The following is a 140,483-nucleotide window of genomic DNA, read 5'->3' on the forward strand; positions in this document are numbered from 1 at the left end:
TTTTTCTTTTTTTTCCAGTGTCTGATGAGGGCTACTCTCTGCATTAAAGGTGGCACCTTCCTGTTGCATCCTCGCATGGCAGAAGGGGAAAGCAGTCTCCCCACAGCCTCTTTTATAAAGGCACTAATCCCATTTGTGAGGGCTCCACCCCTCTGCCCCAATCACCTCCCAAAGACCCTACCTCCTAGTACCATCACCTTGAGGGTTTTCTTTTTTTTTTTTTTTTTTTCCTCTTCAGTTTGTATTTTAAGTTCAGGAGTACATGTGCAGGATGTCCATGTTTGTTACATAGGTAAATGTGTGCCATGGTGGTTTGCTGCACAGATCATCCCATCACCTAGGTATTAATCCCAGCATCCATTATTCTTCCTGATGCTCTTCCTCCCCCAATCCCCCACAACAAGCCTTAGTGTATGTTGTTCCCCACCACGTGTCCATGTGTTCTCATCATTCAGCTCCCACTTATATATAAGTGAGGACATGCAGTGTTTGGTTTCCTGTTCTTATGTTACTTTCCTGAGGATAATGGCTTCCAGCTCCATCCATGTCCCTGCAAAGGACATAATCTCATTCCTTTTTAGGACTGCACAGTATTCCATGGTATATATGTACCACATTTTCTTTATCCAGTCTATCATTGATGGGCATTTGGGTTGATTCCATATCTTTGCTATTGTGAATATTGCTGCAATGAACATACACATGCATATATATTTATAATAGAATAATTCACATATTTGGGGGTACACACCTAGTAATGGGATTGCTCAGTCAAATGGTATTTCTGCCTCTAGATCTTTGAGAGGTTGCCACACCATCTTCCACAATGGTTGAACTAATTTACACTCCCATCAACAGTGTAAAAGTGTTCCTTTATCTCTGCAACCTTGCCAGCATCTGTTGTTTCTTGACTTTTTAATAATACTCATTTTAGCTGGCATTAGATGGTATCTCATTGTGGTTTTGATTTGCATTTCTCTAATGATCAGTGATATTGAGCTCTTTTTCATATGTCTGTTCATGTCCTTTGACCAATTTTTAATGGGGTTGTTTTTTGTTTGTTTTTTGAGACAGAGTCTCACTCTATTGCCCAGGCTGGAGTGCAGTGGCGAGATCTTGGCTCACTGTAACCTCCGCCTCCCAGGTTCAAGTGATTCTCCTGCCTCAGCCTACCAAGTAGCTGGGATTACAGGCGTGTGCCACCACGCCCAGCTAATTTTTGTTTTTTTTTTTTTTTTTTTTGAGACGGAGTCTCGCTCTGTCCCCCAGGCTGGAGTGCAGTGGTGCGATCTCGGCTCACTGCAAGCTCCACCTCCCAGGTTCCCTCCATTCTCCTGCCTCAGCCTCCCGAGTAGCTGGGACTACAGGCGCCCGCCACCTCGCCCAGCTAATTTTTTGTATTTTTAGTAGAGACAGGGTTTCACCGTGGTCTCGATCTCCTGACCTTGTGATCCTCCCGCCTCAGCCTCCCAAAGTGCTGGGATTACAGGCGTGAGCCACCGCGCCCGGCTTAATTTTTGTATTTTTAATAGTGAAGGGGTTTCACTATGTTGGCCAGGCTGGTCTCGAACTCCTGACCTCAAGTAATCCTCCCGCCCTGGCCTCCCAAAGTGCTGGAATTACAAGTGTGAGCCACCATGCCTGGCCTTGTTTTTAATCTTGTAAATTTAAGTTTCTTGTAGACTGGATGTTAGACCTTTGTCAAATGGATAAATTGCAAAAATGTTCTCTCATTCTGTAGATTGTTCACTCTGATAGTTTCTTTTGCTGTGCAAAAGCTCTTTAGTTTAATTAGACCCCACTTGTCAATTTTTGTTTTTGTTGCAAATGCTTTCAGCATTTTTGTCATGAAATTTTTGTCTGTGCCTATGTCTCGCTCTGTCACTCAGGCTGGAGAGAAGTGGCGCGATCTCGGCTCACTGCAACCGCCACCTCCCGGGTTAACGCCATTCTCCTGCCTCAGCCTCCCGAGTAGCTGGGACTACAGGCGCCTGCCACCATGCCCGGTTAATTTTTTTTTGTATTTTTAGTAGAGACGGGGTTTCACCATGTTAGCCAGGATGGTCTCAATCTCCTGACCTTGTGATCCGCCCGCCTCGGCCTCCCAAAGTGCTGGGATTACAGGCGTGAACCACCGTGCACGGCCTCTTCTAGAGTTTTTATAGTTTTGGGTTTAACATTTAAGGCTTTAATCCATCTTGAGTTAATTTTTCTATATGGTGTAAAGAAGGTGTCCAGTTTCACTTTTCTAAACATGGCTAGCCAGCACTCCCAGCACCATTTATTAAATAGGAAGTCCTTTCACCATCGCTTGTTTTTGTCAAGTTTGTTGAAGATCAAATGGTGTAGGTGTGCAGTCTTGTTTCTGAGTTCTCTATTCTATTCCATTGGTCTATGTGCCTATTCTTGTACCAGCATCATACTGTTCTGGTTACTATAGCTCCGTAGTACAGTTTGAAGTCAGGGAGCATTATGCCTGCAGCTTTGTTCTTTTTGTTTAGGATTATCTTGGCTATTCGGGCTCTTTGTGGTTCCATATGAATTTTAAAATAGTTTAATTCTGTGAAGAATGTCAGTGGTAGTTTAATGGGAATAGCACTTAATCTATAAACTACATTGGGGCAGTATGGTCATTTTCATGATATTGATTCTTCCTGTCCAATGAATGTGGAATGGTTCTCCATTTGTGTCCTCTCTGATTTCTTTGAGCAGTGATTTGTAGTTCTCTTTGAAGAGGTCCTTCACTTCCCTTGTTAACTGTATTTTTATGTATTTTATTCTTTTTGTAGCAATTGTGAATGGGACTTCATAATTTTTAAGGGCTCTGGGATTTAGGAAATGGTAAATGAGCACAGGCTTCAACTTAAAGTCACCAGCTGCATCAGCCTTTAACAAGTGAGTCAGCCTGTTCTTCGAAGCTTTGAAGCCAGGCATTAACTTCTCCTCTCTAACTGTGCAAGTCCTCATGGCATCTTCTTCCAATAGAAGGGTGTTTTGTCTACATGGAAAATCTGTTGTTTATATAGCCACCTACATTAATTATCTTAGCTAGATCTTCTGGATACCCTGCTGCAGCTTCTCTATCAACACTTGCTGCGTCATCTTGAACTTCATATGTTAAGGAGATGGCTTCCTTCCTTAAACCTCATGAACCAACTTTGGCTGGCTTACAACCTTTCTCCTGCAGCTTCCTCACCTCTCTCAGCCTTCTCAGATTTGAAGAGAATTAGGGCCTTGATCTGGATAAGGCTTTGGCTTAAAGGAATGCTGTAGTTGGTTTGATCTTCTATCCAGGCTACTCACACTTTCTCCATATCAACAATAAGGTTGTTTCACTTCCTTATCATTCATGTGTTCACCATAGGAGTACTTTAGTTTTCTTCAGAACTTTCTTTCAATGCACAATGAACTGTTTGGCACAAGAGGTTGGTCTATCTTGGCTTTAAGCATGCTTTCCTCAACTACGCTCAATCATTTTCAGTTTTTGATTTAAAGTAAGAGATGTATGACTCTTCCTTTCATATGAACAGTTAGAGGTCATTGTAGGGTTATTAATTGGCCTAATTTCAATATTACTGTGTCTCAGGGAATAGGGAAGCCCAAAGAGAGAGAGAGATAGGGGAACAGTCAGTCAGTGGAGCAGTCAGAACACACCATTTGACTTATCTTATATCTAACTTATTTATCAATTAAGTTCTCTATCTTACATGGGCATGATTTATGGTGTCCCACAACAACTACAGTGTACCATCAAAGATCACTTATCACACATCACCAAAGCAAATATAATAATAATTTAAAAGTTTGAAATATTGCAAGAATTACCAAAATATGACACAGAGACACAAAGGGAATCCATGCTGTTGAAACACCTGCTCAATATGGAGTTGCCACAACCTTCAATTTGTAAAAAAACAAAATAAAAATGCAGTATCTGTGAAGCACAATAAAGCAAAGCTACAATAAAACGAGGTATGCCTGTAACTGACAAAGTATTAGTATCCAGGACATGAAGAAACTCCTCCAAATAACAAGGAAAACCAGGAGTAAAACTAGTGAAAAAGACTTGAACAAACACTTCTCAAAAGAGAAAATCCCAACAACCAATGCCATATTTTTAAATCTTCAGTGTCATTATTTGTCAGGGAAATGTATTTTTTTTTTGTTCTTTTGTTTGTTTGTTTTTTGTCTTTTTAGGGAAATGTATTTTAAAGCCACAATGAAATACCACTACTCATCTATCAGATGAGCAAAAATATAAAAAAATATAAAAATATAAAAGTCTAATAATACAGACTACATTATACAGATGGAATTAACTGTATTAACTGTAATAACTGTGTTACCAAAATATGGAGCATCAGGAACTTACATAATGTGAATGATGTAAATTGCTACAAATCATTTGAAAATGTGTTGTATTATCTAAAGAAGTTGAAGATATGCTTACCTCATGACCTTGAAATTCTACCCCCAAATCTTTATCTTAGAGATTGTATGTTTAAATTTACCAGGGTATATGTACAAGAATATCCACAGAAGCATTGTTTATCGTCACCCAAAACTGGAAACAATTCAAATGTCCATTAGCAAAAGAATGGATAAATAAAGCATGATCTTTTTTTTTTAGCAACAGTGTCTCACTATGTTGCCTCTCTCTGGCCTCAAATTCCTGAGCTCAAGTGATCCTCTTGTCTCAGTTTCCTGAGGAGCTGTGATTACAGGAAGCTCCTCTCCACCCAGCAAGTGCACACCACTCCACCCAGCAAGTGTGGCCTTAATCAGCAATGAGAATGAACAATTCATAACTATAAATAATAATCAGAATAATTTTTCATTCTTTTGAGATGGAGTTTTGCTCTTGTTGCCCAGGCTGAAGTACAGTGGCACGATCTCAGCTCACTGAAACCTCCAGCTCCTGGGTTCAAGTGATTCTCCTGCCCAGCTTCCCAAGTAGCTGGGATTACAGATGCCTGCCACCATGCCCAGCTAATTTTTGTCTTTTTAGTAGAGACAGGGTTTCACCATGTTGGCCAGGCTGGTCTCGAACTCCTGACTTCAGGTAATCTGCCCACCTCAGCCTCCCAAAGTTCCGGGATTACAGGCGTGAGCCACTGTGTCTGACCAGGAATAATTCTTAAAACAAAGCCAATAGAAGAAAAGAAAAGCCACACAGTAAGAATACATATAATAATGATTCCATCTACATAAACATCAAAAACAGGGAAACACAAACTATATTACTCAGGGGTATATACCCAAGTAGTAAGATGATAATGAAAAACAAGAAAAGTACCTCTATAAAAGTCAGGAGAGTGATTTTCCCTGGTGAAAGAAAAGGAACTTGGGATTGAGAGAAGGACAATTGGGAAGACAGACATAGGAAGCTTCCTATGTGTCAATAATGTTATATTTCCTCACCTGGGTGGTAGTTTTCATGGATATTCACTTTCCAGATATTTGTTAAGCTATACATACGAGTTGTATGCACTTTTTGTATCCTATATTTCACAATATTTAAGTTGTTTAAAACATTTTTAAGCCCAAATTGTCTGGAAGAGAATAAATAAGTCAATCTTTTAGTCAAGAGAGAAGCCTGTGATTTTGAAAAGAGACCCCTCTAAGTGCCATAAGTGGATACATCATTGAAGATTTTCTGAGCAGGGAATAATAATAATATCAGACTTGGGCTTCAGGAAGTTAGAAACGGGACGGTAAATAGTCTGAAGGCAAGAAAATTGTAGAGAGATGGGGGCTCAGAATTGGATTGCATCTGTTAGAATTGGGTAGGTACGAGAGCTTGCAGGAAGGTAAACTGTATACAACTTAGCAACTGGTCAGCAGAGCAAAGAATAAGGCAGAGAAAAATTAAATATGGCTGGAGATCCCAATCCTGGGTGATTTTCATGGATGGTTCTATCATTAACTCAAAAGGGAGTCATGCAAGGTAGGGCAGATTTAAGCATATAGATGACAAGTTACATTTTATACATAATGATGCAGAGGTACTAGATAATATCCCACTGCTGATATTTTGCTGACCATTAAAGTCATAGACCTGTTAGATACTGGATAAATATGGAAGAAAAATAGGGAGAGAGATTCATTTATTAGAGAAGGCTGGGCTGTATATAGAGATTCAGGAGCCAACCACAGACAGTTAACAATGGATCCCCACAGACCAGGTTAAGTCTGAAATTGGATTAAAACGGGGAATAAGAAGAAAACAATGCCAAGATCAGCTCCTTAAGAAACAACTAAAGTTATAGAAGAAGGATGAAACAGAAAAGGAGCTAGCAGAGAAATGGGAAAACCAGGAAAATATAAAGAAGCCAAAAGAGAAAATGAGTGATATGGTTTGGCTCTGCATCCCCACCCAAATCTCACCTTGAATTATACTAATCCCCACATGTCAAGAGTGGGACCAGGTGAAGATAATTTAATCATGGGGGGAGTTCCCCCATACTGTTCTCATGATAGTGAGTGAGTTCTCATGAGATATGATGGTTGGATAAGGGGAGTCTCCCTTTGCTCAGCACTCATTCTCTCTCCTGCCACCCTGTGAAGAGGTGCCTTCTGCCATGAGTGTAAGTTTCCTGAGGCCTCCCCATCCATATGGGACTGTGAGTCTATTAAACCTCTTTTCTTTTTAAATTATCCATTCTCGGCTATTTCTTCATAGCAGCATGAGAATGGACAAATACAATGAGTTTCCAGATTTAGATAACAGCAGAGAAGAGAAGTAAAAGTGCATTGTACTTAGTCACTGACCAATTCTTAGTCAACACTGTAAGAGTGGTTTCAGTAGATGTTTGGGGGCAAAAGCCAGGCTACAAATGGTTATGGAATGTTGGAATTCCTCTGGATTGAAATAGAGGATTATTTCAAGACTTTTGTTAATGAAAAGGTGGACTAAAGGAAGGTAACATGAGAGATGAATAAAATCAAAAGAAAGACATTTGTGGTTTTAGGCAGATAGGAAAGCTACCACAAAGAAATATTAAAGAAGCAAGATGGGGTCAGAGTAGATAAGTGAAGAAACAATATTCTGGGAGCTGGAAGAATACAAGTACAGGAACTAATCTTTGAACGAAGGAAGAACACACCCTTGTCTGAAGCAGAAGACCTTGGATATTAAAGTGTGCAGTATTAAAGGAAAAGTCAGAGACAAAAGTACTAGAACTAGGCAAGTATTTTTACTTCTAATGTCTTGAAATGAAGTCTAGTCTAGTCTAAAAGAGTTTGTTCTATAAACAAAGCAAACAGCAGATATTTAAGGGGTGAGATGCAAAGTTACCAAGATAACAGTATGCCTATTTATGGCAAAAGCAACCATTTTCTCACCTGGTTAGCATATCAGCAAGGATTGCCAACTATCTGTAGATGGCAGAAGATGGGGTACAATTGCTTCCAAACAGGAACTTTACAGAAAGGACTCAAATAAGGCTTCACTATTTCAGGGCTTATGTTCTTGCTTTTTGTTTTGTTTTGGTTTGTCTTTTTTGTGGTTCAAGATGTACTGTTTATGTTGCTCTCAGAGTTGAAGTTGTCTGCAGTAAGTATCACATTGAAAAAGTGTTGAGGAAAACACAAAATGCTTGAGAAGGCCAGTGTGAGAAATATGAGAGAGTAATTATAGATTTCAAAGATAATAAAGTATCAGAGATGGCCTGTAATTACGCTTGTAATTCTAGCACTTTGGGAGGCTGAAGCAGGTGGATCACTTGAGCCCAGGAGTTCAAAACCAGCCTAGCCAACATGGTGAAACCTCGTCTCTCCTAAAAATACAAAAAAAAATTAGCCAGGTATGGTGGCAGGTACCTGTAATCCCAGTTACCTGGGAGGCTAAGGCAGGAGAATTGCTTGAACCCAGGAGGCAGAGGTTGTAGTGAGCCAAGATCACATCACTGCACTCCAGCCTGGGCGACAGACTGAGACTCCATCTCAAAAAAATAAAATAAAATAAAATAAAATATCAGAGATGGTGAAAACAGGAAAGTCATTCAATCCATCCTTATCAATATATGTTTGGGAAAAATGAGGCCTAGAGAAATGACTTACTGAAAAGCAAAGTTTGAACTATACGGCTATCAACACATAGGACAGTATTCTTCTTTAAGCCTTACCATTTTGTCATGTAAAATCAAAGTCCTTTGGAGCCCAATTCCTTCTTTGTGAGTTATGTAATACATGCATAGGAATAGAATCCTAGCATGAGCAGTAAAACAAGCATTTCCCATGCTTTCAAATGCAAGTTAGGTACCTTGGATTATACTTCTTTTGATCTTGGCCAGACTTTTTGGTGTGGGGGATTGGGGAGAGGAACACAGTATTTCTTTTTAAATTATTTAAAAAGTTAGAAGTATTGTAGGGATAAATTTAGAAGAAAAAATTATCTAATAGTATAGCATTTTATATTAAACTGGTATTTTAAAAAATATTTCTAGCTTCCTAATTTCTAAATCTAATCAAGAGCTCACTTTGCATTAAATTAATCCTAAGAACAGCTAAAATAAACGTACTTATTTAATCACAGAAGTTATTAAGATACTATTAAGATATGGGAAAATTTCAAATCTCTTGCTAATATCAAATCACGTTATTAAGTTGTTCTGATAATGAAAAGTTTAAGTGCAGCTTGAAGACAAGACTAAAAGGGTAAAGAAACACTTCACTAGTCTTCTACCACATTTTAATCATACCAGAGAATAGTAAAATCTGCTAATATGTGTAAAATAGCCAAATGAGGAAGCCACAGAAAATATCCACCTATAAAACTGCGGTACTGGTTTTAAAATAATCAGTTTCTGTTTTTAATTATCTTCTAATTTACAGAAGAGCAATCTGAATGTATATTTTAGGAAAAATTGTAATTAGATAAGGCCCATTTTCTTAAAGTTACCCATTTTAGATTCAAATATGAAAAATTGTCAAAAATAATATGAAGGCAGCTGTTTCCAATTATACTTATTTTGACAACTGAAAATGAGTAAACAAACCAAAAATAGTTTAATATTTTAATCAATGTAGCTTCTTAATACTAAACAAAATAATTATGCTTTATATTAAAGTACAATTTAAGAAACACATGTTAATGTTTAAATAGAAAGGAATTATTTTCCCAAGTTCTCAGAAATTCATTTTTATACAAATTCAGGTAAACAAATTCAGGCAGATAAAGTATATCTTCATAAACACAAACATTCCAAAGACGTCATGCCCAGTCTCTAAGTCAGATATTCAAATTCACTCAACGCAAGTTCATAAAAGGTTTCCACAATATTTGTTATTTGAAAGATAAGTCAAAATAGAATGTCAATACAATAATAGTATAAATGTGACTCAATTCTCCTAAACATTTTCCATTCTGCCAAAGGTAGATTTCTACCCTAATTCTTAAAAAACAACAAAACTATTTTCTAGTAGGGAAACTTCAACTTTCTGACTTTCTATTTAGAAGGAATGTTTTTTCATGCATCAAAACAAACATATAAATAATAAGGACAAGGCAAAAAGAAGGGAAACATGAGCAAGAGAATTAGTTGTCAATCATATAAAAGAGCTAGAAAATACTGCAGAAACAATACAGGAATCTGGGTTTTTCTCATCTAGACTGCTATGAAATATTTGGAACACCATTTAAACACTTTGTATTTTTTGGTTAAAACATCTTTCCAATAAGGACCCATCCTTCTTTCATTACAAATCTGCATTTTTCTTTGAAGCTTTCATTAAGACCTTTTAATAGAAGGAATAAGGATTTTTCTCAAGAGAAAAGAAGTGAAGATTCAAAGGCAGCTCTAACCTTATATATAATATACTATGAGACACTGGAAAACTTGCCTGCTCCCAGACAGACAGGTTCAATTTGCCTGACATCACCTAAAATTTCCACAAATTGGTTATACTTACAGAATTTTTTGGGGGATCAGAAATTAATTCTAAAAGATTCCTGTTATTAAAGTGCAAAATGGTATATTCCTGCTATTTATCTTTCCAGTAAGCTAGCTGGCTATGCCTGGTTGGGAGCAAATACATAAGGGAAGGGGACACTCAACTATTTCAGGTCAGTGGCTGGGCACTGTGGCTCACACCTGTAATCCTAGCACACTTTGGGAGGCCGAGGCGAGAGGATCACCTGAGGTCAGGAGTTCAAGACCAGCCTGGCCAACATGGTGAAACCCCGTCTCTACTGAAAAAACAAAAATTAGCCAGGCATGGTGACAGGTGCCTGTAATCCCAGCTACTTGGGAGGCTGAGGCAGGAGAATCACTTGAACCCGGGGGGCAGAGGTTGCAATGAACTGAGATTGCACCACTGCACTCCAGCCTGGGCGACAGAGCGAGACTGTGCCTCAACAATAAATAAATAAATAAATAATAAATAGACCGTTTCAGGTCAGCAGCTGTCCATCCTTACCAAGGACAGTAGGGTAATGAAGAGATCCAGAGCATGGGGTATGGTCTAAAGGCAAATCTGTGAGGGTTTTGAGGGGGGTGGCCTTAAACAAAGCCATGTGGGAATAGTCATGTTATACCAGAAACGGGGACAGTAAGAGAACTAAAAAACACCATTTTCCTACTTTACCATTTGATTTCCTAAATACTTTTCATTGCCAGAGGTAGCTTCACTCACAGTATAACAGTATCGATTGAATGTACCAGAAAAAAGCAACATGCTACCGTACTGTAAGTTTTGTATTTCTCCATGTTTGGAAAAGGAGCTGTTTCTTCATATAAATCTGTGCCTTGTTTTCTGCCTTTGAGTAGTAATTCTGCTTTTCCCTAATTCCTTATCTGCCTAGTCCTGCAGCAGGTTAGGCATAAAACACAGGCCCAGTGAGGATCATTCCACCTTAATATTAAACCATCAGGCCAAGGGCAGGAAGGAGCCAGGAGTAGCCATCTTTGCATATTTCTAAAACGAAAAGCCATGACTTTGCTTATTTAAAGTGTCAAGCCATCTCATGGACTAACATTAGGATCAAAACCAGATGGTTAGCCTGTTTTAAAGATTACCCTGTTTTTCCTAAGAAAAAATAACCCTAGTTAGCCTAAAAACTATAATCTAATTTTTATCTTAAAAAAATAAAAAACTCTTGAAAGTAAATTATTTCACACACACAGACCCAAAAACACCATAGTTTACTTGGGTGGAAGGGAGGGGAGGGAAAGAAAAAGAAAAGAGACATAAATTGAAGTTTGTGTGGAGCATAAGTAATTTGAACCCTGGGCACGGGCATAGATCTTTACCATTAGTAATTCTTCTGCTATTCCGGGGGAGAGGAGAGATAAAGCTAGGGTTGAAAACAATTCAGGATTGACCAGAGATTAAAGCACTAATTCCAATGCGGGTGGGGGATCAGATTCAGAAATACTGGAAAGCTTTGTTTTCCTCACCCTGTGTCTTGGAACTGCCGGATCAGAAGTTGGCAACTCTAGATTAAACATCATAACAGCTGGGATGAGGAAACTCTTCACAGAAGGGCCACCCCAAAAGTCAGGAATGAAAAAATGCTAGAGGAATAAACACAAGGAAATCCCTCAGGAAAACATATCTGGCCACTGGGTGGGTATCAGCTTTGTGTCATATTTGGTATGCACTGGAATTTTTTTTTTCCTTTAAAATAAAGATTATTTTTCCTTTCAGAAAGTTTTCTCATTTTTAGGTATTCACTCATCTTTCCTAGAAACTTCAATTCTAAGTATATATTGCTTATTATAAGGCTTTATTTTGAGGGGACCTCTGAGGCCCCTCAAGTGATGTGAAAACAGAGTACTTAGAAAGTATAACAAGGTGGGAACCAAACCCATGAACAGGTAGTTTGAGACCCTGGAAAACAATCCTTAGTCAAAACAAGGATCAAAATCAAGGGCAGAGAGAGGTCTAGAAAGACAATAAAATATCCTGTCGGGCACAGTGGCTCATGCCTGTAATCCCAGCACTTTGGGAGGCCGAGGTGGGCGGATTACAAGGTCAGGAGATTGAGACCATCCTGGCTAACATGATGAAACCCTGTCTCTACTAAAAATACAAAAAATTAGCCAGGTGTGGTGGTGGGCGCCTGTAGTCCCAGCTACTCGGGAGGCTGAGGCAGGAGAATGGTGTGAACCTGGGAGGCAGAGCTTGCCGTGAGCCAAGATCTCGCCACTGCACTCCAGCCTGGGCGACAGAGCAAGACTCTGTCTCAAAAAAAAAAAAAAAAAAAAAAAAAAAAAGACAATAAAATATCCTTAATTTAGCTTTTTAACCTTAAAGAGAAATCCAGAAAAACAAAGCTTTCTATATAGAATGTGCTTTTCCCCCACTGAACAATGAATTCTCTAGGTAAATGTCAGAGAAACTACCAGAATACCTTCACTTTAAGTTGCCACATAGACAGATACATTTCTTCTGTATACTAAGGAAGAAATAGAGCTCTAGGCCGGGTGCGGTGGCTCGCGACTGTAATCCCAGCACTTTGGGAGGCCGAGGCGGGTGAATCACCTGAGCTCAGGAGTTCCAGACCAGCATGACCAACATGGAGAAATCCCATCTCTACTAAAAATAAAAAATTAGCCGGGTGTGGTGGTGCATGCCTGTAATCCAGCTACTCAGGAGGCTGAGGCAGGAGAACTACTTGAACCCGGGAGGCAGAGATTGTGGTGAGCCGAGATCGCACCATTGCACTCCAGCCTGGGCAATAAGAGTGAAGCTCCATCTCAAAAAAAAAAAAAAGAAAAGAAACAGAGTTCTAATACAAGAGATGACGTTTGTACTAGACTTTTTTTTTTTTAACTGACTTTAGGGGAACAAGTCACTGGAATATGGCACCAAAACATCTTCTCTGGAAACCTAAAGAATCTAAACTAATTATTGGACAGGGCTACCTGGAAAATCTAGATGAGAGCTCCTTTAAGCCAGGGAAAGACTATACAATGTTTTTGAACACTAGCTTGGCAGTCAAGCATGTTCTGGATGTGAATTATGCTTCTACTAGTCGCCATATCTGTGATCTCAGGCAAGTTGGTTAGCCTCTAGAAGCAAAGGTTTCTCAGCTATGAAAATGGAGCTAATACTAAGCTCCTCTGCAGGGTTGTTATGAGAATTAAATGAAATGGTGTGTGTAAGTTCTGGTACAAGACAGACAAATAATAATAAAGCTAAACTGTATCTAGTGATAGCTAAGTGTCAGGCACTGTTCACCCGTATTCTTAATTTAAACTTCACAGCAATCCTATATGACATGTTATTAGTAGCCACATTTCACAGATGAGGAAACTGAGGTTTAAGTAATTTGTCTGTGGTCCATCAGGAAGTAGTAAAGGTAGGACCCAAACCCAACTACCCTTACCCACTATGTAACTACTACCATTCAATACTAGTCAGTATACCCCCAGTACCAAGCACAAGCCTAGCATATTAGGCATTCAATAAATAATGTATTGTGTTGAATTAATCTCTCCGCATTACTTAGCGCTGAGACTGGCAAGCAAGTCAACTGTCCAGGCCAGGCGCAGTGGTTCACGCCTGTAATCCCAACACTTTGGGAGGTCAAAGCAGTAGGATCGTTTGAGCTCAGGAGTTCAAGACCAGCCTGGGCAACACAGTGAGACTTCATCTCTACAAAAAATCAAAAACTGAGGCAGGAGGATCGCTTGAGCCCGAAAGGTCGAGGCTGCAATGAACCGTGATCGCATCACTACACTCCCACCTGGGTGACAGAGCAAGACCCTGTCAAAAAGAAGAAAAGGAAAAGGAAAGGAAAGGATGGGAACTGTCCAAACAACCAAATAAATTGTATTCATATTTACAATACCAAAAGGCATGATTGTCATTTTCTTCATTGCTTTTGTTTTTCTTAATTTAAGTGAACTGAATTAAGAGTTTGGGTAATAGAGTACACTCTAATGTTCATGAATGTTACAAGAAAACTATAGACCTGGCGAGGCACAGTGGCTCACGCCTGTAATCCTAGCACTTTGGGAGGCCAAGGCAGGCAGATCATTTGAGGTCAGGAGTTTGAAACCAGCCTGGCCAACACGGTGAAACCCCATCTCTACTAAAAATACAAAAATTACCCAGGCGTGGTAACAGGTGCCTGTAATCCCAGCTGCTGAGGAGGCTGAGGCAGGAGAATTACTTGAACCCAGGAGGTGGAGGTTGCAGTGAGCCAGGATCACGCCACTGCACTCTAGCCTGGGGGACAGAGTGAGACTTCATTTCAAAAAAAAAAAAAGGAAAAGAAAACTACAGACCAATATTGCTTAGGAAAATAGAAATAAAAATCATCAACAAAATACTAGCAAACCAAATCCAGCAACATGTATTATATATTGTGATTATATATTGTGAATATTATATATTGTGAAAGAATTATATATCATGATCAAGTGAGATTTATCCCAGAAATGCACAGCTGAAAATCGGTGTGATAATCATGAATAGCCTCAAAGATATGACATGCAGCATTTTGTCATTTTACTAAGAAGCAGATTTGAATCACACACAACACGAGATTGATGCGTACAGGTTAGGTGTAGGAAGGTGTTTGGTGTGTGCACTGAGAAAGGGCCCACTTGGAAGGCAGATTTGCCCTTTTCTATAGGTCATTATCTTGGTAATAATTCCTATGAAGTTGTGGCGGGAGAGGCTTCTTTATGGAAAAGTGGGCCTGAAATGTCAGCCAAAGATAGAGCTATAACAGTATTCATGATTGGGAATTCAAAAGAAGATGGGGAAAATCCTAGTAGATATCATACGGAATTTGATAACCATGAAAACTAAAATCAGATCAAGTCAGAGCCACCCAGATGGAAGACCAAATAAATTATCTAACAATTACCCAAAAATTCTGATGCAAACTTTCAAAATCCAGTTCCTCTTTCTTATAATTTTTCCATGGTTGTTACATAAATATGATATATTCATGATTTCCTATTTAATTATCTTCAGAAACTTTTTTAAAAACTGTTACATTTTTGCATTTTCCAAATAACACAAGGAATCAGATATCAAAGCAACCATAATAAAGGATTTAAAACAGACACAAAGAAAATATGAAATTGCTTTGCATTGTAACATGAACTTAACCACATTCCAGAGTAAATATTGTGTTCCCATCCAGAATATCATAAGAGTAAACTAATGGCTCAGAAACAACATGTGTGATCTGACTAAATTAGTGTTACTATGGAAACGTGATATTTTCAATTTCCTGACCCTTACCCTTAAGGTTGATTTCAACACAGCAATATACTGTGTTTTCCATTTTGCTGCTATAGTTTAGTAAATGCACACTGCAAATCAAAGTTATTAAACACTCTAAACTACAACCAGGAAATAAAAGTAGGAACAACTATATTCTCTTAAAAAGTTCACTCATATGTCATCTATGGTTCATTCCATAACCCAAGTCCTCATCTGGCTTGTCTTTATTTTTCCCAACAGTTTGCTGGCAGATTAACAAACTCAAAATAAATAGAATTTTTCCACTATCTAATTCTGAATTTGGCAGAGGAACTCAATGATGAATCTATTCCTACCTCAAAAAGATGTTTTCTTTCATACATTTCACTCACCCATACATGAGTCTGTAGACTAGAGGAATAACATAACTTTATTATGGGGGTGTTTCTATCATGTTTTTCAGGAATAAGTCAAATGCAACTTAAATCATAATATCTGAAATTTCAAATAGGAATACTCAGTTTTTCTGCCATTTTCCATTTTGGATTTCTTCCAGGCCATCTGAGAAGAAATCTCATAGGCTTTATTCCTCACATCCCAAACTAAGAAAAGCCCCTCACAATAGCGGATAGTGCAGTGGCTCACAGCTTTGCCTAGCCCACAACTCGATCCTGTTTAAAGTACAAATGTTTCACAGCCCATACGACCTTGTAGCTAGCTAACTTATGCAGGACTTACAACAATAATTTAAACAATTTTTTAATTTTTTCCTTCACTATGTGTAAGGAGTATAGCCATCCAAAAATGCTTTCTCTAGTAATTTTTTTCTCACTTTTTCTATTTAAACTTAGTCCCAGTCACTGTCCACCTACCAAGTCTACTTCTGTTACAAATCTTTTCAAAAGAGCCTTAAAGATTTTTCATTCTAGTTTGGAATTAATACCAAGGAAGTGACACAATGTGAACCACCCTGTTTGTTCCACGTAGGTTCCTGGAAACAACTTATAATTTCTATTTGGAAAGAGACAAACCTAGACTATATATGGTCTTTTACTGTGGAATCAGTTAACATTTCTGTGTCCCCAGGGCATTATTTCAAGGGGATTTATTAATTTATACTGCATAGTGCCTCCAAAATTGTTTACCAAAATCATGTCACTACCTTGTGCAAAAACCTTCAATGATCCTCTTTCTTCCTCCATTGCCTACAAGCTAACATTCCAAAAGGCCCTCCACAATCTGGGCAATTAATGATGGGAACCCTACTTTCTACTCTTGCTACCCAGACTCTCTTACAACCAGGGTAGGGAGAACTTAAAATTCCTTTCCAGCAGGATGTAATATGTGCTGTGGACCAGGGAAACTGTGTATTGTGGTCCATCCACTCTTCCTAATGAACATTTTATTGAAGTTATCCTATTCTTTATTCACAATTCCATATTAGTTATGTTAGAAGTGGACTCCTGAGGCCGGGTACAGTGGCTCATGCTTGTAATCCCAACACTTTGGGAGGCCAAGGTGGGTGGATCACGAGGTCAGGAGTTTGAGACCAGCGTGACCAATATGGTGAAACCCTCTCTCTACTAAAAATACAAAAATGAGCCGGGTGTGGTGGTGTGCATCTGTAGTCCCAGCTACTCAGAAGGCTCAGGCAGAAGAATCTCTTGAACCCGGGAGGTGGAGGTTGCAGTGAGCCGAGAGCGCACCACTGCACTCCAGCCTGGGTGACAGAGTGAGACTCCATCTCAAAAAAAAAAAAGTGGACTCCTGAAATCTTTAGACTGTGAAAAGTTGTATCCAGACCTGATGGAGAAGAAAGAACAACACCCAGAGAGCCTGGACTTGGAACTTGAATTAGACTTTGGATTGCCTCATTAGAGAAGGGTCGTAACACACGTGACCATGTGATAGTCTTCGGGTGAGCATCCTCATGCCGAAAAGCTCACATAGATGGATGCTGAGGACTTTGCAGTTGCCTCCCCACATATTATCCACTCCCTTCTAGGAAGCAACCATGCTGTTTGAACCATGCAGCAACCCGTAACTCTAGCTCTAGGTGTATCCTAATTTGTCTAAGCCAGTCATCATCATCCTATTCCCCTTGAAACAGACATTGGCTCAGTAACCTAGACCTAAGCCACATAGTAGCTGTTATTCTCTCAGCCCCTGTGTTTAAAGATGGCACAATCAGAGAAAATCTGAGAACTTTTGTTCAATGGCTAAAAGAAGCAACTTTATTCTGGATATAAATAAGGAATCCTATAGGCCAGATGTAGTAGCCAGCTTCTAAGATGGCCCCAATGATTCCAGCCTCCTGACATTTGCACCTTTGAATAATTCCCCCTCACAATATATCAGGGTTGGCAAGGTTGGTCTGCATAATCAATAGAGTGGGAAGAAGTGAGGGAATATCACTTCTGAGATTGTGTTATAACACACACCCCTCTCCCTCATCATTTGCTCTGAGAGAAGCCAGTTACCATGTCATGAGAAACTGTATAGAGAGGCCCATATAACAAGGAACTGAAGTCTCCATTACAGCAGGATGAGTTAGCTTGGAAGCTGATCCTCCAGCCCTCATAAAGTTTCAGACGGTCAGCCTGACTGATATCTTGATTGCAGCCTCACAAGAGACCCTGAGACAGAGCCACCTACTAAGCTGCACTGAGATTCCTGACATTTATTCCAGAGAATAAATGTTTTGTTTGGTGGTGGTTGTTGTTTTAGACAGGGGCTCACTCTGTCACTCAGGCTGGAGTGCAGTGGCACTAAACCTCAACCTCCTGGGCTCAGGTAATCCTCCCACCTTTGCTCACTAAAACCTCAACCTCCTGGGCTCAGGTAATCCTCCCACCTTTGCCTCCCAAGTAACTGGGACCTCAGGCACATGGCACCACACCTGGCTAATTTTTGCATGTTTTTGTAGAGATAAGGTTTTGCCATGTTGCCCAGGCTGGTCTTGAACTCCTGACCTCAAGTGATCCACCCACCTCAGCCTCCCAAAGTGCTGGGATTATAGGAGTGAGCCACTGTGCCAGGCCTGATGATGTTTATTGTGGCCAGGCGTGGTGGCTCACACCCTCAATCCCAGCACTTTGGAAGGCCAAGGCAGGATGATCACTTGAGCCCAGGAGGTAGAGGCTGCAGTGAACCTGTTCATGCCACTGCACTCCAGCCTGGGTGACAGAGTGAGATACTGTAACAACAACAACAAAAACAGTTTACTGGCCGGGTGCGGTAGCTCACGCCTGTAATCCCAGCACCTTGGGAAGACAAGGCAGGAGGATCATTTGAAGTCAGGAGTTCGAGACCAGCCTGACCAACATGGTGAAACCCTGTCTCTACTAAAATACAAAAATTAGGTGGGTATGGTGGTGGGCACCTGTAATCTTAGCTACTCAGGAGGCTGAAGCAGGAGAATTACTTGAACCCAGGAGACAGAGGTTGTAGTGAGCCAAGATTGTGCCACTGCACTCCAACCTGGGCGACACAGTGAGACTCTGTCTCAAAAATAAATAAATAAAAATTTAAAAGTTTACTGCTTGGCCCGACACAGTGGCTCACACCTGTAATTCTAGCACTCTGCGAGCCAGAGGTGAGTGGATTACCTGAAGTCAGGAGTTTAAGACCAGCCTGGCCAACATGGTGAAACCTCGTCTCTACTAAAAATACAAAAATTAGCTGGGCTTGGTGGTGCGTGCCTGTAATCCCCGCTACTCAAGAGGCTGAGGCATGAGAATCACTTGAACCTAGGAAGTGGAGGTTGCACTGAGCTAAGATCGTGCCATTGCTCTCCAGCCTGGTCGACAGAGTAAAACTCTGTCTCAAAAAAAAAAAAAGTTTACTGCTTAATCTGCTAAATTTGAGGGGGTTTTGTTATGCAGCAATAGATAACCAATACACCCAGGGAACCATCTAACAACCAAGAACACCAGGCTGAAGGTAGAGGGCAGTGAGGCTCACAGAGAAACAGAGCTACAACCCAAATTAACCCACTCCTGCACACTCTACCTCTAGTTCTCTTTACTTATATCAACTAATAAATATCAACTAATAAATCTGTCCCCAAATGTGACTTCCCAGCTACCCTGATCTCTGCTCATTTGCTCATGTAGCAGCCCTTTAATCTCTGCCCTCTTATTCTCACCCATCCTTCTTGGCACCATTCGAGCCTCACCTTTTCCGATCAGGCAACCAGTGCAAGAGGGTCTCTAGGTAATCTAAAGTTATACATTACCTTTGCTGTCATTTTGATTCACTTTGCTGTCACTTTGATTCACTTGGCACTTGTCATACGCTGCCCTATCTTTAATGTGTATACGTTTATCTACAGTAGGGAACTTTTTTTTTTTTTTTTTTTTGGTGAGATAGGATCATAATCTATCACCCAGGCTGGAGTGCAGTGGCATGATCATGACTCACCGCAGCCTCGACCTCGACCTCGACCTCGACCTCGACCAGCTCAAGTGATCCTCCCACCTCAGCCCCCTGAGTAGCCAAGACTACAGGTATGTACTACCAAGCACAGCTAATTTTTTGTATATCTTTTAGAGACAGGGTTTTACCATGTTTTCCAGGCTGGTCTCGAATTCCTGGACTTAAGTGATCCACCTGCCTTAGCCTCCCCAAAGTGCTAGGATTATAGGTGTGAGCCACTGTACCTGGCCAGGACCATTTTTTGTATACTCTTTCATTCCTATGGTATTTGCCATGGAAGGTACTAATTGAATACTGACTGAGTCTATTAGTCTATCAGGCAGGATTTCTTAACCTCCTGGCAGGTCAGATGCCAACACATCTGCTGGGGCAAAAGGAAAACTCAGAAGAAAATAGGAGGTTACCTTTTTTTGCTGGCCCATGTTTTCTTAATTTCATCACTTGGATATGCAATAATTTTTAAAATGCTGCTTGGTTCCTGACAATATCATCCCATAAGACTTTCTGCATATTTGAAAACAATGCAAAGCTATCAATAAACATTATTATATTTATATATATACAGAGAAGCATATGTAAGGTCTATTCTACCCAACCTGAATTCAGTAGAGTAAAAGTATAAAGTATCCTTTTTTCCCCCAATTACTACCTTAACCGTGCTGTACTGAACCTCCCTTTCTCACCACTTAACAACATTCTGGGCAGCTCTCACAGCTTTGAAATGAAGAAGTCCAATCCTCCCTTCCTGTAGAGAGCTCAGGCATTTGTGGCCAGGGCCTGAAATGGAAAAGGGGTGCAGTCTCCACCTTCCATCCCTCTTGAGTTGTTGGCTTTGGGGATGGTGGTTTGTAGTAGATGCAGAGACAGAAAGGAACTGTCTCATTCAGTGCTGCAGCTGTGGTCTTCTCTTGGCTGGTGCTGTCGATTAGTCTCTTTGTGGTGCGTGTCCCAACACAGGCTCTTCCATGGGCTACGTTAGGGACTTGCAGGAGTCTCCCCAGGACAGAGTTTCCTGCTGTGGGAGCACCCTCCACCTGGCTCTTCTACCACCCCCTCAGTTGCTTCCCCTGGCATTCCCCCAACTCCTTTTGAGTAGAGTATTGGCAGGTTAAGTCAAGTCCGGCTACTTTCATGGTGGCTTTCTGACCCCTGGAAGACCCATACAGAACTGCCATACCACCAGGTGGGTGCAGCCTGCTCCACTGCCTCACTTCCCTCTGCCTCATTATCTCAATTCTCCATTCCCTTACTCTCAGAGGCACTGGGGTCAGATCAGCTGGTGTGAGCTAAGAAATAAGATGTCATTCTTCTCATTTAGTCCCACTCTCTGTAGGTGGTCCTCAGGGCACCCAGTCTTTGGCTTCAAAGCAGGAGTCACTGTACTTTTCACCAAAGACTTGAGACTCTCATCATATGCCTGTCTTCCCTGTCTAGTCGAAAGTGTAAACAGATTGGGCATGAGGAGTGGTTGAGTCTCAGATGATGATTAGGGGAATGCCTAGTCAGTTTGCCTGACTCTTACTAAATCCTGGAGGAGGTACTTGGCCTCCAGTACTCGGAATATGAGGTTCTTGGTGCCTCTTTGTCCTTAGCTTTGGATCCAAGTCACCAATTGCCCACTCCACATTCTGAGACACATGTCAGAGAAAAAGAAGCTAGTGTGGTGAAAAGAACTGGCTTCTTACCTCTGCTCATCATTGTCAGCTAGCACAGTACTACTATGAGAGTCTTTAATTCTCCATGTCCATATTTTCTCATCTGTAAAATGAGAATACTATTTACTTAACCAATCAACCTCATACATCGCAATGCGATACTATCCTAAATACATATTATCATGTTGATTTTATGTAATATTTAGGTTGTGTCTATAGAAGAGAATACAGGAAAAAAGTCAGTTATGCCAGTTTCTTAGCACTGATTTATAATGCTACCTTGTCACATATTATGTAAGAGGTAATAGGTCTATTGTGAGGATTAAATGTGATCATGCATGAGGAAGGCTTGGCATAGAGTAAGTGCTCAATTAATATTATCCATCATTATGTTTATCTCTGTGACCTTAGATAAGTCATTTAAGTCCTCAGAGTCTCCATTTCCTCATTTTAAATTGAGGGTAATAATAGAGTTCTGAGGATTCTATGAAATCATGTTATCTGGAAGCAATTGTAAATTTCTTTGTAAATGTTAGACATTATCTATGAAACAAGGACATTGAACTTTTAAAGTATTTTCCTCTTCTAAAATGCTATGTGTTTATTAATTGGTGTTACAAAGAAAGAAAAGAAAAATGTTTCTTTTTCAACAGAGTGTGTTGGAGTTATCAAAAAATAAAATCAGGAAACACTGCCTCATTTTATCTACGAACTCACAAATTTTCACAGATAGTAAGAGACTTGTCTTTCTTTCTATCATAGTTTCAATTCTTATCTGTTCTCCAAAATGTTTTATGTCCTCAATGTATATACATTTCAAGTACCATCACATAACCTAAAACAGAAAGGGAATTATTTAAGATACAATGGAAAACTACCAAAGAATCAACCAATAAAATTTAGTTAGGGGGTTATTTATTCTAATTCTTGGCATCTAAGACCTTGGTGGAAAACTTTCTTTCATCCCACCTTTAAATATGAATATTAATCATATCACAAAGATATCAGCTCCATTTCGAAAATTCCAAATTGTATCATATTCCTTTCCTATTGAATAAGGTACAGAGTATATGCAAAAACTAGGGTTTGGGTGGGTTAAGTGGCCCAGGCTTGTAATCCCAACATTTTGGGAGGCCAAGACTGGAGGATCACTTGATCCCAGGAGTTCAAGACAAGCCTGGGTAACATAGCAAGATCTAGTCTCTATTAATAAATAAATAAATAAGAAAAATTTAAAAGTTGACCATTTATAATTCTATATATGTAATGTGATACCAAGCGTTATTATGGTCTTTAAATACAATGTGAAATAACTGAATCAACCTAGTTAACATACACATCACCCCACATATTTAACAATTCTTGTGGTGAGATCATTTGAAATGTACACTGTTAGCAATTTTGAAACGTACAATGTTCTATTATTAACTATATTCACCATGATGTCCAATAGATCTCAAAAATAAACATATTCCTGCAGTGCAAAAAAAAAAAAAAGAATAACACACTATTGTTACAGGCAACAAAATGGATGAATAACTTTGCGTAAAAGAAGCCAAGCATAAAAGGTGACAACATAGTGGATGGCTTCATTTGTAAAGGTTTAAAACAAGAAAAACGAGTCTCTGATGATAGAAGTCAGAATAAAGGTTTTCTTCTTGGGGTGGTATCTGGAAAGGCATAGGGGAGGGGCTTCTAGATGCTGGACATGCTCTATTTTCTTATCTCACTGTCGATTACATTAGGCCTATTGCATTTGTGAACATCCTCAAAATACTGATGATTTAAGCACTCTTTTGTATGTATACTATACATCAGTAAAAAGCCTACTTTATTAAAAAAATAAAAAATTTAAAACTAAGGTGTGTTTTTAAAATAATCTATGTAATTTACATTCATTGTCTAGTCTGCCAAAAAATATCTTGACTGCCTCAGCACAATGAAATTTGAAAGAAACATAAATCTAAGTTTCTACTGTCACAACATATCATAATTATGTATTGCTATCTTTAAGTACAAAATTGAAACTAACTCTACAATGTCTGCCCTCAAGAAATAAAGTAATAGTTAATGTATTTTGGCTACTAAAGACATTCAGACTCACAATTATTTCCAATTACTAAGTTTTGAAATAGGAGACTGTCTTGGAAACAATCAATTTCAAGTTTTAAAGTTAGCGCCTCAGCACAAATTAGCAAGTGGCTCCATTTATTTATAAAGCAAAGTATCTTTTGAACAACCTTCGCTATATATTTTTATGGACCTTTGCAATTGAGAAGGGCTTTTTCATGCATTTTTGTATTTAATGTGTGAGATTATCTGGGAGAGAAGCAGAGTATAAATAAGGAAAATGAGGCTCAGTGACTTGCTCAAGAGCAGAGGAACTGGTAGAGCAAAAAGCAGAACGTGGGTTTCTTTAGTTCCAGCGCAGGAATCCTGCCATAACAGGCTGCTTCAGACATCCATGGACTTATCTGAAATCCTGAGAGAACACCTCATCTATCCCCGAACATCCACCAGTTAAAATCACGTCCAAAATAAATAAATAATAAAATAAAATCATGTCCAGTGTGGGAAAAATGCTTACAAAATTCTTCATTTACTTATTTACTCATTCAAAAATGATTTGTTGAGGGCACACTATGTGTCCAGCATTGTGCTAGCACTTGGCATCCAGTTGTGAGTAAACCAGACACAGCTCCTACTCTCCCAGAGCTTGCAGTTCAGCCACGGACAGAGAAAACTCACATCATCACACAGGTAAATGTATAATTACAGACCATGAGCAACACTGTACAGAGTGAGCACAGCACGCTTTGAAAGCGTCTAGCAGGGAGTCCTCATCTTATCTGAAGCATCAGGGTGGGCTGGGATGGGAGGAAAGGGTAGGGAAAGAAGGAGCAACCCAAGCCAGAGAAAGCCGTGCCCAGCCAAGAGAATCATCTAAAGAAGCCCTGACGCAGGAAGGAAAATTGAACATGCATTATGATAGCAATTTTATGTAAGCCAAGGGAGAAAAGTCTAGCAGGAAATACTCCAAAACATGAATGATGTTTTCTTCTGGAGAAGGACTGGCGATGTTCATTTCCTCGTTTATGCTTTATTGAATATTGCACATTTTCTACAATAAAAATATAAGCTTTGTGATCTGGAGGGGAAAAGAATAGAAAATCTGGCCCAAAAGACCTCTGTGTGAGAAAAGGAGGGAAAATAGGACCCTCTCCCAGCCACTCTAGAAATCCAGGAGCTGGAGTGTGAAGCTGGAAATAAACAGTACAAGAACGCCGGGCGCGGTGGCTCAAGCCTGTAATCCCAGCACTTTGGGAGGCTGAGACGGGCGGATCACGAGGTCAGGAGATCGAGACCATCCTGGCTAACACGGTGAAACCCCGTCTCTACTAAAAAATACAAAAAACTAGCCGGGCGAGGTGGCAGGCGCCTGTAGTCCCAGCTACTCGGAGGCTGAGAGGCAGGAGAATGGCATAAACCGGGGAGGCAGAGCTTGCAGTGAGCTGAGAACCGGCCACTGCACTCCAGCCCGGGCGACAGAGCGAGACTCCGTCTCAAAAAAACAAAACAAAAAACAAAAACAGTACAAGAACATAATTCACTCTGATGATTTTTTATTTTTTATTATTTTTATTTTATTTTATTTTATTTTTATTATTTATTTATTTATTTATTGCCTAGGCTGGAGCACCATGGCAACAATCACAGCTCACTGCAGCCTTGAAAACCGGGGCCCAAGTGATGCTCCCACCTTGACCTCCCAAAGTCCTGGGATTACAGGCATAAACCACCAGCCCCAGCCCACTTTGACAATTTAAAAGGGCCCTGAATACTCAAAATGTACAAAGCTTTGAAAGAAAAGCAACTAATGTGTATCTAGCCCTATCATGTGGCTAGAACTACCCTATTAACTCTACAGCATTTCCTGGAACAGTAATATACAGATAATGGTGCCTTATTTCCACAATTTACCTTCTGATTGTATTCCTTTCTCTCACACTAACTCTGTTAGATGATTATTATCATCCCTATTTTACAAATGAGAAGGAAAGTAAAATTTAAAGAGAGGTTTAGTAACTTGCTCACAGTCAGTCCTATTAGGTGGGAGAGCTGGGATTAAAAGAAAATTCCAGGCTGGGGTGCAATGGTGCAATCTCGACTCACTGCAACCTCCGTCCCCCACCTCCCCAGGTTCAAGCGATTCTCCTGCCTCAGCCTCCCAAGTAGCTAGGATTACAGGCACCTGCCATCATGCCTGGCTAATTTTTTGTATTTTTAGTAGAGATGCGGTTTCACCATGTTGACCAGGTTGGTCTCAAATTCCAGACCTCAGGTGATCCACCCGCCTCGGCCTCCCAAAATGCAAGGATTACAGGCGTGAGCCACCACACCTGCCCATAAAATCTTAACTGTCATGGTGCCCTCTATATGTGAATGGTCTATGGACTGGTGCCCCTGATGAGACTGGTGAAAGACAAGTTCTCTTTAGAAACTTGAAGCAGGTAGAAAACCACCTTGACCCTGACTGCCATTTGCCTAAGGGTCTGAGACCTAGCCTGGAGGCAGTCTGTTCCTGATTCTTAGAGGGGGCACTAACTGATAAAACCTGAGCTCTGATTGCCCAAAAGCAGTGTGCCCTGTAAAAACCAAGTATCTAAGCTAGTGGGTCTCAAACTGTAGCATTCATCAGAATCACTCAGAAAAATTGTTCAAATGCAGACCAATGGGTCCACTCTCAGAAGTTCTAATTCGGCCGGGCGCAGTGGCTCAAGCCTGTAATCCCAGCACTTTGGGAGGCTGAGACGGACGGATTACAAGGTCAGGAGATCGAGACCATCCTGGCTAACACGGTGAAACCCCGTCTCTACTAAAAAATACAAAAAACTAGCCGGGCGAGGTGGCGGGCGCCTGTAGTCCCAGCTACCCGGGAGGCTGAGGCAGGAGAATGGCGTGAACCCGGGAGACGGAGCTTGCAGTGAGCCAGGATCCGGCCACTGCACTCCAGCCCGGGCGACAGAGCGAGACTTCGTCTCAAAAAAAAAAAAAAAAAAAAAAAAGTTCTAATTCAATAGGTCTGGGGTGGGGCCCAAGAATTTCCATTCTAACAAGTTCCCAGGTGATGCTGATGTTGCTTGGTGGGTTGAGAACCATTAGCATAGTCTAATGTAAGGCAAGACTCACAAAAGTATCAGTGCCTTGCACCAAATTCTGACACGGAGAGTTTATCTCACCCTGGCCATCCCACCCCACCTCCACCTTCTATAAAGTGGTTCTAGAGTAGGTAAATAATGGAGAAGACACTGTGGCTCTCAAACTTGCGATGAACCAGGACTAGAAATGTTTGCTGGAAAACAAAAACAATTTATTTGGGGGATGGTGGAAGTTTATTTTTTTCTTTTAGGAGGGAGTTTTGATTGCTGTCATTTGGGTAATTATTTTTAATACAAAAGGAAAAACAAGACACCCCCAAGCTTTAAAATGTTGTTACTACATTAATCCTAAAATCTTAGTTAAGTTCACGCACAAATATAAAAATTAAAATTCCATTTTACAGTTTGAGTCACAAAGGAGGTCCCAAAACCTGAAGAGGTGAATTAAGCAACACCTGAGCGCCCTCTAGTGGGAAATAAATTCTCCTAGTGTCCAAAGGTAAACAATGAGACTGCCATTATTTTATTTTAACCCTTTGAAGCTGGTGAATGGTTTGTGCCTTAAAAATAAATATAAAGAAAAATAGGCCGGGCGCGGTGGCTCCCGCCTGTAATCCCAGCACTTTGGGAGGCCGAGGCGGGTGGATCACGAGGTCAGGAGATCGAGACCACTCTGGCTAACACGGTGAAACTCCGTCTCTACTAAAAATACAAAAAATTAGCCAGGTGCAGTGGCGGACGCCTGTAGTCCCGGCTACTAGGGAGGCTGAGGCAGGAGAATGGTGTGAACCCAGAAGGTGGAGTTTGCAGTAAGCTGAGATCGCACCACTGCACTCCAGCCTGGGCGAGAGAGCGAGACTCCCTCTCAAAAAAAAAAAAAAGAAAAAGAAGAATAGAAGAAAGCTAAATTTTAGATCATGTAAATATCTGTTACTCTTCAAAAGTTCACCCACTAGTTTAAGCATCCATTGATGATTCCTGCTTGCCTCAATTATTTACGATGGCAGAAAGTATCTTTACTTATAGAATCCAAAGCACTTTAACAATATATTAATCTATTAATATAGAATTCTAGTAAACTCTTGAGATTACCTCAAGTTGTAAATATTATGCTGGTCTCATTTGAAAACACATACGACTTTTGTAGAAATCACTGGTCTTGTGGCCGGGTATGGTGGCTCACACCTGTAATCCCAGCACTTTGGGAGGCCAAAGAGGGTGGGTCACCTGAGGTCAGGAGATTGAGACCAGCCTGGCCAACATAGCAAAACCCCATCTCTACTAAAAATACAAAAAGGTAGCCAGGTGTGGTGGTGGGCACCTGTAATCCCAGTTACTCAGGAGACTGAGGCAGGAGAATCACTTGAACCTGGGAGACGGAGGTTGCAGTGAACCAAGATCGTGCCATTGCACTCTAGCCTAGGCAACAAGAGCGAACTCCATCTCAAAAAAAAAAAAAAAAAGAAAGAAAGAAAGAAATCAAAAGAAATAACTGGCTTATTTCCATTTACTTGACATTTTGTAAAGCTAACTTTTACACTTTGTAAGGTGTCTTGACCCACTACATGGATCTCTCTGGATTCAATTAGTATAGCACATACCTAAATGTTCAGAGCCAGATCTAGGGGTTCAGTATAAACCTGTTTTTCTATTAGACGCCTTTATTTCTATAGAGGCAGACCATCTTCTCAATCCCCTGTAATCCAACCATCTGTAACCTTTGACCTGAGCCGCACTCTCAAATGCAGTAATTTCCCGCTCTTCATCACTGGTCCCTCCATTCCTGTTTCTGGTATCCTGGTGTAGTGTCCTGACTCCTCTCTGCCTTTAATTTTTCTACCTCTAATGTATCTTATATAATACCTGAGATTATTTTTCCTTAAGTGTAGTCCCATTCAAAGTATTGCCTAATGCGAAGCCCAATGCGAAGCCCAACGCTCATTAGAGACAGAACCCCAGAGCCTTTCAGGACTTGGTTCCGACTTACCTTGGCAGCCACATCCTCCTCATCTGGCTTTAGCTTACTCTATCATCACACAAACAAGAAATCTCAGTTGTTCCCAAACAATATCCTGAGGGTGACTGTGCCTCCACTTGGACAATTCCCTCCCATCATATCCCCATATCCAAATCTTACCAATCCTTCAAGGCCTAGACCAGTCCTCTGTGATTCTGAAAGGTGACAACGTGCTAGCAGCCCTCGCTCTCGGCGTCTCCTCGGCCTCGGCGTCCACTCCGGCGTCGCTTGAGGAGCCCTTCAGCCCGCCACGGCACTGTAGGAGCCCCTCTCTGGGCTGGCCGAGGCCGGAGCCGCCTCTCTCTGCTTGCGGGGAGGTGTGGAGGCAGAGGAGCGGGCGGGAACCGGGGCTGCGCGCGGCGCTCGCAGGCCAGCGCGAGTTCTGGCAGGCGCGGGCGCGGGTTCCGCTGGCCCCGCACTCGGAGCGGCCGGCCGACGCCGCCAGCCCAGGGCAGTGAGAGGCTTAGCACTCGGGCCAGCAGCTGCGGAGGATGCGCCCCGTCCCTCAGCACTGCCGGCCCGCATGCACCGCTCTCGAATACTCGCCGGGCCTGAGCCTCCTCCCGGCGGGGCAGGGCTCGGGACCTGCAGCCCGCCATGCCCGAAACCCCCACCACGGTGGGCTCCCGCACCGCACGAGCCTCCCCTACGAGCGCTGCCCCCTGCTCCGCGGCGCTGGGTCCCGTGGACCGCCTAAGGGCTGAGGAGTGCAGGCGCACCCTGCAAGACTGGTGGGCAGCTCCGACCGCGGCCCAGGTGCCCAACCCACTGGGTGAAGCCGGCTGGGCTCCTGAGTCTGGTGGGGACTTGGAGAGCTTTTATGTCTGGCTGAGGGATTGTAGATACACCAATCAGCACTGTGTCTAGCCCAGGGTTTGTAAATACACTAATCAGTACTCTGTATCTAGCTAACCTAGTGGGGACTTGGAGAAATTTCTGTCTAGCATTCTGCGGCTTCCTCACGGATTGTAAATGCACCAATCAGCTCTCTGTAAAATGGACCAATCAGCAGGATGTGGGTGGGGCCAGATAAGGGAATAAAAGCAGGCTGCCCCCACCAGCCAAAGGCAACCGGCTCAGATCCCTTTTGGAAGCATTATTCTTTTGCTGTGTGTAATACATGTTGTTGCTGTTCACTCCAGATCCACGCTACCTTTAAGAGCTGTAACACTCACCGCTAAGGTCTGCAGCTTCACTCCTGACAGTGAGACCACGAACCCACTAGAAAGAAGAAGCTCCAGACACGTCTATCTGAACGTCCGAAGGAGCAGACTCCGGACACTCCGTCTTTAAGAACTGTTAACACTCACCGTGAGGGTCCGTGGCTTCATTCTTTAAGTCAGTGAGACCAAGAACCCACAAATTCCAGTCACAATTCTATCTTTTGTAATTCTGCAAACTAGAAATTATTTATTCTCTTCTGAGTCCTATTTTTATTTTATTCCTCTGAGTTCTATTTCTGTTTTCTCCATCATTTATTACTTTCAACCTTGTGTTACAAGGCAAGGTGGTTAACAAGTACCTCAGACTTGACATGACCAAAAACTGACATCATGGTTGGGTGCGGTGGCTCATGCCTGTAATCCCAGCACTTTGGGAGGCCAAGGCAGGTGGATCACCTGAGATCAGAAGTTTGAGACCAGTCTGGCCAACATGATGAAATCCTGTCTCTACTAAAAATACAAAAATTAGCCAGGCATGGTGGTGGGTGCCTGTAATCCCAGCTACTTGGGAGGCTGAGGGAGGAGAATCACTTGAACCCGGGAGGTGAAGCTGGCAGTGAGTGGAGATCGCGCCACTGCACTCCAGCCTGGGCAACAAGAGCAAAACTGTCTTTAAAAAAAAAAAAAAAAGGCCGGGCGCGGTGGCTCAAGCCTGTAATCCCAGCACTTTGGGAGGCCGAGACGGGCGGATCACAAGGTCAGGAGAGCGAGACCATCCTGGCTAACACGGTGAAACCCCGTCTCTACTAAAAAGTACAAAAAAACTAGCCGGGCAAGGTGGCGGGCGGCTGTAGTCCCAGCTACTCCGGAGGCTGAAGCAGGAGAATGGCGTGAACCCAGGAGGCGGAGCTTGCAGTGAGCTGAGATCCGGCCACTGCACTCCAGCTTGGGCGACAGAGCGAGACTCCGTCTCAAAAAAAAAAAAAAAAAAAAAAAAAAAAAAAAAAAAAAAAAAAAAAAAACATCATTTTCTCTCACACTCTAAATTTCTCAGAAACCTGGGAGTCATCCTGGAGTACCCCCTTCCCTTCAGCCTTTACTGTAATCATAAACCAAATTCTGGATGCCCTGAACATCTCTAACATTCACACCTATTTTGCCCTCTTGCAATGCCCTAGTTCTTGTCATCCTCATCACTCACGGAACTACAGCAACTAGTCTCTTTCTGTCTTCTGATCTTACCCCCTCAGGTTCACCCTCCACACTAGCACAGGAGACATCTTTTGGAAATTCAGACCTTTACATCTCTCTCCTACTTAAACCCACTTATAGTTCTCCACTGCCTACAGAGTGCAGTCCCGGATCCACAGCACAGAATCATCCATCCTCTAGTTTTGCATTTTACCACTTTCCACCTTAATTTTACGGTATAGTAATAGCAAACTGATTCCCATCCTCTAGTTTTGCATTTTACCACTTTCCACCTTAATTTTACGGTATAGTAATAGCAAACTGATTCCAGTTCCCTAGACACACTCTGCTATTTTACAACTCTCCACCTCTGTTCTGCCTGGGCTGATCTTCCCTTCAAGACCCCTCTTCCAGAACTGCCCCATTGCATTACCCCAGGAGCGCTAGTCACACAGTCGGGCCAGCAGTGGCCTCTGGCACCCTCAGCTCCACTTCTGTACCTGGTGATGTCATTCTGGTTCAGTTCAAAATTCATCTTTCTCAGGAAGCTTCCCTGGAATTCTTCAGCAAGCAGAAGTCTGTGCACATGGCTTCTATCATAGCACCTTACCATGTTTTTTTGTTTCTTTGTTTTGAGACAGTCTAGCTCTGTCACCCAGGCTGGAGTGCAATGGCATGATCTTGGCTCACTACAACCTCTGCCTCCTGGGCTCAAGCGAGTCTCCTGCCTCAGCCTCCAAGTAGCTGGGATTACAGGCACCTGCCACCATGCCCAGCTAATTTTTGTATTTTTAATAGAGATGGGGTTCCACCATGTTGGCCAGACTTGTCTCAAACTCCTGACCTCAAGTAATTTGCCCACCTCTGCCTCCCAAAGTACTGGGATTACAGGTGTGAGCCACCATGCCGGGCCACCATGCTTTCTTTTGAAGCCACCTGGCTGTGTGTTTGTTTCTTTCATTACCAGAGTTAAGGACAAAGTCCATGACTTACTAATCTTTATAGCTCCAACTCCTAGCCCAGTGTCTCATACATTCAATAAATGTTGGTTAAACTGAAATGTTATGTTCATGCCATCTCACTTTCAGGACTGATTTGCTAGAGAGGAATTCTGACGTATAGTACATATCTTTACATCATCTACAGTCCTCATACACAAAGCTGGCTAAATATCAATCTCCTGAAGAGTTTTTTGTTTTGTTTTGTTTTGTTTTAAGTATAGCTTCCTGGGCCAGGCATGGTGGTTCACCCCTGAAATCCCAGCACGTTCGGAGGTCGAGGCAGGCAGATCATTTGAGGTCAGGAGTTTGAGAACAACCTGACTGATATGGTGAAACCCTGTCTCTACTAAGAATACAAAAAAATTAGCCAGGTGTGGTGGCACACACCTGTAGTCCCAGCTACTCAGGAGGCTGAGGCAGGAGAATCGCTTCAACCTGGGAGGCAGAGGTTGCAGTGAGCTGAGATCATGCCATTGCACTCCAGCCTGGGCAACAGAACGAGACAGTCAAAAAAAAAAAAAAAATTCATATGTGTATATACAGGAATTGAGCGTATTACAAAGATGCCATTTCATATCATAGGGGAATGGATAGCAACCATTTCTCCAATAGTACTAATTTTAATAATTTCCCTAGGCCATAATGTGATCAGTGTCATGCACGTCCGTGTGAAGAGACCACCAAACAGGCTTTGTGTGAGCAATAAAGCTTTTTTATCACCTGGGTGCAGGCGGGCTGAGTCCGAAAAGAGAGTCAGCGAAGGGAGATAAGGGTGGGGCCGTTTTATAGGAGTTGGGTAAGCAAAGGAAAATTACAGTCAAAGGGGGGTTGTTCTCTGGTGGGCAGGAGTGGGGGTCACAAGGTGCTCAGCCAGGGAGCTTTTTGAGCCAGGAAAAGGACTTTCACAAGGTAATGTCATCACTTAAGGCCAGGACGGGCCATTTTCACTTCTTTTGTGGTGGAATGTCATCAATTAAGGCGGGGCAGGGCATTTTCACTTCTTTTGTAATTCTTCAGTTACTTCAGGCCATCTGGGTGTATATGTGCAAGTCACAGGGGATGTAATGGCTTGGGCTCAGAGGCCTGACAATCAGTAGTTTAATAATTTGATTGAGATAGAGAACTAACGCTGACTACTTAGACAACATGTATACAAAGCACAGGACACAGAGCCACTTTGCTGGAATGAATGGCTACTCTCAGGTGTTTATTCACCTGTGCAATGCATTTGCTCTTATGTTTACCTTTGATGTTTATGAGGTGTGCTGCAAGTAAAATTGCCAGGTCAAGGCCAAAGACTAAAGAAAATAATAAGTGGAGGGAGTGGAATGGAATGAAAGTGAAGAAGTTTATTTTGTCAGTTTTAATATAATTTATCATTTTTAGCATCTAATAACTAAATATACTTATATTCAAAATTCCTTTATTATTGAAATCCCTGCAGCAAAAATAACTTTGATATTGCCCCTCTAAAAACTCTCTAACTCCTAATTTCCTTAATCTCCAGAGACAATAGTTTTGATAATATACTTTTCGTAGTAATAAGCATCTTAGGAATGATACTATTGACTTACAGCAGAATAAGTTATATTTAATAAATAGTATTGCCTGACCTCTTAGAATTTACAGATGAAGGGAAGAAGAAACCATTAAACAACATCAACATGACCAAACCTGAACTCACCTCTTTTCTTCCAAATCCAGACTTCTTCACATTTGTCTAGGAGAAGCATATCATGTCTTACTTGACTCTGGCTGCTACATATTTCTCTAGCCTCATCTCTTGCCACTTTTTCCCTCAAATATTCCTTTCCAGGCCGCACGCAGTGGCTCACGCCTATAATCTGAGCACTTTCGGAGGCCAAGGCAGGCGGATTACCTGAGGTCAGAAGTTCGAGACCAGCCTGGCCAACATGGTGAAACTCCATCTCTACTAAAAATACAAAAATTAGCCAGGCGTACTGGCATGCATCTGTAATCCCAGCTACTCAGAAGGCTGAGGCACAAGAATCACTCAAACCCAGGAGGCTGAGGTTGTGGTGAGATCACGCCACTGCACTCCAGCCTGGGTGACAGAGCAAGATTCCATCTCAAAACAACAACAACAAAAATTCCTTTCCAGATACAACAAAATTACTTCACTCTTCTCACTTCCTGGTTTTTATATATGTGTTGCCTCTGCTTTAATCACCTTTTTCTACCCTTTGTCATTTGCCTACTTAGCAAGCAGCTCTTCACCCACTCTAGGAAGCTTGACCTGACACCCTCCCCACTAGTTTTTGTTGGCCTCTTATCTCTCTGCTCCCTATGGCACCCTGCACTATGCCCGTCATAGCTGCTACTATGCTGAACTGTATTTATCTGTTTACTTCTCTCCTTCACCACCAGACTATAAACTCGTTGATTGTAAGGATTGTGCCTATTATGTTTACTCCTATACCTCTAGGCTTAACACAATGCCTGGGACATGGCAGTCATTCAATAGTTCATTGGTTGGATGGATGGATGGATGGATGGATGGATGGATGGATGGATGAATGAACAGCGCAGTAAGTGTTAGAGAAAAAAATTATTGAAGAGTGTCAAGATCACTTTGAGGTTTGATGATTCACTGGAAGGACTCACAGGACTCAGAAAAGTTATTACACTCACAATTATGGTTTACTACAGCAAAAGAATGCAGACTTAAATCAGAAAAAAAAAAAAAGGTGCATAGGGCAGAGTCCATGAGAAACCAAGAACAAGCTTCCAGTTGTCATCTCTCAGAGGAATCTCACAGACAGCACTTACTTCCCCCAGTTGAACAATGCGTTATAACAAGCGCAAAGTGTTGCCAACCAGGGACCCCCCCCCCCCCAACGAAGCCTTGGTTCAGGGGTTTTTATTGGTGTGAGTCACATAGGTGTGGGATTCCTGCATGACCAACTCTAGTTACTCTATCTCCAGCCTCCATCCAGAGGTAAAACTGGTACAGTGTGGCCCAGGACTTCAGGCATACAAAAACAGGCAGGCATTCATCATAAATCACATTATTAGCATAAACGATCCATGTAAACCAAAGTCTCAGGTACACAAAGACAGTCTTGTCAGAAAGGATATTTCAAGGGCTCAGAGGTTACCTCCCAGGAACTATTCAAGGACACTTCCTGAAGACCTTTGGAAAATTCAGAGTTTGAGGAAGCCAGGCCTACTGAGTTAACCCTTTACTTATTACAGAAACTCGGTAGACTGGGGTAGGCTAAAGCAGGTCTCCCAACAGAAACAACAGCTGAGCCGCATACAAATGTAGAAGCAGCATGAGCAAAATCACTGGTAGAAGCAGCATGAGCAAAATCACTGAGGCTTGAGTGAATATGGCTCTTTGGGGGACTGAAAACTCATTCAGCTCAAGTCTCCTCTATTACAGATCCTCAAGTTTCAAGTCCCTACGACCACCCCTCCCCAGCCTGCGTTTATCTTCTCTCTAGACTCTCTTTTCAAAATACTGGAAAAACGCTCCTCACATAATTCCATATTCTTCTTAATCTACTTTTTATGCCATGCAGAACTTTATGCCCCTTGTCTCACAAAGCATTTCTTTCAAAATATGGTCTGTATCTATTTTGAAACTCAAAAAGTATTTATTATTTTCTTTCTTCTTTTTTTTTTTTTTTTATTTTTATTTTTTGGAGACAGAGTCTTGCTCTGCCACCCAGGCTGGAGTACAGTGGCCAGATCTCAGCTCACTGCAAGCTCCGCCTCCCGGCTTTACACCATTCTCCTGCCTCAGCCTCCCGAGTAGCTGGGACTACAGGCGCCCGCCACCTCGCCCGGCTAGTTTTTTGTATTTTTTAATAGAGACGGGGTTTCACCGTGTTAGCCAGGATGGTCTCGATCTCCTGACCTCGTGATCCGCCCGTCTCAGCCTCCCAAAGTGCTGGGATTACAGGCTTGAGCCACCGCGCCTGGCTTCTTTCTTCTTTTTAACAATCTCTCCTAGGGGCACTTAAAGTAAAGTACCCTAGTTACTTCCTAGGTTGGGGAGAATGGTAGGATAGCATAAAATATTAGGAGAGAGGAGTAAGTTTATATCTCAAAATATAGTCTCATTATACTCATATGTCTCCTTGCAAATTTCTCAAGAGAAAACAGAGTCTCTCCAGGTGTGGCTCACGCCTATAATCCCAGCACTTTGGGAGGCCGAGGTGGGTGGATCACCTGAAGTCAGGAGTTTTAGACCAGGCAGGTCAACATGGTGAAACCCCCTCTCTACTAAAAATGCAAAAAAATTAGCCGGGTGTGGTGGTGGGCACCTGTAATCCCAGCTACTTGGGAGGCTGAGGCAGGAGAATTGCTTGAATCTGAGAGGTATAGGTTGCAGTGAGCCGAGACAGCACCATTGCACTCCAGCCTGAGCAACAAGAGCAAAACTCTGCAAGAAAGAAAGAGAGAGAGAGAGAGAGAGAGAGAGAGAGAGAGAGAGAGAGAGAGAGAGAGAGAGAGAGAGGAGAAAGGAAGAAAGGAAGGAAGGAAGGAAGGAAGGAAGGAAGGAAGGAAGGAAGGAAGGAAGGAAGGAAGGAAGGAAGGAAGGAAGGAAAGAAGGGAGGGAGGGAGGGAGGGAGAGAAAACAATGTCTTCTATATCACTTGAATTCCCAGTTGCACATTGCTCATGAATTTATATTAGGCCAAGTCTGCATGGCCATGCTCCCCTATTCATTACAATTAAATAAAATGATAAATGTGAATAGTGCTGCAATGAACATACATGTGCATGTACGTTTGTAATAGAATGATTTATATTCTTTTGGGTATATACCCAGTAATGGTATTGCTGAGTCAAATGGTATTTCTGGTTCTAGATCTTGAGTCATGGAATCAACCCAAATGCCCATCAATGATACACTAGATAAAGAAAATCTGGTACATATACACAATGGAATACAATGCAGTTATAAAAAGGAATGAGATCATGTCCTTTACAGGGACATGGGTGGAGCTGGAAGCCATTATCCTCAGCAAACTAAGGCAGGAACAGAAAACCAAACACCGCATGTTCTCACTTGCAAGTGGGAGTTGAACAATGAGAACAAATGGACAAATGAGGGAAACAACACACACTGGGCCTGTCAGGGTGTGGGATGGGGGAAGGGAGAGCATTAGGAAAAATAGCTAATGCATGCTGGGCTTAATAACTAGGTGATGGGTTGATAGGTACTGCAAGCCACCACGGCACATGTTCACCTATGTAACAAACCTGCACACCCTGCGCATGTACCCCGCAACTTAAAATTAAAGCTAAAATTAACTTTTTAAATGATAAATGTGAAAACAACATACTGCCTACATTCAACAAATTAAACAAATTATTGAAACCAAACCCCAATTTTTTTTTTTTTTTTTTTGAGACGGAGTCTCGCTCTGTCGCCCAGGCTGGAGTGCAGTGGCCGGATCTCAGCTCACTGCAAGCTCCGCCTCCCGGGTTTACGCCATTCTCCTGCCTCAACCTCCCAAGTAGCTGGGACTACAGGCGCTCGCCACCTCACCCGGCTAGTTTTTTGTATTTTTTAGTAGAGACGGGGTTTCCTCGTGTTAGCCAGGATGGTCTCGATCTCCTGACCTCGTGATCCGCCTGTCTCGGCCTCCCGAAGTGCTGGGATTACAGGCTTGAACCACCGCGCCCGGCCCAAACCCCAATATTTTAAGCATCATTTCCAAATTTACCTCTTCATCAGAAGGGATAATAATTTCAGTGTGTATAGACCTCAAGTCTTTTTTTTTTTTTTTTTTTTTTTTGAGACGAAGTCTCCTCTGTCACCCAGGCTGGAGGGCAGTATGGGACTACAGGGGCCTGTCACCACGCCTGGCTAATTTTTGTAGTTTTAGTAGAGATGGGGTTGCACCTCGTTGGTCAGGCTGGTCTCAAACTCCTGACCTCAGGTGATCCAACCTCCTCGGCCTCCCAAAGTGCTGGGATTACAGGCGTGAGCCACCATGCCCAGCTAGAGCTCAAGTCTTGAGTGAAGTATACTTTCTTAACATTCAGAGTATTTAAAAAATTTAATTAGGAGGTCATTAGGCTGAAACAACTCCAGCACCATGGGTCCCTTACTAGTAAACCAAAACCTAACTCAATGTCAACAGTAAAATGAAACTTAAGCTTAATCTCAATCAGAAACCACCAACTAACCTCTAACTAGGGACTTTCCACTTTAACCAATCAAATATTTTCTTTGTCTTGCTTCCACAAACACCTTATAAAAGTTTTCCCATCAAACCCCCTTGGTGGAGTCCTGGACTGCTTGAGGTCTGGCACTGCCCAATTCATGAATCTCTGCCTGGACAAATAAATTCTTCCAAATTTTAATGTGCCTAAGTTTATCTTTTAACAAAAGCAACCAAATTTTACAAAAGTTAAAAACTAAAACTAAAATTTTCCACAAGAAAATATTGGGGCAGGGGAGGTAAATTAAACTGGGTTGTGTAGCTAAAGCCAAAACCAGATTAAGTGAGGCCTAATGAGAACCAGGCAGAGGCCTAAGACAAATCTCGTACACCCTTTTCACCCTGGCATTGCTTTGCTTAGAGTCCATCAGAGTCTGTATTTAAAGCAATAAAATGTGAACACATTTACTAAGGAAATTCCTGTGCTTTCTCATGTAATGATATAGGCTCCATGCATGGTTAATGGTATTGAGAATGATACATATGAGGCCGGGCGTGGTGGCTCACACCCATAATCCCAGCACTTTGGGAGGCTGAAGTGGCTGGATCACCTGAGGTCAGGAGTTTGAGACCAGCCTCAACGTGGAGAAACCCCGTCTCTACTAAAAATACAAAATTAGCCGGGCGTGGTGCTGCATGCCTGTAATTCCAGCTACTCGGGAGGCTGAGACAGGAGAATTGCTTGAACCTGGGAGGCAGAGGTTGCGGTGAGCCGAGATTGCACCATTGTACTCCAGCCTGGGCAACAAGAGTGAAACTCTGTCTCAAAAAAAAAAAAAAGAGAATGACGCATATGAGAACCAGGAAAAAAAGAGACAAGGATTGCTAAAAGAAAGAGAAACTGCAAATGTGGGTGAATTTCTGTGAACTTAATACTTTTTGAAAGCTATATGAGAGACTGAAAAGGATAATAAAATATTAAAGTTGACCAGGCGCGGTGGCTCACACCTGTAATCCCAGCACTTTGCGAGGCTGAGGCAGGTGGATCACCTGGGGTCAAGAGTTCAAGACCAGCCTGGCCAACATGGTGAAACCTCGTCTCTACTAAAAATACAAAAAAAAATTATCTGGGAGGGTGGCGCATGCCTGTAGTCTCAGCTACCCCAAGAGGCTGAGGTAGGGGAATAGCTTGAACCCAGAAGGCAGAGGTCGTAGTGAGTTAAGATTGCACCACAGCACTCCAGCCTGAGCAACAGAGACTCCATCTCAAAAAAAAAAATTAAAGTTGATATTACTGTTCAACTTCAAAGCCACCTCTCTCATAAGATTAATTCACAAGAAAAAGCAGAGGCTTTATTTATTTAATTTATTTTTATTTTCATTTTTTTTTTTTGAGATGGAGTCCCACTCTGTCACCCAGCTGGAGTGCATTGGGGTCATCTCGGCTCACTGCAACCTACGCCCCCCAGATTCAAGCGATTCTCCTGCCTCAGCCTCCCAAGTAGCTGGGATTACAGGCACCTGCCACCATACCCAGCTAATTTTTGTATTTTTAGTAGAGGCAGGGGTTTCACCATCTTGGCCAGGCTGGTGTTGAACTCCTGACCTCATGATCCACCCGTCTTGACCTCCCGAAGTGCTGAGCCACCCCGCCCGGCCCACGAGGTTTTATTTTAAATGTAAACATTTCAAAGACTACAGCATGACCTTGAACATCATCTCTTTAAAAGAAAACAAGCTGTGAGAAGCTAAAAGCTTGTGATTTTAATGCGGGTTAACGATGATAATGTAAAGCTTCTTTGCGTATAATAGTTCATTTATTACAACAGCTCATGCTTGTCTGCTGAGCCACCTGTTTCATATCCAAGACACAGTAAGTATCTTTTAGTAGAAAGTCTTAAGTTACTCTAAGACATTCTAAATTTGGATCAATGTTATCATCTTACACAATGAGCCAAAATTCAAATGTATGGATTGCTTCTCTCCCCATCAGCCTTATGTCAATCGTCAAAGGAAACCAGAGAAAATTGGGTGAAGGATGGTTTCCACACTATCCCTGAGCTAACTTTAAAGATAGCCTATTCCAAAATCAGGTCAAAGACATAATTATTCTGTTAACAAAACACAGAAACACAGAACAATTTTAAGGAGCAAGAGAAAATGTTAATATGTTCTGAAATTCCCACTAGCATAACTGACCAAAACAATCCAAAAATTCTCCAAATTTTAAATCACATTAATTAGAAATGGCAAACACAATTAATATAAACTATAATGGTCTAAACTAATTTGACTAAGCATGCAATGCAATGTTGGCAAGGTCAGGCTTTTGTGCTCAATTACTGTTCATTCATCCTGATTTTAAAGAAACTGTTTTGTTTTGTGAGAAGGAACAATGATCCCAATATCCTAAGAACAATGAACCAACGTGAAAAGTTAGACAACAATTCAGTGGCATGGGCTGTGGAGAGGGGGGCGATGCACTTAGTTAAAATCCTATGAACACACAAGTAAACACTGAAGATTACTTGTGAATTGAGTCTGTTTATCACAAATAAGTATATCTTTCTCTGTAGCAGTTTGTGACTCAGTTGCATGTATGAAAGCATCAGAAGTGTGGTCAGCACAGGAAAAATCTGTTCCCTGGGAATAATGACAACGATGGGTGGTGGTAGAAGTAGCAAATAACCAAAATGGTCATTGGTGGTGGCATGACACAGAGTAACACTCAAGACACTGAGGGTCTAGACATTGAACCTTGCTGTTTTACAATCTGGAAAAATTAAGGGTGATCTTTTTTGGAGGCAGACCCTTTCTAATTCTCTTCTGTTGGAATGAAGGAAAAGTTCAGTATACCAAGACAGAAAAACAGGCTGAAAGAGGTTTTTATTGTCAATTAAGAAAAAAAAAAAAACTGCAGCAGCAAGTATCATCCAGGCATATCTAACCTGCTGCTACCCTCTGCCTTAAAGTAGGAGATTTAGTTATCCAATTGGTCCAGAACCCCAGAACTGCGCAGTTTGTTCGTTCTTAGGAAAGATACAGAAGAGATATCTGCTACCTGCACCAGCAGGGCTGGGTGACCATTCCAAAGGAAGGAAATGTTCTAACCTCTGTTATTGCTTTCCTCAGAGCAGAAACTGTGGGCCAGCGGTGCTATCTAGTCACAGCTTTCTTATTGAATCCATGACAATGAGGAATAGGTGGGTTTGTTTCTTAAATAAAAATATTAAGAAGTAAAACACAAAAATTAAGCAAGAAAGCGTAATTTTTAGATAAATGCTTACTTTTCACAGACAGTGAAAATAGCAGATATCACTGCTATTAGTAGCAGATATATCTTCTGTATCTTCCCTAAGGACAAACAAACTGAGCAGTTCTGGGTCTGTGGACCAATTGGATAACTAAATGTGTGAACGTACTCTTCCTTGATTTTCCCAAGTACACAGACTGTATTCTGGACTGTGCAGCAGTATCCATTACATATATAATCCCTATAAAATCTCTGTGCAATTGACATTGTTATGACATTCATACTCACCAGTATGTGAAACTTTTTAAACTGCAAATGTCAGAAGCCCAGTAAAAATTAACTGGGGAAAAAATAATCCAATAATTCACATTTCTGCAAACAAACCAAATGTCCATCAACTGATAAATGGATAAAGAAAACAGGGTATATCCATCCAATGAAATATTATTCAGCCACAAAAAGGAAGAATGTAGTGATATATACTACAACATGAACGAACCTTGAAAACAACCACCACCTTTTATCCTCATTGCTATAATTCAACATTTGATCCATTGATCCCACCATTTCTCACTGTTCATCAACTTTCTCTTGGCTTCATGTCTAGAGCGCCTTGTCTAGCCTAGATTTCACGGTCCCCTCCTTATAATCACTCTTCTGCAAACATCCATAACTCCTTTGCCCCTCTCTCCCTCAGTCATCCTTGCCTAGTGTATTAGTATGCTTGGGCTGCCATAACAAAATACCATAAACCAGTTGACTTAAACAGCAGAAATGTATTTTCTCACAGTTGTGGAAACTAGCAGTCCCAGATCAAGGTCTGGCAGAGTCTGTCCTTGGAAAGGCCTTTCTTCCCATCTTGTAGATGACTGCCTTTTCACAGTCCTCACATGATGAGGAGAGAGGGAAAGCCCAAAAGCTCTTCGGTGTCTCTTCTTATAAGGAAACTAATCCTATCAGAGCTCCACCCTCAGGATTTTATTAAACTTAATTACTGCCTTACTCCAAATGCAGCAACATTGGGGGTTAGAGCTTCAACATATGAATTTTTTCTTTTCTTTCTTCTTTTTTTTTTTTTTTTTTTGTTTTGTTTTGTTTTTGTTTTGAGACAAGGTCTCGCTCTGTCACCCACGCTGGAGTGCAGTCACCCAATCTTGGCTCACTGCAACCTCCACCTCCTAGGTTCAAGTGAATCTCGTACCTCAGCCTCCTGAGTAGCCGGGATTACAGGCATATGCCACTGCAGCTGACTGTTTTGTATTTTTAGTATAGACAAGGTTTCACCATGTTGGCCAGGCTGATCTCAAACTCCTGGCCTCAAGTGATCCTCCCGCTTCAGCCTCCCAAAGTGCTGGGATTACAGGCATGAGCCACCATGTCGGCTGAGCTTCGGCATATCAATTTGAAGGGTGGAGGGACAAAATTAGTCATGGCACCTGGAAAACCCCAACCCCAGATGAATCCTACCATTAGCTTTTTCCATGCCTGCACCAAACAGGTACAATTTGCTAGAAAAAAAGTCACCCAACTGAATAGACTGGTTTCTCTTGAAATTCAGGATCACAAACTTCAAAGGGCATGTAGCAAGGCACCACTGTCCAGCAATCCCACTGTGTTTCTTGAGTAAACTTACTCTTCCATCTCCCAAAATAACTTCCTCCCTTAACTTCACATACCTTCTTTTCCCCGTTTATTCTCAGCTGCTCCCCTTGCCTCAAAATTTACTAGAGACTGAAGTCAAATAAATTTTTCCCATCCTCCCTTAAGCAAACCTTCTAATTCACCTGCATCTGGCTGGGCACAGTGGCTTATGCCTGTAATCCTACTACTTTTTTTTTTTTTTTTTTGAGACGGAGTCTCGCTCTGTCCCCCAGGCTGGAGTGCAGTGGCCGGATCTCAGCTCACTGCAAGCTCCGCCTCCCGGGTTTACGCCATTCTCCCGCCTCAGCCTCCCGAGTAGCTGGGACTACAGGCGCCCGCCACCTCGCCCGGCTAGTTTTTTGTATTTTTTAGTAGAGACGGGGTTTCACCATGTTAGCCAGGATGGTCTCGATCTCCTGACCTCGTGATCCGCCCGTCTCGGCCTCCCAAAGTGCTGGGATTACAGGCTTGAGCCACCGCGCCCGGCCTGTAATCCTACTACTTTGGGAGGCAGGTGGATCACCTGAGGTCAGGAGTTTGAGAACACCCTGGCCAACATGGTGAAACCCCATCTTTACTAAAAATAAAAATAAAAATAATTAGCTGGGTGTGCTGCCACACACCTGTAATCCCAACTACTAGGGAGACTGAGGCAGGAGACTAGCTTGAATCCAGGAGGTGGAGGTTGCAGTGAGCTGAGATCGTGCCACTGCACTCCAGCCTGGGCAACAAAATGAGATTCTGTCAAAAAAAAAAAAGAAAGGAAGGAAGGAAGGGAGGGAGGGAGGGAGGGAAGGAGGGGAAGGGAAGGAGGGAGGGAGGGAGGGAAGGAGGGAGAGAGGGAGGGAAGGAAGGGAGGAAGGGAGGGATTCACCTGCATCTGTTCTCAGCCTTACACTCTCTGCCATCCCAATGACAGAAATTTCCCTCCTCCTCTGTGTATAACTGGATGTTGAATGAATGCTTTTCCCATCGTCTCAGAATTTGAGTTAAGACTCTAAAACTGAAAACAATGAGTAATAATTGCCCCAACACTCTATAAAATCTAAGATAGCAGAATTAGTCCATAATTATCAACTCCTATCACTCATTGCAGCCAAAAAGCAGAATAGTAGAAATTTGGAACATGGATTGATGAGAGGCATTGAGGTAGAGAGTTGCCAGCCTAGTTAGAAATTATGTGACATTTTTCTCCCCTCTGTGGAGGAAGACAGAGTCCCTCTTCCCTATCTTCCCCTCCAAACTAAGCAATGGAAGCCCAAGAGAACCACAGTAGAGAATGAGGAAAAGATGGGCATCTCCCTCTCCAACTAGACATTTATTAAGCTGTACAATAGTCCTGTGCTATCATGAGTTAGAAGCCAAACCCAGGCCCGGGTAGAGAGTTATCAGGAAGTCTTGCCATATGTCCCCTAGAGTTAGACTAAGTCTTAATATAGTTTAAATCCATTTTTTTGATGTTTGATTCCTGATCATTTTTAATGCTTGCCACTGTCTCTTCCCCTTGTGGCCCACATCTGGGCAAGCTGATAAGCTCAGGTGCTTCCTCCTTTGGCACTCGTGGGAGATTCTAACCACACAAGCCTCTGCCTGCCCATACGCAGGGACCCTCACCCCCCCACCCCACCAAATTACCAGAAGAAAAACTCCAAGCCAGTCTCCCTTTCCTACTCTCTCAAGTCACCTTTAGACCAGCTTGTGAAGCCTGTCCTGCTCTCCCTAAGAAGCCTCATTATGAAAGAAATACACCTGACCAGGGGCAGTGGCTCACGTCTGTAATCCTAGCACTTTGAGAGGCCAAGGCAGGCAGATTGCTTGAGCTCAGGAGTTCAAGACCAGCCCGGGCTACATGGTGAAACCCCGTCTCTAATAAAATACAAATAATTAGCCAGGCATGATGGCATGTTCCTGTAGTCCCAGCTACTCGGGAGGCTGAGGCAGAAGAATCACTTGAACTCAGGTGGCGGAGGTTGCAGTGAGCCAAGATCGCGCCACTGCACTCCAGCCTGGGCAACAAGAGCGAAACTCCATCTCAAAAAAGAACAAAACTGTACGATAGACCATCAGGGGCAGAGGCTGGGAGAGTCACAAAAGATCACCCAGAGAGCACCCATGTTGGAAAACAGTGTAGTTTGTGATTTGTTTTTCTAAGACCACCAGAGAGAGCACAAAAGAACCAGCGAGTAGGCAAGGCTAAAAGCAAAACTGCAAATTTATTCTTTGGTCATCGAGCTCCAGGGAAAAAGCTATGGGGGTGAAGTCTGTTGGCCTCTGGCAAAGGAGGCTGAGAGAGTCACCTGGTAGAGTTCTCAGGCAGAGTTCCTAATGCAGTCCCAACAAAGGTGGGGGCTGAGGAAGCCCGCCCCGCGTGTCTGCCAGGAGCCGGGAGCGGCTTTTCTAGGAGTGGAAGGGCAATAGGCGGGGCACGGACGTGTCGGGGAGGGGGAGGGGCTCTGCAGGTGCCACCAGGTAAATCTTGGTCTCTTCGGATTGACATCACCTGGCACATGCCTGGTTGGTCTGCACCTTCCCGGGCGCCAGCTGCATTTTCACGCACACGGGAAAAGTTGGTGATGAAGAACCCGGAAATGCGCCATCTTGCCTCCGTTCGTCCAAACAGTTTGGCAGTCCTAGCAGAGGTCACCATGTAACCCATACCTATAACCCATATCATGGCCAGATTTTGGATGTCTGTAGTAATGGCAGAAATGGAAAACATCCAGTGTTGGTCAAAGAAGAATTCCATTGGCTCCAGAAATTGAATTATTTCAACCTTCCTCTATTCTATTATCCTATGTCCCAATCCTGGAAGAGCCATAAGAATTATGGAGGCAGGAGGCGGCAAAAACAAAAACAAAAACAAAAACTCGTGAATGAATAAATTAGACTCTTTCTTCACCTCCCTGAGTAGTAGAGAGGAGAGGTCTTGAATTGCATGAGAGGTCTGTGGCTTCTGCTTAGGCTTTAGAAATCTGGAGAGAGCATCCCACTCTTAGAGAAACAAAAACAATCACAACAGTAACAACAACAAAGCCAGACCATCGGAAAATTCACAACTCTTCTTGAGCCCATCAGAGAGCTGGAGACAGAACAACCTACTAACCAGAAATCTTAGGAAAGACGGGCACCTGCAAAGAGAGCTGGGGCATGAGCTCTTGCCACCTGGCGCAGTCACCACCAAACACTGACAAGAAGAAGAATTCAACCAAATGCTTTAATTGCTAAAACCTGAGTATGGGCTACTATGAATTGTGTCCCTCCACAATTCATATTTTGAAGCCCTAATCCCCAATATGATACTGTTTGGAGATGGAGCCTTTGGGAGGTAATTAGGTTTAGAAGAAGGTGTGAGGGTATCTTCATACAGGGATTAATACCCTCATAAGAAAAGACTGGGGAACTTGCTCACATTTTCTCTATCTCCCTTCCATCCTCCGTCCTTCCTTCCCTCTCTCTCCTTCTCCTTCCCTGCTTTCTCTTTCCCCCTCTCTCTCTGCCTCTCTCTCTCCCCTATAACCCTGCTCTCTCTTTCCTTATAAGGACACAAAGAGAAAGTGACCAACTACAAGCAAGAAGAGGACCCCTACCAGGAACTGGATTGGCCAGCCCCTTGATCTTGGACTTCCCAGCCTCCAGAAGTATAAGAAATACATTTCTGGGCCAGGTGCGGTGGCTCATGCCTGTAATCCCAGCACTTTGGGAGTCCAAGGTGGGCAGATCACAAGGTCAGAAGTTCGAGACCACCCTGACCAACATGGTAAAACCCCATCTCTACTAAAACACAAAAATTAGCCCGCCGTGGTGGTGCACACCTGTAATCCCAGCTTACTCAGGAGGCTGAGGCAGGAGAACCACTTGAACCCAAGAGATGGAGGTTACAGTGAGCTGAGATCGCACCACTGCACTCCAGCCTGGGCGACAGAGCAAGACTGTCTCAAAAAAAGAAAGAAAGAAATACATTTCTGTTGTTTAAGCCAACCAGTCTATGGCCTTCTGGCTCAAGCTGACTAAGACAGCTACCCAGAGAATATAGAACCACTGGGGACCATAGACACAAGAGGAATTTGCAATCACTCAAAACCTCATCTCCATGGACCTCACTGAACCTTACCAAAAAGACTCAGGTAAGAGCAAGAATCCTGAGAAAGTGTCCCTCGTGGTATAGGCCTGGGGAAGGAGTACACAGTCACTGTGGGAAAGGCAGAAGCCTCGCTGGATGCTTCTTCCGCATCTCTCCAAAGGAATAGAAGCCTTAGGCACTATGGGAAGGCAACAAACACCATTAGCCCAAGACATTGTGAAAAGCAGCCACGCACAGTGGAGCATGCCTGTAGTCCCAGCTGCTCCAGACGCTGAGGTGGCAGGACCCCTTGAGCCCAGGAATTTGAATCCAGCCAGGGCAACATAGTGAAACCCCTCCTCCCCCAAAAGGAAGAAAGAGAAAGAGAGAAGGAAGGAGGAAAGGAAGGAAAGAAGGAAGGAAGCAAGGAAGGAAGGAAGGAAGGAAGGAAGGAAGGAAGGAAGGAAGGAAGGAAGGAAGGGAGGGAGGGAGGGAGGGAGGGAGGGAGGGAGGGAGGGGAAGGGAAGGTGGGAGGGTGGCAGAGAGGGAGGGAAAAGAAAGGAGAAAGGGGAGGCAAGGGGAGTGGAGAGAGGGAGGGGAGGGGAGGGAAGGGGAGAGAGGGAGGGGAAGGCAGGGGAGGAGAGGGGACAGGAGAGAGGGAGAGGAGGGGAGAGAAGGAAAGGGAAGGGAAGGGGAAAACAGGAAAAAGAAAAAGCTGTAGAAAGTGATTGCAGCTCAGGGAAGAAACAGAACAAGACTCTCTACCCTGGGGAAGGGGCAGAATGAATGCTGGGCTCAGAATGACAGCTGGGATGGGAGTATGAACCCAGAGAATGCCACCAGCACCCAAGACCCTGAGACACAGTGCCTGCCTGAGACTGAGGGTTAATCAGAACAACAGACAGCACAAGCCCCTGACTTCCCACCTCCAGGCTAACAAGCTGCCAGTGACAAGTAACAATGACCTCCTGCTAGGAGAGAGTATGGATAGGCATCTCTGAGGTGTCTCTGAGGTGGCAAGGGAAGCAGGAAACAGATTGCATACTCAAGTGAATTCTGAAGAAAATTTTAGTTACAGAGTGGCAGGCAGATTCCAGGACTAACAAGAGTGCTGTAGCACTGAGGGACTAGCAACCATGGGGAACTGTTAAGGCCCGAGCAGCAAGGAGGAGAAGCAGTAGAACTGGAGTGAGAGTTGGAAGCAAGCAAACAGGGCCTGCCTAGTAGGAGCCACAGTGGCAGAGAAATACAGCCACTAATACAGCCACTGCCTTGCCATAAGGAATTATGGCTTCCTAACTTTTATTGTGTCTCTTCTCTTGTATCTCTGGCTGGTACTTCCCATTGGCTGATCCAACCAATAGCCAGAGGGCCAGGGAGTTGGGACATTGCAATCCATAATGATCAGTTCCCTGGGGCATAGAGCAAAGCCAAGGAAGGTAGAGAATGGATGGATGGAAGCAAATGGAAAATACCTAGCATAATACATGCTCACGCTCCTCCTGCATCAACACAATGCTGGCTCCAACTTCATAGCCATGGCAGCCTCTCCCTCCACAGGGTTCAGAGCAGGCTGTCTTCTCTTTTCTCTCTACTCCCTCTCTAATCTCTACTCCCACAGTGATTACTTTTGTATTTACATTACCCTAGTCCTCTCCTCTGCGTCCTGCACTCAGATCCAACTGTCTGCTGACAGCTACACTCTGGTGCCTCAGACCTTGCATTTCTGACCCATCTGAGGCTATTAATGGTCTTAATTCTTCTCTCTCTGTATCCAATTCATCAGCAAGTCTGATCAATTCCACCTCTAAAATATATACCAAATCTGCTCATCCTTTCTTCTTGTCACCCCAGCCACCATATCAGTTCATGCCATCTCATTACTCCTTTTTTTTTTTTTTTTTTTTTGTATTTTTTTTTTAGTAGAGACGGGGTTTCACCGTGTTAGCCAGGATGGTCTCGATCTCCTGACCTCGTGATCCGCCCGTCTCGGCCTCCCAAAGTGCTGGGATTACAGGCTTGAGCCACCGCGCCCGGCCTCATTACTCCTAATCACAACATTTCTCTCTTGTCCTCCTCTGATCCATTCTAGACCTGGCAGCCAGAGGGACCATCTTTTTTTTTTTTTTTTTTTTTTTTTTTTTTTTTTTTTTTTTTTTTTTTGAGGCTGAGTCTCGCTCTGTCGCCCAGGCTGGAGTACAGTGGCCGGATCTCAGCTCACTGCAAGCTCCGCCTCCCAGGTTTACGCCATTCTCCTGCCTCAGCCTCCCGAGTAGCTGGGACTACAGGCGCCCGCCACCTCGCCCGGCTAGTTTTTTGTATTTTTTAGTAGAGACGGGGTTTCACCGTGTTAGCCAGGATGGTCTCGATCTCCTGACCTCGTGATCCGCCCGTCTCGGCCTCCCAAAGTGCTGGGATTACAGGCTTGAGCCACCGCGCCCGGCCCAGAGGGACCATCTTAAAATGTAGGCTAGATCATGCTACTTCCCTGTTTAAACTTTCTGCTGTTTTCCCAAACCCCGTGCTATGCTTTGCCTTCCTCTTCTACTTCGTACCCACCTGCTTACTACTCTCATGCTTACTACTCTCTAGTGACACTGGCTTTTCCACATCCTCAGAGAAGCCAAATTCTCTCCTGACTCGGGGTACCCTTCCTGCTACAAGTCACTGCTCCTGCCTGGCCCCCATGTTTCAGAAGGTGTCTTCTTCTCATCCTTCAGATTGGCTAAAATATCTCCTCAGGAGTGCATTCCCTGGCCACTGTTTCTGAAGTTTGTCCTTTCTCCATCCCATTATTCTCTTTTTACCTAGTTTATTTCCTTCTTAGTATTAACCACATTATAATTTATCTGTTTATGTTTGATTGTGTTTTTGTCAGTTTCTCGTTAGAATGCAAGCTCCATAAACCACGTTCTAATGTATGTGTTTATATGTTTGATTGTGTTTATATGTTTGATTGTGTTTTTGTCAGTCTCTCACCAGAATGCAAGCTCCACAAAGCAAGGATTATGCCCCATGGTTCTCTTGACATCTCTATGGTCTAGCACAGTGCCTGGCATAAAATAAGTATTCAATAAATATTGGAGCATCTTATCATGCTTTCCATATGCTAGGGACTATCCTTAGTTTCATAAAAATAAGACTGCATTAAGTCTGCATAACAACCCTGGGAGGTAGGTATTTACTATCATTCCCATTTACAAAACAGGAAACTGAGGTATAGAAAGGGTAAGTACCTTATCAAGAGTCACATGTTTAGGAGGGGAAAGAGCTAAGATGCAAACCCAGACAATCTGATGCCAGAGACAGCACTTTTAACCACTATGCAATACCTATTCCCACATTCACTTCCACAGATGAATTAATAACTACATAAATAAATTAATAAAGTGGAAGGACAGACATAGATTGTATACATAAGTCTGCCTAGGGAAGTAAAGAGGATAGTACTGAAGACTGAGTTTGTCTGATTGATACATGTGAGGAGTGTGTGCCAAGCACAGAGAATCATACCTGCAAAGCCACAGAGGCGAGAAAGTGGTGCAAGGGAACAAGCAGTTCAGTTTACTTGGAGTATAAAGTGAAAAGAGGGTGGGAAGGAAATAGGGTAGTAAGAAAAAGTTGATGAGGCCAATAGGAAAGGAAAGGTTTATAGTCCATGCAAAGCAGTTTAAATTTTATCCTTAAAGACTTAGGAAGCCACTAAAAAAATTTAATCAGGATGGAGACACAATTCTATTTGTGTTTGAGAAAGATCCTTCTGGTAGTGGTGTAGAGCAGACTTCCTTAGTGTTGAGTAGGCTACTTTTTTTTTTTTTTTTTTTTGAGACGGAGTCTTGCTCTGTCGCCCAGGCTGGAGTGCAGTGGCCGCATCTCAGCTCACTGCAAGCTCCGCCTCCCGGGTTTATGCCATTCTCCTGCCTCAGCCTCCCGAGTAGCTGGGACTACAGGCGCCCGCCACCTCGCCCGGCTAGTTTTTTGTATTTTTTAGTAGACACGGGGTTTCACCGGGTTAGCCAGGATGGTCTCGATCTCCTGACCTCGTGATCCGCCCATCTCGGCCTCCCAAAGTGCTGGGATTACAGACTTGAGCCACCGCACCCGGCCAAGTAGGCTACATTCTTACAAGACAAACATTTTTTCCTGAACACTTCAGGGTCTACTGATACTTTTAATTATAATGTTACTATATAACAAAATATAACTTCCATATTGTTACAGCTTTCAGTCATAAAAGCAATATAAATGTATACCCTGTCTAAACTAAACTACAAACTAAATTAAAATGTAGTTAAACGGCCGGGCTCTGTGGCTCACGCCTGTAATCCTAGCACTTTGTGAGGCCAAGGCAGGCAGATCACCTGAGGTCGGGAGTTGGAGACCAGCCTGGCCAACATGGTGAAACCCCGTCTCTACTAAAAATACAAAAATTAGCTGGGCGTGATGGTGCAAGTCTGTAGTCCTAGCTACTTGGGAGGCTGAGGCAGAAGAATTGCTTGAACCCAGGAGGCGGAGGTTGCAGTGAGCCAAGATTGCATCACTGCACTCCAGCCTGGGCAACAGAGCAAGACTCCATCTCAAAAAAATAAAATAAAAGTAGTTAAACACAACTTAATGCAATGATGTTTTACTTAACTGTAGTTGCTTATTCAGAGCGTGCAGTGGTATTAACTATTTTGATGCAGGTTCGTTGGAGTTTGAGGAAAAGGGAAAAGGAGATCTGAGAAGTTGCTGGTGGATTTAAGTTGGATCATTTTTAATGCCCTTCAACAATCATAGGTAAATAAATTCCTTTTAAATTATATTTTGGTTGTTGAACTATACTTGAGGGAAACATAACTCTACTTCCAGAATAACATCTCAGACTGAACCTCATGGATTATAGCTTCAGTAGTTAACAACTACAAGAATTTCAACTTTTTATATTTTTGTTTCTACGCCAATCTAAAAATGCTTCATATAAACATATAAACGTATTCTGTATCATCTATATCTTCATAACAAAGCTCTGCTACAAGATTTTAGTGCCTACATTTGCTTTTGAGTTTACGATCCAATTACTACTATTTGAATTATATCAGATTTGTGTGAGGAAATGGGGGTGGAGGATTCTTAATAGGTAAATGCTGCTTTCCATCATTTCTGGCTGGATGAAAGCTAACCGATTCAAGGAGTTCAAGGAGTTCTGAAGAAGAGAAAGATGTTCAGAATACCTGGAAACTGGAGGAAGAATTAAGAAAAGGCTGGATAAGGCCGGGTGTGGTGGCTCACGCCTGTAATCCCTGTACTTTGGGAGGCCAGGGCGGGTGGATCACCTGAGGTCAGGAGTTCGAGACCACCCTGGCCAACATGATGAACCCCCATCTCTACTAAAAATACAAAAAATTAGCCAGGCATGGTGGTGGGCGCCTGTAATCCCAGCTACTCAGGAGGGCTGCAGCAGGGGAATCACTTGATCCCAGGAGGCAGAGGTTGCAGTGAAGTGAGATCGCACCACTGCACTCTAGCCTGGGCAACAAGAACAAAACTCTGTTTTAAAAAAAAGGAAAAGGCTGGATAAAAGCTAAATTTACCATTTATTAATGTTGACAACGTGCTAGGTACTATAAATATAAATATATTATCTGACATGTTTAATCCTTACAAAAACCCTGTTAGATTCATATTACTATCCATTTTTATGGGGAAACTGAGGCTCAGAGAGCTAGGGTCACACAAGTGGTAATTAACAGACAAGATCGGAACCAGCTGGGACTAACTCCAAGTCTATGCTCTAAACTATTAGGCAATACTGCCTAAATGAAAATGATTACATAGTACTTAAGTATATTACCAAAAGATGATTTTGTGTTCTTACTCTATAAATCAAAAGTCATGTTCAACTGTGGCAAGTAGGTTTTCTGAGACATTTATCTTCATGACAGATTTCACTAGATTGATTGGTCTTGAAAACTCTGTGGCAACTCAAGGTAAAGTAAAAGGGAGAAGACGCAAAAACTGCTTTAACACTAAAAATCCGTAAACAAGGTTAATGGTAATCCCTCTATTGGCACGGAAATCCCATGAAAGCAAGTTGTCAGAAAGCTGCTTTGCCACCAAATCATTTGTCTGTTTAGAGTTCATCATTCTTTTTTCTTTTTTAAATCATGGATCAACATTTTTCTTTTCTTTCTTTCTTTTTTTTTTTTTTTTTTTTTTTTTTTTTTTTTTTTTTTTGAGATGGAGTCTCGCTCAGGAGTGCAGTGGCGTGATCTCGGCTCACTGCAACCTCCGCCTCCTGGATTCAAGCAATTCTCGTTCCTCAGCCTCCCGAGTAGCTGGGATTACAGCATGGGCCACCACACCCAGCTAACTTTTGTATTTTTAGTACAGACGCGTTTTCAGCCTGTTGGCCAGGATGAACTGGATCTCCTGACCTCGTGATTCATCCGCCTCGGCCTCCCAGCGTGCTGGGATTACACGCGTGGGCCACCGCGGCAGGACTTTTTTTTTTTTTTTTTTGAGACGGAGTTTCACTCTTGTAGAAATGCCGCGATCTCGGCTCACTGCAACCTCTGCCTCCCGGGTTCAAGCGATTCCCCTGCCTCAGCCTTCCGAGTAGCTGGGATTACAGGCATGAACTACCCCGCCCGGCTAATTTGGTATTTTTAGTAGAGACGGGGGTTTCTCCATATTGGTCAGGCTGGTCTCAAACTCCCGACCTCAGGTGATCCGCCTGCCTCGGCCTCCCAAAGTGCTGGGATTATAGGCCTCCCAAAGTGCTAGGATTACAAGCCACCGCGTCCAGCCAACGTTTTTAATTCTTAAAACTGTGTTTGAATGAGTGTTGGGTTTTTGTTGTTTGGTTTTCTTTGGGGGAAGGCGGTTATGACCTTAAACAAGAAATATATATCGTAATATGAAAATGCTCATTGGTTCATTAAAGGAACAACATAAGGAATTTCTAACGGAATGGATTAATGTGATGGAAGAAATTTACCCACTCTCTAAAAATTTTTCAAATCCCAAAAACGTTTTTTTTCATTTTACAAAATATTTACTTCAAACAGTAGCTGACATTTTGCATTTAAGAGTTTGACCAAAAGGGGCAGAAATATAAATTGCTAATTATTAGCAATGGAAATGAAAATGAATCAGAAATGACAATAAATATTTCTAAAATTACAAGTCGATGAAAAATGAATTAATTTGTTGTAAATTGGTTAACACAAATCGCTGCAGTGACATATCTGCTATGTGGAATTTATAAAATAAAAACCAGCTTGGAGAAGGGGAGAGGGAGAGCTCTTTCCAAAGGTCCACCACACAAATTCTAATTCTTAGTTCACAATCAAATAATAATAATGTGTTGTTCTATGACTTCTAGTAATAAAAGTAAATATAAATTTACTCTGCATATTACACGTTTACATTATTCTAGGACTTCTTTAAATTACGATAGTACACACACAAAAACCTTATTTATCTAATTGCCTTTCATTGGCAGATAAAAACAATAATCGCTTTCTGATAGGTTTGATCCTCTCTAGTCTTCGTAGGAGGTGGCCAACGTTTCCGTTGTCCCGGCGTCCCTCACGCACCGCGGAAACGAAACTGCATCAGGCTCCGCCCCACGGTCTGAGGAGTGAGCCAATCAGGGCACAGCCTGGGTTGATCGCGTGCAGGGTGTCATGGCTGCCTGCAGGTACTGCAGCTCGTGCCTCCGGCTCCGGCCCCTGAGCGATGGTCCCTTCCGTGTGCCAGGGCGGGATCGGGCACTCACCCAGTTGCAGGTGCGAGCACTATGGGGTAGCGCAGGGTCTCGAGCTGTGGCCGTGGACTTAGGCAACAGGTAAGGAGTGTCGTGCGTTCCCTGTATTGTCATAAGGCGTCCTGTCCAGCCAGCCTGAGCGTATTCGTCTCCCAGGGTAGAAACCCAGTATCCTAGGTCTATTTAATCTCTCTTTACCCTAAACCTAAATTACAAATTTTTCTTTCCGGGTTTGGAATGTGTCTTCTCGGACCCCTCTTCTTCCCGCGCTATCTCCTGCCCTCTGTTGGTGTGTGCCGGGCTTCTTTGCTCCATCCGACTCTGTCCGTCCACCTGACTTCCGATCTCTTTACTTTCCGGGACCACTGGGCTCTTAAGAGGGAAACATTCCACCTAGGGATAACGAGTTGACGTGGATGTATCACGTCATACAATCCAATTGATTGCCTAAAGTGTGGCCACTATGATCCCGGGTTAGGAGGGAAAGGAAAAGTCAGTTTTTTGAACGCCAGTTATAGGATCCTCGCAATCTTTTTAAACCTGTCGTAAATGTACTGTTACCCTCATTTTGTAGTTAGGACTACAGAGGCTCAAAAAAGGTTAGATAACTTTCTAAGAGTCAATTAAAAAGTATTATGGGACTAGGTGGTTTTTGAATTTCTGTTTCTTGCTTACAAAGCCCTTACTTTTTTAAGGGACCGTTTAAAAAAGAAAAAGAAAAAACTTATGCTTTAGTCGTTTTTAGAATAAATGGAATTGCTAATGCAAACTTCATATATGTAAATTTCTTACGTGTACTTTGAAAAAATTTTGACCCCAGTTCATACAAAAAGCAAAAAAATCGTTTTGAACCCAGGTCTCCCACTCTAACTTTGATAAGTAATTCACGTTGGACAAGTTAATTCACCATTTTCTTGTGTAAAGTGTGGAGACTGGATTCCATTAAGGGTCTATAAACTTTTTCTGTAAAGGACCGGATAATATATATATTAGGCTTTTTGGGGGATACACTGTGTGTATGTGTTTACAAACTCTTTAGAAATATTTTAAAAAACGGCCCGGCACAGTGGCTCACACCTGTAATCCGAGCACTTTGGGAGGCTGAGGTGGATGGATCACCTGAGGTCAGTAGTTGGAGACCAGCCTGGCCAACATCATGAAACCCCGTCTGTACTAAAAATACAAAAAATAGCTGGGCGTGGTGGCAGGCACCTGTAATTCCAGTTACTTGGGAGTCCGAGGCAGGAGAATCGGTTGAACCCAGGAGACAGAGGATGCAGTGGCCGAGATTGTGCCATTGCACTCCAGCCTGGGCGACAAGAGCCAAACTCTGTCTCAAAAATAAATAAATAAATAAAAATAAAAAAAATTTTAGTTACAGAGTAATACAGAAATAGGCCATGAGCTGTAGTTTGGTCACCCCTAAACTAGGTTATCTCTAAGGCTCATTCCACTCCCAGCATTCCTTAATTCTGATTTTTTTTTTTTTTTTTTTTTTTGAGACGGAGTCTTGCTCTGTCGCCCGGGCTGGAGTGCAGTGGCCGGATCTCAGCTCACTGCAAGCTCCGCCTCCCGGGTTTATGCCATTCTCCTGCCTCAGCCTCCCAAGTAGCTAGGACTACAGGCGCCCGCCACCTCGCCCGGCTAGTTTTTTTGTATTTTTAGTAGACACGGGGTTTCACCGGGTTAGCCAGGATGGTCTCGATCTCCTGACCTCGTGATCCGCCCGTCTCGGCCTCCCAAAGTGCTGGGATTACAGGCTTGAGCCACCGCGCCCGGCCAATTCTGATTTTTGAGGGAAGAGGACATCTTTGCCATTCTTCAAGGACTGCACATGCTTCGAAGAAATGCCCAGAACATTTCATTCAGCAGTCACGGACTGTGAGATAGGCACTAGATACTCAAAACAAGATGCAGCTCCTGCCCTCCATATTTTCCATAAATAATCTACTTTGACTCTTTTTTTTATTAATCAACCTGTTCTTTTGTAGATAGTTCTCTTTAAACTTGTGTCATGTATTGAAATAACTAGACTCATAAATATCATACTTGCTGGATAAATTCTTTCATTTTTGTCTTGTTTGCCATTGGCAACATTTATTGAGTGACACATTATATTTGTTATATGTATTCTTTACTGCATTCTAGAAGATTATATAATTACTGTAGGTGTTTTTCAGGTAGTATATTTAATGCTCACAGTAACCTTGGAGGCAGGTGTTTAATTTTCATTTCAGCAATCTGTTATTGAGCATCTACTATGCATCAAATCACTGAGGATATTCAACAGAATATGCCACTGTGGACAAAATGTTAAGGCAGTAGCCCCATTAATGGAGTAGACCTGTAGCTTCACAGCTTTTCTTCCCTGTGTTTTGGGCCCACTGCGGTCTAGTGAAAGATCCTCCACTCCCCTTCACAGAGATCACTTAGGTATTCAGAATTCACATTGGTAGACAGAATGCCAGTTCCTGGTAGGTTTTGAGAAGTACTGATAGCATCTTACTCGGGGTTAAACAAAATTTCAAGATGTCAAATTTACATTTGCCACAGGAAACCATTACTGAATACTGATTTCAGCTATAGGTTGTTGCAGGTCTGTGATACTACACAGTATGACTGGTTTTGAGTATCCCATTCCTTCCATCTACTCCATGTATTAATCCAGCACCAGCCTCCTCTCTGTACCTCATTATTCCCATTAGTCAGGGGAGACCCATTTTATTGTAGGCTTTCATCAGTATACCATCTGTGTTGACTAAGTAGAAACCCAACTAGAACTTCTCAAATATCCCCTGATTTAAAAAAAAAAACTAATATTTCAGAGTCAAGAATTTGATACTACAAAATCACTGTATTAACATATATTAAATGTACATACTTTGTTCTGACTTTCAAACTTGACAAAATGAGTCTAACTGAACAGATAAATATGCTTTTCATTAATTCAGGCTTCTGGCAGAGGTATTTAACAGGTGAAAATATTAAAGGTTGTTCCTTCATCTCTTTGGTATGTGAAGGACAGAATAATCTTATTTGGGGCAGGGCTTTGGGCCTGTCTGCATGCTTGTGTTTGGTTTGTGCATTTTCAGCACCAGACTATGAAAGAATATTGCTGAAGCTGAGTTCATGTGACAGAGCATCTTCCTCTGTATCTTCAGGGGTCACTGACTTGGTTTCATCTCGAAACACCTTTTGATGAATCTTGAGCTCTTTGGCAAGTTTTGCTGGTCTGTTTCAAGACCTCAGTAAGCTCTTTTTGCATTCTCTGCTGAAACTGGGGAATAAGGCTGATAGTGCTGCCTATTTCATGTATATAAGACAGCTTTATTAAGATATAATTCACATACCATACAGTTCATTTAAAGTGTACAACTCGTCTGGGAGCAGTGGCTCATGTCTGTAATCCTAGCACTTTGGGAAGCCAAGGCAGGAGGATTGCTTGAGTTTGAGGCCAGGAGTTTGAGACCAGCCTGGGTAACATAGTGAGACCTCATCTCTACAAAAAATTTAAAAATTAGCCCAGTATGGTGGTGCACACCTGTATTTCAAGCTACTTGGGAGGCTGAGGTGGGAGGATTGCTTGAGCTTGGGAGGTCAAGGCTGCAGTGAGCTGTGATGGCACCACTGCACTCTAGCCTGGGCAACAGAGCAAGACCCTATCTCAAAATAAATAAATACAGATAAATAAAGTGTATAATTCAATGGATATTAGTATATTCAAAGTTTTGCAGCCATTACCACCATCAATTTTAGAATACTTCTTTCACCCTAAAAAGAAATTCATTAGTAGTAGTCACTTAAATTTTTTTCTCCAGCCCCAGGCAACCACTAATCTACTTTCCATCTCTGTGGATTTGCCTATTATGAACGTTTACTATGTGGAAACATAGTCTTTTGTGACTGCCTTCTTTCACTTAACATAATGTTGTCAATGTTTATTCATGTTGTAACATGTATAAGTACTTTGTTCCTTTTTATCACTGAATAATAATCCGTTGTATGAATTATACCACATTTAGCTTATCCATTCATCAGTTGATGGACATTTGGGTTGTTTCCATTTGGGAACTACTATGAATAATGCTACAAGGAACATTCATAACAGGTGTCAAGTGGTACTCATTGTGATTTTGATTTGCATTTCCCTGCTGATAGTTAATGATATTGAGCATATTTTTATGTCCTTACTGGCCATTTGTATATCTTCTTTGGAGAGACGTCTGTTCAAGTCCTTTGCAAAGTTTTAAAATTTAGTTGTCTTTATTGTTGAATTGTAAGCATTCTTTAAATATTCTAGATATTAATACAAGTCCCTTATCAGATATTTGGTTTGCAGATATTTTTCTCTTAATATATGGCACTTCTTTGGCTTTCTTAAAGTTTTAAATTTTTATGAAATCCAACTTACCTATTTTTTCTTTTGTCATTTATGCTTTTGATGTCATATTTAAGACTTTGGCCCAAGTCTCTGAAGATTTACTCCTGTGTTTTGTTTCTAAGACTTTTATTGTTTTAGCTCTTAACGTTTGGGTCCAGGATCCATTTTGAGTTAATTTATGAAGATTCATTCTTTTTTGCATCCAGTTGTTCACTATTGCCTCACAAGACTACTCTTTCCTCGTTGAATTGAAGATTATTCTTTCCCCTTCTGTTGAATATGAAGGTCCTTATAGGCAATATTTAGGAGTTTATATTTTGTCCTAAAAGCATTGGGAGAAATTCTCAAGTTTTTTGTTGTTGTTGTTGTTTTGGTACGGAGTCTCACTCTCCCCCAGGCTGGAGTGCATTGGCACAATCTCGGCTCACTGTAACTTCCCCTTCCTGGGTTTAAGCAACTGTCTTGCCTCAACCTCCCTAGTAGCTGGGATGATAGACAGGCACCACCATGCCCAGCTAATTTTGATATTTTTAGTAGAGATGGGGTTTCACCATGTTGGCCAGGCTGGTCTTGAACTGCTGACCTCAGGTGATCAGCCTGCGTCAGCCTTTCAAAGTCCTGGGATTACCGTTGGGAGACACCACGCCTGGCTAAAGGATTTTTAAGTAGGGAAACAATCCTGTTTGTGTGTTAAAATGTTACTGTAGTCAACAAGGTGAGAGATGATAAGAGACTGTACTAAGATGGTAAATGGAGCCAGGCACCGTGACTCACACCTGTAATCCCAGCACTTTGGGAGGCCAAGGCAGGAGAATTGCTTGAGGCCAGGAGTTCAAGACCAGCCTAGACAATATAGCGAGATCTCATCCATAACAAAAACTAAAATTAGCCAAGTGTAGTGGTGTGCACCTGTAGTCCCAACTACTCAGGAAGCTGAGTTGGAGGATCGCTTGAGCCCAGGTGTTCAAGGTTACAGTGAGCTGTAATTGTGCTATTGCACTCCAGCCTAGGCAACAGAGCAAGACTGTCAAAAAAAAAAAAGAAAAGAAAAAGGCCGGGCGCGGTGGCTCAAGCCTGTAATCCCAGCACTTTGGGAGGCCGAGACGGGCGGATCACGAGGTCAGGAGATCGAGACCATCCTGGCTAACATGGTGAAACCCCGTCTCTACTAAAAAAATACAAAAAATCTAGCCGGGCGAGGTGGCGGGCGCCTGTAGTCCCAGCTACTCGGGAGGCTGAGGCAGGAGAATGGCGTAAACCCGGGAGGCGGAGCTTGCAGTGAGCTGAGAGCCGGCCACTGCACTCCAGCCCGGGCGACAGAGCAAGACTCCGTCTAAAAAAAAAAAAAAAAAAAGAAGAAGAAGATACAAGGCACAATGACCCGCCCCCCCCCCCACCGCCCCTGCAAAAAAAAAAATAGATGGTACATGGGAATTAACATTTAGGGAAGCAGTTAACTTCTGAACCTCCAAAATGCTTTCCTGTTCAGATCAATTCTGTGCCTTGGTTTCTGTATTCTTCTTTAAGTCTCTCTTAAATTCCCCTTTTACTTTTGATAACGATCATGGATTCTGCCCCTTTTTGTTGGTGGGGTGGGTGGGAGGGGCTTAGAATCTTCCCTTAGAATCTTTTATTATTTTATACTAAGCAGGAATTGTACAGATAACCTAAGTCTTCTTGTATTGCATTTTTATTTTTAAACAGGAAATTAGAAATATCCTCTGGAAAGCTGGCCAGATTTGCAGATGGCTCTGCTGTAGTGCAGGTAAAAAGTCTAGATTTTTAAAATTCATCTTAAAAATGGGTACAGAGACTCATACTAAATGTGTAACTACAACATCGTGTAACTACTTAGGATTTGGATACTGGAAATTAATTCAGATACTACTAAGATAGTTTATACTGTAAGAATCATTCCAGACAACCAGAGGGCTGCATGTATTCAGTGACCTATTTTTTATTTTTATTTTTATTTTTATTTTCTAAGATGGACTCTTGCTCCATCACCAGACTGGAGTGCAGTGGTGTGATTTCGGCTCACTGCAACCTCTGCCTCCCGGGTTAAAGCGATTCTTTTGCCTCAGCCTCCCGAGTAACTGGGACTATAGGCGTGCACCACCACACCCAGCTAATTTTTTTATTTTTAGTGGAGATGGGGTTTCACCATGTTGGCCAGGATGGTCTTGATCTCTCTTTTTTTTTTTTTTTTTTTTTTTTTTGAGACAGAGTCTCACTCTGTCGCCCAGGCTGGAGTGCAGTGGCGTGATCTCAGCTCACTGCAACCTCCGCCTCCCGGGTTCACGCCATTCTCCTGCCTCAGCCTCCCGAGCAGCTGGGACCACAGGCGCCCGCCACCACGCCTGGCTAATTTTTTGTGTTTTTAGTAGAGTTGGGATTTCACTGTGCTAGCCAGGATGGTCTTGATCTCCTGACCTCGTGATCCACCCGCCTCGGCCTCCCAAAGTGCTGGGATTACAGGCATGGGCCACCGCGCCTGGCCTGGTCTCGATCTCTTGAACTCGTGATCCACCTGCCTTGCCCTCCCAAAATGCTGGAATTACAAGCGTGAGCAACCGCGCCTGGCCATTTTAAGTGACCTTTAACATCCTTTCCAAACTTCGGCTTCTCTTTTATGCATTAATAAATTCTGTTGTGCTTTTCTAGAGAAAGTGATTTTGGTATTTTCTTCTATAGTAATAATTGGGGAATTTTTCCTTATGTATAGCCACATAAGAAGTAGAGAATACTATTCAATTCATTGGATATGACTAAATTACCTGTTCATCTTGCCTTATCCATAGCTTTTGAAAAGCTCAGAGATCAGGATTGGACTACTTGTGAATAACTATTTTTATTTCATAATCATGTCATAGAATTACATATCTTTTCTTGAGTTTAATTGGAGTAAGGATTTATTCAATTGCTACTTAGATGCTAATATCTGATTTCAAATGAACTTACCAGTGTTGTTCTTTATGTTTAAGTCAGGTGACACTGCAGTAATGGTCACAGCGGTCAGTAAAACAAAACCTTCGCCTTCCCAGTTTATGCCTTTGGTGGTAAGTTTTTGCTGATTTATCTGAACTGTAATATGGTGTAAGTTAGTGTAGAATGTATAATATTTTTGTCCAGTGTCTAGTGAGTGGAAAATACACATCTAGTGAGTGGAAAATATGAACTTGCACAACAAAGAATTTTTCCTAGTTTTTTGATGTTGACTCATTAAAAGAGTATAAACTGCTTCATAAACAAATACTAGGATTAAGCATGCTTTAGAATTTGGAGCGTCCAGGTGCATAAGTTGACAAGAAGATTGGAAGTGCATGACTACTTTGACACTGAATAAGCAATGAATTCATTTCCCTCATAGTTTCCCTTCAGTATGACTCTGCAAGTACAGTCAGCCCTCCATGTCCTTGGGTTCTGCATCCATGGATTCAACCAACCATGAATCAAAAATATTGGGGAAAAAATTGCATCTGTACTGAACACGTACAGACTTTTTTTTCTTGTCATTCCCTACAATACGGTATAAAAACTGTGTAGCATTTACTTTGTATTAAGGATTATATGTAATCTAGAGATTGATTTAAAGTATATGAGAGGATGTACATAGGTTATAAACAAATACTATGGTGTTTTACATCAAGGATTTGAGCATCAATGGATTTTGATATCCACAAGAGGTCCTAGAACCAATCTCCCAGGGATACCAAGAGACAACTGTATATGTTTAGTAATGACCTCATTAGAATTTTATAGCTCCCTTCTGTTATGAAAAGGGGGGTACAATTATATTTAACAGAGTTGATACCCAAAAAAGCAATGTTTGACTTGCTCAGAATGAGTATCTGTGGGAAATAGTGAGTCTTCCACGCTTACTGTTGAGTAGAAGACTTTTTTTTTTTTTTTTTTTTTTTTTTTTTAAAGAGACGGGGTCTTGCTCTGTCACCCAGGTTAGCGTTGTTCAGTGGTGTGATCATAGTTCACTGCAACCTGAAACTGCTGGGCTCAAGCAATCCTCCTACCTCAGCCTTCTGAGTAGCTAGGACTATGGGCGCAGGCCATTGTGCCCAACTAATTTTTTTTTTTTTATGGGGGGTAGAGATGAGTTCTTTCTGTGTTACCCAGGCAGTTCTAAAACCCCTGGCCTCAAGTGATCCTCCTGCCTTGGCCTCCCAAAATGCTGGGATTACAGGCGTGAGCCACTACACCTGAATATTTTTTTAAATCACTTTGCGGAAACATTTCTATCAACTTTCCTTTCCCCAAAAGATATAAAATGCTAAGTAAATAACATATTTTCTGCCCTGAGTCTAGACTGTATTGTTGGCAACCTCAGGAGAAGTAGCATTCATATAGTAGTTCTTACAGTATAGTTTGTTTCTACAAAAAGAATTATATGAAGCTTTTTTTTTTTGCTGCTTCAGGTTGACTACAGACAAAAAGCTGCTGCAGCAGGTAGAATTCCCACAAACTATCTGAGAAGAGAGATTGGTACTTCTGATAAAGAAATTCTTACAAGTCGAATAATAGGTAAGATATTAACATAGATGCATTCATCTTCTCTGATATGCCTATATTAGCATCTTTTGCATCTGTGTTCTACAGTATATCTTAAGTTTTCCTTCATAGCATTAACACCACCTAAGATTGTTCATTCTTTCTCTTCCCTCACTCAAATGTGGGCACTGTGAGAGAAAAAAGCTTTTGTTTCTTCACCGTTGAATCCCTAGTACCTGTTATACTGCTTAGCACAGAATAGGCATTCAATAAGTATTTGTTGACTAAATGAGTAAATTTCTATTGAGCATATGAATTTTATGGTCCATGCCTCTACTCTGTTGAATCTATTCCTAGTACATTTTTTCATGTTCAGAATAGTAATTCCTAAACATTATATTTATCAGCTACTGAAATAATGTCCATAATCTTTCAAATCTTTAACATCCCTACATATTGTGGGATCATATGTAATTTATAGCTCTTCTACCCATAAATTGCTTTTTTTTTTTTGAGACAGAGTCTTGCTCTGTCACCCAGGCTGGAGTGCAATGGCGCAGTCTTGGCTCACTGCAACCTCTGCCTCCCGGGTTCAAGTGATTCTGCTGCCTCAGCCTCCTGAGTAGCTGGGATTACAGGTGCCCACCACCATGCCTGGCTGATTTTTGTATTTTTAGTAGAGACGGGGTTTCTACATGTTACTCAGGCTGGTCTTGAACTCCTGATCTCTTGATCCACCCGCCTCAGCCTCCCAAAGTGCTGGGATTGCAGGCGTGAGCCACTGCGGTCGGCCAGAAATTGCTCATTTAGGTATATTTATATACAGTCTTCAGACACAAAGTAGCAAGGAAGCATTTTCTTTTGGTCTGCTATTGGTCTTAAGTGTCTTTGTTCTGCTTATATATGTAACTGTTGCCTGTGGAACCAGAATGAAAAATTGCTCCCCAATCTTTATTGTTAATGTGCTCCTTCTGTGTTTGTTTTTTGTTGTTAGGGCATGGTATGTAATAATGGAAGTACTGACATTTATCTGTGTCCCTCTTAGTAAATTGGTCCAAGGGGATTTTTCTTGAAAACATATTGAATGGCTATCTATATTAGTTCAAAAGTTTTGAACTGTAAAGCAACTCTGTCAGTATGGTTTAATGTCTTTTTTTTCCTTTTGGCAGATCGTTCAGTTAGACCGCTCTTTCCAGCTGGCTACTTCTATGATACACAGGTAGGTTCTGCTTTAGGTTTTTTAGTTGCCAGATCAATCAAAAATTACTTAATGAATCTCTGTAATACTTCCTAGACTAAACATTAGAAAGAACATAAAATTTTTTATGATACTGTTATATTTTACAGTAAGTTTTCGAAAAGAGATAGTACTTTTTTTTTTTTTTTTTTGAGACCGAGTCTCACTGTGTCACCCAGGCTAGAGTGCAATGGTACAATCTCAACTCACTGCAACCTCTGCCTCCCAGGTTCAAGTGATTCTCCTGCCTCAGCCTCCTGAGTAGCTGGGATTACAGGCATGCACCACCACACCCGGCTAATTTTTGTATTTTTAGTAGAGAATAGTTTTCACCATGTTAGTCAGGCTGGTCTCGAGCTCCTGACCTCGTGATCCGCCCCCCCCGGCTTCCCAAAGTGCTAGGATTACAGGCATGAGCTACTGTGCCCAGCCAAAAGATAGTACTTTTACAAAGCTAACATTTATTCATTGTCTATTTGAGTTGACACCTGAATTATGAGTAGGAGTTAGCCAGCCAAGGTGTGTCAGGGAAGCATTGAAAGTCCAGAGGCAGGAAAGAAATTAGTGAGTTTAAAAAGAAGATCAGCGTGACTAGAGTGAGTGGAGACCAGATCAGGCTGGGAATAGGACAACCAACGTAGCTAATTTTTATTACCTAATTTTATTGCTGGATCCTCTGAACCTCTACTTTATTATATGTTAATACTTTCTGAATAATATTTTCTTTCAGGGTAATGACACATATACTTAAATAACCATTTTATTCATTTGAAATAAATAAATACACCTTGCAAATAAGCCTTTGCAAGAATATCACAGCCTTAACCTCAGGAAGTTTTTTTTTTTTTTTTTTTTTTTTTTGAGTCAGGGCCTCTGTTGCCCAGGCTGGAGTACAGTTGGCATGATTATAACTCACTGCAGCCTCAAACTCCTGAGCCCAAGTGATCCTCCCCACTTAGCCTTCTAAGTAGCTGGGACTACAGGCACAAACCACCATACCCAGCTAAGATTTTTTTTGTTTTTTGTAGAAAGGGGGTTTCACTATGTAAGCCAGGTCTCAAACTCCTGCTTTCAAGCAATCCTCCTGCCCCAGCCTCCCAAACTGCTGGTATTACAGCTATGAGCCACCACACCCAGTCAGAGAAGTTTTTTTCTTAAGTGCATGACATGGGCACATTATTGCAGTATAAAGTTTGTTTCATCTATGCTTATAAACAGAACTTTTTTTTTTTTTGGAGATGGAGTCTCCTGCTGTCACCCAGGCTGGAGTGCAATGGCGCAATCTCAGCTCACTGCAATCTCCGCCTCCCAGGTTCAAACGATTCTCCCTGCCTCAGCCTCCTGAGTAGCTGGGATTTCAGGTGCCTGCCACCACACCCAGCGAATTTTTTTGTATTTTTAATAGAGATGGGGTTTTGCCATGTTGGCCAGACTGGTCTTGAACTCCTGACCTCAAGTGATCCCCTGCCTCAGCCTCCCAAACTGCTGGTATTATAGGCGTGAGCCACCACACCCTGCTCAACAGATTTTTTTTTTTTTTTTTGAGACAGAGTTTTGCTCTTGTTGCCCAGGCTGGAGTCCAGTGGCGCAGTCTCAGCTCACTGAAACCTCTGCCTCCAGGTTCAAGTGATTCTCCCGCCTCAGCCTCCCTAGTAGCTGGAACTATGGGCATGCACTACCACGCACGGCTAATTTTTGTATTTTTAGTAGAGACGGGGTTTTGCCATGTTGGCCAGTCTGGTCTTGAACTCCCAACCTCAGGTGATCTGCCCACCTCAGCCTCCCAAAGTGCTGGAATTACAGGCATGAGCCACCATGCCTGGCCTAGAAAATATTTTTATATGATAGAAAGAGCTAACATTTACTGAATACTTGCAACATGCGAGGACTGTGATAAGTGCTTTACCTACAGTATTTATCTAATCCTCATAGGAACCCTTTGGGAAGATGCCATTATTTTTCCCATTTATTTATTTATTTAGTAATGGAGTCTCACTCTGGCATCCAGGCTGGAGTGCAATGGTGCAATCTCAGCTCACTGCAACCTCTACCTCCTGGGTTCAAGAGATTCTTCTGCTTCAGCCTCCTGAACTGGGACTGCCTTAGCTGGGACTACAGGCACTGGCCGCTACACCCGGCTAATTTTTGTCTTTTTAGTGGCGACCGGGTTTCACCATGTTGATCAGACTAGTCTCAAACTCCTGACCTCAGGTGATCTGCCCTCCTCAGCCTCCCAAAGTGCTGAGATTACAGGTGTGAGCCACCACGCCTGGCCTATTTTTCCCTTTTAAAGATGAGAAAGCTTTTCGGGTTTAATTTAAGTAATTTATCCAAAGTCAAGCATTTAGTTAAATGATAGCCAAAATTAAGAGGTTTGGCTACAAAGCCCCTGCTTTTAGCCATATGAGTGCTCTTGTATTTTAGGCCAGGATGTTAACCTAAATGATAACCCTTCCAAATCAAACAGATTATTTTAAGTGCTTCAAATTTTTTCTCTTTTACCAGGTTCTGTGTAATCTGTTAGCAGTAGATGGTGTTAATGAGCCTGATGTCCTAGCAATTAATGGCGGTAAGTATAAAAGTAGAGATGAAAAGTTATCAGTGTTGATTTTTTTTAAAGCAATGAAATTTTAATTTCAGCCCTTATTTTTCTCCATTTTTAAGCTTCCGTGGCCCTGTCATTATCAGATATTCCTTGGAATGGACCTGTTGGTAAGTTAGGATTTGAAAATAAGAAATCATATGTATATTTTTTTTCAGTAAGTAGTAGTGACCATGAATTGAACTAGATGACATTCTAAGTCTCCCTTCAGGTCTTTCAGACATTTTCATCCTTGTCGTGGGTTCTGTTTCTAATAGCAGTATGTTATGGTGTTATAGATTTTATGTCCCTAGATATTTTGACTTCATAATTGCCTCTTTCCATTAGAGGACTTCTTTTTTTCTTTTTTTTTTAACTGGGAAATTATCAGAGTATATACTCCTTCAGGATAAAATTAATGTAACTTATAGCTGTTACAAGTCATAATCATGCAATATAAAAATGGCTCATTGAGTAAATAATTATCAAGTGTCCTAGGCAGACCAGGCCCTAGCAATACAATGATGAAAGATGCAGTTCTTGCTTTCAGCATAAAGAAGACAGATAATTATTTATAATCAGTGATATTATAAAAACATAGTTAAAGTGCTAAGAATGTGATAGAGAAGAGCAGGTTTGTTTTTGTGTGGTCAGGTTGTCAAGGAGGGCTCCTCAGAGTAGTCATTGTGTAAGCTGAACCTTAGTAGGGTCTGGTGTTAAGCGTTTGCCTTAGAGAGAATACTCTAGACCAGGGGACAAACATGAGCATAATCCCAGAGGTGTGGAAGAAGTGGTATATTTGACCAATTCAGAGTGGTCCAATGAGGCCAGAAGGTAGGGTGAGGTGGGATGTTCTGTGGGTCTTAAATACTGTGTTAGAAACATGGATTTATTCTGTGGTCAGAATCAAAGATAGGGTTGAAGCCATCACTGGAATAATGTCTTGAAAACTGGGAATTTCCATTAAATAGTTGCCAACGTTCTAATACATTTTAGGGGCAGTACGAATAGGAATGATTGATGGAGAATATGTTGTTAACCCAACAAGAAAAGAAATGTCTTCCAGTACTTTAAATTTAGTGGTTGCTGGAGCACCTAAAAGTCAGATTGGTAAGTTGTTTAAATACCTCATTTTTTCTGGATTTTACTTACAAGTTCTGGCTTCTTACACTAAATTTAAACTCTTTGTGTGTATGTTTTGTCGGTAGCCATAAAAATTTTGGTTATGTTTTATCTCTGTCCTACTTTTGTAGTGCTCTTGCTTCATATCAAATGATACCTAAAATTACAGGATTTTACTCAATTTTATTTAAAATATACAAAAATATTTACCAAGATCATTTCAGTAATTATTTTTAGACTAATATTTAGTCTAAGAATAATTTCAGTAATTATGTTTATAAGTTATTAGTCTAAATAACTTAGTTTAAAAATAGAAGTTCTAAGTCTGGTAGTAACCATTTTATTAGTTTAAATATTATAATTTAGCTATTTCTTTCTAAGTCTGCTTGGTATCCTCTTGAGAAGTGACCCATTTCTACTAGGTGGAAAACGAGTAATAAAATAGAAGAAATGCATTGACCATGGGCCATTTTCACATACTCCTTGTAACAGAAATGCCATACTTGCATGAATGAAAATCAGGTCCTTGTTCTGTGGAAGGAAAATGGACTTTAGCAGTCAGAATGACCTGGATTTGAAACCTGTCTCTGCCACTATAATCGTGTGATCTTGGACAAATTATTTAAGGGCTTTTATTGTTGGTTTATTCTACTATGTGATGTTTGATGTGTGGGACTTTTTGACATAGGGTCTTCTGATGTGGGAACATTTTGATGAAACAAACTATTCAACTATTACTGCTTTTTTGTACAAGTAATATGTGAAACATCTCATTTCCAGCTTCTGCTTCTGGTATATTAGCCAGTGATAAAGTTAAAACTAGGTTCTATACGTTAGAAAAATCCCCATGTATTAGTTGGTGGTTGTGTTGTCAAACAAAATAAGACTTAAACAAGATGGAAACTTTATATTTCTCTCAGGTAAAAGAAATTCAGAGGTGGTAAATCTAGGACAGTGACAGTGGTTCCATGACATCTTAAGAAATCTAGATTCCTTTTAGCTTTCTCCTCTGCTATCCTCAAGATGTGGCCTCATCTTCATGCTTATGAACTGGCATGAAAAGCTCTGGCCAACGTATCTGACTTGTAGGCAGGAGGAAGAAGAAAGAAGGGAATAGCAAAAAGGTGTGTGGCAGTTGAGTGAGTCAACCTGCGTTTTAAGCAGCTTTCCCAGAAATCCCCACACAGCAGTTTCTATTTACATCTCATTGAGCAGAACTGTGGCACATGACTATACCCTCGACTGCAAGCAAGGCAAGGAAATGATTTTTGTATTCTGCCTCCGGAAGGTGGGATTCGTACTGTGGGTAACTGTCAAAATGTAGAGAGGATATTCCAAAGAATGAGGAAGCCATGAATAATAGATGATGTCTACTTCATGTTTGAGCATCTCGGAGCCTTGAGCAAAGTTTTGGTTTCCCATTCATCTGCACCTGAATTTTTTGCTGAAAGTTACAGTGTTCGTTTATTCTCTATTAGTAAACTAGTCTGGTTACTTTACAGGGTAGTTATGAAGATAGGAGTCAAGGTTTGCAAAGTGCCCAGCATGTTACTGGTACCTAATAAGCATATAGTTAATACTTGCTATTATCATTAAGACACAGAAATAAACCTGTTGCTAATTGTTCATGTAGCCGCTATCTGCCTTAGAGTTTGAACTCTTCTAATTGTAAGTAGACATTAGAGGAATGGACTAATTCACAATTTTTTTTTTTTTTTGAGACTGAGTCTGGCTCTGTCTCCCAGGGTAGAGGAGTGCAGCAGTGCAGTCTCAGCTCACTGCAACCTCTGCCTCCCAGGTTCAATTGATTCTCCTGCCTAGTCTCCCAAGTAGCTGGGATTATAGGCATGTGCTGCCACGCCCAGCTAATTTTTGTATTTTTAGTAGAGACGAGATTTTGCCATGTTGGCTAGCTTGGTCTCGAATTTCTGGCCTTAAGCGATCCACCTGCTTCGGCCTCCAAAAGTGCTGGGATTACAGGCATGAGCCACCGCACCCAGCAGAACCAAGGAATCTTTGCTGCACATATGGCATGCCATAGAAACCCCATAGGCAGACTTCCAGCTGGCTCTTCTCACCTGTTGCTCTCAGGAGGGAAGAATGAGACTCTAGAGACTGCATAAATTTCAGAGAGTAGTCTTGGGTAGAGGGAGACTGAGAGTAATTCAGAACCAACCTGTAAGGAGATGGTTTTTAGGAATTACCAGCCTCCAATTTATGACTTTTGTATCACTATTTCCATGCAGCTATTTAACCAGCTCTCTGCATTCATAAAGATGCATCAAATATGCATTTTAACCCCTTGTTTACCTGTTAAAGTTAACATCGGGTCCAAGTGAAATACCACCATCATGGAACTTTTGTGATACAAAAATACAAAAAAGTAATTGCTACTATTTCATTATTAAAATATTTAGTCATCCAAATCTTTTTTTTTTTTTTGGAAACCAAGTCTCTCTCTGTTGCCCAGGCTGGAGTGCAGTGGCACGATCTCGGCTCAGTGCAACCTCCGCCTCCCAGGTTCAAGTGATTCTTTTGACCCAGCCTCCTGAGTAGCTGGGATTACAGGCGTGTGCCACCACACCTGGCTAATTTTTGTATTTTTAGTAGAGACAGGGTTTCACCATGTTTGCCAGGCTGGTCTTGAACTCCTGACCTCAGGTGATCCACCCACCTTGGCCTCCCAAAGTGCTGGGATTGCAGGCTTGAGCCACCACTCCTGGGCAGTCATCCAGATCTTTAGAGTATAATCTTATAGGGCAAGAATAATTACTCCATGCTGTCAACTGCTGGATTACTTCAACACCAACGTTCTGAACAGTGCCATTTAGATGCTTGTTTTCAACTGGTATATTTAATATCACTAATATTTCTGTGTGTGAGAAGATATAAGTCAGGAAAAAGTATACCAATAACATGTTTTTAGAAGAGATTTTGTGTCTAGAATTTATAACTTCAGCTAATCTCAAAACTTCATCTTCAACTGCTAAAATGGTTGACAGTTTATAGCAATCTTTGTTTTCGTTTTGTTTTTAGTTGAGATGGAGTCTTACTCTGTCTCCCAGGCTAGAGTGCAGTGGTGCGATCTCGGCTTACTGCAACCTCCACCTCCAGGTTCAAGTGATTCTCTTGCGTCAGCCTCCCAAGTAGCTGGGACTACAGACACGTGCCACCACATCTGGCTAATTTTTTATTTTTATTAGAGATGGGGTTTCACCTGTTGGCCAGGCTGGTCTCAAACTCCTGACCTCAGGTGATCTGCCTGCCTCGGCCTCCCAAAGTACTGGAAATACAGGCGTGAGCCACCATGCCGGGCCTATAGCAATCATTTTGACAAGCTTTTATGTTTAAATTTTTAGCATCCATGGCAGTGTTGTCCAGTAGAACTCTCTGCAGTGAAGGGAATGTTTTATATCTGATCATGTGGCTACTTAGCACTTCAGATGTGGCTAGAGTAACTGAGGAACCAAAATTTTAATTTTGTCTAATTTTAAATCATTTAAATGCAAATAGGCATATGTGGCTAGTAGTTACTATATTGGACAGCACAGCTCTATAGACTCAACTATAAGGAGTGTTCGTTCTTTCTTTCTTTCTTTCTTTCTTTCTTTCTTTCTTTCTTTCTTTCTTTCTTTTTCTTTCTTTCTTTCTTTTTTTTAAAGACAGAGTCTCACTCTGTCTCCAAGCTATAATGCAATGGTGTGATTATATATATTACTACAGCCTCAAACTCTGGGGTTCAAACGATCCTCTGTCCTCAGCCTCCTGAGTAGCTGGGAATCCAGGCACATGTCACCACACCTGGCTAAAGGAATTTTCTTATAAAATGTTTTTTAAAAGGAATTGCATTAAAGTTTAATGAGTGAAAACAAAATATATTTTGGGGGGAGGTATCCATTTTTCTTTTCTTTTCTTTTTTTTTTTTTTTGAGACGGAATCTCTGTCGCCCAGGCTGGAGTGCAGTGGCGCGATCTCGGCTCACTGCAAGCTCTGCCTCCTGGGTTTACACCATTCTCCTGCCTCAGCCTCCCTGGTAGCTGGGACTACAGGCGCCCACCACCTCACCTGGCTAGTTTTTGTATTTTTTAGTAGAGACGGGATTTCACCATGTTAGGCAGGATGGTCTCGATCTCCTGACCTTGTGATCCGCCCATCTCGGCCTCCCAAAGTGCTGGGATTACAGGCGTGAGCTGCTACGCCCGGCCCCATTTTTCTTTGTCATATTCTTTTTTTTTAAATTTTATTATTATTTTTATTGAATATAGCATCTCACTATATTGCCCAGGCTAATCTCCTGGCCTCAAGCAATCCTCCTGTCTTGGCCTCCCGTAGCACTGGAATTACAAGCATGAGCCCCATGTCCAGCCACATATATATATATTTTTTTTTTTTTTTTTTTTTTTTTTTTTTTAAATCTGATTCTCAACTGTTCTCAACTCTGTTGTCCAGACTGGAGTATGAGTATAGTGGCATAATCATGGGTCACTGTACCTTCAAACTGCTGGGCTCAAGCGATCATCCTGCCTCAGCCTCTAGAAAAATAGCTAGGATTACAGGCACACCACCACAGCTGAGTTTTTTGTCTTCTGGTTGTTATTTTTTTAGGACAGGACTTTGCTGTGTTGCTAAGCCTGGTCCCAGACTCCTGGCCTCAAATAATCCTCCCACCTTGGCCTCCCAAAGTACTGGGACAATAGGCATGAGCCATCATACCTGGCCACATATTTTATTTTTAAAAGCAATTTATTGAGATATAATTTACACCCATTAAATGAATTTTTAAAAATCTCCTGTTTAATTCTGTCAAAGTGAGAGGATATCCTGGAAATACAGATGAGAAAAAGAATATAGCCATCTTAGTATCATGTTATCATAGGAAATTTCTTCAGGCCTGATGCAAAATATGGAAACCTTATTTCCCTTTACCCTCTCCCATTTGGAATGCAATTGTTTACATTTTCTTCTACAGTTAGAACCATGTCAGGCAGCGTTAAAAATTTTTGCTTTTACTTCAAATGTCAACATAATTTAGAAAACTCAAGAGGGAAAGAAAAACTTATTGCTCTGTATTTACTCTTTTTCTCTCTTATTTATTTATTTATTTATTTATTTATTTATTTATTTATTTATTTATTTTGAGATGGAGCCTTGTTCTGTCGCCCAGGCTAGAGTGCAGTGGTGTGATCTCGGCTCACTGCAACCTGTACCTCCTGTGTTCAAACGATTCTTATGCCTCAGCTTCCTGAGTAGCTGGGATTGCAGGCACCCGCCACCATGCCTGGCTAATTTTTTTTGCATTTTTAGTACAGACAGAGTTTCGCTATGTTGGCCATGCTGGTCTCGAACTCCTGACCTCAGGTGATCTGCCCACCTTAGCCTCCCAAAGTGCTGGGATTACAGGTGTGAGCCACCGTGCCCAACCTCTATATTTATTCTTAGTTTGCATACTGATTTTCTTTCCTTTCTAACAGTCCACGATTTCTTCTTTTTTCATTTCTGTTTGGCAACAAATTTTCTTATTTCTCCTTTATTTGAAAGTCTTGATTTCCCCTTCCTTCCTTAGTATTTTCACTGGGTGTAGGATTCTGGGTTGACAGTTCTTTTCTTTCAGCACCTAAAAAATACCGTGCCACTTCCTTTTGGCCTGCATGGTTTCTGATGGTAAATCTGCTATTATTTGAATTGCTTTTCCCCTAGAGGTAAGGTGTCATGTTTCTCTGGCTGGTTTCAAGTTTTCGTCTTTTTTTTCAGAAGTCTGATTATGATGTTTCTTGGCTTGGCTTTTTTGGGGATTACCCAGTTGAGAGTTTACTTTGAATCTGTAGGTTTGTGCCTGTCAGATTTGGGGAGTTTTCAGCAATTATTTTTTCTAGTACTTTTTTAGCCCTGACCTCTTTCTCCTATTCTTCCATGATTCCGATAACACAAATATTAGCTCCTTTCATGAGTCTACTTCCGTTGGCTGATGGAATTCCAGCATATAAAGCACATTGAGAGGGTGGAGGCATTCATTCTGTTATAAATTGAACCTAGAAACCTTAGAAGTGATGAGTTAGATAATAAATCTTAATGACAACAGGGTGTGGTTAAGTATATAAAATATGTTGATAACTATGCATTTGCATAATCTCTGACTTTGTACAAGTTGAGAGACACCAGAACTGACACACAAGTAGGCAGGAGGCTAGTCAGCCTCCTGGAATGCAAAACTGAAACTGAATAGTAGATTTTAGAAGCCTAACTTCTACCTGCATTACACAGGAGTTTAATTGTTATAAAAGCTATCTGTTTATGATGGTCATTACAGTCCTTTAGTTGGCTTACTTGAAACAGGATCACTGCAAAGATTTCCCCATCTGTGCAAGAATTAGACAATGTGACAATTGTTAAACAGGAAATATTTATTAGATTCCTATTGTGTTGCATATTTTTACATTTTATTTAAAATATGTATTGCCAGGCGCGGTGGCTCACGCCTGTAATCCGAGCACTTTGGGAGGCCGAGGCGGGTGGATCACAAGGTCAGGAGATCGAGACCATCCTGGCTAACATGGTGAAACCCCGTCTCTAACTAAAAATACAAAAAATTAGCTGGGTGTGGTGGCGGGCGCCTGTAGTCCCAGCTGCTCGGGAGGCTGAGGCAGGAGAATGGCGTGAACCCGGGAGGCAGAGCTGGCAGTGAGCCAAGATCACGCCACTGGACTCCATCCTGGGCGACAGAGCAAGACTCCGTTTCAAAAAAAAAAAAAAAAGTATTAAAAACAAAAGCATTTGTATACTTTTAAAGATTTAATTTTTATCTTATGTGACTTATAGCTCAATAAAACTTATTTTTTAAATATATACATAATTTATTTTTTTCTTCTGTTTCATTTTTTATGGGAAATCCCTCCTTAAACTTAAGGAGAATATAAACCTAAATATAGATATCAAGGTATCTTTATTCATTTACTGCTGCTTATATTTTGGAAGTATGTTGATTCTGAGGAAAGAAATCAAGGTGGATCTATCACTAAGAAGTAAAATTGATCTGTAATATTTATGTCATGTCATGGTATTTGAAAATGTTACATTACTAAGAACTTCGATGGCAGTCATTTTTTTTTTTTCTTTTTCCTTTAAATAGTCATGTTGGAAGCCTCTGCAGAGAACATTTTACAGCAGGACTTTTGCCATGCTATCAAAGTGGGAGTGAAATATACCCAGCAAATAATTCAGGGCATTCAGCAGTTGGTAAAAGAAATTGGTGTTACCAAGAGGACGCCTCAGAAGTTATTTACCCCTTCGCCAGAGATTGTGAAACATACTCATAAGTAAGAACATCTATGCAAATGAAAATATGAAATTGTCATCAGATTTAATTTCTTCGTGGGAGAGAAACTTCCCATGGAAGCACTGCCCATCCGTTACTTCGTAAATAGCCCTTTTCTGTTTTAAGAGTCATTCTCATAAATATTTGTTTACTCCCTTAAAAAGGATAAGCCCACATCACACTTGTAAGGCCTAACTTTGAATCTCAAATGAAATAGGGTGTTTATTGGTCAAGATTCAGGTAATCACCACATCTCTCCATGTCTGGGAAAAAGAAAATAAATAAGATACTTGAATATCTAAGGAAGCTGTTGGAATTCTCAAAAAGAAATCAGATGTAATCACTGTTACATGCCCAGTGCTTAGAACGTTAGGCAGACACTCCGTAAATGTAAATGAATCACTGGAAAATTATTTTATTTGAAAAAGTTGAAAAGGTTAAAACTTTCCCTTAATGTCAGTTGCACAGCCATCAGTCAGAAATTAAATTAACTCTTCCTAGCAAAAGAGTTTCCTGTGATAATTGAGCCAAAATGGGTAGAATGAAGAAAGGAAGAGGTTAAAAAGAGTATGTGAAAGGTGAAATTAATTGAACAATTAAAAAAAAGAGAACAGGATACCACATGTAGTTTCCCCTGAGAGGGTGAGAGAAAGAAATTTGGGTTCTATGCCGTAAATAGTAAACAGATTAGCAATGATAAATAGCAATATAAATTTTTAATTCTTTCTGAAGTATTTTTAAAGTTTTAGCTGATTATTAAATATTTCAGTTTTGTTTGTAATAGAAACTGCCTCATGTTTCCAAATATTATTATGCTAACATTTATTTTGTGCTTAAATAGACTCGCTATGGAGAGACTCTATGCAGTTTTTACAGATTACGAACATGAAAAAGTAGGTATACCAGAGTTGTGTCTTCTATAATTGCGCTAGGAATACATTTTTGTCATAACTCATGTAATTTTATGAATGTTAGTCCTATTTTTATTAAAAATCTCTAAACAAAAAGCTAACAAAAGCCTAATTGTTTCTCCATTCTTTTGTTTTGTTTTGTTTTTGAGACAGAGTCTCTCTCTGTCTCCCAGGCTGGAGTGCAGTGGTGTGATCTCAGCTCACCGCAACTTTCACCTTCCAGCGATTCTTCTGCCTCAGCCTCCCAAGTAGCTGGGATTGCAGGTGCACGCCACCACACCCAGCTATCTTCTGTATTTTTAGTAGAGACGAGGTTTCACCATGTTGGCCAGGCTGGTCTCGAACTCCTGGCTTCAAGTGATCTGCCCACTTTGGCCACCCAAAGTTCTTTTCTTTTTAGTGTAAGTTTTAGGGGAGTGCACAAATGTATTTGAATGAATTAACAGGTAATATTTGTCATAAATCAATAACCAATTCCAGTGTTTTAAAGAATATTACAGTTAGATAAATCTGAGTAATTCACAATGTGTTCATTGTATAATAATTAGAAAATAGAAATGTTAAATGTCATGTATATGTAATAACTGAACCTCAACTTTCTTTTAGGTTTCCAGAGATGAAGCTGTTAACAAAATAAGATTAGATACAGAGGAACAACTAAAAGGTAAATTTCATTTTATTTTATTTTGTTTTTTTGCTGAGGGCAGCTTTAATAAGGCATGGCCTGACTCTTGCTTCTTGGGATTAAAGATCAAAGAGGAAAGGCATCACATCTGTAGGAAAAGAAGAGTTCAAAGGACTTTGAACTTTACAGCTGCTGTTCCCTAGACCTGGAATGCTCTCTCATAGCAGGTGGTCTTCTTCTAACTCAAGGTTCAAATGCCACCTCTTCTCCAAAGCCTCCCCGAGCTGTTTCGGGGAAAGAGAAAGTCTCCTTTGCACAGAATCGCTATTACTGTGTATTTTTTAATTTTAAAAGTGTTGAAAGAAATAATAGACTTTTTTTAAAACTTTGGTTGAAGATCTCAAATAAAAGTTACTCTCATTGCTTCGCAGCTTTATTTTCAGTAAACTTGCAATAATGATAGGTCACAGGGTTACTGCTAAATTAACTTCTATGAATGTGGCTAGCACTACATTTGATGCAGAGTAGGTACCTAGTAAATGTTGAATGTGAATGTTCCTGATCTTTTCTGAATCAAATTCTTATCATACAAGAAATGTAACCTGGTATTTTGTCATTTGAAAACACAAATATATTCTTTAAAATTATTGAGTTGTTGATCTGTGAAATTGCAGTGTTAATAATACCTGGTTTATGGGGATTAAATGAGTGAATCATTTATATCTGTGCCTGGCACACAGTAAGTGTTCAATAAATGTTAACTGATGCTATTCTTATTCTTAATACCTAGTGGAATCATAAGATACAGAACTTAGGTAATTTAGCTCTCCAGAAATTATTAAGCAAAGGATCTTACTGCATAATATAAACCTAACACAAATTGAATATAAATGAAGTATGACATAGTTTTTGTTAATTTTTCTAATAGACAAATATACTTTCACATGAATATTTATTTTAAGATAAAAAACTGGCCAGGTGTGGTGGCTCATGCCTGTAATCCCAGCACTTTGGGAGGCCAAAGCAGGTGGATCACTTAAGGTCAGGAGTTCAAGACCAGCCTGGCCAATATGGTGAAACCACATCTCTACCAAAAATACAAAAATTAGGCAGGTGTGGTGGCAGGCGCCTGTAATCCCAGCTACTCAGGAGGCTGAGGCACAAGAATCGCTTGAACCTGTTAGGCAGAAGTTGTAGTGAGCTGAGATCACCACTGCACTCCAGCCTGGGCAATAGAGCAAGACTCCATCTCAAAAAAAAAAAAAAAAAATGCTGTTGGCATTGATATTAAGGCCATTAATTGTAATTGTCATTGATTAAGTTTAGTCCTTTCTCACTACATTTCATCCTAGTTGTTAAGAAAGAAATTTTATAGCAAATATTGTCTTATTTTAAAAGAAAAATGACTTTTTGTTTGTATTATACATAGTAGAATAGCTTCACGACCCTCTGGGTTGATAGGATATTTTAAATGTTTTGGTACTGATTGTTCTCCTTTCTAAGTATAACTCAATTAAAGCAGAAAAGATATTAAAGTCTAATATTAAAAATTATTCTTATCTGAGGAAGATACGATACTAATATATCTTTCTTTGATCACTTATGTTTTGGTTACTTTGAAGTTATATTTAATAAACCATACACATGAGAGAACAGTACTTAAAACTTGGCATAAATTAATTGATAGGGTAGAGTAGCTTAACATCTAAACTCTAAGCTAAAAATAAAATAAAATAAAACCATAAGCCTTTGAGGCTGACAGATCTGTATTCAGGTCACAGCTGTATCAGTTACTATCTGTGTGGTCTCAGACAGTTTACTCCACCTCTTTATTTTTTATTTATTTATTTATTTTTAACTCACTGGTTATCTCTTACACAGCACTCCACCCCTTTAAGCTTCAGTTTTTTCTTCTGTAGAATGGGAATAATAAAATTTATTTCATAAATTATTATGAAAGTTAAAAGTATTAAAAAACCAATAATGTGCCTGGCTCATGAAAGCATTTGACAAATATTAGATAGAAAACAGTCTGTAGGGATTTATAATATATTTTTTAAATTGTTCCCCAATTTGCAGATTTAGATTAAAGGCAAAAGAGTGAGGGTGACTACTCTTAAAACTGTCAGTTAGGCCAGGTGTGGTGGCTCACGCCTGTAATCCCAGCACTTTGGGAGGCCAAGGTAGGCGGATCATCTGAGGTCAGGAGTTCGAGCCCAGCCTGAAGGCCAGCCTGACCAACATGGAGAAACCCAGTCTCTACTAAAAATGCAAAAATTAACTGGGTGTGTTGGCACATGCCTGTAACCCCGGCTACTAGGGAGGCTGAGGCAGAAGAATTGCTTGAACCCGGGAGGCGAAGGTTGTGGTGAGCTGAGATCATGCCATTGCACTTTAGCATGGGCAACAAGAGTGAAACTCCGTTTCAAAAAAAAACAAAAAAAGACTGTCAGACCTTTCCATAAAGGTTGGCTGGATTCTTCTGGTAACATAATAGAGAAGGGAACTGATGGGCCAGGCGCAGTGGCTCACGCCTGTAATCCTAGCACTTTGGGAGGCCGAGGCAGGCAGATTGCCTGACTTCAGGAGTTACAAGAGCAGCCTGGGCAACATGGTAATACCCCGTCTCCACTAAAATACAAAAAATTAGCCGGATGTGGTGGTGCACGCCTGTAGTTCTAGCTACTCAGGAGGCTAAGGCAGGAGAATTGCTTGAACCCAGGAGACAGAGGTTGCAGTGAGCCAAGATTGCGCCATTGCACTCCAACCTGGGCAACAGAGCGAGACTTTGTCTCCAAAAAAAAAAAAAAGAAAGAAAATTAAATTCTCAATAACAACACCATTGTGGTACTTGGTACTTGATATGTCACAGTTGCTTGAGAACATTTATCTACTTTGTTTGCCTGAGGACTAAATGTTCAGAGTCATCTCCCTTGGTTGATTCCTGTAGTTAGTTGATTTTATGCTATGACCTTTAGAGAAATCCTATCTCCTAAAAAGTAAAAACCTTTGTCTTGGTTTGTCTTTTTTCTATAGAAAAATTTCCAGAGGCCGATCCATATGAAATAATAGAATCCTTCAATGTTGTTGCAAAGGAAGTTTTTAGAAGTATTATTTTGAATGAATACAAAAGGTAAACATACCCTTTTTTGTTGAAATTTAAGTATGCACTGTCTCTGCAAGTTGCCTTGAAAATAGAAACTTGATCAAAGAAAGTTTGTTTTTTTCAAGTGAACAGTAAAGAATTATAATATTTGCTATATAAATGGACACCTATTGAAGAAAGAAGATACATAGATATGTGACCATCTGTCTTGGGCCTTGTGTGTAAAGCAGTGCACTTCAGGATTCCCTGTAGAGCAATTTTTTTTTTTTTTTTTTTTTTTTTGAGACAGGAGTCTCGCTCTGTCTCCCAGGGCTGAGTGCAGTGGCGCAATCTCGGCCCACTGCAAGCTCTGCCTCCCGGGTTCACACCATTCTCCCCTCTCAGCCTCCCAAGTAGCTGGGACTACAGGTACCCACCACCACGCCCAGCTACTTTTTTGTATTTTTAGTAGAGACGGGGTTTCACCACGTTAGCCAGGATGGTCTCGATCTCCTGACCTCGTGATCTGCCTGCCTTGGCCTCCCAAAGTGCTGGGTTTACAAGCGTGAGCCACCGCACCTGGCCTACCTGTAGAGCTTTTTAACAACACAGTAATATAGGTTCAACTTCAGACATTCTGATTCAGTGATATTCAGGATAGTGCTCAAGTATCTATTATTTTTTAAAGTTCCACAGGGGATTATGATATGCAACTGAGACTGAGAACTTCCTGGCAGAAATAAACACGTGTGATTTATCTGATTTCCAGTATGACTTCATGTACTTATTTCCTGTATCACTATAGGTGTGATGGTCGGGATTTGACTTCACTTAGGAATATAAGTTGTGAGGTAGATACGTTTAAAACCCTTCATGGATCAGCATTATTTCAAAGAGGACAAACACAGGTAATTTATGTAAAAAGCTCTAATTATTTGCTGAATTAACAATGTTTAATTAGATCTAATAGAAGTACATTAGTAGATGCTGTAGGTTTTGTCATATGGTATATATTATTTATTTAAATTAATATCTGGCAGTTCTTGTTTGTTTGTTTAGTTTGAGACAGGTTCTTGCTTTGTCACTCAGGCTCCAGTGCAGTGGCACAATCATAGCTCATTGAAACCTCGAACTCCTGGACTCAGGTGATCCTCCCATCTCAGCTTCCCAAGTAGCTGGGACTACAGGCGTGTGCCACCATGCCTGGTTAATTAAAACTTATTTTTTTGTAGAGACAAGGTCTTACTCTGTTGCCCAAGCTGGTCTCAAACTCTTGGCCTCGAGCAATCCTCCTACCACAGCCTCCCAGTGTTCTGGGATTACAGGCATGAACCACTACGCTTTAGTCGTGTGTTTTTTATGTAATCTTAACAGTTTATTTGAGGTATAATTGCTATTCAATAAACTATGTTGTTTAAAATGTGTGATTTGGCAACTTTTCGCATGTATACAACTGAGAAATCAGTTAAGATAATGAACGGGCCAGGCATGGTAGCTCATGCTTATAATTCCAGCACTTTGGGAGACCCAGGAGGGAGGATTGCTTGAGGCCAGGAGTTCGAGGTTGCAATGAGCTGTGGTCTTGCCATTGCATTCCAGCCCGGACTACCGAGCAAGACCCTGTCTCTTAAAATATTTAAAAATGAAAAAGATAATGAACATATCAGTTACCCCCAAGAGTTTCCTCATGCCTTTTTGTAATTCCTTCTTCCTGCCCCCCACCTCCTCAAGAGACTACTGATCTGCTTTTGTCACTATAAATTAGTTTGCATTTTCTAGAATTATCTGGTATTTCTGTTGTATCTTTCTTTTAACATCGGGTATACAAAATTGAGTAACTCAGACTCCAGTTTATGGCATATTGTCATTGTTGACCTATTAAAGGCCCACATTGTTTTCTCCATGTAGCCTGTACAGTTCTATTCTTTTTCTATTCTTTATTCTTTACATAGGCACCCACTCCTATATTTAACAGGTAGCCTTCTGGTTCTCCTTCTGTTCGTTTATTAATATTTACCTACCTCTGTATTCATTGTTCTATGTACCATATTATGCTTTATACTTCTTTCCCACATTGTTTCTTTAATTCTATCAATCTGATAGGTACCAAGTAGTATCTTTTTGCTTTAATTTGTATTTTCCTGATTACTAGTGAGGCTGAGCATTATTTATATGACAGCCAGTCAACATGGTCACTGCACAAACCATGCCCTGGAGAACTGCACACCTCCAGGGCACTATTTTCACATGAATATTGTTCCCCTGGAGTTGTGCAGTGTGGTGACCCTGCTTCAGGTTTGCCCTTTTATGAATTTTCTGTCCATATCCTTTGGCCAGCTTTTCTTTATTTAATATGGCTTACTGTATTTTACCTGCTATTTTGCAGTAATTTCTTAAGTGTTTTAAATATTAATTCTTTTTGGTAACAAACTTTATATATATATATGTCTCCTTTATTGATTGCCTTTTAACTTTGCGGTAGTCTACTATGTTTAGAGTAAATCTGAAATCTTTAGTTCTGATATAAATTCTTCTGTACCTTAAAGTCACAAAGTTACTCACCTACTTTTTCTATTAGCTTTCTAGTTTTAGCTGTCAAATTTAGACCATTAGTCGATCTTTGAGTTTATTCCTACACGTTGTATAAAATGAAAACCTCCATAGTGAGCCAATTTTACATTATTTACTAATACTTTATTTTTGTCAATGACTTGAGATGTTACCTTATGATAGTCAGAGTTTATAAACACATTGTTAAGCTATATCTTTTTTCATTGTTACGTGAATTTTCTGGGCCACTGTCAAACTATTTTAATTATTATGATTTAGGGATATATTTTAATATCTGAGAAGCAAGTCATCTTCCCTGTTTGTTTAATCCCCTCAAAATTATCTTAAACTTTAGGTACACTTGTTCCTTTGTTTGAATTTTAGTATTATATCAAGTTCTCAAAATATCCTTTTAGGATTTACAATTATAATTGCACTAAATCTTTATATTAATCTGAGAGAAGAATGATACTTTTATAATTTAAGTTAGAGTCTTTACAATGAATATAGTCTGTGTCACCTTTGATTCAGGTTTTGTTTTATGCTCTTTAGTCAAGTTTTTAAAATGCCTTTATTAAGATACTCTGCATACTTTTGTTATCCATTGTGACAAGCTCTGGCTTTGTAGCTGTAGTACTTAGTCCATTCATGTTAAATTTAAACACTGATGTGATTGAATTTACTGTCATTTTATTATTTTTCTTTTGCCCTTCTGTTTTTTGTTTCTCTATTTTTTACTTTCATTCAGGCTTTTTGAATGAATTAAATTTTTTTTAGAATTTTATTTTAATTTGTCTATTTATTTTTTAGCTGTACCTCTGAATTATTTTCCAGTGATTACTGTAGAAATTACAGCATACATCTATAACTTCTCACAGGTCTTTTTATTTATATATTTTTAAAAATTTTTGTAGAGACAGGGTTTTGCCATATTGCCCAGGCTAGTCTTGAATTCCTGGGCTCCAGCAGTCCAGTCCTCCTGCCTTGGCCTCCCAAAGTGCTGGTATTACAGGCGTGAGCCACCATGCCAGGCCCTCACAGTCTTTTTAGAATTAATTTTGTACCACTTAACATAAAATGAAGAAACTTTGAAACCATTTAGGTGCATTTCCCACCTCTTCTGTCCTTTATATTGCAGTTGTCTTATGAGTTACATCTGTATGTGTCATAAACCCCCACAAGGCGGTGTTACAACTTTCCTACAATCATGTCTTTTAAAGAAGTAATAAGAAAAAGACAGGCTTTTATATTGGCCCACATATTTACCATTTCTGGTGCTTTTTATTCCTTTCTGAAGATCCAAGTATGGATCCAGTATCATTTCCCTTCATTCTGACAAGACTTCCTTTAATATCATCCTGTGAGTTTTCTTTTTTTGAGATGGAGTCTCGCTCTGTTGCCCAGGCTGCAGTGCAGTGGGGCGATCTGTGGCGTGATCTTGGTTCACAGCAAGCTCTGCCTTCCGGGTTCATGCCATTCTCCTGCCTCAGTCTCCCGAGTAGCTGGGACTACAGCTGGCCACCAACATGCCCGGCTAATTTTTTTGTATTTTTAGTAGAGACGGGGTTTCACCGTGTTAGCCAGGATGGTCTCAATCTCCTGACCTCGTGATCCGCCTGCCTCAGCCTCCCAAAGTGCTGGGGATTACAGGTGTGAGCCACTCCGCCTAGCCCATCATATGAGTTTTCTATTAACAAATTCTTATTTTTTGTTTTTCTGAAATGTCTTTATTTTGCCTCTGTGTACAAAGAATCTTTTTGCTGGGTATAGAATTCTGGGGTGAGCCTTTTTTTCTTTTAGCGCCTAAATATGTTTCAGTGGTTTTTGTTCTCCATGTTTTTCTGATGAAAAAGACACATTCAAATCATTATTCCTTATATATTATTATTGTTTTCATGTGGGTGCTTTCAAGATTTGCTCTTTATCTTTGGTTTTCAGCATTATGATTGAAAGATATGATTTCCTTTGCATTTATCCTGCTAAAAGTGTCCTGAGCCTAAATCTGTACATTCATGTCTTTTACCACACTTGAGAATTTTCATTGATTATTTCTTCAAATATTTTTTCCTGTGTCATTCTCTCTTCTTGTCTTCTGGAATTGCAGCTGCACATATCCTTTTGATACGGTCCCACAGGTCACTGCAACTATATTCTCTTTCCTCTCTTCTGCAAATTGGACAATTTCTGTTCATTCATCTTCATGCTTACTGACTCTTGCCATCTCTTTTCCATTATGAGATATTAAAGTTTTCAATTGTGGAATTTCCACTTTTTTTTTTTTTAATGTCCTTTGAGTATAGTTATAATAGCTGTTAAAAATCTTTTGTCGCCGGGCGCAGTGGCTCACACCTGTAATCCCAGCACTTTGGGAGGCCAAGGCAGGTGGATCACAAGGTCAGGAGATCGAGATCATCCTGGCTAACACAGTGAAACCCCGTCTCTACTCAAAATACAAAAAATTCACTGGGTGTGGTGGCACACGCCTGTAATCCCAGCTACTCAGGAGGCTGAGGTAGGAGAATCGTCTGAACCCGGGAGGTGGAGGTTGCAGTGAGCAAGATCATGCCCTGTACTCCAGCCTGGGCAACAGAGCAAGACTGTATCTCAAAAAAAAAAAAAAAGAAATCTTTTGTCTGCTAATCTACCAGCTTAATCAACTCAGAATCAGCCTCCATTCCTGTTCTTATTTCTTGATAATGGGCCCTGTTTCCTGTTTCCTTGTAGGTTGTTTTCTGGATGTTGTGAATGATACATTGTAGAGTCTCTGGATTATGTTATGTCTCTACAAAGAAGACTGATTTTCTTAATTTTTTTTTTTTCTTTTTCTGAGACGGAGACTTGCTCTGTTGCCCAGGCTGGAGTACAGTGGTGCGATCTCGGCTCACTGCAAGCTCCACCTCTCGGGTTCAAGCTATTCTTCTGCCTCAGCCTCCCAAGTAGCTAGGACTACAGGCACACGCCACCATGCGCAGCTAATTTTTGTATTTTTAGTAGAGACAGGGTTTCACCATATTGGCCAGGCTGATCTCAAACTCCTGACCTCGTGATCCGCCTGCAGGGTTTCACCATATTGGCCAGGCTGATCTTGAACTCCTGACCTCGTGATCCGCCCACCTCAGCCTCCCAAAGTGCTGGGGTTACAGGTGTGGGCCACCACGCCTGGCCTGATTTTTTTTTTTAAATTTTAAGCAGACAATTGTATTGGCTGAACCTGTATTGAGGCTTCCTTAGCGTACTCTCATACATAGTTCTTAAAAATATTACTTTCTTTTCCTGCCTTCTTTCCCCAGCACTCCTACTGCAGTGCTTTACATATGTAGTCTGTGCGATGTTACAACTTTGGATTATTGAGGTTTACACATAGTATGAATATTTATAGAACAAATAAGTGTATACTGCACTTAGTAGCGTGGCAAGCTTTGTGTAGGATGTACTTATCCCATTTTTTTAAGAGTGAGTTGGATTCTTCAAGTATTTTTAGTTTTCATCTTTGTGGTTAGTATATTAAAGCCTGAGGAATTCTTTTTCTTTTTCAGGTGCTTTGTACTGTTACGTTTGATTCATTAGAATCCAGTATTAAGTCAGATCAAGTTATAACAGCTATAAAGTAAGTTATGTTTTTATGATGTTTGTTGTGTTTTATGATGTCCTAGTATATAATTAAAGCTTACGTGGTATATTATTAATTATTGTTACTTTTTTTTTTTTTTTTTTTTTTTTTTGAGACGGAGTCTCGCTCTGTCGCCCAGGCTGGAGTGCAGTGGCTGGATCTCGGCTCACTGCAAGCTCCGCCTCCCGGGTTTTACGCCATTCCCCTGCCTCAGCCTCCCGAGTAGCTGGGACTACAGGCGTCCGCCACCTCGCCCGGCTAGTTTTTTTGTATTTTTTAGTAGAGACGGGGTTTCAGCATGTTAGCCAGGATGGTCTCGATCTCCTGACCTCGTGATCCGCCTGCCTCGGCCTCCCAAAGTGCTGGGATTACAGGCTTGAGCCACCGTGCCCGGCCTTATTGTTACTTTTTTAACCTGTGTTTTTGTACTTCATTTTTCTGTTTACATCATCATGATTTCAAAGGATTTTGTGTGTGTGCTAGATTGTCTTCTAAATTACTGATTTGGAACAAATGTTAGTAAAGCATTTAATTCTTTAATGTGAGTACATTTAGTTCGTTCTCTGTCTCTAGAATGATTTCTTAGGACAGACTTCCTTGGTAATCTTGAATGGATTGGTTTTTCTATTCGAAACAAGAGAGCAAATAAATACACAAAAGCCCCCGTTGCTGAAAATGATCTGGAGGCTGTTAATGAAAAACCTTGTTAATGAAAAGCCTTGTCGAATCCCGTTGTGATTTTGTGTTCAGAAATACTTGGCTGTCCTCCTCTACCCCTAAAAAGTCAACAGTAAAATCATGCTGATAAATTTTGATGATAAGAATCTGTATTGCAGGCTGGGCGAGGTGGCTCACGCCTGTAATCCCAGCACTTTGGGAGGCCGAGACGGGTGGATCACAAGGTCAGGAGATCGAGACCATCCTGGCTAACACGGTGAAACCCCATCTCTACTAAAAAATACAAAAAACTAGCCGGGCGAGGTGGCGGGCACCTGTAGTCCCAGCTACTCAGGAGGCTGAGGCAGGAGAATGGCATGAACCCGGGAAGCGGAGCTTGCAGTGAGCCGAGATCGCACCACTGCACTCCAGCTTGGGCGACAGAGCAAGACTCTGTCTCAAAAAAAAAAAAAAATCTGTATTGCAGTCCTCACCAGCATTATTGCATAGAGTCTTGACACTCATAGCCAGTTCTTTATTTTCCTCAGTGCGTAATAGGGCTACTTCCTGTTCCTGGTTAAGGGTCTCAGAAGACCACAGGGCCTGGCCTCCCTTTGCCTGCTGCCCAACTGATGGGGATAATTCCCAGTATCTTCAGGATAGCCGCTGTACTTGTTTTCCATGTATCTGATAGGATCGACAGTGCAGCTGTGTGTGTGAAGGTGGAATGCAGAACACTGGGCTTGGTCCTCCAAATATTCTGGTCTTAGGTCTATAATCTGTGTAAATAAAGGGGCACACATCGTCACTCAGCCACACTGGCCTTCGGTTTCTATTTCTATTTCTTTTTTTTTTTTTTTTTTTTTTTTTTTTTTTTTGAGACGGAGTCTCGCTCTGTCGCCCGGCCTGGAGTGCAGTGGCCGGATCTCAGCTCACTGCAAGCTCCGCCTCCCGGGTTTACGCCATTCTCCTGCCTCAGCCTCCGGAGTCCTGCCTCAGCCTCCGGAGTAGCTGGGACTACAGGCGCCCGCCACCTCGCCCGGCTAGTTTTTTGTATTTTTTAGTAGAGACGGGGTTTCACAGTGTTAGCCAGGATGGTCTCGATCTCCTGACCTCGTGATCCGCCCGTCTCGGCCTCCCAAAGTGCTGGGATTACAGGCTTGAGCCACCGCGCCCGGCCTGTTTCTATTTCTTATAAAATGAACTGGGCCGATGACCTGCTATAATCCTCTCTAGCTCCCAAAATCTGTGATTCCTTTAGTCCTCTGAAGGAGTTTGGTTTTTAGATTTCTTTCTCCAAAGCTACAGTTTATGATCATGCAGATTCTGCCCCATCCCAGGACTTTTTCTTCATTTTACATATTGACTGGGAGAAGCACTGTAGCTCTGAGATTTAACTAAGGTGAGTATAGCACTTAGGATTCTCTCAGTAGTTAGTAATGCTTAAAAATACATCTATTGTCTTGTCTTAGTATTCAAATCTGGATATTTATTTATTTATTTATTTATTTATTTTTTTGAGACCCAGTTTTGCTCTGTGGCCCAGGCTGGAGTGCAGTGGCCGGATCTCAGCTCACTGCAAGCTCCGCCTCCCGGGTTTTTACGCCATTCTCCTGCCTCAGCCTTCCGAGTAGCTGGGACTACAGGCGCCCGCCACCTCGCCCGGCTAGTTTTTTTTTTTTTTTTTTGTATTTTTTAGTAGAGACGGGGTTTCACCGTGTTAGCCAGGATGGTCTCGATCTCCTGACCCCTCGTGATCCGCCCGTCTCGGCCTCCCAAAGTGCTGGGATTACAGGCTTGAGCCACCGCGCCCGGCCCAAATCTGGATATTTAAGGACTTATATTTAAGGCAAAATTGGTTTCCTAAATCTGTACAATTCATTCATAAGCCCCAGAAGAAAATATCATGTCACAATCATCCTTATAATTAATTCTTTGGTTTTCAGTTTCAGTCTGATTTTTCATTAACACCTAGTTGTTTTGTAAAATCCCCTTAAATCTGTTTTAGTTGTGTTTTGAAATAAATATGTTTTTTCCCTATGATGTTTTTAATATTATGCCTTTTATTTGTAGTGGGATAAAAGATAAAAATTTCATGCTGCACTATGAGGTAAGGTGAATTTTTTTCCCCAAAATTTTATTTTATTAATTTTTATGAGACAAGGTCTCACTCTGTTGCCCAGGCTGGAGTGGAATGGTCCAGTCTCAGCTCACTGCAACCTCTCCCTCCCAGGCTCAAGACATCCTCCCGCCTCAGCATCCCAAGTAGCTGGGATTACAGGCTTGTGCAACCACAATTGGCTAATTTTTCTATTTTTTTCTAGAAATGGGGTTTTGCCATGTTGCTCAGGCTGAAACATTTTATTTTTAAAAACTTCCAGGATACAGTAAAGTTGAAAGAACTTTACAGTGACTATCCATATATCCACTATCTGGGTTTTACCAATAATATTTTACTTTTCTAGTTTTATCATATATCTATTAAGGTCAGTTTGGGGCTACTATTTTATTGCTTATAGAAGGCATGGCAAGCTTTGTGTAGAATGATAAATAGAGATGTAGTATTTTTAGAGAGTACTTTAGCACTCTCTAAAGTACTACTTTAGAGAGATTAAGACATAAGTACTTTAGAGAGATAAATAGTACTTTTCTAATCAACAACTTCCTGTTTTAAGTCATTAAGTCATGCATAAAATTTAAAGAAAGTATAGCAGACAATATCGTTTTAGGTAAAAAAAAAAAAAAAAAAAAGTCATGCCTGTATACATGTGTGTCAAACAAAAGTAGAGTTTTTTAAATACCTCAACTGACAAATCACCTTATTCGCTCATTGAAATGTTCATATTTATACTCAGTTCATTGGTAGTAAAAGATGAGACATTTAATATTAAGTTACTTTATATGAGATGATTCTAGATAATTGAGTTTGTGATTGACTTTATTCACAACAAATCCTAAGGGACTAGACCTAATATAAAGTACTTTTAATTGTATTATTTGAAGAATATACATGGAGAGCAGGGCATGGTAGCTCATATCTGTAATCCCAGCACTTTGGGAGGCTGAGGAGGGAGGATTGCTGAGCCCAGAAATTCAAGACCAGCTTGGGCAACATAGTGAAATCCTGTCGCTACAAAAAAATCTAAAAATTAGCCAAGCATGGTGGCATCTGCCTATAGTCCCAGCTACTCGGGAGGCTGAGATGGGAGGATTGCTTGAGCCGAAGAGGTTGAGAATGCAGCGAGCCATTATCACCCCGCTGCACTTCAGCCTGGGCAACAGAGTGAGACCCTGTCTCAAAAAATAAAAATAAAAAGAATACAACATGAGGAGTAGCAAGTCATTTCGCTTTTGTGTAACCCTTGTTGGCTGCCCGGAATCCCAGCATTTCACTTTTGCTGATTATGCTGTAATCAATAGAGAACATTTTCGTAGAAAGGATATGCTACAGAATATCCGTAAACATCGAGATACATACAGGTCTTGAATCCCTTATAAATATCCTGTTCTAGATATACCCTGGTGCTACAGAAGCCAGAGAGGAATTGTAATTGAGTAAAGCAGGTTCTTTGTCATGAGCTGGAGAGCATGTGGCAGTCTTAAAAGGGCAGCTGTGCAAAATGGAGGTCTAGCTGATTATTAGGTAAGGGGGTTGGGGAGGGAGCTGGAGAAGGATATGGGCCATGATTGCCATGTTTTATTTTTTTAAATCTCTTTATTATAAAATAAAGCATAGGTGCTGAAAACTATATAAAACAAAGGATGGCTTAATAAGTTTTTATAAGGCAAATACCCTTGTAACCACCATCCAAGTCAGGAAATTTAACATTGCCAGCCACCTCAAAAGCCCCTCCATGTTTTTCATCCCAATCTCAATACCCTTCGTCTCCTAAAAGTAGGTAACTACTCAAGTTTTACAGTAATCATCTTGGATTTCCTGGCTCCATTTCTAGATACTATAATTTAGTCTTGTTTTTTTTCTTTAAAACGTTTGGTATTTCCTTTTCTGTTTTAGTTTGTTTGAGACAGAGTCTCACTCTGTCACCCAGGCTGGAGTACAGTGGCACCATCTTGGCTCACTGCAACCTCCATCTCCCGGCCTTAAGTGATCCTCCTGCCTCAGCCCCCCAAGTAGCTGGGACTATAGGCACCACCACAACCCTCTAATTTTTAGATTTTTTACAAAATGGGGTTTTGCCATGTTGCCCAGGCTCGTCTCAAACTCCTGGGCTCAAGCAGTCTGCCTACCTCAGCCTCCCAAAGTGCTGGGATTACAGACGTAAGCCACCATGCCTGGCCTGATATTTCTTTAAGTCTTTTTAAATCTATACATTTCTCTTCCATTACATTCTTTTTTTACAGTCTATCTGTTGAAGCCCCACAACCATTTGACTTATAGTCTCCCAGATTGGGGGTTGCTGATTGCTCACTCGTGGTGCAATTCAACATGTTCCTCTGCCCTCTCTATTTCCTGCAAATTGACTGCTAGATCCAGAGGTGTAATCAGATTACCTGCTCCATCCACTGCTTTTAAGAGCAGTGGCTCATGCCTATAATCCCAGCACTTTGGGAGGCCGAGGCGGGCGGATCACCTGAGGTCAGGAGTTCAAAACCAGCCTGACCAACATGGTGAAACCCTGTCTGTACTAGAAATACAAAATTAGCCAGTCATGGTGGTGCATGCCTATAATCCCAGCTACTTGGGAGACTGAGGCAGGATAACCGCTTGAACCTGGAAGCAGAGGTTGCAGTGAGCTGAGATCGCACCGTTGCACACCAGCCTGGGCAACAAGAGCAGAACTCCATCTCAAAAAAATATATATATATATAGTTAAACTGGAATTACAGATATTTGGCGAAAATTTTTTTTTTTTTTTAATTTAAACGGAGTCTCTGGTGCACAGGCTGGAGTGCAGTGGCGCAGTCTTGGCTCCCTGCAACCTCCACTTCCTGGGTTCAAGCAATTCTTTTTTTTTTTTTTTTTTTTTTGAGATGGAGTCTTGCGTGTCGCCCAGGCTGGAGTGCAGTGGCTGGATCTCAGCTCACTGCAAGCTCCGCCTCCTGGGTTTAGGCCATTCTCCTGCCTCAGCCTCCCGAGTAGCTGGGACTACAGGCGCCCACCACCTCACCCGGCTAGTTTTTTGTATTTTTTTAGTAGACACGGGGTTTCACCGGGTTAGCCAGGATGGTCTGGATCTCCTGACCTCGTGATCCACCCGTTTCCTACCTCGTGATCCACCCGTCTCGGCCTCCCAAAGTGCTGGGATTACAGGCTTGAGCCAGTGCACCTGGCCTCAAGCAATTCTTGTGCCTCAGCCTCATGAGTAGCTGGGATTACAGGCATGCACCACGCCCGGATAATATTTGTATTTTTAGTAGATAGAGGATCTCACCATGTTGGCCAGGCTAGTCCCAAGCTCCTGAGCTCAAGTGAGCTGCCTGCCTTGGCCTCCCAAAGTGCTGGAATTACAGGCATGAGCCATTGCACCCAGCCTGAAACTACAGATTTTTATCGGAAGTCTTCCTATTGTCAAATGATCACAACTAATTCATATTTCTTCAAGATAACATATACATCAAATAAAACAGTTTGCAACCACTGTCTAAAATAAAACCCTTACGAAAAAGAGCTGTTTCCTCCATACATTTTTGTCATTATGATTTGCTTGAGACATACTTCAAAATATGCAACTTTCCCATTCATGTATTTTGTTTCATATCTGAAAAAGGTAGTAGAGAGAGATAACTCTAAAAAGTATCAGTGTAAATCAAATTTCAATTTAGTGAAATAAATGTGGGCTTTGCTATGGAAAAAAAATGTGTGATTCTTCAATGTGTACTTTTTAAATATGTACATATTTTTTCTTACTACAAAAATATAACATTTTGTTATTGTTACTAATTTAAATGTAATGGAAGTTTATGGTGTAAATCTCCATACCCCTCCAGTTGCCACATCCTAATCCATTTACATACTTATAATAGCTACTTTTAGCAATTTGGTATGTATGTTAAATTTATATCATACATTTTCTGTATGTTTATGAATGTACTTTTTTAAAAAACAAAAATGAGATTCTACTGTTCTGTAAGTTCTATTATTTTGGTAATATAACTTGGACATCTTTCTATGTCAATTGTATATGTGTGTGTTTTTTTTAAGTTTCCTCCTTATGCAACTAATGAAATTGGCAAACTCACTGGTTTAAATAGAAGAGAAATTGGGCATGGTAAGTACAGATCTGTAAACTTATACAGTATTCTTACAGAGACTTAATACACTTTTTTACTTACTGTCTTCTATTCTAATTTAGGTGCTCTTGCTGAGAAAGCTTTGTATCCTGTTATTCCCAAAGATTTTCCTTTCACCATAAGAGTTACATCTGAAATCCTAGAGTCAAATGGTATGGTATTTAAATACTTCTTTCATAGTAGAAAAGACCATATTCCCTATTCTATTATTAAGTTTTCAAATATAGTGTTACATTTTGTTTATTACTGCAGAACCCAAGTTTATTGCAAGAGAAAAATGTATTGAGTTAATCATATACTTGTCTTAATCTCTGTTCTTAGCTAATGAGTTGTTTTGAAAGCAATATAAAACAAATGTTTTTCTTTATCTGTTATAGTAGATCCAATTTGGCTTGTTTCTTTATTTGTACAAACAAACCACAGAACAAGGTTATCAGAGAGGGGAAGGGCCAAAATAGAGTGATCATTAGGCAGGGGATACCTGTCACATATCCACATGAATAATAAGTGGACATCACAGAGGGAGTCTAGGCAAGAGGTCACATTTAAATAAAAAATTCATCCATAGGTCAAGGTACGGTGCAGTCATTAAAGGCAGAAAGGTCATGGAGTTCTTAAATGTGTAATAGACATAAATCAGATAGTCACAGATTTTGAGAGAAAAATACCAAAGTAAACTCAGAATTTAAACTAAAGACTTTGTGGTTCTCTACTGGGTGTGACTAAACTAATGGGCTTATGCGAGTGAGAGAGCCAAAGCCCTATATCTTTAACTACTTCTGATAAGCAAGAAAAAAGATATGCCCTAGGAAGTCTATTAGAATATCTGTAGCAATACTGTGCAATAGAACTTTTTGTGATGAACTGGGTGTGGTGGCTCACACCTGTAATCCCAGCACTGTGGGAGGCCGAGGCCGGCAGATCACAAGGTTCCGAGGGTCTAACATGGTGAAACCCTGTCTCTACTAAAAATACAAAAAATTAGCTGAGTGTGGTGACAGGCTGAGACTCCGTCTCAAAAAATAATAATAAAATAAAACTTTTTGTGACGATAGAAATCCTCTTTCTCTGTGCTATCTAGTTGAAGAATTAAATTTATTTTAATTGATTAAACTTTAAGTCACCACTTATAGTTAATGGCTACCATATTGGACCATGCAGCCCCATAGTTTATAGCTTAAAAGAACTTGCCTTAGGTGCTTTTAAAAAGAAGAGACTATTGAATATTTGTATTGTAATTGAATATTTATAAGGAAATAACCACTAGTAATACTTTTCTACATTTAAAAAAATCAGTATAATATAAAGCAGGTATTTTTTTTTTCTATAGGGTCATCTTCTATGGCATCTGCATGTGGCGGAAGTTTAGCATTAATGGATTCAGGTAAAAGAATTATGTCTCAAAACTGCTGATATTGCTCATGCCTGTAACCCCAGCACTTTGGGAGGCCAAGGCAGGAGGCTCACTTGAGGCCAGTAGTTGAAGACCAGCCTGGGCAAGATAGCAAGACCCCATCTCTACAAAAAAGATTTAAAAAAAAAACATGCTAACCTTTTATATACACCTGTTAGTATAAAATATAAGATTTCTTTAAATTTGAGTTTTAGTAAAACTCAAAGTCAGATTACAGATGACCAAATCAAGCCAGAGGCAAGATGTTTGAAAAGTAGAGCTTCAGATATCCAGATATCTGCTGGAATTCTTATTTTTAGCTAAAAGCAGTACACTGAAAAATTTTTATTTGCATTGGTGACCTAGTAAACTTTATTTCATTCCAAAAGGTAGAGAGCTCCAGAACTGATTCCAATCACCAAGGAAGTTTTGCTTAGTAAGTACTATTAGGACTCATAAGAGAAAGCAACTGTATTCTTTCAGTTGATTTATACAAGCCAAGAGAACAATGCCACTCAGGCATGTACACACAATTTTAGGAAGGCGGACTACAAATGGTTCATTTTAATCCCCAGGTCTGAAACACCAAAAAGGAACACATTATGCTTGGAGATTTTTTTTTTTTTTTTTCTGAGACAGAGTCTCACTCTGTTGCCCAGGCTGGAATGCAGTGGTACAATCTCGGCTCACTGCAACCTCCGCCTCCTGGGTTCAAGCAATTCTTCTGCCTCAGCCTCCTGAGTAGCTGGGATTACAGGCACGTGCTACCACGCCTGGCTAATTTTTGTATTTTTAGTAGAGGAGGGTTTCACCATATTGGCCAGGCTGGTCTCGAACTCTTGACCTCGTGATCCACCCACCTTGCCCTCCCAAAGTGCTGGGATTACAAGCGTGAGCCACCGCGCCTGGCTGCTAGGAGATTCTTAAAACCAATTCGTGCCAAACTGTTATCAGTGTTGCTATTTGAGAAGAAAGAGAGAAGGAACCTAAAGACACTAAAGAGGCCACAGAAGGAGTTCTCTGATAAGTTCACACATTTACAGTACTGGCATGAAAGATAGAAAGGAGGGTCGTAACAAAAGGTAAAATGAAAACGTGGTGTGAATATATAGTAATATTATCTAGAAAAATTAAAAACAGGCCAAAGCAAAAAATGCTAAAGGCACTTTATTAAATAAAGGAAAACATAATCTGATATTTAAGGTAGCTGGTAAAATACTGCTGCTACTATTTTCATCTTCCTTCTTTCACTCTACAAATCTTTACTCTGTGGCACCTATGTGCCAAGCACTGATCTAAGTTCTTAGGACATGGTGATGAACAAAACAGTCTTAGTGTTCATGGCACTTGGTGTTTCTCATTCCAAATCTCATATTGGAAAACACTGAACAAATCTTGAAAAAGGTAAACTGAAAAATAAAAGATGACATCATAGGAGAGTCTTTACCTGCCATTTTTATATGAATTCAGATCTTTTGGTCTACACAAAAATTCATCCTCAATTATAATGAGAACTTCAGGATTAGATTACTGAAGTATGATGGCAGGCATTGAGAAATCATGGAGACTGGTATCCCAAGGACAGAAAACGTTATTATTGAAAGAGAAAAAAAGTATTTTCTATAAAGTATAACACAATGAACTTGACTGTGACCCTCAACAAGACTCTTAAAGACTTATAAAAAGAATGGTTTGTAAGTAGTTTGGAAAGGAAAGGGGCCAGGCACGGTGGCTCATGCCTGTAATCCCAGCACTTTGGGAGCCTGAGGCAGGTGGATCACTTGAGGTCAGGAGTTTGAGGTCCACCTGGCCAACATAGTGAAACCCCGTCTCTACTAAAAATACAACAATTAGCTGGGTGTGGTGGCCCATGCCTATAATCCCAGCTATTTGGGAGGCTGAGTCAAGAGAATCACTTGAACTCAGCAGGCAAGAGGCTGCAGTGAGTCAAGATCATGCCACTGCACTCCAGCCTGGGTGACAGAGTGACTCTGTCTCAAAAAAAAAAAAAAAAAAAGGAAGGAAACGGACTACAGAAAGAAGCCAGAAGCGACTTCTCCAAAACAAGTCATGCCATAGTTATTTAATTCACTTTCTGTTTTGAAGAAATTACTAGATTTGCAGTAGAGGGTTTTGCTGTTGGTGTGATGTATCTATAATTCAGCTTTATGGTTTATGATATCTTTATGATACCTTGTGTAAATGATGCAGAAATTTAGACTAGATAATAGGTGCACCATTCATACTGGCTAAGGGATGAGCAAAGGGACTGCTTAATGTGATCAGCAGGTCAGAGGAGGATCTCAGGTTGAAGACTTGAGGATGCTTATTTCAGCCCTGTCTCTTTCAATGTTGACTTGACTGAGAACACTGGCCTGCCAATAAAAAGGATACTGATTAAAATGAATGAGTGACTGGTTTGTTAAATGACAAAATTGAGCAGGATAAAAAAATATGGAGCTTAATAGTTTAAAAATTAAATTTGAAGCGATAAAGCCAAAAACCTCAAAAAAATTAAATTTGATAAGAATGAATGTCAAGTCCTGTGGGATGGGCCAATACAGGGTATACAGTTCAATTCAAATATGAATTTGAATTGCTTGAGAAGGGCTTGCCCTGCTCTAAGTCAGGCACTGTCCTATGCCCCATGCCCGGGGATACAAATTGTACCCAGGTTTTGAAAAAGCTTAAAGGTTTGAAAACAAAAAGATACTAATAGATCGAAGAGGTAATAATACAAATATGTGTAAGGCATACAGGGTGATTGATGAACTAGGCTGAGCATAATTGGCTTAGAGAGACTACTACATTTCATTTGATTTTAAAGGCTGAGTAGTTGTTGACTGGGCATATTAGGAGCAGGGCCTGTATTTCACATGAAGGGACCAGCATGTGCAAAGTTAAGAAGTTATGTAACAGTGTAGTGTGTTTCAGGAATGCACTCGAAAGAGGTGTTAAGGTAATAAAGTAGAATCATATGTTGAAGGTCATTGTTATGCTAAGGAGTTTGGACTTAAAGCCAGCATTTTTCCAATTCAGTATTCCATGGAATAGTGTTCCGCAGGACATTGATTATTGTATACCATGAAAAAGTTTATCCTGTTCTAAAGTAAGTTTCAGCAGGGTTAAGCAGGTTTATTTAATGTGGGTTAAATAGACTTTAATAAGCTAATTTGAATACTGACTCTCTAGGAATAGGACATGTAATATTTTTTGAAATTTATTTGACCACAGAATATGTACAAAAATTTCCTGAAAGCAGTCAATGAGGAACTTGAAGGATTTTATGGAAAACAGTGGCATGATTTGAATCTGCTTTTGTTTTTTCAAATAGTTTTTCCCAGCTTAAGTGATGAATAGCCCTGGGGAATGAGATGGCAGAGACTCAGAAGTAAAGAGAGAAACTAAAATCTGGGAAGCCAGACAGGGAGCTTGTTGCCAGGGCAAGAAATGATATGGACTCAGACTAAAAAGTAGCAATAGGTATTTTAATATTTAGGGTAAAGGACAGCTTTCTAAAAAATTAAACAGATCTTTGTGACTTGATGGGATATAGGAAATGAGGAAAGAAATGTTGATTCTGGCATGAGTGTCTTAGTTGCTTTAAACCAAAGATTGCAGGAGGTAAAGGATTTTTTGATAGTGATTCAATTTTGAACATATATGTATTTCTTTCATCATCATTATTATTATTTATAGAGATGAGGTCTCACTATGTTGCCCAGGCGGTTCTCAAATTCCTGAGTTCAAGTGATCCTCCCATCTTGGCCTACCAAAGCGTTCAGATTACAAGCGTGAGCCACTGGGCCTGGCTCAATTTTGAATATATATTTAAGGTGCTTTGGGTACATTTAGCTGGAGATGTCTGACAAGCAGTTTACTAATACAGGTCCAGGGTTTGGCACAGAGAGCTGGACAGAAGGGATAGATTTTTAAGTCATCAACATTATAGATGGTGGTTAAAACCATAAGTATAGATGAGGTTGCTTAGAGAAAATGAAATGAGATACACACTCCTTTATACCAAAGTAAATTCCAAGTGATCAAAACTTAAACATTTTTAAACAAATGAAAGTTGGTAGGTTTTATCAAAAATCTTGGAGAAGAAAAGCTCTGCTAAGCAAAACCCAGGAACCATGATTACATAAACTAAAACTTCTACACGGAAAACTCATGACCATAAGCAAAGTCAACGAACTAGGAAATAAAATATTTTATATTTATATGTTATTAAACGTAATATTTTATCTTTACATTTTAATAAAGATCTGTCCATATTGAAAGAAGATCAATAATAAAAAGACTGGCAAACAAGTAGAAAAATGTTGAAGGTCATGAACAGGGAGTTCTCAAAATAAGACATAAATAGGTTTATGAACATGAAATAGTTTTCAATCTCAGTCATAAAAAACAAGTCAGATTTAATATAACCATTTCTTACTCTTTAAATTGAGAAAAGTCAAAAGATTTGATAAGAATTAATAAGAATATAGAGTAGCATGTACCTTCTTATACCACTGGTAAAAGTTTAAAATGCTATGTCTTTAGAAGGCAGTTTGACAGTGTAACAAATGTAAATGTACATACCTTTTGACTCAGCAATCACACTACTGTGTGTGACATAAAACATATAGGGAGTAGTATGCAACTATTCAAAGGAATAAAGTAGAGCTTTGTGTGGTGGTATGTGTCAATATCCAAGACATGTTATTAAGTGAAAAAGGCAAGGTGCAAAACAGTAAATGCATAGGGTCTGCCACCATCAGCAAAGAAAACAAAAGATTATATTTACATTTATACATGTGCACAAAAATTTTCTAGGAGGATACACTAATGTTAGCTGCCATGAGGGTGTAAACTGAGGGGTTCAGACTGGAAGAATTTACCAAATAGATGCTTACTTTCCAACAAAAACAATTAAGACACCTGAAGCCAAAAAGCAAAGCAATGGATAATTTAAAAGCTATAAAGTTTGCTTTTGTTAGAGAAGTTTTTGCTGGATATAGTACTTGTTTACATTGTTTTAGGGAACTTTATTATATATTCAAAAACTAATGAAGTAGTCAAATGACCTCTTAAGACTTTTCCAACTCAGCTTCAGTGATTGTCAATTTAGATAACAATATCCATTTACATTAAAAATAAATGTCTGGGCCGGGCGTGGTGGCTCAAGCCTGTAATCCCAGCACTTTGGGAGGCCGAGGCGGGCGGATCACAACGTCAGGAGATCGAGACCATCCTGGTTAACACGGTGAAACCTGTCTCTACTAAAAATATGAAAAAATTAGCCAGGCGTGTGGCAGGTGCCTGTAGTCCCAGCTACTCGGGAGGCTGAGGCAGCAGAATGGCGTGAACCCAGGAGGCGGAGCTTGCAGTGAGCCAAGATGGCGCCACTGCACCCCAGCCTGGACGACAGCCAGACTCCAGTCTCAAAAAATAAATAAATAAGTAAAATAAATGTCTGCTGGGCACAGTGGCTCACACTTGTAATCCCAGCACTTTGGGAAGCCGAGGCTGTCAGATCACCTGAGGTCAGGAGTTCAAGACCAACAGGGCCAACATGGTTGAAACCCCATCTCTACTAAAAATACAAGCAAATTAGCCAGGCGTATTGGCGGGCGCCTATAATCCCAGCTACTCGGGAGGCTGAGGTGGGAGGATCACTTGAACCCAGGAGGCAGAGGCTGCAGTGAGCTAAGATCATGCCACTGCACTCCAGTCTGGGCAACAGAGCGAGACTCCCTCTCGAAAAAAAAATAATAATAATTGATAGAAAGATAAATATGTGTTTTAAGCTCATGTACACATTACCCACAGAAGTTCTTTTTCCTAATTATAGGGGTTCCAATTTCATCTGCTGTTGCAGGCGTAGCAATAGGATTGGTCACCAGAACTGATCCTGAGAAGGGTGAAATAGAAGATTATCGTTTGCTGACAGATATTCTGGCAAGTATATTCCCGGTTTCAAATACTTAATGAAGACTAAAAATAAATAAATAAAAATTAAAAGATAAAAACAAATCAAATAATGGTGAAGACTATATGTACTTTGCACGTAGCATATGCTCAGAATGCTAGTATTTGAAGAACAGGTACTTGTTCTTCCCTTCCTCCTCTGCGTGTTCACCTTGTATCTCACAGGATATGAATTTAAAATAGGTATTATATTAATAGTAATAGGCCAGGCATGGTGACTCATGCCTGTAATCCCAGCACTTTGGGAAGTCGGAGTTCAAGACCAGTGTGGCTAATGTGGCAAAGCTCCGTCTCTACTAAAAATACAAAAATTAGCCCAGGCAGGGTGGCACACACCTGTAATGCCAGCTGCTTGGCAGGCTGAGGCAGAATTGTTTGAACCCGGGAGGCAGAGGTTGCAGTGAGCCAAGATCGTGCCACTGCACTCCAGCCTGTGCAACAGAGCACGACTCTGTCTCAAAATAAATAAAATAAAATAAAATAAAATGATTACTTAAAAAAAATAGTAATGCTTACCCTTAAGTATTGCAGTAAGACTTACACAGTGTAAGTATTCATAGTGGCTCACTTTAGGATGATCATAAATTCATTCTTACGCATTTATGAAGGAAAGGAATGATCTGAAAATGAAATGATGTTTCTGGTGAAAATAATTGTAGTTTAAAAAGTCACAAATTGGAAGCGGTAGTTAATGTAGAAAACATTGCTTTGTGTTTGGACTTAGGATATGGTTTACTTCTAAAGCTGTTTTTTTGAAATGTTTCTATAGTGAATATGTTGACTTTTGTTTTTGTTTAAAACTATGTCACAACTTTTTAAATTCCTGAAGGGAATTGAAGATTACAATGGTGACATGGACTTCAAAATAGCTGGCACTAATAAAGGAATAACTGCATTACAGGTATTTTTAAAACTCATTTTGTTTCATTTTTGTAACATTTAAATAATGCCATGAGTCAATGTTTATATAATTGTTTGACTTTTCCATATTAGGCTGATATTAAATTACCTGGAATACCAATAAAAATTGTAATGGAGGCTATTCAACAAGCTTCAGGTGAGCTAGTATGCTTGATTCTCCTTTCATTCTTTCCCACTTTGCTAATGGGAACTACAGTTCTCATTAGGCTTATTATAAAATATTGCTTTAAAAAGTGGAATTTCATAAAACTTAAATCAAGAAGTACTGGCCAGATGCAGTGGCTCACATCTGTAATCCCAGCAGTTTGAGAGGCCGAGGCAGGCGGATCACTTCAGGTCAGGAGTTCGAGACCAGCCTGGCCAACATGGTGAAACCCTGTCTCTACTAAAAGTGCAAAAATTAGCCAGGCATGGTGACGCATACCTGTAATCCCAGCTACTCAGCAGGCTGAGATAGGAGAATTGCTTGAGCCCAGGAGGCAGAGGTTACAGTGAGCTGAGATCATGCCATTGCACTCCAGCCTGGGTGACAGAGGGAAACTGTCTCAAAAAAAAGAAGTACTAAGTAGCCAGGCATGGCATGGTGGCTCATCCTAGCACTTTGGGAGGCCAAGGCAGGAAGATTGCTTGAGCCCCAGGAGTTTAAAACCAGCCTGGGCAACATAGTGAGATCCCATATCTATTTTAAAGAAAGAAGAAGAACTTAAGTTTTTGGAACACACGAATAAACCCCAAAGTGGGTTACCATTGGAATTTCAATTTTTACAAATTAAGCAACTCTCTTTAAAATAGGATTTATGGAGAAGAGAATATGAGTGAATTTTCAAGGTAATAGGGATGTGGAGAGTTTCAATTATTAAGCCACAGGGTTTAGATGGTATACCACAAAAACTAAGAGTGCAGCTATTTCAGATCATATTTGTTTTATGTAGTTATAACTTTTGCGTTTTTCTCTTCTAGTGGCAAAAAAGGAGATATTACAGATCATGAACAAAACTATTTCAAAACCTCGAGCATCTAGAAAAGAAAATGGACCTGTTGTAGGTAATACATTAAAATTTTGGTGATCCTTGTAAGATAAACATTAATATATGAACGAATATTACTGCTTTTAAATTGTTTTTACCTAATACACAAAAATATTTTAAATGCTTTTATAGTTAAAATGCTTTAAATTTTAGGGAATATTCTTTAACAGTTTATATTTTTACATGTGTCTAGGTCAAAAAAAAAAACTCACGTGACCATGGCATGTTTTAGGTTCATGTATGTAGTTGAATTGTTTATATATTTGTCTGTATTACATCCCAGAAACTGTTCAGGTTCCATTATCAAAACGAGCAAAATTTGTTGGACCAGGTGGATATAACTTAAAAAAGCTTCAGGCTGAAACAGGTAAGAGTTGTATGAAGTTTGGGGTTTTTAAATTAAATGCTAGACCATTTAAGTTTGCTATTTCATCTCTAGTATGTTGCTTTAAATATATATTTATTGGAGAAATGAGAGAAAGACCAGGAGAAAAGGATATGACATGTCTTGACTGAGTATTAATAAATTAGCAAATGGTCATTCTTAACTGTATTCAAGAAGGATAGTCAAGAATTCATCAGGACTTTTTTGCAACATTTTATAGTTGAACATCTAGAATAATATTTAGTTTTTAACTTTAGAGGAATTATTACAGTTATTTCTTTTTTATTCTGCTACTTTCACTTAGTTTTATTTATACTCTTTTATTTAAAGAGTATATATAAAAATAGTATGCTTTAATTTATTTTTCCTGAAGCAATGTTTGAATTACCTAGTACTTCAAGGTTTGAGGTTATTGCAGGAGACTGAGAAGCAGAGTCACCTTAGCCATTTGCTAACATTGAGAAACTGATGTGATTTTGTCCCTTATTCATTTATTCACCCCTCCTAAGAGTAAGTGGGATAAAGAAAACAAGGCAAGGAAAGGGTTCTATTACGGTTTCTACTCGTAATTAAGAGAGCAGAACCAGACTCTCCAAAATTTGTGTAGATAAATTTGATTTCACCAGATGGTGAACTTCAAGAAATCAAGCATATTGGCTCACCATTGTATCCCCAGGGCCTACCTAGTATAATGCCAGGTACCTAACACGTATGCAGAGTATATTTGTTGATGAATGAATTCCTTCATTCCTAAAGTAATGATTAAATACGGCATAACTCCATCCAGCTACTAACAGGTCCCTCCCGTTCTCACATCTATTTTTAAGACTAGTTTCCACTGGAATTAGCAAGTTAACTTTTTTTTTTGAGACGGGGTCTTGCTCTGTCACCCAGACTGGAGTGCAATACACAATCACTGCTCACTCCAGCCTTGACCCCTGGGCTCAGGTGATCCTTCCGACTGTAATTCCCAAGTAGTTGGACACATGCTACCATGTCCAGCTAATTTTTTTCATTTATTTTTTGTAGTAACAGGCTCTCCCTATGATGCCCAGGCTGGCCTTAAACACCTGGGCTCAAGTGATCCTCCCACCTCAGCCCCCCAGAGTGCTGGGATTACAAATGTGATCCACCATGCCCAGCCAAGTTAACCTTAATATGTTAAATTATGTTTTTAAAAGGTGTAACTATTAGTCAGGTGGATGAAGAAACGTTTTCTGTATTTGCACCAACACCCAGTGCTATGCATGAGGCAAGAGACTTCATTACTGAAATCTGCAAGGATGATGTAAGTATAGATCATATTAATTACATATCATATAGATATATTTGTTTTTTCTACTTTTTGTTGATGTTTTCTTTGTGAATCTTATGGCTTATTTTGCACTTACAGCAGGAGCAGCAATTAGAATTTGGAGCAGTGTATACTGCCACAATAACTGAAATCAGGTAATATCAAGTAATATACTATGCTGAGCTTTTTCCTTTATTTCTTTAGAGACAGGTTCTCACCCTGCCACCCACAGTGAGATGCAGTGGTGCCATAGTAAACCTCACAGCTGCCTTAAATTTCTGGGATCAAGCAATTCTCCCACCTCAGCCTCCTGAGTATTTAGAACTGTAAGCACACACCACCACACGGGGCTGATTTTTAAATTTTTTGTAAAGACACGGTCTCACTATGTTGCCCAGGTTGGTCTTAAACTCCTGGCCTCAAGCCCTCCTCCCGCCTCAGACTCCCAAAGTGCCAGGATTACAGGCATGAGCCACCGTGTCCAGCCCTGTGTTGGTTTTTAACAGATTTCTATTATGATCCCAATTTAATTTTACATTTACTTTATTTACTTTGAAATCATAAGATGTTTAGATTACATGCCAGTTACTGTATAATCATTACTTTTTAAGGTATAGTATATTTTATTTTCTATATCATTTTATCAAATTTCAGTAACAGTTCTGTGGTTCTAATTATGATAGGTTCTCCTAACTGAATTCTTTAACCAAATTTTCTACTAGTAATTGGTGAAACCCCAAATTAATTTTCCCGGTAAATACTAAATAGGCCCAAAATAGACCTATCAATATTTCCTTGTTTCCTTTTTCTTTTTTTTTTTTTTTTGATGGCTTATTTTAAACATAGTCTGAATGCTTAATTGGCACATGTTTTTAAATGCTAGTTTCAACCAGGCACCATGGCTCACGTCTGTAATCCCAGCACTTTGGGAGGCCGAGCCAGGCAGATCACAAAGTCAGGGGTTCGAGACCAGCCTGACCAACATAGCGAAACCCCATTTCTACTAAAAATACAAAAATTAACCAGGCGTGGTGGTGCATGCCTATAATCCCTGCTACTCAGGAGGCTGAGGCAGGAGAATCGCTTGAACCCAGTAGGTGGAGGTTGCAGGGAGATGAGATCACACCATTACACGCCAGCCTGGGCGACAGAGTGAGACTCCATCTCAAAAAAAAAAAAAAAAAAAAAAAAGCCGATTTCAATCTCAAAGGATTTTTTTTTTTTGACCAGCTAAAAGAGATTGTATTTTTAGGATCAGAAAATCCCTTTTTTAAGAAAAAAAATGATCAAATGTAGCAAAAATGTTCAAAGCTATTTGAAATAAAAGGCAATCAGATGATTTGTTTAATATTGCAGGTGAAAAATAAGAAATAGGATGGCTTATTTTCATAGACTAGAGAAAAAGGGAAGATTAGTTTTTTAATGAAATAAGTATCTCATTTTACCTGACCACCTTCCTTAAATCCTTACCTTATAGGTTAATGATATGATATTCTATACTATGTTTAAAATATTTAATGTCATTTCGAAAATTTTTGGAAAATCGAGACCAGCCTGGCCAACTTCGGGAAACCCCATCTCTACTAAAAATACATAAATTAGCTGGTCATGGTGGCACATGCCTGTAATTCCAACTGCTTGGGAGGCTGAGGCATGAGAATGGCTTGAACCTGGCAGGCAGAGGTTACAGTGAGCCCAGATGCCACCACTGCACTCCAGCGTGGGTGACACACACACAAAAAAAATGTTTTTGGAAATTATGAAGAGAAATACAGAAGAATATATATTCTAAAAGCTTTTTTTGTTGAGACAGAGTCTCGCTCTGTCACCATGCTGGAGTACAGTGGCACGATCTCGGCTCACTGCAACTTCCGCCGCTCAGGTTCAAACAATTCTCCTGCCTCACCCTCCTGAGTAGCTGGGATTACAGGCATGCGCCACCATGCCCAGCTAATTTTTGTATTTTTAGTAGAGACAGGGTTTCACCATGTTGGCCAGGATGATCTTGATCTCTTGACCTTGTGATCTGCCCGCACTGGCCTCCCAAAGTGCTGGGATTACAGGTATGAGCCACCGTGCCTGGCTCTAAAAGCTTTTTTATTGCGTGTTTATTCTTTATCTTTTCTTCATTCTTTGATTCATACATATTTATTTATAGGGCATATTTTCAGTTGAAAAGTATACTTTTTATAGTTCTAAAAACATGATAGAATGGGTTTCTTTTTGTTTTTTACTTTTTCCTCCTATGAAAACATAATGTTTTATTTGTCAATGGATATACAGATACTTATTGGTTTAACCAGGCTTATTATTTATTTTTTGTAGAGATACTGGTGTAATGGTAAAATTATATCCAAATATGACTGCGGTACTGCTTCATAACACACAACTTGATCAACGAAAGGTAAAAAGACAGATGTTATTATATTTATAACTTCCTTCAAACACCTTAAAACACAGTATTGAAATTACCTAGGTTGGTAAGAATTATACACTTTGCCTACTACTAGCCTAAACAGAGAAAACAAAAGTGGCAGAGATGCTCTGGCAAAAAGTTTTACATTGTTTAGCATAAATAAAAATTCGCTGGGTGGGGTTGCTCATGTCTGTAATCCCAGCACTTCGGGAGGCCGAGGTGGGTGGATCACGAGGTCAGGAGTTCAAGACCAGCCCGGCCAAGATGGTGAAACCCCTTCTCTACTAAAAATACAAAAACCAGCTGGGCATGGTGGTGGGTACTTGTAATCCCAGCTACTTAGGAGGCTGAGGCAGATAATTGCTTGAACCTGGGAGGTGGAGGTTGCAGTGAGTGGAGATCACACCACTGCGCTTCAGCCTGGGCAATAGAGCAAGACTCCGTCTCAAAAAATAAAATAAATAAATAAATAAATAAATAAATAAATAAATAAATAAATAAATACCAAAGATTTTTCTTTCCATGATGGAATAGAAACACTGACTGTTTTGAAGGAGAACAGCATCTAGAGCTAGCAGTTACTAAAAATACCTATGTATAGCTGTTTTCCCAATTTTCTACTGACCAACCAATTATGGCAAGATAATTCTTGGAATATTTTGAAATTTAATCTTTGTTGTAGTTCAGACATCCAGTAAATAAAAACTCTAACACAACTCTAGAAAGCAGTGGGATCAGGGGAGTAATAAGAGTGTCTGTTGGCCAGGTATGGTGGCTCACGCCTGTAATCCTAGCACTTTGAAGGCCAAGGTGGGTGGATCACAAGGTCAAGAGATGGTGACCATCCTGACCAACATGGTGAAACCCAGTCTCTACTAAAAATACAAAAATTAGCTGGGCGTGGTGGCATGCATCTGCAGTCCCAGCTACTCGGGAGGCTGAGGAAGGAGAATCGCTTGAACCCAGGAGGCGGAGGATGCAGTGAGCCGAGGTTGTGCCACTGCACTCTAGCCTGGTGACAGAGTGAGACTCTGTCTCAAAAAAAAAAAAAGGGGGTCTGTTGTACCATATATTAAAATATATTATAAAGCCATAGATAATAAAATAGTATATTACCAGCCGAGAAATAGATAATCCCATGCAACAAGAAAACAAAGACCAGAAATAATATACATGGGATTATAATATATGCTAGAAGTTGTATTATAGTCAGTGAATAAAGATTATTTAATAAATTACGTTGGTACAGCTGGTTATCTTAAAACAGGATCTCTACTCATTTTTATACCAAAATACTGTCTGGATCAAATAGCTAAATGTGCTTTTTAAAAAAGGTGGTGAGAAAAGATAATCTTGTTGGGGCAGGAGAGTTTACTAGAAGAAAATTGGATGTTTTAATAAAATTAGTACTGGAGAACGCCTCAACATGATATCAAAGCCAAAAAGGTAAATAAATTTATAAAATTTGACCCCATAATTTTTTAATTATATGGCAAAAATTTCAATAAGGTTAAGAGATAATCAGCAACCTAAAGGAAAAATGCTTATAACATAGGACAGAAGCTTAATTTACAAAGGGCTTTTATAAATCAGTAAGAATGATGAATATCAATAGAAAAATAAGTAAAGAACATGAACAAATTATTTTTATAAAAAGCCGACCAAGATATTTAATATCAACAGCAATTTTTGAAATGCAAACGAAATTAATATATCAGTTTTAACTTTCAGATAGTTTAAAATTCTCAGTGTGTATAAGAGAAAAGATGGACATTTTCATACACTGTTGATGGGGGTGTGAATTGGGACAAACTTTTTAGAGGGTGTTTGGTAAATGTCTATGGACCTAGACATTGTAGGATTTTGTTTGGAGAGGATAATTAGAGTAGGTGAATTCATGATCTGTGCTACACTACAGCTTTTTTTTTTTTCACCTTTTTATTTTGAAAAGTTTTTAATGTACAAAAAAGTTGAAAGAATAATACACTAAACCCTCATATATTTCTCCTGTATTCATCAGTCATTAACATTTGCAACACTGGAATTTAAAACAAATTATTGTCTTTAGGTGATTGTTTAAATAAATTATATAGTTTGAAACTTAACAGTAATGCTCAATTTACTGATATGAAAAGATGCCCTTGGGCCAGGCGCAGTGGCTCACACCTGTAAGCGCAGCACTTTGGGAGGCTGAGGTGGACAGATCACTTTAGGTCAGGAGTTTGAGACCAGCCTGGCCAACATGGCAGACTCCCATCTGTACTAAACATACAAAAAATTAGCTGGGCACGGTGGCATGCACCTGTAATCCCAGCTACTTGGGAGGCTGAGGCAGGAGAAACTCTTGAACCTGGGAGGAGGAGGTTGCAGTGAGCGGAGATCATGCCACTGCACTGCAGCCTGGATGACAGAGTAAGACTCCATCTCAAAAAAATAAAAATAAAAAAGATGTCCTTAAGATATACAATAAGCACAGCGGGTCCATTTTTATAAATGCATTACACATACACTAAATAGACATCTGAAGGGATACTCATTGGAGTGTTAGCAGTAGTTATCTACAACTTGAGAGGTTTTTGAGACAGGGTCTTGCTCTGTCACCCAGGCTGGAGTATAGTGGCACGATCACAGCTCACTACAGCCTCAGCCTCCCAGGCTCAAGTGATTCTCCCACCTTAGCCTCTGGAGGGGCTGGGACCCTAGGCCCAAGCCACTACACCCGGCTAATTTTTTTGGATTTTTTGTAGAGATGGGGTTTCTTCATGTTGCCCAGTCTGGTTTAAGCAGTCCTTCCACCTCAGCCTCCCAAACTTCTGGGACTACAGGTGTGAGCCACTGTACCCAGCCTGTTTTGGATAATTTTTATGTTCTTAATACATCTATATTTTAAATCCTTATAATTAACTGATTTTTTTTTTTAAGACAGAGTCTCACTCTGTTGCCCAGGCTGGAATGCAGTGGCACAATCTCAGCTCACTGCAACCTCTGCCTCCCAGATTCAGGCAATTCTCCTGCCTCAGCCTCCCGAGTAGCTGGGAGTACAGGTGTGTGCCACCACACCCAGCTAGTTTTTGTATTTTTAGTAGAGATAGGGTTTCACCATGTTGGTCAGACTTGAGCTCAGACTCCTGAGCTCAAGGGATCTGCCCATCCCGGCCTCCCAAAGTGCTGCGATTACAGCCATGAGCCGCCATGCCTGGCTAACTGATTTTTTTGTTTTGTTTTGAGATGGAGTCTTGCTTTGTCACCCAGGCTGGAGTGCAGTGGCGCAATCTCGGTTCACTGCATGCTCTGCCTCCCGGGTTCAGGCCATTCTCCTGCTTAGCCTCCTGAGTAGCTGGGACTACAGGCGCCCGCTACCACGCCCGGCTACTTTTTTTGTGTTTTTAATAGAGACAGAGTTTCAACATGTTAGCCAGTATGGTCTGAATCTCCTGACCTCCTGATCCGCCCGCCTCGGCCTCCCAAAGTGCTGGGATTACAGGTGTGAGCTACCACACCTGGCCGCTAACTGATTTGTTTAATCAGAAAAATGAATAAAGCTTGAGAAAGAAATGTGTACCTCCGTGGGCACTATGTAATTATGCACAACAACTAATAGATTAACATGTTTTTTTTTTTTCAGATTAAACATCCTACTGCCCTAGGATTAGAAGTTGGCCAAGAAATTCAGGTACTTGTATTCCACCTTTTAGCCTTAAAGTTGTAAATCGTTCTTGAAGCTTCCATTATTTTTTTCAAAAAGTTGAAAGAGTCACCATCTATGATGTTTTTTATTTATATGCAGTACTTCATTTTTAATCTTAGAGCTGCTTGAACAGACTCATTAAGGATTTAAGACACAATTCTTTCCCTGAAGGAGACTGCAACTTGGCCAAAATGGTAGTCACCCTTAGTTCATTTAAAAAATACATGAGCATGTCAGTGTTAGCTATGCAGACTCCACGATTTGGAGACTGACATAAGAACTCTGATAAGGTAACTTGTTGAAATCCTTGAATGTCATCTTTGAGGAGGTGAGACTTTGTTTCCCCACTACTTAAAACTTCAAGTTTTTGAGCTTGGTAAGAGCCATGTTATTCAGGCATAGAATTCATATAACAAAATTCCCTTTCTTTGTAGTCCTTTATGAGTGAATGAAAGAAGTCATTGCCAGTCTGTTTTTTCTGGCTCCACCACATTCTCTTTCACTTATGACTAATACCCATGACCTGAGTAACTAAGGCTTCTGGTTTATTCCCAATCTGTGGTCTTACTGTCCAAGTAGCCTCCAGGGGAGGATGAGTGCTAAGATATAATATCTCTGTATAAGGTTGATTTTTTGGTTTCTTTGTTGTTGTTGTTGTTTTCATATCAGAAGGAACTTTAAACCTTCTGCATTTCTCCCTTTCATTTTCCAAGGTGAAGCCAAATAAACACTAATGTGACGGTCCTTTGAGCAGTAGTGAAAATCCAAGTGACCTAAGTATAATCCTGTATAGTATATAGCACAATTAGGCTCACAAAGCCCTTGTCTAGAATCATTCACTATGTCTGTGACTATTCCCCCAGTATAAGGACTTGGCCTGGTGAGAATAAAAAGGCACAGATGAATTCAATGACAGATCATAGTTGAACAACTAACTGCCCCGTCTCTTTTCTTTTTTTATAATAACTACTTATATATATTAAGTGTATACCTCCACTTAGCACTGAACTATGCTTTCAGTGAACAAGTAAAAACAATCATTGCCTTATTTGGACCATGTAAATTTAAATGTCTATTTAGATGTCACTCAATGTGCTATAAGTTTAAAGGAAGAGCTGTTTCTTTAACACAGGTGAAATACTTTGGACGTGATCCAGCCGATGGAAGAATGAGGCTTTCTCGTAAAGTGCTTCAGTCGCCAGCTACAACTGTGGTCAGAACTTTGAATGACAGAAATAGTATTGTAATGGGAGAAACTATTTCACAGTCATCATCTAATTCTCAGTGATTTTTTTAAAGAGAATTCTAGAATTCTATTTTGCCTAGGGTGATGTGCTGCAGAGCAACATTTTAGTAGTATCTTCCATTGTGTAGATTTATATGTAATATAAATACATTCTAATTATTTGTACTAAAATGCTCATTTACACGTGCCATTTTTTAAATTCAAGAGTAAGCCATATTCGTTTAATCTTATTTACATTATAAATCAAAAAATATTTATTGTTAAAAAGAAGTCATTTATATATCTTAGAAAAGATTACATACTTTTGTTTCTATAATTCCGAAATATATGAAAAACTTAGATAGAATATGTCATATATGTTATTCTAACAGATCTCTTCCTACATTTTATTTTTCTTTTTTTTTTCTTTGAGACGGAGTCTTGCTCTGTCGCCCAGGCTGGAGTGCAATGGCCGGATCTCAGTTCACTGCAAGCTCCGCCTCCCAGGTTCACGCCATTCTCCTGCCTCAGCCTCCCGAGCAGCTGGGACTACAGGCGCCCGCCACCATGCCCGGCTAATTTTTTTGCATTTTTTAGTAGAGACGGGGTTTCACCGTGTTAGCCAGGATGGTCTCGATCTCCTGACCTCGTGATCCGCCCGTCTCGGCCTCCCAAAGTGCTGGGATTACAGGCTTGAGCCACCGCGCCCGGCCGCATATTTTTCTTCTTTATATATAGTAGTGACAATTTACCCTCAATCATCCTACGGCTCACCTCTTTGCGTAACAACTTTACTTGTCTACAATGGTTCACAAACTGGAACAGGCCATATTCAAAGCCAGTGCCTATTTCATCAGAACAGTTACTAGATATAGTGAGTTGAGGGAGCTAATCTGATACACTTTTAATAATATGATGCCTTTCAAACTTGTTACTGAATCATAAACATAGTGGAATAAAGATGAGATTCTAACTAGGATGAATGTGGTAGTAATGATGTATATTTTTCAAATTTACCTAAACATAGAAAAAGTATTGGCCGGGCGTGGTGGCTCATGCCTGTAATCCCAGTACTTTGGGAGACCGAGGCGGGCGGATCATGAGGTCAGGAGATAAGAGACCATCTTGGCTAACACGGTGAAACCCTGTCTCTACTAAAAATGCAAAGATTAGCCGGGTGTGATGGCGCACGCCTGTAATCCCAGCTACTCAGGAGGCTGAGGCAGGAGAATCCCTTGAACCCAGGGGGCAGAGGTTGCAGTGAGCTGAGATCACGCCATTGCACTCCAACTTGGGCAACAAGAGCAAAACTCCGTCTCAAAAAAATAATAATAAATAAATAATTTACTTGTCAAATTGAACTAGGTAATTTTGAATATGTATATTGCTCTAATGTATGGAAGTTCTTAGTATAAGAGCTGGAGGATCATGACTTTCGGTTAATAGGTGTTTGAAATAGATGTTTAGAGGTTACTGATACACATGTCAAGTTGTTCATTCCCATCATTTAAAATATCACCTTATAATTCCACACAAAAGTAAATGGTATGTGGACGTCATAATTTAGAATGTGTAATCCTTTTTAAAATCTTATAAAAATACACTACATTTAGTGGTACGTGCCTGTAGTCCCAGCTATTTGGAAGGCTGAGGTGGGAAGATCACTAGAGCCCAGAAGTTCGACACTGTAGTGTGCAACAATCATACCTGTGAATAGCTACTGTACTCCAGCCTGGGCAACATAGCAGGACTCTATCTCTAAAAAAATTTTAAATATCACAAAAATGTAGGTAAATCTGGCCAGACGTGGTGGCTCACACTTGTAATCCCAACACTTTGGGAGGCTAAGGCGAGTAGATCACCTGAGGTCAGGAGTTCGAGACCAGAATGGCCAACATGGCGAAACCCCGTCTCTACTAAAAATACAAAAATTAGCCAGGCGTGGTGGTGGGCGCCTGTAATCCCACCTACTCAGGAGGCTGAGCCAGGAGAATCTCTTGAACCTGGGAGGCGGAGGTTGCAGTGAGCTGAGATTGCACCAGTGCACTCCAGCCTGGGCAAAAAAAGTGAAACTCAATCTCAAAAAAAGGAAAAAAAAATGCCGGGCACGGTGGCTCAGGCCTGTAATTCCAACACTTTGGGAGGCCAGGGTGGGTGAATTACCTCAGGTCAGGAATTCAAGACCAGCCTGGCCAACATAGTAAAACCCCATCTCTACTAAAAATACAAAAATTAGCAGGGCATGGTGGTGGGTGCCTGTAATCCTAGCTACTCGGGAGGCTGAGGCAGGAAAATCACTTGAGCCTGGGAGACGGAGGTTGCAGTGAGCCGAGATTGCATCATTGTGCTCCAGCCTGGGCGACAGAGCAAGACTCGTCTTGAGAAAAAAAGAAAACAACAAATAGGTGAACTCATGATTCAGGGTAAACTAGTTCATAATATATTACAAATGTAGCTGGCTAAACCAAAGATTTTTAAGTTAATGAACACTGATTATATATCTATTGTGTGTAAAACAGCATGTTAGGCAATGTTAATATACTTTCTGAAATATTAAAGATTAATTGAAAATGAAAGATTAAATTTATTTGCTTTCTACAATTGATAGACTATTATTTAATCACAGTAACAAAAGTTTTTATTCTCACTTCTGCTTTCTAAGACATAATTCTTACTTTAAGATATCATCCTTAATGGTAGAATTTCAAAATTGCAATTTATGTTTTTCTTAAATTTTCTGTTCTTTTTCAAAGGAACTCCTAACTCCTAATATGGAAAATGAAGCCAGTTCTTAAACAAACTCCAGAAACCTGTAGTGACACAAAGTACAAATATAGCTTACTAACTGCAGACCACCAAAAGAACCCCATTTCTGCTTAAACCAGGAGCCTACACTTTATGTCTGAACTTTTCATATTTTTGTCTTCATTTAAATGTTGGTAGTTTTCTCTACTTTCCAATGAAGATTTTCTTTTTCTGTCTTTCTTTCTTGTTTTTTTTTTTTTTTTTTTTTTTTTGAGACGGAGTCTCACTCTGTTGCCAGGCTGGAGTGCAGTGATGCAATCTTGGCTCACCTCCAAGCTCCGCCTCCCGGGTTCATGCCATTCTCCTGACTGAGCCTCTGTAGCTGGAACTATAGGCGCCTGCCAAAACTCTTGGCTAATTTTTTTTTTTTTTTTTTTGTATTTTTTAGTAGAGACAGGGATTCACTGTGTTAGCCGGGATGGTCTTGATCTCCTCACCTCGTGATCTGGCCGCCTTGGCCTCCCAAAGTGCTGGGATTACAGGCATGAGCCACTGCGCCTGGCCCCAGTGAAGTTGTTCTATGACAACTATATTATATGCTGGAAACTCTAATTTATAGTGACCCAGATCAAATTGAATGCCATCTTTGGTGGTTAGCTCAATACAAGTACTTACAAGACATTTTTCCCATGACTTTTGTTTTGACACACAAGCACACATGCACTCTACTAGAAATACAAAAATTAGCCAGGCATGGTGGCACATGCCTGTAGTTATTGTTCTATCACAGTGCAGTTTTTATACAATCATTTTTTCTTCTCTTACAGAATATCTTACATTCTTGGATCTAAAATGAAAGCATAAATATCTTTCTTAGTTCAGTTCAGCCAAGCATAACATTGTTTTATTCATCATTTAACATGTGCCAGGCATTATAAGGTATGCAGGGGATGTGTCAGTAAATAAAACACCTAAGTTAGGCCTGGCACAGTGGCTCACACCTGTAATCCCAGCACTTTGGGAGGCTGAGGCGGGTGGATTGCCTGAGGTCAGGAGCTCGAGACCAGCCTGGCCAAATGGAGAAACCCTGTCTCTACTAGAAATACAAAAATTAGCCAGGCATGGTGGCACATGCCTGTAGTTTTAGCCACTCGGGAGGCTGAAGCAGGAAAATCACTTGAACCTGGGAGGCAGAGGTTACAGTGAGCCGAGATCATGCCACTGTACTCCAGCCTGTGCAACACAGCAAGACTCCATCTCAAAATAACAAAAACAGACAAAACAGCTAAAGTTCCAATGCTCACATTCTAGAGTTTGGAAATTGACAGCAAATTAGGATATAGCAGGTCCTTGAATAATGTTTTTTTCCAACATCATTTGCATGACAATGTTGAGAGGGAAACAAAACATTGATTCCTGACCAAGCCTATTGTCTGTGTGGAGTCTGCACTTTTTCCTGTGCCTGCAGGAGTGTATTAGTCCATTCTTGCATTGCTATAAAGAAATACCTGAGGTTGGGCACGGTGGCTCACACCTGTAATCCCAACACTTTGGGAGGCCAAGGCAAGTGGATCACCTGAGGTCAGGGATTTGAGACCAGCCTGGCCAACATGGTGAAACCCTGTCTTACTAAAAAATGAAACCCACAAAAATTAGCCAGGCGTAGTGATGCATGCCTGTAATCCCTGCTACTCGGGAGGCTGAGGCAGGAGAATCGCTTGAACCTGGGAGACAGGTTGCAGTGAGCCGAGATCGTGCCACTGCACTCCAGCCTGGGTGACAGGGGGAGACTCCATCCCAAAAAAGAAAAAAGAAATACCTGAGACAATTTATTTCATTTCGTTTGTTTGTTTGTTTGTTTTGAGATGGAGTTTTGCTCTTGTTGCCCAGTCTGAGTGAATGTGGATGTGTGTGTGAGTGCGCCGTGCAATGGGATGGCTGTCCTGTCCAGTATCAGTTCCCACCTGGCACCCTGAGCTGCCAGGATGGGCTCCAACCACCCAAAACCCTGAACTGTTGTAATTTGATAAATCATCTTGTTTTTATTAATCTTTATTAAATGTTGTCTAGCTCACATTTACTTCAGTGTTTAATTTAACATTAGAAATGTTTTGGTCTTTATTTGCAAGTTTGGTAATATTTTTTTGACCAGAAATGTGCCATAGGATCTTAACTCTTGTTTGTATCAATTAGCCTGTGGTAAATTTGGTTTCATTTTATGTAGTTTATCTTAGAGTTACAGTTTGCAAGAACCTATTGAAGACATTAAGTAAGGACTTAACTGTATACAACATGTCAGGTAGTGGTAGGTACCTTAAAGAAAAACAACTGGTTAAAGGGATACAGTGATAAAAGTTACTATTTAATATGAAATGATCCAGAATGTCTTCTCTGAGTAGATAACAGTTGAACACAGATTTAAATGAAGCAGAGGAAAAAGATGTGCAGCTATTTGGGAAAGAATTCTAGATAGAGGGACTAACAACTTCATTTTCACTTGGCAATGCTTTGTACGTTTACAAGATACAACAGCCTTTCAATTTATAACCCAATTTCACATAGTCTTACTCCTTAATCTTGTGCTTGTTCTTCACCGAAATTAGAAAGCAAAGTTTATTAATGAATATGAAACAAGAGATGGCCAGTACAAGATGATATTTTCTTTTTTTTTTTTTTTTTGAGATGGAGTCTCACTCTGTCGCCCAGGCTGGAGTGCAGTGGCGTGATCTTGGCTCACTGCAGCCTCCGCCTCCTGGGTTCAAGCTATTTTCCTGCCTCTGCCTCCCGAGTAGCTGGGACTAGCACCACACCTGGCTAATTTTTGTATTTTTAGTAGAGACGGGGTTCCACCATATTGGCCAGGCTGGTCTCAAACTCATGACGTCAAGTGATCCGCCTGCCTCGGCCTCCCAAAGTGCTGGGCTTACAGGCGTGAGCTACTGCGCCCGGCCCAAGATGATATTTTCAAAGCATTTAATCAGGCAAGAATATCTTGGTTACTTACAAGGAATTGGTAGACACTGGAATCATGTGACAAGTTTATCAGGCTTTTGCAAAATTTCAGACTCATGAGAGTTGAGACTAGAGTGGTAGACAGTGGAAATGAAAGGAGAGCTATTTTAGTTAAAGCTTCTTGCTAAAGCAAAGAGGGAAAATGATCACGGGACCGTGAGTTTATTTTATGGAAGCCAAGTCACACCCTGTGGAAGACTGGAATGAGGACTAACAAGCCATTAAGAACTAGGGCAGTTCATCTCTGCTTAATTATGGAGTCTCATGGCCTCTCTTTTGTGCTTCTTTCCACACAACTGCTTTTTTAAATGTTTATTTATTTGTTTGTTTTTATTCTCTGCAAACCTGTTTTCTCAGCATAGGGCAAAGGATGGCTGTCCCACAGGATGTTACCTGTCCTTAAGGTTGTGTTCTTTTGGAGGAAATGAGAAGCTCAGCTTGGGAAAGGTGTTAAACCTGCCTGAGATTGCCAGATAAAATGATGCCAAATTAAATTGCAATTACAGATAAACAGATGTTCAGTGTAGGTCCCATGTAACACTAAAAGATTATTCCTTGTTTATCTGAAATTCAAATAATTTAACTGAATGTCCTATATTCTTATTTGCTAAGTCTGGTAACCATAAGCCAGATATAAGCAACCGGTCAGACAATTGTCTATATTTTTATTTGCTAAATCTGGTAACCCTAAACCTGGTATAAGCAACTAGTCAGGCAATTACCAAAAGCTTACTTCTCAGAAGAGAGTGTACTCAGAAAAAGTGGGCTGGGCACATACCAAGATGTTGCAGAGCAAATATAAGGGATAATGGATGGATTTGACCCAGATAAAACGGGGAGTGAGTAGAAAGTGGAGGAAAGAGAGAAGCAGTTATGACTAAGGATTCCAGCCTGAGGAGTGTGAGGACAATAGGATCTGTTACATAAATAGAAACTAGAAGGGACAAAATAGGGTTTTGTTTTTGTTTTTGTTTTTGTTTTTAAGATGGAGTCTCACTCTGTCGCCAGCCTGGAGTGCAGTGGTGTGATCTCGGCTCACTGCAGCCTCTGCCTCCTAGGTTCGGGGATTCTCCTGCCTCAGCCTCCCGAGTAGCTGGGACTACAGGTGCACACCACCATGCCCAGCTAATTTTTGTGTTTTTAGTAGAGATGGGGTTTCACCATGTTGGCCAGGATGATCTCAATCTCTTGACCTCGTGATCTTCCCGCCTCAGCCTCCCAAAGTGCTGGGATTACCAATGTGAGCCACCGCACCTGGCCAATGAACAAAATAGTTTTAAAGAGAAAGATGGCCTGGGTGTGGTGGCTTGTAATCCCAGCACTTTGAGAGGCCAAGGTGGGTGGATCACTTGAGCCCAGGAGTTCAGTACCAGCTTGGGCCAAATGGTCACACCTCGTTCTACAGAAAATACAAAAATTAGCCTGGCATGGTGGTACACACCTGTAATCTTAGCTATTTGGTAGGCTGAGGGCTGAGGTCAGAGGATCACTTGGGCCTGGTAATGCAAGGCTGCAGTGAGCTGTGATTGTGCCACTGCACTCCAGTCGTGAGCAGCAGAGCCAGACCCTGTCTCAAAAAAAAAAGAGAGAGATGTCTGACTCATTAAATACGAGTATGAAGTCACCAACCAACATATAGATAAAATGATCTAAAAAGCAATTTGGTAATAAGTGACTTTTGTAGAGGTAATATTTAAAGCAACCTCAGTTTTGCCATCTCAAGCATATCTCAAATCATTGCAAGAGGTGTCAATATAACTGAAATTTATAAAATTAATTTTAATGTAATAAAAACTTTAAAACTACCTATTAGGAGCACAGTACTCTGCTGTAGAATAATTTGTTTCCTTACGGGACTTAAATATAGTCTAATACAGAGTTACTAATTAATGAAAGGCAGGTTGGTGAGCACTCTAATGAAGGTTTTTTAAAAGTCATGCTTTATAAAAAGAGAAGAGGTAAACTAGAAGGAAAAATGAAGGTTTCTAAGAAGTGGAATTTGAATTGAATTTCAATATAGAGAGCTAGTATTTGAGCTGGGCTTTAAAGGACAATTATAAAGGGAAAGGCAGTTTGTAGAGTAGGGACAGTTTTATCAATGGATGAAGAAGCCAGTAAGTAGAGGTCAGATTGTGTGGGAGTTTAGAATATGAGATTTAGGACTCTGACTTCATCCTGCATAGGATGGGAAGCATTGAAAAATACCCAGTGTTTCATGAAAACCAAAATTGAGTTGTTGACTATAAATAGTTTTTTTAATACTGTGGTTATAAAATTTAATGCAATTGCCCAGGACTCATACCTAGAAGAGATGATTAAAAAAAAAAAAAGCAAACATAAAAATTTATAGATCGTTATCATTTATGAGAACAGTTATAAATTGTCATAATATTATAGGAAAACCACATGGTCACCAGATGCAAAAAATGGTCCTGTTTTTCTTTTTCTTTTTTAGAGACAGGGTCTTGCTCTGTTGCCCAAGCTGGAGTGCAGTGGCAGGATCATAGTTCACTGTAGCCTCAAACTCCTGGGCTGAAGCGATCCTCCTGCCTCAGCCTTCTGAGGTGCTGGGACTACAAGCATGCACCAGCATGGCAGCCAATTTTGTTGTTGTTGCTGTTGTTTTAGAGACAGAGTCTTACTATGTTGCCCAGGCTAAAAAGAGACATTTCTTATAATTCAATATTCATGTCTTAATGTCCTAGAGAGTTTAGAATATCAGGAAATGTCCTTAACGTCACAAGTGGTATGTATCAAAAATTAGAAACATGTATACAACACTGGAAACATGGTCATTAAAGTCAGGAACAAAACAAGAATCACCAGTGTTCTGGATGTCCTAATCAGTATGATGAGATTAAAAAGGGATACAGGGAAAGAACAAAAATATTTGCAGATGATCACCTAAAAACCACTATTTATTTTTTAGACAGGGTCTGTCACTCAGGCAGTGATATAATCATAGCTTACTACAAGCTCGAATTCCTAGGCTCAAGGGATCCTGCCTCAGCCTCCCAAGTAGCTGGTACTACAGGCATGCACTACCATGCCTGGTTAATTTTTTTTTTTTAGTAGAGGTGAGGTCTCGCTCTGTTGCCCAGGCGCTGATCTCAAACTCCTGGGAGGCTGAGGTGGGCGGATCACAAAGTCAGGAGTTCAAGACCAGCCTGGCCAACATGGCGAAAACCTGTCTCTGTTAAAAATACAAAAATTAGCCAGGTATAGTGGCAGGCGCCAGTAATCCCAGCTACTCAGGAGGCTGAGGCAGGAGAATTGCTCAAACCCGGGAGTTGGAGGTTGGAGTGAGCTGAGATCATGCTATTGTACTCCAGCCTCGGCAACAAGAGCAAGACTCCATCTCAAAAAACAAAAAAAACAGTCCCGGTGTGGTGGCTCACGCCTGTAATCCCAACACTTTGGGAGGCCAAAATGGGCAGATCACTTGAGTCCAGGAGTTCAAGACCAGTCTGGGTGACATGGGGAAACCTCATCTCTACAAAAAAAATGCAAAAATCAGGAGGCTGAGGTGGGAGGATGGCTTAACCCTGAGACACAGGCGTTGCAATGAGCCAAGAGTGCACCACTGCACACCAGTCTAGACAACAGAATGAGACTATAAATAGATAGATAGATAGATAGATAGATAGATAGATAGATAGATAAATAAATAGTGGTTACAAAACAATTGGGACTAGTAAGTGAGCAGTAACAACATAAGTAAGCCAAAATAAATAGCTATCTTCTCCTCAAGTTAAAAGCTGCCATCGTGTGAATTCATTTCCACTTTTTCAAAGCCGTCACTTTTTCCAGGCTTTGAAAAGCTGGCCGGGCGCGGTGGCTCAAGCCTGTAATCCCAGCACTTTGGGAGGCCGAGACGGGCGGATCATGAGGTCAGGAGATCGAGACCATCCTGGCTAATACGGTGAAACCCCGTCTCTACTAAAAAATACAAAAAACTAGCCGGGCGACGAGGTGGGCGCCTGTAGTCCCAGCTACTCGGGAGGCTGAGACAGGAGAATGGCGTGAACCCGGGAGGCGGAGCTTGCAGTGAGCTGAGATCCGGCCACTGCACTCCAGCCTGGGCGGCAGAGCAAGACTCCGTCTCAAAAAAAAAAAAAAAAAAGAAAAGCTAACCTCGGGACTACTTGCTGAGGTTAAATCTGTCCCAAAAAAGTACTCCAAGTCCATAAAGTCTTGCTTATCTCATCTTAAATTCCAGGCCCCTTAATTGAACACCCTTAAAATCCAATTCTAAGTGTGCTTCTCTGGCTCCTGATAGTCATGCTAACTTACTTCAGTTCCTTCGGTGTGTAATCGTTCCTTTCTTATCAGGGCCAACACTTCCTAGGCAGATTATGCTGAGATGTTAACTCCAATTACCTTGGCCTGGCAGCCAGGAGAAGAACTGAGAACAATTGTGGAAGAGGGCTTTCTGTAATGAAGGAAGTGCTTGCTCTTACTAGGAAGTGTGAGCCAGTTCTGGAAGCTCTTGAGTGTCCAGAGGTATCTACAGAGCCAAAATCCTCAGGGGCACCCATCCCATGTTTCAAAGCTTCAGGCTGGTTTCCCCAACCAGGGCCCTGACTACATACTGGATCTCCCTAGGCTGAGCATTCAAATATCTTTAGAGCTCTGTGACCATCAAATCCCATTTCTGCTCTTCCATTGCAGGAAATAAAAGCTTCTTTGTTAAGCTCCAGAGAAGACCCCTGGCTCCCACACTTAGCCTTTAACTGTTTAAGTGCTCTCAGTTTCTCATTATCCATCTGCAAGGCATTAATTGTCTTAGTAACAATTGGCCAGCTCTGCTGTCTTTGTAGGCATCGTATTCCCCCTATCTTTTAAATGCCTGAATTGCACAGGCAAGAGGATTTCCCTTCTCTGGGATGTTTTCCTAGGTCACTGCTGGCTAAATCAGGACTCAAATGGCTGCTTTGTGCCAGGGACCAAATAAGCCATTCCCCAAAACCCATCTTACTATCTGTTTTCTTGCACCACTTGGTAAACCACCTATCTGTTTTGGTGCTCAGAGAAGCAGATGCCAAGAAGGAATTAGACATGCAAGATATTTATTGGGGAAAATGTTTGTGAAGGATAAAGTGGGAAGGCTCAGGAATTTGGCAGAGAGCCTTCAGACTGTGGTACAGGCCTGACTTCTGTAAAAAGAAGAGAAGGAAATATTGGGTAGAAAGAGCCTGGACTACACTGTAGTTCTAAGACAGTCTCATCCAGGCTGATGAGAAGTTTCACCAAGCCAAAGTTGCCCATTAGAGGAGTTCTGCATTGGGCAAGAAAGAACAAGTTTAGTACTCCTACTGTGCTCAGCCACTAGCTGGGGGCAACTCGAGATATTTGGCATTGATGTAAATGCATGGTAGTTCCAAAGGGGTGGCACTGACTACAGGCCGTCAGTGACCTGTAGTCCCCAGAGTAGGTTTCTCTTGAAGATCTGAGTGGAAACTTCTATGGCCACTGTCAAAACGCAATCCAGGGTGACAGAGCAAGATTCCATCTCAAAAAAATTAAATAAATAAATAAAAAGAGCTAATTATTTCCACAAAAAAATTGGAAAGGATCAGGGCAGAAAAGTTTGAGGAAGGGTGAAAGCCTAAAGAACAGCTACAGCTCTGGGTCTACTTCCCAGTCCCATATAACCAAAGGACTGCCACCCCCCTACACACACTCATACCCACACACTCACCCACACATGCCCCTATAACACCACCACCACATCCCAGGATCCTGATTTATTTTCTAGAATGGGAGAGACTCTTGACTTGAGAACATTAGTCACAGTAGATAGTAGGGGATTGTGAAGCAGAGCTAAAGTGAGCATTAAGTGAAAGCCTGAATGCCAAACAGTGGGACCTCTAGCCTCCTTCTTCTGCCTCCTTCTAGAATACCTTTACCCAGGAAGGATATGGGGGAATCCCTGAATGAACTATTACTGCCCCCTCTCTACTCCCTGCAAGAGAAAAAGACTTCTAAAAACTGGTATTTGGTGAGTGGTTGGAGAGGGACTATGATTGAAAGAGAAAGATCACCCTAGGCCGGGCGCGGTGGCTCAAGCCTGTAATCCCAGGACTTTGGGAGGCCGAGACGGGTGGATCATGAGGTCAGGAGATCGAGACCATCCTGGCTAACACGGTGAAACCCCGTCTCTACTAAAAATATAAAAACTAGCCGGGCGAGGTGGCGGGCGCCTGTAGTCCCAGCTACTCAGGAGGCTGAGGCAGGAGAATGGCGTAAACCCGGGAGGCGGAGCTTGCAGTGAGCTGAGATCTGGCCACTGCACTCCAGTCCGGGCGACAGAGCGAGACTCCGCCTCAAAAAAAAAAAAAAAAAGAAAGAGAAAGATCACCCTGAAGAAGGCCAGAAGTCTATAGTTTTGCTCTTGAGAATAGAAAGCCAGATAGGGACCAAACCATGCAGAGCTTTGAATGGCGTCATAAAGAACTTTATCCTAAAAGAAATCAGGAACACTTGAAAGATGTCAAGGGAATATAATATGGTCAGATTTATTCCATGACTCTTACTCAGTGGTGTGTCAAGAACTGACTGCCTGGAGATAGAAATTAAGAGATCTCAGTCTGGGACTTTCAAAGATGTAATATAAGTCTGATATGGTAGCTGTTAAATTGCCTGCTAAAGGGAATGTCAAATTGAGTAGTAAACTTCTAAGGAAAGTTTCATTCTTTGAATGGTTATTGAGAACCTGATATTTTTGACACCCTATGCTAGACTAGAGATACAATGGTGAGAAAAAAGCAGTTCCCTGGACTAATAGAGGTTTTTCATCTAGATGAGAAGACAGTTATTAATCAGAAATCATATAAATATAAAGCTACAAGTATGACAGGTGCTACAATGGAAGGGTGCATGGTGCTATGAGTGTAATAGGATATAATGGATTCTCTGATTGTATTCCTAGCATCAATTTTACCCATACCTCACAGAGTAACATTCATGGGATTTAGGTGGGATTAATGTAACTTCCAGTTCCAGGGATAGGCACTGATTTGCCCCAGAGAATCAGTGCTTGACATTCTCTATAACACAGAACTTTAGGTTTAGGGGTGGACATATGACCTAAATTAGTTTAATCACATTGAAACTGTGAAATATGTGAAAGAAACTGTCTTTTGATATGGACAAAGAACTACATAACCTGGGGAACTCCTGGCCACCATTTTATGATACAAAAGGAGTAAGCCTTAGGATAAATCTGACAGCAGAAAGAAAATTGAAAGGCAGAAGGAAATCAAGTTCTTGCTGATACTGTTAAGTCACTCAATCAAATCAACCTGAGGTTCACCTTATCTTCAGGCTTCTCATTTATGTGAGCCAGTAAAATTCTCTTATCATTTAAACTAGTTTAAATTGGATTTTTTGGCAGTCGTAACATTCCAAGGAGGATTTGTTCGAATGTGGCTTTTGTCAAAGGAAAAAAAAACACACACCCTGGGGATTTGAACTAGTTAGGGAGTCCAAGAAGGATCCTCCAAGGAAGTGATAATAGTGGCAACATTTAAAAGATAAAATGAGAGTTATTAGGAGATGATTGGTGGGGAAGAAAGCTCCAGACAAAGAGAATACCTGTGCAAAGACACTACAGCAAGCGTGGGCATGAATCTGAAAAAAGAGTGTTTGGGTTCTAAGATGCAGCTGGAGAGGCAGGCAGAAGCAGGATAAAAAGGGCCTTTTAAGTCATTGAAAGGATTCTGGCCACTGAAATATTTTTCATAATATATAGGGGTGGACAGTATACATCATATAATGCACATGACAGCACCTCACAACAAATTATCCAGCCCCAAATGCCAATGGTGTTTAGGTTGAAAAACTTTGCTCTAGGAAATTAACCTACAAAGATATTGGCACCCATAAAACAACTTTTGCACAATCATTTATTGTTTGAAATTACAAACCATTGGAAATGACACAAATATACAAGAAATAAGTTAAATAAATTGGGGTACATCTATGCAGTTGATGCAGGATTTTTCTTGACCACTTTGACAGCCGGAGACCTCTGGCTGGCAACACCCCATCTACTCGGCTTGTGCTCAGACTCGAATCCTGCAGCTACCACGGCCTCAGCCCCTGGCAGGAGGGGGTGTGTGAGTGAGCGAGTGCACGGCAAGAGTGGGCTCTCTGCGGGGCTTGTAGATGGACCAGGTGTGTCACATTGAGGGAAATGTGGCACCCAAACGGGGGCTCATGACCCCGAAGCCCCAGAAGGGGGTGTTACAGTATGCGAAGAGCTCTGTTAGTTCCACTGTCTGCAGCCCAATGGACAGTGGCATGTTAACAGCTCTATTAGTCCCATTGCCCCACTCGGGCCCGTGGCTTCAGGACTGGCTCTGCCCCACTGCTGCTTCCCATCGCATTGTGTGGAGTGGTTGCCCTCCACCAGTAGAGGGCGAAGGGCCACCGTGTATACAGCCTTCTTTGTATCTGTGGTTGGTCCCGAGTTTTTGTTCCATGTCCAAGAATGAGGTTAGCTGACAAAGGGTGAGGAAGGTGGAGAAGAGTTTTATTTGAACTATGAAACAGCTCTCAGGGAAGAAAGGATGCAAGGGTGGTCCCTCACTCAAAGTCAGATGGTCTCTCTCTCAATGTGGCTAAGTCCAGGGCTTTTATGGGCTCAGAATGAGGGAGTGCATGCTGATTGGTTTGTGAGTATGCAAAAAAGGCTAAAACAACGGCACCATTCAAAGGTAGGCATGACGGTGTAAAAAAAACAATTAGGGAAGAGTAGGTATGTGTAAAATAGCTGAAGGGTGGGGATCAATCAGAAGAAAGCACGCCAAATGGGAAGAGAGGTTCTCAATCTGGTCTGTGGATTTATCCTGGATTTGTGACTAGCCTTTAAACTGCCCTCGGCTTGAAGGAATGGTTTCACCAGGAACCTGCCCCTGTCTGCCTAGGATTTGTTTGCCTCTTGCGGCTATCACAGTGGGATACTATGTAGCCATTAAGTAGAATGAGTTAGCTCTATACATACACTGACCCAAAAAAGGCTGTCCCAGGTGCGGTGGCTCATGCCTGTAATCCCAGCATTGTGGGGGACTGAGGCAAGTGGATCACCTGAGGTTAGGAGTTTGAGACCAGCCTGACCAACATGGTGAAACCCCATCTCTACTAAAAATACAAAAATTAGCTGGGCGTGGTGGTGGGTGCCTATAATCCCAGCTACTCAGGAGGATGAGGCAGGAGAATCGCTAGAACCCGGGAGGCGGAGGGTGAAGTGAGCTGAGATCACACCTCTGCACTCCAGCCTGGACTGTGTCTCAAAAAAAAAAAAAGAAAGAAAGAAAGAAAGAAAAAAGTGGGGGTCAGGAGGTCAGATATGGTGGCTCACACCTGTAATCCCAGCACTTTGGGAGGTTAAGGCAGGCAGATCCTTAAGCTCAGGAGTTTGAGACCAGCCTGGGCACCAATATGTAGAGACCCTGTCTCAAAAAATACATAAAATAAAAAGGAAGAAAAAGAATAGTATTCCATTACAGTCATGTGTCCCTTAACAATGGGGATACTTTCTGAAAAATGCATCAGGTGATTTTTTGTTGTGTGAACATCATAGAATGTACCTAAACAAACCTAGATGGTGTAGCCTACTACAGAGGTCCCCAACCTTTTTGACACTAGGGACTGGTTTTGTGGAAGACAATTTTTCCACGGAAGGGGGGAGTTGGATTCTCATAAGGAGTGCACAAGTTAGACCCCTTGCATGTGCAGTTTACAATACGGTTCTCGCTCCTACGAGAATCTAATGCCCCTGCTCATCTGACAGGGGGCGGAGCTCAGGCCAAAATGCTGGCTCCCCCGCCACTCACCTTCTGCTGTGCTGCCCAGTTCCTAACAGGCCCCGGACCACTACTGGACCACTACATACACATTTATATATAGTTACCTGTATATGCATAGAATATCTCTGGAACAGGATTAGATACATACTTTGTGGACCCAGTGCAAAACAAAACTGCAGGGCCCTTGTTCAGAAACTTCTGAATTTCAAGTTAGTGATAGCAAAACTTAAACCAAGTGCCTATCTGTACAGGTCACCTCCATGAAGCCAGCCCTGCTCTGGCAACATACACAGGAAAATGGAATAGAGGTGATTCCAAGAGGAAAATTCCATGAGTGTCAGGAGACAAAGACTAAAAAAGAAGGCTTAGTTTTCACTATATACCTTTGCTTTTTTTTTTTTTTTTTTTTTTTTTTGAGACAGTCTCTCACTCTGTCACCCAGGCTGGAGTGCAGTGGTGCAATCTTGGCTTACTGCAACTTCTGCCTCCCTGGTTCAAGCGATTCTCCTGCCTCAGCCTCCCAAGTAGCTGGGATTACAGCGCGCGCCCCCCCCCCCCCCACCACGCCCAGCTGATTTTTATATTTTTAGTAGAGACGAGGTTTCACCGTATTGGCCAGGCTGGTCTCGATCTTATGACCTCCGGCAATCCGCCCGCCTCACCCTCCCAAAGTGCTGGGATTACAGGTGTGAGCCACCATGCCCAGCCTGTCTTTTTAATTTCATATGTGTAAAGGCATTAGTTATTCAAAACAACAAAAAAGGAAGATTGTGGGCTTATTTGGTTAACAACTCTTTGAAGTGGAACTTTGATGACTGCCTGAATTAAAGAACAACTGCTGGGGAAAATGTGGTTGTGGGGAGCCCTCAGACTTGGGCAAGCACTGGGCCCTGTGCTTTGGAGAGGTCTGAAATCCATGGAATCATGGGACTGCAGCCACGTGTAGCCCACTCTCCCTTTTTCAAACCATGCTGTGGGCACTCTAGAATTCCCTACCCCAAAAGCCAAGCCTGACTCCAGGGTCTGCATAATCCTCTTCCTAAGTTCAGTCTTCCTGAGGAATAACCAAAGGGTGAGGCTTGGACAGAAGGCTGGAGTGTCTAACATCAGGCTCAAAAATTGTGTGAAGCATTCTGACTCTTCCAAGGCAAAGATGTTATTTTCTCTAAGGTCAAAATACATTTTGTCCACATTCATCACATCGATTAACTGGCTCTATTGTTATGTATTATATTGATTTAGTACATTTTGTGAGGTCTCCTGTAGATTTAAAAAAAGATGAATCCAGATTTTGAAATTATTTCTATCAGCATGTGTTCTGTACACTGACCCACGTCGTAGTGTACTGCTGAAGGGTGTCCACACATAAGGGATCTGGTCAAAACATAAGCACGTTTTAACAAGACCATTGATTTGTTATGACTACAACTCCCAAGATGCACTGCAGGGTCAGTGTGCGCTTCTCGCCTGGTTTTCACCAATCTGGCTAACGAGCTGCACCGAATTGGCAGCTGAACAAGCTGAGAGACTGTATTAAAGAACGAATATAGCGGGGGTGGGGAGCGGGCGTTTATGGTCCCAGCTACTCGGGAGGCTGAGGTGAGAGGCTCGCTTAAGCCCTGAAGGCTGAGGCTGCAGTGAGTCGAGATCGCGCCATTGCACTCCAGCCTGGGCGGCAGAAAGGAGACTATCAAAAACAACAACAAAACGAATAAAGGGATTCTACCAAGAGCGAGCTGGTACTGAAATAAACGACACGCTACTACGACCCAGCGCGTGACTATATCACCGCACAATGTGCGATAATAACCTCAATGCAGAGAGAATTCCTCCTTCCCTTATTCAGTGCAGAATACCCCTATAGAGAACGCAGGAAATGCCCACGAGAAACTCGGAAGTATCAAAAAAAATCACAGATGTGTTAGGAAAGTAGCTCCCCGCCACTTCCCTAAACTTATCTGCAGATTTACTTTGCAAGGTTACAAAAAGAAGAGCACTGTATTTTCATGAAGCGGAAAATGTGCTTTTCAATCGCCAGCTACTAAGAGCCTTAACGGTGAGGCGCTCTGCGGAAAACAGGAATTCGTCAACACACTTTTGCACGAAATGCCTGGAGAGTCGTGTCCATGGACAATTCCTGGGCAAATGCTTAATTGTAACAGACTCCATAATGAGGTTTAGTGGGCTTCCATTCGGCTGAAAGGGCTCCACGGTTTTTCTTTTTCACAGAAAGGTTTAAACTTTTTTTTCCCCCTCAGGCGGACGGAGTGAGCTTCCTTCCGTCAAGGTATGAAAGCACTTTTCCTTCCTTTCTGTCCCTGGTTACTCCGCTTCAAGGCTACGTACTTCCCCGGTTTGCTTTGCTTCTTCCTCAGAGCTGAGTCGCTCGAAACGTCAAACCCTGTTGCCAGCCAACCAACAACCCGACGAAGTGCAGAACGGCAGTAGCCTTCCACCTAGCGGCCTCTCGCGGCTCAAGCGGGGACCCGGAGATCGCGAGAACCTCCCGTCCAATTGCGACCCCGCGCCAGAAAGCGGGGCCGAAAGAGGAGGAAGTCTCGCTGAAGTACTCCCGCCCTAGTCGGGTACCCTCCTCGCGAGAGCGCCGAGCACTCTGGCCTGGGAAGCGCGTGCAGAAGCGGAGGTGCTGTTCATGGGACTTGTCGGCCGCCGTAGCCCCTGCTAGGACAGCCCGTGCGAGCCTGCTGGAGGAGGAAGAGAAAGGCAGAGAGAGTCGGGTTACAAGATGGCGGATCTGTAGTAGTTACCGCGGCGGCGGCGGCGGCGGCGGCGGGAGAGCGAGCGAGCCCTGTGGGGCAAAGGGACGGGAGGGTGGGTGTATGCGGGGGTGAAGTGAGAGGTAACTGGGCCTCCGGGCGGAGGGTCTCAGTGGCTCTTGTCACCCCTTCTCGCGGCTGAACCTTTGAAGCCATGGTGAATTCGGGCCTCTCCGGAGCCGCCACCGCCACTACCGCCTCTACCGTCTCCCAAGAGTGAGGGGCGCGGACGAGGTGAGCGAGGAGGCGGCGGCTGGAGCGGTGGAGACAGCAGCCACCATGTCGGATACGCGGCGGCGAGTGAAGGTCTATACCCTGAACGAAGACCGGCAATGGGACGACCGAGGCACCGGGCACGTCTCCTCCACTTACGTGGAGGAGCTCAAGGGGATGTCGCTGCTCGTTCGGGCAGAGTCCGACGGTAAGGTTATCGGAACCGTAGAATGGGGGATAGTGCCTCTGATCTGGTCTGGGGTTTAGGGCCCTGGGCCCGTTACCGTTGCTACCACTTCGGGACAGCGCGTTGGTTCTGAGCTGACTCTTGTGTACGGCAAAAACAAACTACTGTACTTTTGACTGGACTTATCCTCAGAGACCGAGACTCTGTCCGCCTCCCATCCCTCTTAAGGATTGGACTCTTTCCTTTACCAGTCCCTCCTCTTTTAAAGAGGGGAGAGTGTGAGAGAGAAGGGAGGAAGTAGTGAGAGACTAGGTACTGATGTCGCCCTAGGAGCTGACACCCTCCTCCCCGTTTATTCCTTTATTTTCTTATCCATTATACGTGTAGTACAAACGGTTTAGCGAAACTTTTCTTTCCGAGTTTCGTTAAAAAAAAAAAAAACAATTGTACTAACCAGGTGCCACAGTCGACAGGTGCTGGGGAAAACCAAAAGGCACCTTTTCCTGGCTGTATTGCTGACTGTTACCACGATACATGGACACACAAGCACATACATCTTTAGTCTGGGATTGCTTCGGGCTGCCTTTGTAGAAGGCGCTATGAGAAAGTGAATGCCTTACAATCTAAGCAAGTTGGGACACCAAAGCGGGTTGTAAACTGCTGTATTCTTTGGTTTATTGTAGTCATGTGAAGTATTTTAAATTACAAAATGTAGAGCCGTAATTAAAATGCCTTTTATAGTGTAATCTGGACTTGATTTGAACAACTGATATGGGCAGTTAGAAAAATAATCTTAGGTTTATTCTTGACATATTTTGTATTCTTGCTCGTTCCCTTTTGTTTTAAATAGTTATCACTTACTTCTACAGAAGGTATTCTTTTGTTCTTCACGAGAAAAGGATACATGCAGCACTGTAATTTCTACACTAAGTATTTAATCCCTGCCATGATTTTGTTTTGTAATTTGCATTATTTGTTAAACTGGGAATGCAATAAAACAACTTTTATTAAAAAGAATGGCTTGAAGTGGTCATTTAGACCTTAAAATTTTTATTTCAATAAAATTTTAATAGTCATCTAGTCTCCTTATTCCTTGGTTTGAATGTTGGTTTTAGATGAATATTTTCTTTAAGGGTGTATGGGAATAGGGTGAAATATTTTAGATTAAATATGAAGCCTGGATTTGGAGAGAAAATGTGAATTTGAATACATTTTATTAATGTAAATGCTGGGTAAGAAGACATGAAAAGTTTGGGGGTGGTGTGTGTTTTTTTAATGTGTGTTTTGTTGTTGTTGTTTTTTTTTTTTGGAGACAGAGTCTTGCTCTGTTGCCAGGCTGGAGTGCAGTGGCGTGATCTGGGCTCACTGCAACCTCTGCCTCCTCTCTCTCTCTCAAGCGATTCTCCTGCCTGAGCCTCCCGCGTACCCGGGACTGCAGGCACGTGCCACCACTCCTAGCTAATTTTTGTATTTTCAGTAGGGACAGTTTCACCATGTTGGCCAGGATTGTCTCGATCTCTTGACCTCGTAATCTGCCCGCTTCGGCCTCCCAAAGTGCTAGAATTACAGACGTGAGCCACCGTGCCCGACTTTAATGTGTATTCTTATTTTTTTCAGGGTTTTATCATCTGAGACTTATTATATATTATTTTTTATCTTTCAGGATCGCTACTCTTGGAATCAAAGATAAATCCAAATACTGCATATCAGAAACAACAGGCAAGTAGTTGTTTATCTTTAATTTGAAAGACTTCATCTGTGATCAAGGAAGTATTAATCTGACAAAGGTGGGAAAACTTTCCTGACAAGAAAAAAACATGTTTGGTAAACAGAGATCATGTGTATTTCTCTTGCAGGTTAAAAGTTTCAGAATGAAAAGTGAAAGTTTTTGTACTGGTGATCATTATCATTTTTGGATTGAGCCACTGTCGGTTTATTCTAAGATGTGTTTATTAGTATTATTTAACTAGTTAGTCAAGTCTCTTCTATACCTTGTACACGAAACCTTTTATTCTGAATCATGTTTAAAGGAAATGACATAAAACAAAATTCAAAGGGATATTCTTAAAGCAAGGAAAGCCTGTTTGTGGTGTGAAATTAAATCATTTGACTCAAGTAAAGGTAGAGGTTTTGAAGTAGAAGCATTAAATCCTGCTGTTTAATTATGTATTTTTAATATAGTAATCAATGGATACTTTATAAAAGTGTACATTGCCAATTATGTAACATCTTCTGTTAATATTTATTGTCTTATTTGGGAAAGAAAATGTGTGTTGTGTTTTAGCATGCCTGATTAATCTGAAAATGGTAGCAGTGATTCGAGCTTTTTTTATTCTGTGAATGTTTTTATTTTTATTATGAAATATATTAAAATTGAAAAGTACAGAGAATAATGGGTGTCTGCTGTAACACCACCAGATTTAACAATGTTAACGTTATGCCATATTTGTTTCAAATACTTTTGTAATATTGAACATTATGGATAGAGTTAAAGCTGGTTTGTATCCATCCCGTTCTTTACATTCGCCATCCCCTACATAGGTAACCACTATTCTGAAGTTGATGTGTATTCTTTGTGTACATGCTTTTATACCTTTTCTGCATATGTATGTATCCATAAATAATATGTAGTCTGTTGTATGTTTTTAAACTTTACACAGTGGATATCGTACTCTTACATGTATTCTGCAGCTTGCATTTTTCACACATTCGTTTTGAATATTTGTTCATGTTAACAATGTAGATCTAGTTTTCTTTTTAAACTGTATAGTATTCTTATGTATGACATACACCTATTGTTACACATTTGAATTATTTCCAGGTATTTTGTATGTGTGTGGTATGTAAAGTCACGATGGCAGAGATTTTTGAAGGAAGATAAATTATTTTAGGATTACATTTACAGCATCAGTGCCCACTTCAAGGTGTATGAAAATTTGGATGCCCAGAAACAAGTACTTCATAGTTGGAGGAATAAACTTCTGTCTGTTGTGCAGCTTATTAATACAAAGTCTTACTGTTAAACAATTGTTTTATGTATACAACACATTCTTAATCAGTTATTTGAAATACTTTAAAATTTTCAATATTCAATTCATAGCTTATTTTCTCTGTTTAGAAAATATTGTGTGTCTTTTTTGATGGAGAAGCAAATTAAACATTTGTCCTGAATTGAAAACCTGAAGATGTTTCCTATACCTTAGACATATTAAGGTAGACATTTAAGTAAATTTAATTTCTAAGTTAGCCAAGCAGCTCTTACTCTCTGTCTTTATACTGAATTTTTACCAGATAATCACTTTTAGTTTGTTTTTGTTTGCTTGCTTCTTTGTGGGGAAAGAAATACTAATTTTTTTTTAACAATATTTCACTTATCTGCATGAATATAAAGTTATCAGGAACTTTGTTCTTAAATGTAACTAAGTCATAAGCAGTTCCCTACAAATTTAGTTATAATAATGCATTCTCAGATTGTGTATAAGATCCTTTAGCTGTTGTTACGTTGGAAAGATCACATTATGGAGTAGGTTTGTATTTAAAATAGTCACCCAGCGTAAGTTAAAAATACACAGTGGTTCTATGAATACTTTAGAATCATTAGGACATGTCGGTAATTTCATGTATAATGTTACTCTACTAGAAAATTAGTTCTAGATAATTAGCATTTTTGTATACACTAAATATAAAGTGTTGGAAAAATTGCATTATTTAGAAAAACTACACCGTTTGGAAATGTTTTCTGTAATCACATGTAAATAATACAATATTTGGGCTTTTTTAATAGTTTATTTTTTAATTTTTTTTTTTTTTTTTTTGCAACATAACATTCAGGTATATAAGATAACTCTGGTAATGAGAAGAATATTGAAACGCTATAAAAGAGTGAAAAACTTGTGTGAATGGTATTACCTGTTTAGTTTTGTTTAAATCGAGTACACTTTTCTAATGGAAATCATAGGCCCATTTAGGGGTTATGTTAAACTTAGTTCCTTGTAATGGATGTGGTTTTTCATATTTTCACCCAAATTTTCAATTTGCACTTTTGAAAATAATTTTTTTGCAAGGGTCTTCTGTCCCCTAGGCTGGAGTACAGTGGTTTGATCACAGCTCACTGCAGCCTCAACCTCCTGTGCTCAAGCGATCCTCCAGTTTCAGCCTTCTGAGTAGCTGGAATTATGGATGTGAGCAACCATGCTTGACTAATTTTTAAAAACTTTTGTAAAGATGGGGTCTCATTATGTTGTCCAGACTAAATTTGCACTTTAAAAAAATTTTTTTTTTTTTTTTTGAGATGGAGTCTCGCTCTGTCGCCCAGGCTGGAGTGCAGTGGCCGGATCTCAGCTCACTGCAAGCTCCGCCTCCCGGGTTTACGCCATTCTCTCGCCTCAGCCTCCCGAGTAGCTGGGACTACAGGCGCCCGCCACCTCGCCCGGCTAATTTTTTGTATTTTTTTAGTAGAGACGGGGTTTCACCGTGTTAGCCAGGATGGTCTCGATCTCCTGACCTCGTGATCCGCCCGTCTCGGCCTCCCAAAGTGCTGGGATTACAGGCTTGAGCCACCGCGCCCGGCCTTAAAAAATTTATTACAAATTTTTGTTGTTGTTGCATTTGTAGAGACGGGGTCTCACTATGTTTGCCCAGGCTAATCTTGAATTCCTGGCCTCAAGTGATCCTTTTGCTTCAGCACCTTCACAGTGCTGGGATTACAGGTGTGAGCCACTGTATTCAGCTTAATTTGTAGTTTTTTGAAGTTACACAAATTGAAATTTCCAAATACAGTAATATTTTTCTATGTTTTTTAGAATTAACCTTTGTGAAAGGCATCATTTAGATTATTCAATAAATTAGTCTAGAAAGTTACTAATTTCCGTCCGGGCGCAGTGGCTCAAGCCTGTAATCCCAGCACTTTGGGAGGCCGAGACGGGCAGATCACAAGGTCAGGAGATTGAGACCATCCTGGCTAATACGGTGAAACCCCGTCTCTACTAAAAAATACAAAAAATTAGCCGGGCGAGGTGGCGGGCGCCTGTAGTCCCAGCTACTTGGGAGGCTGAGGCAGGAGAATGGCATAAACCCGGGAGGCGGAGCTTGCAGTGAGCTGAGATCCGGCCACTGCACTCCAGCCTGGGTGACAGAGCAAGACTCTGCCTCAAAGAAAAAAAAAAAAGAAAGAAAGTTACTAATTTCCAATTTTTACATGAAGTCTGTTGTTCATTAGTGGAGTTAAAATTTTTTTTTAAATTTGTTTTCAGAGATGGGATCTTGCTATGATGCCCAGGCTGAGCTTGAACTCCTAGACTCAAATGATCCTCTGACCTCAGCTTTTCCAATAGCTGGGACTGTAGTAATGGGTTAAAAAAATTTTTTTGTTTCCATTAGTGGGTTTTTTATTAAAAACTTAATGAGTAAGTGAATGAGATGGTTATAGGCCATTTTGCTGTATTAAAATATGTTGACTATGCCAGGCGTGGTGGCTCACACCTGCAGTCCCTGCACTTTGGGAGGCCAAGGCAGGAGGATCCCTTGAGCTCAGGATTTTGGGAACAGCCTGCACAACATAGCAAGACCCCATCTCTACAAAAAAAAAAAAAAATTAAAAAATTGTCCAGGTGTGGTGGTGTGCAGCTATAGTGCCAGCTACTTTGGGAACTGAGACGGGAGGATCATCTGAGCTTGGGAGGTCAAGACTGTAGTAAGCCATGATTGTACCACTACACTCCAGTCAGAAAGACAAAGCCAGGCCCTGTCTCAAAAAAAAAAAAAAAAAAAAAAAAAAAAAAAAAAAAAAAAAAATTGAGTAAATTCAGAGGAGATGTTTAACATTCTTCTTTTAACATTACAGTTTTAAAATGAGCCAACTACTAAATTGTGTGCTCAAGATACATCTTTTCTTTCAAAAATGAAGTACCGAATTGTGAGCTTAAAAGGAGTTAGAATGAGTCAAGCTGAATGTCATATGACTGGATATTGAAAAGTCGTTATTGATTTACATCACTTTCTTCCTTACCGTGCACAATACTGAAGTAGTTAATGGAAGAAGATGTACTTACTCAATAAACTTAAGCATTTAAACATGTTGGAAAGAGAAGAGAATCATTATATGATACAAATGAAATAAGATACCTGATAGGTGTGACAGAAATTTTAAGTTACTTAACATCAGTCCCACTGATACTGACTGAATCAAAAGCAGAGTCAAAGCCAGGTATGGTGGCATGTGCTTGTGGTCCCAGCTACTTGGGAGGCTGAGGCTGGAGGATGACTTAAGGCCAGGAGTTTGAGGCTGTAGTATGCTATGATTGTGCCTGTGCATGGCCATTGCACCCCAGGCTGGGCAACATATCTTAAAAAAATAATAAAAACGAGTCATACTAGGCACAGTGGCTCAACACTTGTAATCTCAACACTTTGGGAGGCTGAGGCAGGAAGATCACTTCAGTCCAGGAGGTCAAGACCAGCCTGAGCAACATACTGAGACTCTCGCTACAAAAAATATAGAAATAAATTAGCTGGGCATGGTGACACACACCTGTAGACCCAGCTACTTGGGAAGGTGAGGTGGGAGAATTGCTTGAGCCCAGGAGGGCAGTGCTGCAGTGAGCTGTGATTGTGCTACCGCACTTCAGCCTGGGTGATAGAGCAAGACTGTCTCAAAAAAAAAAAAAAAAGTCATATGAATGTATACCTATTTAACACAATTGTGTATTAACTGGGTTTAGGAAAATCCTCATTGCAGTTTTATTTGGAGGCAGGATGTAACAGGTGAAACAGATACAGAATGATAGTAAGATAGCTGATAAGTGTTTTACCACAGTCTTCACTGAAAGCCCATGAAAGCATTTCACACATGAGGCAACAAAGGTACAGAAAGGGTAAGATTCTTGACTGAGATTATACAGCAGGTATGTGCTGACACAAAATATAAAAAGTAAACTTGTATTCCACAGACTTAGAGCAATAGAAAATTAAGGAAGAGGTTAATGTAAGCTGGAATCATTAAGGAAAACTTCATTCCTGGTGGTAGTGGAAGGAACTGTGATAGGGAAGGAAATATACCTGCTACAAAAGGTATTAAACCTATTTGTAGCAGTGGTTTCTTTTTTTCCCCCTCTTAATCCCAAATGTGATAATACACAGGTTCAGAAGGGGGTATTACAGGTTCTTGAGTAGGGGCCTAAAGTGATACTGTGTTTAAAGAAAAGAGTATGGCAATGTTATGAATAATACATTGGGGAGGAGGGATAGGGTGGAGCAGAAGATCTTTGAGTAGCAAAACCTTTTACAGTAATTCAGATACAAAAAATGAAAGTCTATTCCACCATGGTAAATGGACATCAAGGAACAGAGCTCCAGTATATTTTCAAGAAAGTGCTGGAAAATTTGGTAAATGATTAAATATGAAAGACAAGGAATCAAAGGTCACTGGTAGTGTTTTTGAGTCTGGCCAGGAAAATGATGGTTCTTTCCAGAAAGTGGGAAGTTAAGCAGGTTTACATTAATCTTTTGGTTTGAGGCTTATTAAAAAAAAATTTTTTTTAATATGTAATAGCCCAGTTAAAAATTCAAAAGGTATTTATTGAAGTCTCTTTCCCACGCCAGATTCTGTCCATACAGTTTCCCTCGCTAGGGGCCACTCACATCACCAGTTTCTTATATATCTTGCTGGAGATACGCATATGTAAGCAAATATGCATACAATTGTATGTATTTTTTCCCTTTTATTGGTATAAATGGTAGCATACTATGTACTGTTTTGTGCGTTGCTTTTTTTTTTTTTTTCCATCTGGGCTTATAATAAATATAGTAAAATAAATGGAAAGAGTTTTTTATTTTATTTTTATTTTTTTTGAGACATAGTCTTGCTTTGTTGCCAAGGCTGGAGTGCAGTGGCGCGATCATGGCTCATGGCTTCATGATCATGGATCATGGCCTTGACTTCTGGGCTCAGACTCCCACCTCAGCCTCCTGAGTAGCTGGGACTGCAGGTGTGCACACGATGCCTGGCTAATTTTTTGTAGTTATGGGATTTTGCCGTGTTGCTCAGGCTGGTCTTGAACTGCTGAGCTAAAGCAGCCCACCCACCTTGGCCTTCCAAAGTGCTGGGCCACACCCAGCCCATGAAAAGGTCTCAAAAGTAACATCTGGGAATAGAGATAGGGTAAGACTTTCCAGCAGGAGATTGTAATTTAAGAATCATAAAAGGCCTGGCGTGCCAGTAGTGGTCCCAGCTTTTTGGGGCTGAGGCAGGAGGATCGCTTGAGACCAGGAGTTTGAGGCAGTAGTTCGTGATAATCACACCTGTGAATAGCCAACTGCACTCCAGCCTTAAAAAAAAAAAATCAGATTAATTATGAATTTTTAGCTGCAAGGTAACCTCCTTTGAGGTACTAGCTATAAATTGAGAAAAGAACAGAGCTCAAGACTGAGTCGTGTTGATCTGACCACATTTATTCATTCATCCAGAAATACCTCATTGAATGCTGCTTCTGGCTGGTCACTATCTTTCGTTTGGAATTTTTTTGAGGCAGGGCGATGATTTTTAGATGAGACTGTCTCCCAGCCAAGAGCACAGTGACATGATCGTGTCTCACTGCAGCCTTGACCTCCTAGGTGCGATCCTCCCACTTCAGCCTTCTGAGTAGCTGAGACTGCAGGCACATACCACCATGCCTGGCTAATTTTTTTAATTTTTAGTAGAGATGAGGTCTCACTATGATGCCCAGGCTGGTCTTGAACTCCTGCACTCAAACAGTTCTCCCTCCTTGGCCTCCCAAAGTGCTGGGATTACAGGCGTGAGCCTCCACATCCAGCCAAGCTGGGATTTTTGTTTTTATTTATTTATTTATTTATTTATTTATTTTTGAGATAGAGTTTCACTCTTGTTGCCCAGGCTGGAGTGCAGTGGCGCAATCTCGGCTCACTGTAACCTCCACCTCCCAGGTTCAAGCGATTCTCCTGCCTCATCCTCCTTAGTAGCTAGGATTACAGACATGCACCACCACGCCTAGCTAATTTTGTATTTTTAGTAGAAACGGGGTTTCTCCATGTTGGTCAGGCTGGTCTTGAACTCCCGACCTCAGGTGATCTGCCTGCCTTGGCCTCCCAAAGTGCTGGGATTACAGGCATGAGCCACCACTCCTGGCCATTGGGATTTTTAAAGTAAGCTTTTGAAGAGTTTATGCAAAGTGATGGCATGATCCAGAATACTTGGTATCAATCTGTGGAATTGAAGAGAAGCAGTAAGTCAGAAAGTCATTGGGAGATTGCTGCATAGTCCAAGCAAAAGATAATGTTGGATTGGATTGAAGTGATAGAGATGGACAGAGATGAATGGATTTTGTGATACATATTGAAGGTAGAATTTACAGGACGTGCGATGGATCAGTTATTGGTAATCAGGAAGAAGGAAGATCCGTAACCATTGACTGTTTCCCATGGTCAGTCCTTAGCATTGGAAAATAACTCTAAATATAAACCCCATTTAGTTTCTGGTATGTTGACGAGATCAGAGAAAATAATTTAAGTTGAAGTTTAGAATGAGGGGCTGGGTGCAGTGGCTCCCACCTGTAATCCCAGCACTTTGGGAGCCCAGGGCCAGCAGATCACCTGAGGTTGGGGTTTCAAGACCAGCCTGGCCAACATGGTGAAAGCCTGTCTCTACTAAAAACACAAAAATTATCCGGGTGTGGGGGCACACACCTGTAATCCCAGCTACTCTGGAGGCTGAGGCAGGAGAATCCCTTGAACCCAAAGGTGGAGGTTGCAGTGAGCCAAGATTATACCACTGCACTCCAACTTGGGCATCAGAGTGAGACACTGTATCAAAAAAAAAAAGAGCAAAAGAAAGTGATGATGAAAAGGTGCTCAGTTACCTTAATTCAGATTTCAGTGTTTACCTGGACCTTCTCTCAGAACATTGATTGTAGCCAAAATGGGAAAGGCATTGG

At 41.1% G+C, this 140,483-nt stretch overlaps 2 protein-coding genes across 4 annotated transcripts; both read left to right on the forward strand.

Annotated features, from left to right (window-relative positions):
- Positions 1-54,471: 54,471 nt before the first annotated feature.
- On the forward strand, positions 54,472-112,098 carry PNPT1 (polyribonucleotide nucleotidyltransferase 1). Of its 3 annotated transcripts, none has more exons than XM_010376221.2 (28): positions 54,472-54,719; positions 60,724-60,784; positions 62,004-62,078; positions 63,450-63,555; positions 64,692-64,741; positions 67,265-67,328; positions 67,424-67,471; positions 68,337-68,450; positions 75,589-75,775; positions 76,616-76,667; positions 77,292-77,349; positions 80,347-80,443; positions 81,201-81,303; positions 86,482-86,552; positions 89,286-89,322; positions 93,376-93,442; positions 93,527-93,616; positions 94,795-94,848; positions 100,697-100,803; positions 101,663-101,734; positions 101,827-101,890; positions 102,715-102,798; positions 103,066-103,149; positions 104,349-104,455; positions 104,561-104,616; positions 106,787-106,865; positions 110,503-110,550; positions 111,698-112,098. In XM_010376221.2, exons 1-28 carry the CDS (start codon positions 54,559-54,561, stop codon positions 111,851-111,853), a joined length of 2,352 nt encoding a protein of 783 aa, XP_010374523.1. In that variant the 5' UTR covers positions 54,472-54,558; the 3' UTR covers positions 111,854-112,098. The 3 variants fall into 3 exon arrangements, with proteins under 3 accessions (XP_010374523.1, XP_030777562.1, XP_010374524.1); XM_030921702.1 differs by having other exon boundaries at positions 100,724-100,803; XM_010376222.2 differs by having other exon boundaries at positions 54,538-54,719; positions 62,008-62,078.
- A 17,936-nt stretch (positions 112,099-130,034) lies between these two features.
- PPP4R3B (protein phosphatase 4 regulatory subunit 3B) lies at positions 130,035-134,247 on the forward strand. The gene is made up of 3 exons (XM_030921733.1): positions 130,035-130,557; positions 132,200-132,255; positions 132,393-134,247. The coding sequence occupies exons 1-3, from the start codon at positions 130,416-130,418 to the stop codon at positions 132,504-132,506; spliced, it is 312 nt and encodes a 103-aa protein (XP_030777593.1). The 5' UTR covers positions 130,035-130,415; the 3' UTR covers positions 132,507-134,247.
- Positions 134,248-140,483: the final 6,236 nt, after the last annotated feature.

The sequence above is a fragment of the Rhinopithecus roxellana genome, chromosome 17, assembly GCF_007565055.1.
Source record: "Rhinopithecus roxellana isolate Shanxi Qingling chromosome 17, ASM756505v1, whole genome shotgun sequence".
Classification (NCBI taxonomy): domain Eukaryota; kingdom Metazoa; phylum Chordata; class Mammalia; order Primates; family Cercopithecidae; genus Rhinopithecus; species Rhinopithecus roxellana.

Coding starts and splice junctions, on each gene's coding strand:
- PNPT1 (XM_010376221.2), top strand. CDS start 54,559: ATGGCTGCCTGCAGGTACTGCAGCTCGTGCCTCCGGCTCCGGCCCCTG. Junction 67,329..67,423: donor TGTCCTAGCAATTAATGGCG/GTAAGTATAAAA, acceptor TCCATTTTTAAG/CTTCCGTGGCCCTGTCATTA. Junction 101,891..102,714: donor GGCTATTCAACAAGCTTCAG/GTGAGCTAGTAT, acceptor TTTCTCTTCTAG/TGGCAAAAAAGGAGATATTA.
- PPP4R3B (XM_030921733.1), top strand. CDS start 130,416: ATGTCGGATACGCGGCGGCGAGTGAAGGTCTATACCCTGAACGAAGAC. Junction 130,558..132,199: donor CGTTCGGGCAGAGTCCGACG/GTAAGGTTATCG, acceptor TTTATCTTTCAG/GATCGCTACTCTTGGAATCA. Junction 132,256..132,392: donor CTGCATATCAGAAACAACAG/GCAAGTAGTTGT, acceptor TTTCTCTTGCAG/GTTAAAAGTTTCAGAATGAA.